Source organism: Notolabrus celidotus, chromosome 3, assembly GCF_009762535.1.
Source record: "Notolabrus celidotus isolate fNotCel1 chromosome 3, fNotCel1.pri, whole genome shotgun sequence".
Taxonomy (NCBI): domain Eukaryota; kingdom Metazoa; phylum Chordata; class Actinopteri; order Labriformes; family Labridae; genus Notolabrus; species Notolabrus celidotus.
This window is the reverse complement of record NC_048274.1, coordinates 27664687-27808865: the sequence shown is the minus strand read 5'-3', so window position 1 is coordinate 27808865 and position 144179 is coordinate 27664687. Positions and strand designations below refer to the sequence as shown.

General features: G+C 40.6%; 1 protein-coding gene across 1 annotated transcript; it reads right to left on the bottom strand.

The window, feature by feature from the left end:
* Window positions 1-22804: 22804 nt before the first annotated feature.
* LOC117810766 (protein unc-13 homolog C-like) lies at window positions 22805-134668 on the bottom strand. Its single transcript, XM_034680721.1, has 31 exons — window positions 133578-134668; window positions 122861-122883; window positions 122204-122253; window positions 120973-121051; window positions 117915-117986; window positions 113853-114072; window positions 110757-110984; window positions 107038-107179; window positions 104432-104601; window positions 100721-100836; window positions 100252-100415; window positions 95763-95919; window positions 95216-95284; window positions 86339-86428; window positions 85128-85256; window positions 77016-77149; window positions 74731-74816; window positions 55839-55965; window positions 52838-52934; window positions 51602-51745; window positions 51298-51375; window positions 49222-49299; window positions 44994-45082; window positions 44488-44625; window positions 42612-42735; window positions 42026-42085; window positions 39083-39163; window positions 34881-35028; window positions 30250-30342; window positions 26687-26846; window positions 22805-24456 (listed from the first exon to the last, which is right to left on the bottom strand). Exons 1-31 carry the CDS (start codon window positions 134575-134577, stop codon window positions 24171-24173), a joined length of 4632 nt encoding a protein of 1543 aa, XP_034536612.1. The 5' UTR covers window positions 134578-134668; the 3' UTR covers window positions 22805-24170.
* Between the last annotated feature and the right edge of the window lie 9511 nt (window positions 134669-144179).

Sequence of the window (144179 nt, the reverse complement as noted above, 5' to 3'; positions counted from 1 at the left end):
AAATTTACTGAGTATGATTTTCCCAGAAAGGTTTTGAGACACCCCCAGCCAAATCGATGACTTGTGCCACGAGGCCACTGGCTCAGCCTGAGTGTACTCAGCTGATTTATGGTTTCAGCACTCTGCCTGAGCTGAGATGATTAAGCAGGCAGCGAGTTGGGCCCCACACACCAACATAAAGGTTATTAGAGGTGCTCCACCACTTCACATCCACACACGACAAGGCTGTGGACAGATGAGTTTTTATCTGCCGCATTGAGGATTCAATCCTTCAAAAAGGTTTGGGATCATTTCTATACTTCCGGTCAGCAGAATCCAACACAGGACCAACACTTTCACTTTCCCTTAAACAAGTTTCTAATCTTAGGCTGAGCTTGGCCTTTTCACAGCTCAGCCTCTATCAGCCAATCTATGTGGTTCACAGCAAGAACCTGACTAGCTCTTGCCAAAGAACTGTGTGCAAGGCCTCTGGGGGGGAGGGAAATCGATGGCGGATTGACTCTCCCTCCTTCTCACTGATCCTCTCAGGCTCTGTCATGTAAAGTCATTTTCTTTAACGTGTATGTGTTTATTGACGCTGCATCTTTTTGCTAGTCAGCCTGCTCAAATATCTGTTGGCTTAGGCCAGATCACCACAAGGTATTCTCAACGGCTCATTTAAAGAATCTTCATTTGGAAGACAAATGACCAGCCGCTAAAGGGCAATGAATCTTTATCTGAACAACCTCTGTGCCCTGTCCTGAACTATTTGGTGAATCTAACATGCAATCCCATCTGTGCACATGTTGGACCAACACTTAAGGGGAATGGTAAATCAATAACCTATTAGTGAACATCTTATTATCTGCTCTAGAAGAACAATAGTTATATTAAATTGAAACTGTCTTGAACTTACAAAAAATGTTCAGTCAGTATGCCCATAAAGTGAGCGTCTTGTGATTAAAATAGTACCGTAATGCTACATCACTGTCTTTGTAAATGACAAGGCATGGTGCAAGCAAGAAGGCTGTAAACTCAAACTTCTGTTTGGTCTACTTTATAAGGCTTAAATATTGTTGCGCTGCTTAATGTGAATCAGTTCTACCCTAGATCCATTTTATTATTAATTTTTGTGTTCATTTTGCACTGAGCTACATCCTATAATGAAAAACTAATGGCTGCCATGTTTTTATTTGCACACTGCTTTTTTAGTGAACTACATCCACTCACCATGTTGGAGTCGGGGGATGATGACTGGGGCATAATTGTTTGGAGACAAGGCCGCCCTGTTTGCTGATTTGGCCCATTTCTTCCACACAGACTCTTTAATAATCCCTCACCTTGTGACCCCTAAGAGAAATACACGAGAATGGAGACTGAAAGAATATATAACTGGAAACATGTCCTTTCCTCATTAGTATAATGTAAATCATCTGATCAATTTATTGCCAATAAACATGGTGGATAATCAATAGCTGAAGAGCCATTAGTGAGATCTGTGTTGACAGCAGCCCAAGTGAAAGCTACAACATTAGAAGTGAGAGATATCACAGCTGTCCTCTCTAAGGGGAACCTTTTCCGACTCATCATGGTCTCGTTCCAAAGCATTTTATTATTGTGTAACAGCAGCAGTCCTGGATGAGAACAACTGATATCTCTAATGACAATCTAATGGGCCATCGCTTCACCAGTGGAAACAAATAAACTATCAAGCTTGTTCTCATTAACAATCAGTGTATGGCTCTTCTCCACAGTGCAACAGTCCTATGCCTATGTTCATTTTCACTGTAAACCAATAAGCACTTTTTTTCCATCGGTTTAAATTCATATTTCTTAAGAATCCTGAGAGCGATTTCCTTGATTTGTATTTCCAGTAATGGTAATGCATAGCTTGGTCATCCAGCAAAATGAATTCAGTAACACTCTCCGTTATTAGCTTTACTTTGTTGCTGTTTGGAGGGAGTACCTGCCGCTTCTCAACAGTTTCCTGTAATGTTTGTTGTTGCGGCTCACTTTTCCTCTTGGCACTCGTTGCTAGCACAAAGTCGGCATACTCCTTTCCATGATGCTATCGAAAATGTTTTTTCAAGTTTGTGGTGTTGAAGCTTCCAGCCCTGCTGCCACCCCTCGACACACTCACGTTGCATAAATTACACTTGATTGTTTTGCTTTTTTCCACTTTCAGTCCAAAGTAAGTCCACACAGCTGACATTACAGCAGTGCTGCTGACCGGTCTCACTCTCGCTTTTGTTTCTGCTCACGTGACACGTGATGCAACTCCCAGCAGCCTGCTTGGCTATCTCTTTACGGCATGTTGCACAAAGTAATGATTAAGGGTTGGATCGGATCGGACAACTTGCACTACTGTTTAATTTTTCCGATCCCGGCATTTTGGCTAGTGTCGGAACGATACCAATACTGAGTACCGGATGAGCGCATCCCTAGTAATGCTTAACAGTTCCTTGAATGGCTCTGGCTCTACGTGTACAGCACACATACAAGGTGCATGGTCACGAAGATGCAAGGAATGGTGTAATATCTAAAGGCTGATTCATACTTCTGCATCGAATCGACGGCGTAGCCTACGCTGGAAGTCCGCATAGCTCCTGTATCTACGCAGAGGCCTACGCGCGTAGCTGATGTGCACCTCATGTAACTACCCGTAGAATCGGCACGGACTGCAAGCCCTGTGATTGGTCCGCTCGGCGGCATTGTATTTCCTGCATTTACAGCACTTCCGGGATCCCCGCTCATCGGCCACACATGGGGCGTATATTTCATCTCCTCCTCTCTGTTCTTCATGTAATCATGTCTGTATGATAAACAGCAACATGTATCAGCTGTAGATTAACATAACACGCTCTGAATTGCCTTGGAAAAGTAAACAGAGATCTCAGCGGGGCTGGAAGCAGGCAACCAACTACTGGAGAGACCACACTGACCTCAAGCGTATCGGCAGAGAATTGCTGCGCGACACGGACAAAGCAATGCACAAGTATGTGGTGCTCATGTCTGCGTCAGCCCCTGCTGCGTAGGGGCAACGCAGAAGTATAAATCAGCCTTAAGAGTTGTTAGTAAAAAGTTCATAAATAACTAATGACCTGAGGACTAGATAGGGCGTGCTGGACTCGCGTGGCAACCGTTACTACTACTCGTCTCATTACTATCACCACTCCCTTTATCTCTTATTCTATCCCTCTTTCCAGACCCAAATTGGTCGAGGCAGATGGCTGTCTAACATGAGTCTGGTTCTGCTCGAGGGTTCTGCCTGTTAAAAGCAAGTTTTTTCCTTGCCGCTGTAACTAGCTAAATACTGCAAGGGGCAATGCTCATGGTGGATTAAGGTGATGAGACTAGAGCTTAATTGTTTGGAGACAAGGCCGCCCGGTTTGCTGATTTGGCCCATTTCTTCCACACAGACTCTTTAATAATCCCTCACCTAATGACCCCTGAGAGAAATCCATGAGAATGGAGACTGAAAGAATGTCTTGGTGTTGGGTCTCTGTTAATAATTTGACATAGAGTGGTCTAGCCCTGCTATGTTTGTAAAAGCCTCTTGAGATAACGTTTGTTGTGATTTGGCGCTATACATATAAATATTGATTGATTGATAAATAGTAGGTGATGATGATGAGCCACAAAAATAAGATAAAGAGGTATCAATTAATAATTTTAAAAAACTAATTGAGAAAGATCTGTCAATGAGCATATTTTAACGCAAAATTTCTCATGACTCTCAACACATGTAACAAATCATTGGTGCACACAGTTTAATGAAGTGGTCCTTCTATTTAATGATCATGATTGACAGCCCCTGAGATTATATGTCCGTATCAAAACATTACTCCATATCATATACTGCAGATTTAGAAATGTTGATTGTGCTTTCAAAGTCTCATACACTTACAGAGGACTGACTCAAATAAACACAGTTATCTTTGGTCACATGGATGAAGAATGAATGCAATGCTATTTTTACTGATTATTATAGAAAATACAATGTATTGATCTATACCACTAAGGCTTAAAAGTTTGTTCTCCAACCAGTGCAATCAAGGTATAATCTGTGCCATGTGTTCAGGGTAATTAACTTTCAGCAACTTCCTCAGCTTATAAACTCAGTGGTAACTTTTCGTAATCACTGACAAATTACAAGCATTGTGAGGGCTGCCACTGGGTGAAGCTGCATGGTTGCCTTTTAATTAAGCTGAAAAAAGACCAGGTTTATTGGTAACTGTATTAGAAACAGGGTCTGAGGTCTTTAACACATTTAATACCCTTTTTAAAATGTAAAAAGTATAGGCTGTGTTCTAAATACTGGTTTGGTCAATATGCCAGTTTAAAATGCACAGATACATTTTTTGTGTCATGATTTTTCACTTAAAAGATTGATCTACATAAGTTGTTCACTGTACAAAACATATTCAGGTGCAAGGCAACATAGACCAGGCTGATGATGCCACTTAATGCCACTTCAATGCTTTTCTTTTGTGAAGTCATAATCATGCATTTAAAAATAATGGTGGCATACTATTAAGTAAATAAGCCTTTTGGAGTGCTTGTTTGACTAAAAAGACTCATCAGTCTCAGACAACAAGAGACCAGCTTAGGAGGCTGGCAGTAGGACTGCCGCACAGAAGCTGGATATTGTCGACTTTTTTAATGCAATGGAAATTGTCAGACAGGAAGACAGTTGCAACCTTTTTCCTCTGAGAGACTCTCAAAATAGACTGCATCTTATATACTGGTGTTACTTACATACTGGATTTCATGGAAATTGCTTCCACTAAGGAACAGCACAATTGCTGCAGTCATAGCAAACTGGTCTTTTTCAAGCCTTGGCTGTTATGTCAGTGTCTCAAAATATCCTATCATTCATATTGCCTGTTGCCTTTTTAAAGCCAACAGAGCTCAAATACAACATATGCTAATCTGACATTCTCTTTTTAGAAACAAATGTTGAGACGATGAATCACCACCATTCCACAGCAGTATCGGTCCTTCAGTAACACCAGAGCATATAGAGTCCCAATTTTTGGACAGTCACTCTGGATTATGTGATTAAAATATAGCTTTTATCAACACCAGAGATTCAATTAACTGTTATAGATCCTCGATAATAGGAGTCACTTTGACCAGGTATTCTAACTCATACACTCCTTCGTTACCTTGCTCCAGTTGTCATGCTGTTTTCTGTGACTGTGAGGACACTTCTTGCTAATGTTGTATCTTTGAGTGAGTTTGATTTACACATATAGAAATGTAGACTTGTGTCTGAAAGTCAGTGTAACCTTAATACTGTCCATTTATTTTCTAATGGGAGCTGAAAACTAATCTCTGACCCTGGTGTCTCTCTCTCTCTCTCTCTCTCTCTCTCTCTCTCTCTCGCTCTCTCTCTCTCCCCCCAGCTGGATGCGACCGTCACTCCCCCCTCTCTGCTCTCTAAAAACAGTAAATTGATCCTAGCTTCACTTGTCTGCTCCATCTCCCTCACGCCTTTTTAACCCAGGAATAATTAAGACTCAGACTTCAAAGGCCTCCTTTCACTGATTTAGAAATTGAAGGTAATCCTATTTGTTGAGTCATTGAATATCATTATAAATTTAAGTCTTTACAGACTAAATTTCAGATGAGGAAGTCGTGACTGGTTTTATCCCCAAATCAGCTAAAATAACATTCCCTCCTGGAGCGTTCAAAATGCTATGTAACATGCCATAACTCTTAATATTCTCTAAAATATCTTATTACCTTTCACTCGGTAAAACAAACATTTTAATCAACAGTTGTTTTTTTTTACCTTCAGCAATGGTAGAAAAGGTAAAAGAAATATCAATAAAAGACTACTTCATCAAAGATTCTTAGAAGAACAGAAAGTCTCGGCAGATCTCAGGCCATCAGACAGATTTAAAGGAAATAACTGCACTATTTGTTCTTATGTGAAGACACTTTGCATTGTTTATGCTTTCCTTAAGATGACTAGATTCTTTAAGAATATCAGTTTGACATTTCAGCAAAAAGTCTTAGACTTTAAATGCACAGAGACAGTTTATCTGGCTGTCCTGAGTTTACCCTGATATCACCTGACCAGCTGCCAGCAGGAGTTCAATATTTCAATGTTTTAAAGTTGACTTTTCTGTCATCTTTCTATGTTAAGGTGTTGTCTTTCAAAAAAATCCCATAATCACTTGCAGACAAGCCTTCCCTTGGATATATTTCTCAATCTGTATGCAGTAAAAAAGTATGATGTGGCACTTACCATCTGTATTCTCAAGAGTTAGTCAACCAGAGAGTGACTTTACTGTCATCTTGCAACTTAAGAGTGTTTGGGGCTTTTTGAGGCTCTGTGGGTGTTATGGGATCCTGTCAGATGTGGAAACAAAGATGAGTGTGCACAGAGGTAGGCTGCCGGTGATGATGCATCATCCGAGGAGAGGAGCTCCTTAACATGGCCTGTATACCAAAGCCATCTCCTCTCCTTATAGAGATTAATGACCCAGACATCCATTTAATCCTATGGACGCGCCTGAACCATAGCGTGCCACAAATCATCAAGTCTTACAATGCAGGTAACGGCAACCAATCCTCTTCCTTAGACAATGCAATGTGGATCAGCTCAATGAGCTGTGACCTTTAAATCACAGAGCTGTCTGACTGGGGCACCCTAATATTTGCATATACACACACTGGAATGCAGGAGGGGATTTTTTTTTTTGCCTCTTACTTTTCCACCTATTTTCAGCATTCAAGTTCATATTTGAAATGTTTGTGAAAAGAAAATCATTTATTCAAAATACTTTGCCTGTCTTATCATTTAGCTTTAGCATTTAAGATCAGACATTATAATCAGGATACTTTGACAAAATTAAAAGCTCTAAATAACTACAGATCTGAAGTACACTCTAAAATTTCGTTGCTTAGCGCCGCTTGAGTGGCTGCTTGTTGCAGCAACTCTCTCTTCATTGTTCTTTTTTCGACTTTTTTCATATGTGTTTAGTTATCTTTGTATTTGGAGCCTTTCATGTCTTTTATTGACTCATTTGTTGACACCAAACTGGCTACGTTTACAGTGGTGTTTTTGCTGTTTTTGTTCCTGTGTGTGTCCGGAAATCCTGTGTAACCATGGTCGCATTGTTTACATACGAGATCAGCTGTTAGCATCCCGTAGCATGTCGATGCTAAACAATGCTAGGCCCAATGTTCCCTGCGAGCTGAGGAGAAGGAGGCTAGGACAATGTGCTGGTATTGAGGTGCAAGTTGTAAAAGACGACATCGACCTGCCTTCCACCCACCGTTACGGGAATGTAAGATCTGTCTATGATAAGGTGGACGAGCTAACCCAGCACCAGAGGGAATACTGGCAGAGTAGCATCATGCTAACAGAGCTAACACCGGACACGAATACCACATTGGAAGGATTTCACCTGCTGTGGGCGGACAGGATACAGGAGAGCAAGACTGAACTAACTGGTGAAGAAGGCCAGCTCAGTCCTGGACCCTGTAGAGGAGGTGGCTGACAGGAGAATTATGGCCAAGCTGTCATCTCTGATCGCCATTTTTTAAATTTATTCTTTTATATGTATATTCTTGCTGAAATTCTTGTACTGTACACTTTCTTGTTTGCTGCTGTAACTTCAGGAATTTCCCCGATGTGGAACGAATAAAGGAGTATCTTATCTTATCTTAATTGTGGAGAGAGCTAGTGTGATATTTCATCAGCAACATCTCCAGTCATACCTAAAGTCATATTAATCATACAGACAAGTGCTTTTTAGTAAAGCCCAGAGGTGGGAGGGACTTCAGACAGAGACCCCACCCTCTTTTTGATTGAGAGTTTAGAATCAGGTTCATTCATTTAGCCACTTTACTTATGACAGAAATAACCTATAAGGGGGAAACAAGTAAATACAGTTTATTTAAGCAAAAACAAGAGCACTGGGAACAGACAAATACTGGTAACACTCAAGTACTACTGAACAATGAACTGACACAAGAGGAAGGAAAAACAGGGTCTAAATACTGATAGAGGCAATCAGACACAGGTGTGACAATAAGACACAGATGGAACTTATGAGGGTGCAATTAAACTGGAGAGAAACATGAGGGCAGGAAATAAACTAAACCAGACACACAGGGGGCAAGAACTATAAAATAAAACGTAACAAAAGCAACCCATGACACTAGTTAGTCAATTCCACTTTTTCCATACAACTTCCAAGAATACCAGGTCAACCATAAAAATCAGAGGCAAAGAAGTACCTAGGAAGTATATCAAGACTTAAGACATTCTCCAGATCAATGAAGTTTCCATTAAGTGGGAAACATATAAGACAGACAATTACATTTAGGTCACAAATGAAGTTTGAGGAAAGCATGGGTTATTGTGTTTGCCTTTCTCTCAAGAATAATCCCACAGAGCTTTACAAACATTATTGACAGTGAAAGCTAATACTGTCAGGCTCAAGTCCTAGAGGGATAACTGGAGGGAAAATCAAGTGTAAACAGGTTTGTTCCCATCAACACAGGAGGCATAGTACAGGTATATCTCATAAATTAAATAGCCTGTGTAGGCATCATATGCGGACTGACATTATTTCTGGGTCAAAAGTTGGCCGCAGGCTCCTCGAAGCTGTGGTGACTGGCAATCTGGGTGTGATCTATTGCATCAGGCACTCTTGGAAACAACGTGAATTTAGTATCTAACATGCAGCAAACATTAGATCATCACTACAAGTTACTAACAACACATGTAATATTCAACTAAATGGCAAGGGAGAGAGTTTGACCTGGAGCCTAACAGAGTGAATGACACAGACACAGTGGAGATGGGAGAAGAGAGGGATGTCAGGCATCACCTTTTCTTCTTCTCAGAACATTTGAGTAGGGGGTTCTGTGAGGCTGCTTCGGGATGCCTGGAGTAAGTGCTAACTGTACAGCTAACAAAACTTCATATCCAACTTTGCTGCATAGCTAACTGGAATTTGTAGCAACATGAAGCTGCACTCAACTGAACAGTGAAATTATTGCAGGGCATTGGCTCAAAGCACTGTGTGGCACCAACTACTAAAACCCTGCTCAGGTCTCTGTAGATGGGGAAGAAATGATGCCTGACATCCCTCTTACCTGTTCCATTCTCACCATGCCTTTGTCATCCTGGTGCTCAAGTCCAGGACCGACTCACTCTTGGCTACAGTAACTCAAACATTGCTCCTTGTTAAACTACATCACATTCCCAAGCAACAAATTGTGTCCAGTCTGAAGGTCCTGTGCTTCTTAGAGAAGTGAACACCAACATAACCTCACACTCAGAGCCAAACAGCAGGTGGATAATAATACCACTAGCTGAGGCTCTACACATAGATATCAGGACATGGTCCTCAGACACACTCTGCTCCAGTGGCGTTTATTATTACGTGGGCTGATAATTGGGAAACTCATTTTGTTTATTATGAACTGTTCCTCTGAGCTCCTCTACAACCCTGGAACTTATTTGATGAGGTCTGTGATGTAGCTTTTTTCTTTGGTATAATTGATGCCTGGCTTTGTGTGTTTTTGACTCTGCAGCATTTGTGTATTTGCAGCGTGTCCGTGTTTGTGCGGTTGTTTCAGCATAATGTAGCATATTTCTTCACTGGCAGCACACTTCCACACACTTTGTTTTGCATTTTTGTTTGTGTTTTTGAATTTGCATTGTTTGAGCATTTGCAGTCCTGGAGATTGTTCATTCTATCGCAGCTTGTCGGCCCTTGTTGGCACCTATACAAAATTTCTGAGGAAATGAATCAACAGCAAAGTGGAAAATGGTTTTGAGCACCCAAATTGAGCCTATCAGTTTGAGTTTATGCTTCTATACACCTGGATCAGACAGCCTGGAGATAATTTGCTGTGGAGTATGTAAGCAGTGCATCATAAGGTAAAAATAAAAAACAATTTAGAGGTACAAGACAAAGCCTTAAGTCTATGTATATTTATTTGTTTTGAAAAAAGCTTCGGCAAATGGACCCAACAGTGTACAAGAAGAGGTATTACTACACTGACACTGATAGACCCTAGGCCAGTTTCACCTGGTCCAAATCTGACTTTCTAATAGTTCCTCTGGGGATTAATAGGCATTTTCAGACTGACAGACTAGAACAGATTCTTGTGTTGCTTTGAAGTGGACTCTCACAATTTTGGAAAAGTTCAATGACCCAAGACTGTTTTTATTACATTTTCTTTCACAGTTTCTCTTTTACTCTGCTAATCTTATGAAGAACTGACACTGCAGTTTAACACTGCAGGAGACTTATTTTCTTCAACAAAGCTGTCAGTCATGATTATAACTCAGCATGATATGAACTAACTGGAATAACAGTTATCATGACATCATTTTTTCTTTTACATGTAATTAAATTTCCTGGTTTGACCCATTTCCTATCTGTTAGAACACTGGAGGCGTGCTTTGTTAGTTACGCTGCAGCTAATCACCAGGGGGAGCTCTGATAGTTTTGGCTTTGCTTTTGGGGAATGTTTGTGCACTGCATTTTTATATAGTCTATGTCAAGGGTTCTCATACTTTTTTGGCTTGTGTACCCCTTTCAAAAACAATTTCAGCCAAGTACCCCCTTGTATGGCCGAGAAAAATGTTCAGGATATGGAAAAATAACATGAATAAATGTATGCATGTGGTTTTACAGTGTCATAATAATATTGAAATGAAGGATGACACAAATTCTATGCTTTAGTAGTGCAATATTTTTCAGAAATAATTACAGATTGAGGCAGCTAGTACCTTTGATGGCCCAAGGAGCACACCGATTTATTGCTGTCAAACAAGAAGCATTTCAACCATATGTCCATTGTTATCCTCCTGGCCACACTTTTGTTAGCATGCAAATGTACGTGATCGCTCGCTGAACAATTGATGTCAACAGACGGAGGCCCTCTTGTCCAAGTGGTTTTGCAAATAATATATTTTATGAATGAATATGCTCAATTGGGAAATAGTATAATTGATGTTTCATTAAAATAAAAAAAATAAATGCTGTTTGATAAAGTTGTTTTTAACCATTTTTATTTAAAAATGTGTTGTGATCAAGCAGAAACCTCCGGTCTCAAACGATGAAGCCCATGCGGAAGTGTTATAAACTGCAATACATCGAGAATCCGCTTGAGGCTGGCTGCAGAAACACCGGAAACCACATAGACATGAATGGGAAAAGACGATCTTTGCAGCATTAATAAACATGTTTACAGCCTGGTTCAAAAAACAGCTTGGCCCTACGAAGCTAATGGCACACACTGTACGAGGGTTGATTTTTTTTCTAATGTGACGGTTCATAAGATATTAAGATTTCGAGTTTATGACCAAATAAGGACATGACTGACATGACCCCAGTTGGGAACGCATAGCTATTGGCTAAGAGGCTCACACTACGTCACACTATGCCTGGTTGAGTTCCGCATTTCCAATATGGCTGCCGCCATCGATCGGCTTCAAAACAGCTCTCAGGAACAGATGGTTGACATCACGGATACTGCGTCCATATTTTATACAGTCTATGGTTGTGATGCAACTTTTTTGTTACATTTGTCACGTACCGCCTGCAGTACTCCCAAGTACCCCTAGGGGTACGCGTACCCACATTTGAGAAATCACTGGTCTATGTGGTTAGCAGATTCCATTACAGAGCCTTTTTTGACATACCTGAAATATAAGGAGAAATAGTTTTTTGTGGACAGGAAGCTGTATTTCAACATGTCCATGTAGAGATCCACAGACACTCAATGAGTTTGTTGATAAGTGATGACAACCCTATCGCTGACCATCTGCCACCAGGCTTTCCTCTGTGCAGTCTGGGCAGGAACAGGGACACACAGCGGTGACCTAATGTTAAAACTGAGACATTGCTGTTTCTAACTGAGCACCACACCTCTGCCTTCCTGTTGATGGTCAGAGAGAGAGATGCAGACACAAGGAATTAGTTAATCTTGAGCCCTCGTGGCTGGTATTTCCAACCTGACTACCTGCCATAACCCCAAAAGTTAGGCCACACACACATCTACTCACATACATACTGCTTCTGTACAGAAATATACACATGCAATATAATGTTAGATGTCATTCAGCAAACAGGCAACTTGTAAAGTGGGAGTGAAGTGTGAAAGGTGTTTCTATTCTAGTGAATATTATTAATAGCAGGACTGTCACTGTGCAACAGCTATGGCTGAGTGCCTATATAAGATTATGTTCCACTCCATGAATCTTTGACAGTTTGCAGGTGGATTTGTGAGGCTGCACAGACATTCAAGCATCGCCACATGCCATTTACATTTAACCTGTTGGAAAGCCATCTTGCCACACAGAATTTAATGTGGCATAAACAACATATAGGAGCATTTGTCCATCATGCCACCAGTAAATAAGAGAGGGGATCTTTCAGTTTGTGGGTGGAGATAGCAATAAATAAGCTATTTGTCATAAATTGACTGGGAAAAACAGCCCACAAAGCAACTTGGAAAGGCATTATGTCTGTTAGATGTATTTTTCCCTTTCAGATGCCCCTCATTCTCAAATCCCAGTCAGCTAGAAAGGTATTTAACAGATCACTTCCCTACTTAAAGCCATGTAAGCTGCGATGCAGGAGGCAGAGCCAGCATTTACCTCTCAGCCAGGGCTATAGGTTAGTCAGGGGGCCCCGGATTCAGACTGAGCCAACTGAGGCCCAGAGCTGTAATTACACATGAACAGATGGCCTTGCTGGAGGACTGTCCTCCCTTCTCTCCTCCCTCTCTCAGACCAGCTACCTGCAGCGCACCCATCTCTCTGCCCTCAAAGCATTGTTGCACATAGATTTTTGTTCACTGTGAATGTGGAGGCTCTCGGGCCGGCTTTGCAGTTACAGGGATGCGTGTTTTAGAAGCACCATCACGCCCCCATTTGTGCAGCATTTAAGGCAATGTGAGTTGTAAATCATGCTCCTCATTTCTCACTGCTGTTGTTCATAACATAGGAACCATTTGTTTTCTCTCATAAATAAATGAGTGCTGTGTTCGCTGACTGCAGCTGAACGAAAGCAAACTATACAGTGCAATGTTTTTGGCTTTTCTAAGAATTCTTCTTCAGCTGACTCCCATGAGATAAAGATGAAGTGGGATAGATGCTTGCTGTGCTAGCCATGTCCTTTGTCCTCTCTTTGAAATCATGCAGGTGATTTATGAGGGAGGAATACAAATAATGCCTCTGTTGTGTTGTGCTGTGTTTCAGTGGCCCAGTGCAGACAGAGGCAGAAACATGTCCCAATCTAACTCTGATTATTCTTCAGGCTAAGGTGATGAATTGAAAGAAAGGGGGAGACAAAAGCAGGGATATCAGTCATTAACTAAAGATTCATGCAAAGTACTTAAAGGCAACACAAATAATTCAGGGGCCTATGGGCTCTTATGCAAACACAAGATATTTACTGTATCAGGGGCAAGATTTAGCTGTTGTGTTAAACACCTTATAGTGAAAGGAAGTCTGTGGGCTTCAATATGTAATGATTTATCAAATCAAAACTTGCCATTGAGGGATGTGGTGAACAGATTGTAGATGTGGGCACTTCCTTTTAATCAAAAGCTGCAAAATGAAACCGAGCGCAGTCAACTGAAAACTACACCCAGCTGTCTGTATCGCAGAAGGAAATAAATTATATTTACTCCTCCCTTGTCATCATATGTGTTTGCTATAAAAATGTCAACCAGCAGAAGCAATTACAGCATTGTTTGCACAAACTACACACTAACGGTTGGCTGCTCAGTGTCATGGTTCAGTTCAACAGCTCATCCATCAGGGTAGAAATGGCAGCACTGCCGTCCCCACAACACCATCGCAGAGGTCGCTGCAGCAATCCCTCACCATGTCTAATGACCGTAAGATCCCACCTTGTGCCTCTATGGGGGTGCGTTACTTAGTGCTCAACAAGTTTAGTGTCCACCTCTGCAGTTTAATGGCTGGGTCTTACTTCTCCATTGTGGCTGTGGACCTGCTTTCCGCCTGTTTAATGGCACAACCAGGAGCGCTTCCACTGAGACACACAGAGCTGTAATTACACTCAGCCAGATTGGTTAGGGAGAAGGGGCAGGCAAGTGTGCACCCAAAGGACACATATTTAGGCTCATACTATATACAGTATGTAGTTCACAGGGACACATACACATTCAGGTCACATAATGTTACCCTTTTTTCTGCACATAAATACACACACTGTAAATGTACACACATATACTCCAGACAAATTGTCCTGATGATTTATTAAAGCAGTGAGAGGAGAAAAGGAGAGGCACGGGGAGGGGGGGGGGGGAGTGCGGCAGAGACCTGGATGTCTTGTCACTATGATGCAGGACAGTGTCTGAGTGGATCCAGCTGGGAAGCTGCGCTTTCAAGGCTGATAACTGAGAAAATAAGGTAAATTATAAGCTGCTCACAGTGTTCCCAGCAGACATTTTCACTTTTCAGACACAGGTGTAAAGAAATAACACTCATGATGGGCTGTGTTCCATGGTGAGTCGGTGTCATTTTTTTAAAGGCAATTTTCTTGAAAAGAAGACAATGCATTGCAAGTCTGTTCATTTTGTCCTCCTGTTTTTTATTAAAGCTCGGACACAGTCATTTCAATAAAGTGAATCTGTAAAATTGTTCAAAGCTTCTTGATAGATGGGCAACATTCTATTGTAAAACCAATGAATGGTAACAGAAGTCCACTATAATGAATGACTAACAACTACTGTAAAAGTTGATGTACTGGTTACCCTTTCAATATCTTTTTGTCATCTCAAAACAAAGGCTGAACAGAACAAACTGTGTGCTCAAAAGTAGCTTGCGAATGAGCCATCTTACTTTATTCCTATCTTTGTCAAGAGTTGCACATGCAGTGCCGAAGTAGTCATATTTAAAACATTCAGACCCTGCTTATTAGTCGAACTTTAGAAAATATTGAACTCCACTTTGAAAAAAAATATAGACACACAGGCATCACTTTGAAAAACACCAGATTTTCAAGGATCAGCTTTTCAGAGAGATCACAGGAGAGGGAGGTCAAAGCACAGAGTTTATCTGCAGCTTACGAACACAGACATACAACCTTGGTGTGATCCTGCACAGCCCAACAACAATTTCCCACCATGTGTCGGATCTCAGAAAAGACAGAGTGGTCATTCACAGAGTTCAGAGCAGTGAGAGAATGCTTGATGGCTGTTGTGATATCTGTATCTTTAGTAGGCGATGAATCCACAGACGAACCTGTTACAGCACAGCTATGCATATACGTCAGATTTTCTACGAAATATGAAACAAAATGTATTTTCTTTGTGAAATATTTCACTACATGATTTGAATTTATTTGAATCTTGCCTTTAGCAATAGCAGAAAAACTATATTTTGAATGCTGGTGAAAATGTCAGTGCTGCTTAAGTTCTCTGATCCTCAGAACTGTCCCAGTGCCTATATAATATGAACTTTAGTTCCATTATGTATACACATGAATTCAAAACATGATTGTGTTTCAATCATTTTGTGACCTTCAGAATAAAGAATAGCCATCCGTATTTCATCCTCAGCTTAACGGTCTGATGTTTGATATATTAATATTCGTACATGATGAGAATATTGAAGGATGTTTTGCTCAATACGGTCATTTAGAGTGATTTATTCATAAGTGCTGCAGTAAAAGGGAAGTACTAAAAGCCTGACTTCCATGTACTCATACAACCCGCCTAACAATCACATTTTAAAATGAATGATGTGGGTGATGTAAATAAAGCAATAAAACCTGGTTTACTCGCATTGACATTGTCTAAATTCCCACAAAGTAACCACCAATCCTTTTGGTTTGTCAAAGCATATGGGAATAGGCTTTGAGGTCACTTACCGCTTTCACACAGCTGCCATTTAATTCACCTCAGATGTACAGCTAATGGTTGGAAGCTCAATGGCCTTGTAATGATGTTGCACTGCTCTGGTTGAAGATACAAATAAAAAAAAAATAAGCTACTATTGGCATAATTAATGTCTGAGCTAACATTATCCTGTTGTTACTCGGCTGTGTCAAATACTTGATTCTGATTGGTCAAAACCCAATCAGAGCAAAGATTGATTCTCCACAACAAAAGTGATGTCATAGATGACCTGATCACACATATATCACATAGTCCACCCAATGAGTCTAGCACATTTTGCCTTACTGTGGCAAAAATGTTAGCTTCCTTGACTATTAATAGGAAGGCTAATCAACATGGAAGATATAGATAACATAAGGTCCTATCCAGAGCTAGTTGCTGATCTCTGTAAAGTATCTTAAATAATAACCAGTTGTGACAATGTAACAATGTTACAAGCTAATTTATGTTTGAAGCACATTTGTTCAATTACACTTTCAACTGGGACAAATTTAAAGACCAGGACAATTAAGCGGGCTAGGTATTTTCAACAGCATTAAAAAACAACTGCTTTTAATAAGGGCAAATGTTAAATAAATTCAAAAGGATGTAGTAAAATATTTCACATTAGCAACAAAACACACGTCTCATATTTGGAAGAAATATTGTATACATAGTTGTGCTGTAACTGTTTTGTCTGTGGATTCATTGCTAACTTTAGGCATGACGTCAGTTCATCTAACAGCGTTTCAGAAGCAGAATTTTGTTGTTGAAGTGTCAGACAGGAGTACATTTTCAATAGCAGCTGACACTAATAACTTTAATTTTGCCATCATTGAACACTTCATCCACAACGGCCAGCATGCTTTCTCTCACTGCTTTGGAGTCTGCGAATGGCCACTTCAAGATATATGACACATGATGGGAAACTGCTGTGGCTCTCTGTTGGGCTGTACATGGTTTTATGTCTGCGTTTGTGAGCTGCAGCTCTGTGCTTTGACCCTCCTCTCCTGTGATCCCCTAGGAAAGCTGAAAAAGGTCCTGGATGGTTGGAGGTTTTTTGAAGCGATGCCTCTGTAGGTCATTTTGTTTAATCACTGCACACACTTGCTGCAAATGATGCATGTTGGTTTTGTGTTCGGGGTAATAAACTCATAACTACTTTGCAGCCCAGGTAAAACTGTCTGTTTTCACCGTCTATTTTTCGCTTTAGTGCAGACAACAGCATTTTAGAACATTGGGTTACTAAGCTTGGTCTGAATATTTGAATACGAGTAATTCTGTGAACCTCTGTTTTGATCGATACCCTGCATGTGCAACTCTAAACAAAGATACAAATAAAGTAGGATGGCTCACTCTTAGGCTACTTTTGTGCACACTACTTCATATATTAGATTAATGTATGTGGGTCAGGTTAGGGACACTTGGAGGTTACCTGCTGGCTGCATATAGCCTGGGGCCGCCACATGAATAACCCAGGGTCACAATATATTCAGTTAATCATGAACAATCATGACCCTGACGTTTCCCTATTCATAATTTACAGTGATTTTATTTTTTATTCCATTGCTGGAAAAATTCAGTGATTACAATAGGTGATAGTATAATACAGTGTGTTCATCATAACACAAACTGTGTTAAAGCTTTTTCATTTTGGACCATGTTGTACTATGTTACACTGAGCAGTTACATAAGCATTATAATCATGTTTATGACTTATATTTGACATTTCAACATTGATTAAAATCCATCCTTTTGGATCTCCTGCTGTGAATGACTAACCCACCCCTCCTTGAGCCGCACTTCATCAATCTCTGCATGAAGAATAAACAGCCCTTTGCTCTGAAGGACACAGAAGAATCCAGGTAGGATGCTTCAAGTATGTCAGTTTCTCATTGAGAACAGCTGGCTGCTCTGCATTAACACACAGATGGACATGTTGGTGTGGCCCATAACTCCTGCTTAATGTATCCTCCTCTTGTTGAGCTTCACTGCTGTTTTATCCACCTGTCATGTTCTCAATTAGGTATCCTGTATTTCAAACTGTCGTCAATTAGTTCACATAATCCAGAGGATCATCTGGAAGAGAAATCAACTGCATAGGTCCACTGCCTTTCACACACACACACACACACACACACACACACACGCACGCATGCACGCACACACACACACTTACACACCCAAGACCATGAGGTTAACAACAGGGTTGTCATTTTACCATAAATTATATCAACCAGCTCCTCCTCAAGGATCCTCATTTGCCTACCATCAGTGTGTCCTTTGAAATGTGAAGCAGCTGATGACTAAAATTCCTGGAGGAGTTGACAATATGCAAATGAGAGGTCAAGGTTGTGGGAGTCAGAGTTGATGTAATTTCGCATCTTGGCAGCTTGGCTGCAAGATGAGTCAAGTTTGTGTTTTTCTCAGTTTTCCCTTCATTCTGGGACTAAAAGAGCGACAGTGTTTCCTCACTCTGCAACAATGTGCTCTTTTGTGTGTGTTTTCTCATCTGTTTCTTCAATCTCTGATTACATGGCGAGGAAACAAGATGCAATGACTGGCATAATTGGCGCTGGAAAAGAAGCGAATACAACATCAAATCTTGCTCACACAGTATCAGGTACGGTGGGGGAATTGTAGCATCTTAAAAACACATGATGCAATATCCTGTAATGTAATTCAGACAACATTTCAGACACATCAAAGTGTACTGGCTGTTATTATAAAGTCAAACTGTTCTTACAGTGCATTTATAAAAGTATGCTCTATAAAGTATGGATATAAATATATATCAAAAAACACCAACCAAACGTTGGTGTAAGTGTATGTTTTATTTGGAAAACACTCAGCATATAACTTTGCTGTTAGTGTGCCCATTCATTTTGGCACTGTTCTCAGGCACACCACACGTGTTCCCCCGCCTGCAGCACACTGATCAGCTAATAGGGTCTATGATGTACGATCTCAACTTGACTTTTGCCAAGTACACAGTTTGTAATTTTTTATATTTTTTGTATCATAATTTGACACAATTTTAAGCATCAAATGTTAAACATTATCCTGCTGACAGTAATATCGGCAGTGTTAATTATTTCTGCTCAGTCTTCCCCTTCAACAGCTAACACAGTGTATTTTGATAATGTTAATATATCCTGCAGACCATGGATTGTGGTATTATGCAATAAAAAGATTAAAAAACACATTTTGAAGACGCATTTTCATTTGACTATTTTGGTTGTCTGATTTAATGTCTGAAAACTGAAGAAAGTCGTTGGCATTCAGTAGGGCAGGGCCGTGAGCCACTGCTATTCTCTAATTCAGATGGTCCTGATATTCTGTTGTTACCAAGTCCAACTCATGACAGCAGCAGTGCTCTCGGTCTTTGGGCATGGGCTCATAGTTACATCGTCACCACCATATAACTTGCAATTTCTCCTGCTCCCTACTTAGCAGGGAGATTTATCTTTCCTCAGTCTGTTGAGTATTGTTCTTCCTTTGTAAACTCTAGTTCATAAATAGTTGCTATTTTGTCCAGAGTAAACGTTATGTCATCATCATCATCATCATCATCATCACTATAAAAGTTACTCTTTTTTTTTTTGCTTGGTTGTGTTTTGTCTCTTTTGAACCCTGCGGATCCTGTCAGTGATCAGTGAGCGTAGTAAAGCCCAGGAAAAAAAATCCAAATTGTAAAAGTACCTTGTTGTGAACCTTATTCCTATAAGTTATGGTTGACAAAAGAAGTTAGACCAAAAAAAAGGAAAAAAGAAACATCCCTAATAATAAGAAAAAAAAAAGATATCTTTGGGCAGAGGGTTGGATGAAAAAATTGAGGTATAAAGATGATGATGCTATCAAGCTAGCAGACAGATAGCTAAGAATTTATATGCCAGAACATTAAAAAGTTATTAACTATGATGTGTCCTTCACCCTTTTTAAAATGATGAAAAATAGCAGATAAATCAAGTTTTTGAGCGACATTTTGGACGATTTTATCTTTGTTTTGCCTTTGGATATAGTTATGCTAGCTAGGGTTTCCAACTTCTGTACTATGCTAACGCCACTGCTTGCTGTAAAGCTATCTGGGCACAGGACTGATTTAAAGTGGCTGTATCCGTCTTCAACTCTCTTTAAACCCGTTAAAGCAAGTGTTACAAATAATTTCACTACTTCTTTACAGTGTTTAAGCTTGTACAATTATTCTCTGTTTGGTTTTACAGTACAACAGGGCAACATTAGCATGTAAGCACTCGTAATGCCGTCTGTGTTTCTGTATTTTTTTCTGCTTGTTTTGTTTATGTGTTTTGATCATGCATCCTAGCAAATCACGCAATTTAGGCTAATGTTATCATTGCACCTGCTCTTTCCCTGCTTTGGCATGTCAAAATGTCTGCAGTGAAAATGGTCTGTTGGCTGTTTAACGTGACTCATCTGTAAACACGCAGTTAAATATAGAGCAGCTGAAACCTTCTGTTGGTTTAGCACATTAAATTATACACAGAAAAAAGGTACAGAGCACAGATATATCATTACTGATTAGTTTTGAAATCCCTGTGGATTACCTTTAGTGCCATCATGTTTCTGTGAGAGATTTTAATTGATCTCAGGACTAAAAATAACCTCCCTTTATATCCCGTCATCTTAGAGCACTGTGGATCTTTTCCGTAGTTTCTTCTTATCTTAACTACACCCTCCAACACCTGCTTTTTTTCTATCCCTCCTTTACTATCTATCCCCATGTGCTTCAGTGGAACTACTGCTGTAAAGAAAAGACAAAAGGGTGACACTGACAAATGGACTTACTTTGCCTGGTCCTCTAATCCTGGTTCCAGGTGATTAGATTCACTGTGTGGGACCAAGGGACAGCCTGTGGCTAGAATAATCGGCTTTCAATGATCGCTGCTATAATCTTTGAGCTTTGGTTAAAGCTGCTAAGTTTTGAGAAACCAAAAAGCATATTTTAAAGCTGTCAAACCAGAAAATTTGCAAGCTACTCCTGTTTCATGAACGTGTGAGGCGAGTCCACCAGACAGCATACATGGAGAGCAGTGCAGAGCATCATTAACACACGCCATGTCAAACTACCTTACTCTGCAGTTCTTGTGCATTTACATAATTGCTTAAGCGTGTAGAAGACTGTACTGTAGGTACATGAGCAGGCAGGTGAGCCATCCAGTCATGTCAATTTGTCCAGATGAAATGATTACACTGACTAATTATGGGGCCACAGTAGTTGCAGATAACAGAGGGTGTCCTATATGTCACAGAGAACGTAACATACTGATTGCTATCTGGATGTGAGAATTTAAACAGATATTACAAAGCATTTTTTAAATACTGTACATTTCCTATCTTAGCTCCATTCTGGCTTTTGGTTTTTTACAAAGTCTGTTTAATTTGGAGGACCTTACAACTCACCTTAAGAACAACCACTAACACATATGTTGAAGTGACTCTATACATTAGTCTTCACAGAACTTAGTCACAAATTATATTTTATTATTAAGCCAAAAAATCAGCTGTCCTCTGAAGAAACACGGATGGCCCAAATAAAACAACATAAACGTGGCGTTAGAGTTTTTGGCAGGTGATGTGCTTTTTAGGGATTAATTCCTGCCAGAGTCTTGCATTTCTCCCCGTGGGTGTTGAATGACTGACAGTAAGTAGAGCATAACTGATCTGAAAACACTCATCTCAGGCACCATGAAATCAGAAAAAAAGAGAAACTTTAACAAAGTAAAGCCTTCATGTTTAGTGCAAAGGATTATTTTATCTTCTGAAAGTAATGTGCCGGTGCTTTTCAAAGACTTTTTATCAAGAGCAAAAATCTCAGATACCATGAGGCGACAAAGCCAGGCAATTTCTCAGCAGGAAGGAGAAGACGTACTGTTTCAGGAACATGGAAGTTGGAAAAAGTATTGACATTTTCAGTTATTTCCTAGCTGTGTCAGTATTGCTTTTATATCTTTGTGAAACTATGTTTTTTGAAAGATGCTCTATAAAACATTATTTTGTTGTTAACACATGCAGGGATTCTTTCATTTGGTGGAAATCTGCGCTTATGTGTGCTTTGGAATAAGATTTTCTCTCGGGCTAGCAATTGAATGCTCTTTCAGCAGCATTGAGAAGCAAAGCTTACATTTTCATTATATACTGTTCCCTGGATTGGCATTAAGGACTTTAAGACCTGGGTCTGCATAAATGGAAAATAAAGCACTATGCCTTTTTGTGGTGAGTCTAATCAAGAAAAAAAATGGATGCATGGAAAGAGGTGAGCTTACCAGACCTTTGTCGCCTGCTTCTCATCTCTCCTTGAGGCTCCCAACATTAGTCACCACTTACATAATACTCCTGTCAGTCGGTTGGTGGTAGAGACGGGTTGCATTGTGGGAAAGTAGGCACCACGTTTTTAAAGTGAAGGATGCTAAATAACAGGTGATAGCTTGGGCTCTGGTGCACCAGTGCCGGTCTCCCGCTGTCAGTGCTCAGGGTGACACCGATAAATACACAGGTGCCATGCTGCATTACTGGAGTAAAGACATATAATTTTCAGAGGGGTTTTGACGTCATCTTGATATGACCTTTAATTGCGCAAACAGATCTGAAATCAAAAATAAATCATTTTAAACTTTAAAAACTGTTCTTTAAATCTTAGCATTGACTTTTGACAGATTTGCTCTAACTTTGAAGGCAACTTTCTCAGGGTGTAAACACTTCTACTAAAAACCAGGACTGTTCCAGATGAACAAGACTGACTAGCGTGTGAACTTTGCAAACAAGATGTTTCCCAAAAGTAGATTCATTTTTGTATTTTCTATGTAGTTATGCAATCCTCTGTGCCCAAAGCTTTAATCGTAACTAACCTGAGAAAAAGCAAAAAGTTTAAGGGAAGATTTCTGTAAAATGGTTTAAAATGAACCAGATATTTTAACACATTTGCACATACTTTATGCACATTGAAGAAAAGTAGACTTTTGTACAATATCTCACTAAATATATTTACATGACATACAATTCGCCATCAGTGCAATACATAGGAATGTTGCATATTTACCAAATGTTAGACTCTTTCCTTTATGAAGAAAAATAATTCCAATGAGCTGATCTAACCGATGTGTGTAAAGTAACATGTGCAACTTTCATATCGTTAACAGCTTGACAGGAAATAAAAAAAATAAAATCTTAGTACCACCCTATCAATAATTCAATATTTAGCATTGAAAAAGTAATTAATCACATGTACATATACATCTTCATACATGTAATGGATTGCTTTTGTACAAATATTTTATATAACTTTGGCAGTTTATCAGGAACAAAGTTATCGGAAAATATGAAACAATAATATCAAACCGTAAGCAATGTCATGTAAGCTTGCCTTCCAAAGCTCATGTTCACAGTGGTCATTCAGAAAGGCTGGAAGCTGATGGCTGAAAAGAAAAGAACAAAATGCCAAAAGAAAAAGAAAACATTTCCATCCTTTCTGCTAAGACTGTTAGCACTGGAGGCTGTCGTCATTGTTGTCATGGTTATAAAATTACAAACACCTATGAAGGTTTACATAGCAGTCATCGCCATTTAAAAAAACATGGTCTATTTTCAGGTTGACTTAAAATACAAACAGTTTGAAGGCAAGGGGACAGGACCCTGCTCAGTGGTCACTGTGGAATCATGGGAGAGACATGACCGAGAAGAGGACATGCACAACAGTGCTGTGTGGAAGAACGTGAAGCCAAAAAACGAGGGTGCAAAATGAAAGACTTTGCAACAATCAAAACGCCACACGGTCAGAAAATGACTTACACCGGACAAAATAATCGAGCAAATTTCAAACATACTAAGTTCACCATAATCCATATACGTTGGTTTTGTTCTTTTTTTCACTGGTTTGGCACTTTATTGGAACAAATCTCTGTTCAAAAAGACTAAATGTTGTACAAAAGGTATTTCATGTCCCCTTAACATAACCTGTAGAATATATTACTTAATAGTAAGCATACGGTAAGTAAACACTTGTACATACTGTAGTTTTAAAATGAACATTCCAACAGATGTTTTACGCACATGCACAAAAACAAACAAACAAACACAACTCTCTCTCTCTCTCTCTCTCTCTCTCTCGCTCGCTCGTGCTCACTGTCTCGCTTGCTGCTTTGCCACATGTTGGCCTCCTCCGCTTCTCTTTGGACAATCTCTTTCTCAGCTTCTATCCAGTAAGAACAACTGTTGCTTCTGCTCTTTTTTTTTATCTCACTTAAGACAACACAACTGTTTTAGTACTGCATGTTTGCTCCACATTACGACACCTCCTCCGCCGAGCGTGTGTCCGTCTTAAGACGCACAAACTCTTTGGCCACCTCATCGTGGGTCCTTTGAGAGAGTATCCTCATGATGGTGAGGCCAGTTTCGTCCATGGTGATGCTCCTCATCAGGGGGTAGCATGCTGAGCAGCTGCCTGTGTCTGCCAGCTCTCTGAGCTGGATGACTGTCATGCCGATGATGCGGTCCTCCCTGGCAAAGCAGTAGTCCTTTACCGAGATGTGCAGCTCGTAGCACTCCGGACCGTGTTCGTTACTGAGAACACTGAAAAAAATAAGAGATCAAATAGGTGAAACTTTAGAGTTGAAAATATATAACATGATGCAGAGCCATTGATGTTTTACTTCCTTGTCCTACTTCAACATTCAAAAGGGATCTACTCCGGTCAGCCATATCATTACGACCTTTTTTCCAATACTGTGTATCCGCCCCACTCTCTTTTTGGAAAGTTGGAGACCAAGTCAACACTGTCCTTTTCCAGCTTCTTGAATTGCTCTGTGGTCAGTTAGACACTTTTGGTGGTGGACAGAGGGTCAGCCCTGCCTCCGTTTGTCACATTGGGAAAAATGGAGGGCCCATGGCAGAAAAATTAAGATTTAATTACAAAATAATCAAGGGTACAAACAAATCTAAATGAAGTTTCAGAGAAATGGAATCCAAATAATCAAAAATAAAACACAGAGAACACAATGAAATGCTGCGAGAAAGAAACACAGAGAACACAGGAGAGGACAAGGAAGACGTACAAGGATCCAACACAGGACAGGGGAAAAAGAGAAACTAAATACACAGAGTAATCAACACAGGACACAGATGAAACTAATGAGGGTAATCAAAAAGGGGGGTAACACACAAGGGCAGGAAGTACTGGAAACACAGGGATCAAGAACTACAAAATAAAACAGGAAACATGATAAACTGCACTAAGAAACATTAAAAAACACACACAAGGAATACAACACAAGACATGGATTACTAATAACACAATGAAGACATAGGATGACTCATACAGAAATCAGACAGGGAGGAAACAAGGCATGAAACTCAAGGAAAATCCCAAACTAAAGATCAACTCATGACACCGTTTCTGGTTTATTGCTACACAGCCCCACATGCAACAAACTATGGAGCTCTGTGTGTACTGACATATTTCGTCATAACCAGCGTTCACTTCAGTTGGATCAGACCACACAGACCAGCCTTTGCTCCACACAAGTATCAGTGATCCTTGGCCACCCATGACCTTGTTGCCAGTTCAGCACCTTTCCTTCCTTTGTCTAATTTTGGTAGGTATACTGACCACTAAAAACTGGAGTTTTGGAGATGCTCTGACTCAGTCATCTAGTGTAACAACTTGGCCTTTGTCAAAGTCACTAACATCTTTAACCGTCCCTCATTTGTCCTGCTTCCCACACATCAACTTTGAGTGCAAAATGTTCACTTTCTGCCTCACACATCCCTCCCCTGACTGACAGGTGCCACAAGATGATCAATGTTATTCCCTTCATCTGTTAGTGGTCATAGTATTGTGGCTGATCAGTGTAGTTCACCAGTAATGATACAAGAGTTTTAGACTTTATAAAACAATGACATGTCAGATAATGTAGGTGACTTACAGGTAACCTACGCTGACTTTAAAGTGCTTGATTTTTGTTTGAGCTTTAGGAAAAACACGCTATCAGTCTGTTGAACCATATGTGAGTATAAACCAAGAGCTGTTTGGAACCTGACATTTGGCTGTGTTTGCAGCTTAATAAAACCTGTCAGTTTGAGACTCTGGCTGCAGGACGTTTCCCCAAGTGAGAAATAAAAAACGATTATTTGTGTGGCCGTGATGAGACAACTCAATCATGTTTTTTGTGAGTGGAGCAAACATTTCTTTTCCAGCGGGCCTGAAGTCTGAGACAGTTTTTTTTGGGCTGTGTTCTAATTATTGTCTGTGACTTAATGGCATCTTAAAAATCAAATGAGAATGCCAGCAGCAGCAGTAGCATCTATATGCCCACAGGCGCCTGTGATCACACTGGTGCTGCTACAACTCAGCTTAAGATCACTGCAGCTCTGTGACTTAAGTTGGCTCTGCTCGGAGGATGTCGGTGTCAGAGAGCCTATAGATTTGCTGAAGCAGACTCTCGACTTTCCTCACAAGAATAAATGCAATGAGCAGAAGTGCTGTAAAGAAATTGCCTTCTATTTAATGCTCAGAACAGTTGGAAGGATTTGGGGAGTACAGTATTAGAGGGTATTATGTGCTACAATATAAAGGGTGCTGTCGGTTCCTTTATAGTGTGCAGATGGCATAATCAAACTAGTCTAAAGGTACAGCAGCATACATGGAGCAGAGTGTTGGACATTATTTTGAAGGTAGTTTGCAGGGTGGAAATGCAGCATAATAATAATAACATTGATAAAGTATGTGCTTTAAAAACATCACCTCTCTTCCTCTACTCTTTACTTCTATAACTAACACACGTGGAAAAAAAACATCACTCACTATTGGAATGTTTCGTTGTACTTTGGTGACCAGTTGTTGTTCTTGGTCTTGGTGCTGAATTTGCGTTTCTTGTCAGCCAGGTGGGGTCCCACGGCGTTGACCTCAACGAACGGCCGGAACATGGCGTTGGTCTGCCAGGTGAGGTTGTTCACTGCGACCACTGAGGAGAGCAAGAGGGAATAAGAATCACCGACATCTTAGGAGGAAATTCAGAAGAAGCACTGCATCAAAAAAGGGGACATTACCAGCCTTATTTTCTCAGCATTTTATCTTACTCTCACAGATGACTGGCTAAATGTAGAAAATGTCATATTATGTTGAAATACTGCCAGAGCAAGTACAGCAGAGTTTAATGCAGAAACATTTCCACACCCATAGCATTACTGGTAAAATCTTTGGATGCCGGTGCGAGCTAATAAAACTGAGAGAATTTATTTGCGGATGATTTTGTACAGGCGTATAACTCAACCATGAGGGAGTGACGGGTACACTGACTGGTTGGCAAAGTTTTTGGCTGACAACGATGCAATTTAAGAGAGCAGTCAAACAGGCTGAATTTTGAGGTTTCTTTTTCTGTAGTTTGTTCTGTGGGAGTTGCCAAGTTAATTCTGGGATTTGTAGGAAAGCCATAAACAGAAATGTACAAGAGTGAAACATGTACTATATGAAAGAGCAAGACTGCAGCTCTTCATCAGGACATTTCCTTTAATAGAAACATCCATATATGATTGCCATAGTAACCCTAAGTGGTGATCACATGGTTGTATTGTTGCTGTGGGCTGATTACAGCTGATTGTCAGCTGCAGAGCTCACGATGCCTCTGAAAGGAGAGGAAACAGACATCGCTGCAGCTATAGGGCTGACAGTAAATACATTATTTTGCTGATGTACAGTAAATATGAACATTTCTTTAAGTCACATCTGATGATAAACTACTGAGGAAAGAACATGTAAATTATATCAAAGCAAAGAAGGATCTAATAAATCGACAATCATTATTCACTTTGTAATGCTCCTTCATACTTCCATACATTAACTACTGTGTGGAAGTCTGGGGGAACACAAAACTATCACAGACCCGATCTTCATTCTACAGAAAAGAGCCGCAAGAATCAAAAGTGAAACATCTCACAGAGAACCTACAAACCCAACTCTTCATCGTACTGAAAACACTGAAATTTAAGGATCTGGGTGACCTCAAAACATTCCAAATTAGTCAAAAATCAACAACTTCCTAACAGTATCCAAAGGTTTGTTACAAGTAGGGAGATTGCAAAACTACATTATGTCTCGACTAAGGGGGCAGACCAATGGAACAATGGTACTGAAGTCATAAAAGAGAACATATTCCACAGGTACAGAATTGGAGAACAGAGAGATAAACTGTAACATTATGTGTGACATGTAATGACTCACTAATGCACCATAATTGCACCATTATTGCAATTAGGAATATATGTATTCTCTGGCGTTACTTAAATGCCTCAGCATGTGTTTAAATGGAATTAACTGATCTATTTTAAGCTGGAAAAAAGGAATAGGACTAGAAACGTTCTGTACTTCATCCTTTGCCCTTTTCAAAGAACATGTTGGTAATGTCAGTCTTTAAGTGAGTATGCTGTGATAAACTGCTTTGCTTGCCTATATGTTTTATCTTTATAAAAAAAATAAAAAAATACATCTCTGACATGCTTGTGTCATATGAACCCACGAGGACACTACGAACATCTGGGGCTGGACTACTGACCATCCCAAGAGTCAGAACAAAGCATGGAGAAGCAGCATTTTGTTATTATGCAGCACAGACCTGGAATAATCTCCCAGAGAGTATTAGACAGGCCCCGACTCTGACCACTTTTAAGTCCAGACTAAAAACGTTCCTCTTTTTAGCTACTTACGCTGCTCAATAATGGATGCAAACCCATTTTTAAACCTTATTTTTTATTTCTGTAACTACAAACTTTTAATTTCTCTTAACAAACTGAGTTTTATTTAAGTTTCGTAACTATTTTTACTTTCTTCCTTTCTCGATCTTATATTTTAAAATATCTGATGTTTATGTTTGTTTAACGTCATATTTTAAATTGGGTATTTTGGGTACCTGATATTGGATCTACAATTAAATGTTGGGGATACGGGCACCCTGCGGGGGTGTCAAGAGGTCTGAGCCAGCTTTGGCCTGCGACTCGACACAGAAAAGATTCAATGTGTGAGTCTTAATCCTTGGGATGAAGTTCTGAGATGAATTGATGATTAAAGGTTCATTTCGGTTAAGACAAGATCAGTTGTAATTCTGTGTCCAGCGGGACAGTAAGACTCAAGTTACCGTCTTCAGAGCAGTGAAGGGGGGTTGATTATTTATAATAATCCCTTCTAATTTAAATAAATAATAAGACCCAACACTATTTACTATTTACGTTAAGTTACAGAGAGAGAGAGAGAGAGAGTAAATCAAACATAACTGGCCACATATAAAATTTTAATTTTTAAAGGCACTATGAGGAGTTTTTCACAATCTGAGAAACAGACTGTAACCAACACTGATGCCTCTTTATGACCTTCAAAATCAAACAAAACCATAAACAACAACACTGATTCCTTCTCTGGTGTCATTTTGAATGCCTTAAAGCACTCAGAGGGGGTAGGTGTCAGACCACATGATTGACATTTGGCTTTAGAAACACCCTTTTTTCCGGCTGTTTTCATGGCAAATTAATCACATTGAGTGATAAATCTGGCTGTTAAAAGACAGCAGGGTGAGGTTTTTGTTGAAAACACTACTTTTGCATGTACAGAACAAGAGATAAGAGGTATCACTTTGTCCACAGTGGGGCACCAACATTGACATTTAATCAAAAGTTCCTCACAGCAGCTTTAAAATGTCTGCTGTGTGTTTTTGTTGATTGTTACTGTTCTGTTTTTTGTTTTTAACTCTGTAAAGCACTTTGAATTGCTCTATGTATGAATGGTGCTTTATAAATAAACTTGTCTTTCCTTGCCTTGTCTTATTCTTTAATTTGTCTTGCAAGATGTTCAAAATAAATACATACAAATTAAATTAAAAAATAAAACAAGGTTTTAAGATTTTAGCAATTGACCTAAATTGTCCCGGACAAAGCATTAAATGAGAAAATGCATCAAACACTTGTTGAAATTAAACCACTAGTTTCAATTAAATGCTGTCTGTGGAACATTTGGAGGTAGTGATGGGGTAAGTTAGTACTCTGATCTATTGGAAGGGATCACAAAAGTAATATGGATTCTCTTGGTACCATTAATGCCTTATCAAATCACATGGCCATTCACTGGATGTGTATCACCTGACACTAACAGTTTCTGTGGGTACCTCAAATGAAGGATTCAGCAGTCTTTCTGATTTAAATGTCCCTTTTACGTCCCCAAAGCTAACACCAAGACTCAACAATAATCCAACCGATATATTCCAAGCACCGCTAACCCACAAATGTGATCAGCAACAAAAGTAGTCAATTATGAGTCTTTTTCAGGTATGATATGTTTCACTAGGAATAACTGAATCATGTCAGAGTAAGAGAGAATCTCACCCTTCGCGCTGACTTTGTGCTCTCCGGTGCCAGGGTGAGAGATGAGATTCACTTGCATCGACACCTCCCCCACCGACCCGTTGGATGACTGACCTGGAAACACACCAAAACAACAACAGGAGAATTGAAAAAGAGGCATAATGACAAATCAGAGAGAATGAAGGAGTGGCGGAAGAGGGAGCGAGGGAGAGGAATAGAGAGATCAGGAAACAGAAAGAGCGAGGGAGGGAGAGGATGAAAGGGCTGAATCCAAATATGTGGATGCTGCTTCTTTTTTTTTGAAGATGAGGGATCCAAAAAATTGATCCTAAGAGGGGCATGTAAACACCTTTCTGTGTGTAGAAGCTGAAAAACTAAACCCATGAAAAACAGAAGAAGACTTCATTTCACCCCCAGAAGCATGCACAGCCAGGGTTTCCCTTAGCTTGAGGCTGAACACGAACAACAAGAAGGAAGAAAGAAACATGAAATAATCTGCCTGTTTTGAAGGCCATGGAAGAGGCAGATGGTGGAAAGGGATTCAGTAAATAAATAATGTTTCACACAATGAAATCATCAAACTGCTCGAGTCGACAGAGACGCTAACAGTCAGATTTGACTGAGTGCAGACGAGTAGAGTTCAAACAAAACATCAGAGAAGAAGTCAACAGGAAACTTAAACTACTGTGTCAAGGTGGAAATATGCTTTTGGGCATCACATTCTGCTCGGTTACGTCAGCACTACAGTTTCAATCACACAGAGACTTGTTGTTGCCAGGAAACAATTTGAATTGATTGCTGACCATGTGTCTCACTATGCCTGCTGAAGGGAGCCCTGCCTCTAATCACGGTCCTTGTGTGTCGCCCAGCCTGGTACAAACAGATGTTGAACACTGGAAGGCAGCATGCCGGTGTGGTTGATGAACGGGCATGTTGATCCAATAGATAATCAATATGTGCCAAACATGCCGTGCCCATTATAACTGGTAATGAAAAAACAAACCTCCTGATTTATCGTAATGACACCCTGAGAGACTGGGGGAGGGGACAGGAAAACAAAGCCGCTGCTGCACAATTAAGCCCTGGACTTTTGGGAAATTAACGGAGTAGATTCAGTTCAGCTATGGGCAGAAATAATAAAGTTATAAAGAAATCGATTCTGCTTTGATTCGGACGTGACACACTGTTAGCCAGCACCTTCATGAAATAATAAACAGGCGTGCACATAACAAACAGAGTAATGGACAACGTGATGACTACGGGGGACTGAGGGTGAGTAAGATGAATGGTACATATGGAAGATAAAGGAGAGCAGGGACTGATAAAACAGAGGTGACAGTGAGGAGTCAGCAGTTAAAGTGAGAAAACAACAAAGGGAAATAACAGATGAGGGAGGAATTAATTGATGCAGAGTTGCAGTTAAGCTCATTGAATTTTCCTCTCTGCTGTTTTTGAGACACCAAGATGTTATGCTTAACCCAAACAAAGTGACACATCAACAGAAAGCTGTGAAGTATTCACATGTAATTACTGTCAAGAAAGATGTGTTTGTTGGTGCGTACTGTATTTCTATCTGAGCCTAATGCAGCTGTACAACCAAAAGGAGGAGACACTTGGCAGAAATAGACTAGTGCATGTCATGGTCTCAATATGTCGCTGCCAGAGCGCAGGGGTTGGTGATTAATGAAATGGTGTCCACTGTGCTTCATGAAGCATCAGCACGTCCTCGCACTCTTTTTCTGCCGTCATGCACATCAACCACCTCACTACATCCACTTATACACATCACATTTGACCACCTCGGATAGAGAGTGACACCATGGTGTGAACTCAAAGGGGGGGGGGGGGGGGGGGGGGGGGGGGGGGGGCTATGAGGGAGAAAGAGAAGAAATGCTACAAGCTATCTGAAAGTAGCACACGGTGAAAATTCTCCAAGCTCATCTGCCAGTCAGTGAGAGCCGTAGCGCTGGTTGGGACTGCTGGCTGCCTGGCTGACTAACTTTCTCCCATCACCAGTCTGTTTACCGCTGTCTGCCTATGCAGCGTTCTGCAAGGCTTAACACACGGAGGCAAACAGGAGCCTTAAAGCTTTACCGCCACACCGGACCAAATTCCCTCTTGAATCTCTCTGGACACCTGAAGGTATTTCCGCCTTGTTGCAGAAAGAGACGGGAAGTCATGTTTTTAAGTAGAGGCAGATGAATGAGGCAACAACACGTACAAGTGGATCGCTAATGACAGAAAGAGAGAGAGGGCAAGAGATGAGAGAGAGAGGGAGCACAAGAGAGAATACATACATTTACACTGAACATAATGTATAAGCCTAATTTATTCTATGTATCAGATTTGTTGTGACAGTGCTTTTGTGTGTTTCTAATCAGCAGCAAAGAGCACAGGAGAGTGAGCTCAAGCCCTTGAGGGTGCAGGGAGAAATGACCAGGAAATACTTTTCTTACTTCTTCTCCTGCGCCTATTAAAAGTAAAAAAGAAGTGAATGATTTATACAGTAAGCAGACTTATGCCATTACTGCAATTTACGATTCACATATGAGCCTAAAGAAACTAAACTGACTCAAAGGGATTGTGAGGACACACTTAATATGATGTAAATGGAAGCAAACCACCAAGTCTGGTTTGGTTCAGTAGTTTGGTATAGTGAAAACTTTCTGATCTTGCATGCATCAACAACTAACCGTACCCTAACTTGGTAAGAAGGATTATAAGGCCAATTGCAATAGAACAAGGTATAGACCTGATCCAGGAGAGACGTAACCTTAAATCACCTCTGCTTTGACTTTCAAGGGGGGGTGGGACCCAGCGGGTGCGCCCCAGATACAACGGCAGGGAAAACACTGTACGGTATCAGGCTGAAGTCTTACACAGCATGCAGTATAAGACCACAACAAAGCATATACGCACTTTACCCACACATTACCCAGTCTAGCATCACTACAGGACCACGGAACAACTCTGCTCTGCAACCAAAGAGGACACTCGTGCTTCCCTCTCATGCGTGCGCGCGCTCACACACACATATGTGAACATATGAACCCAGCAGACCGTCGTATGGTGAAATATAGATTTCCATATGAAGCACAGTTAAAACAAACGTGACCAGCTTCGACTGAATGAATGAGGGAGGAGCGCGCAGTCAGTGGACCTGTGCTCGACAATGCAGCCCGGAGGAGTCAGCGCAGATCCGCTGAACTTTCAGCACAGAGCGCCTTGTCAGAAGTTGATAAAATTAATATAAAATTGCATATTGTTCAGTTCATAGGGCGTACCGAACCGTGACCACTGTATCGAACGGTTCGAAACAGATACACATATTGTTGCACCCCTATTTCTAATATCAGCAAGACACAGTGTAGCCTGCCAATAGTTCAATACAGAAAAAGAAAACAACACAGTTAAAATGAGAAATAATGGAGGACATCCAGTGTGTTCTGTCTTCTTGGCATGTGGCTGTGTATCAAAAATAAAGGCTTGAAATGACTCTCTTGAAATCCAGGGGATATTTAAACACGGCACACTTTGTATTTGTCCATTATTACTGCTGTCTGAACATTCTTTCGACCTATCAATAGATTGCAGTGTGTCTAGCTCCACTCTTTAGGTTTGGATATTTGCTAGGTACCCAACAGAAGGTACAGGGTGGTTATTTTGGAAACAGTGGAAACAAAATTGTGGTCTGCACTGTACCCAACTGAACCGGACCACTTGGTGGAAACGTAGCTTTAGACGGATGAAAAACAGAATGATAGCATAGATACTATAGACCTTTCTGGAGTCCCTGAGCTCCCTTGTCTCGTAGGTTCCTCTGAGTCACTACCACAGACAGCCTGCTGCTGTGGACGTTCCAGACTCCAGCTGCAACAACTACTACTATCTGTTTCACCATTATCACCTCTCTCTATCCCTCTTTCCAACCCAAACTCGATCGAGGCAGATGGCTGTCTAACATGAGTCTGGTTCTGCTTGAGGTTTCTGCCTGTTAAAAGAAGTTTTTCCTTCCTGCTGTAACTTGCTAAATGCTGCTAAGTTCTCTGCTCATGGTGGATTAAGATGAGATCAGACTGAATCCTGTCTGTAAGATGGGACTGGATCTTATCCTGTCTTGATGTTGGATCTTCCTTAATAATTTAACATAATGTACAGTCTAGACCTGCTCTGTTTGTAAAGCCTCTTGACAGAACATTTGTTGAGATTTGGCGCTATATAAATAAAGATTGAATGATGTGGATGTTGAAAAACCCAATGATGTAGTCACAATTTTTTTTCAATCAATCTTAAATACTAACAAGGCTGTCTGTAATAAGACAGCAGAAATGTAGTATAAAAAATACATTGTGATTTTTCAGAGTTTATCAAGTTTAATCAGAATATGTTCACTAAATGGTGTATGGAGGTGCTAAAGCTGCACAATAATATCCACAATCTGTGCTTTTTTCACACCTTACTGCCCACTTTTACAATCTTAACATCTTTCATATTGCTTGGTCAGTTCTCGCCTTTATAGCACTTTAAAAAAAAATTGTATCACATTATGTGGTAATATAAATCAACTCTCAACCCCAAACATAATATTTCAGAAACCAAATGTTGGAGTAATTTTTCTCTCTGAACTTAGCCTGGCCTTGGCAGCGTCTTACCTTGAGAGGTTTGGGTGCATATATATTTCTTGATCAAGGCATCTGTAGGCTGAGTGTAAAGGCTGAGAGCATATTTGAGGGACTTCATGTCAGGGCTCTTCTCCAGGAAGGTTTTCTTCAGCCCGTTTCCTCCAGCATGGAAGTATTGCTGCAGAAAAGAAATAAAGAAACAGCAGCTCAGATTCACCATTTTCTATAGCAGAAACCTTGGAATAAACATGATGACAATCTCTTAATTATGTACATAATGGTAGTACAGTAGACTGGAAGGCCTAACTAGATTTACATTGACAGTATGCACTTTATAAGGAGGAGAAAACACATGCAGATCAGATAAGGGGCAGCACTAATAGCCACTTCTGTAGCTAATTACTGTGCATTTACATCTGAAACTCAAGCTTGTATGGTTAATGCCCATTCGTGCCGATAAGCCTGATAGCTGCAGACAGATGAAGCTTTGCTTTCTTTTCAGATACTGTCACCACTCCCACATGTGGATAGTGTGAGGGCGACCATGGAAGGATCTACTTAAGTAAAGAGGCGTTGCTCGAAAGAAGTGAGGATGAAGAAAAGTAACTACACTTCTTAACCCTTTATGACCTTTACACTTTAAGGTTTTGTGGTTTTAGGTAGCTCTTCTGAGCAACACATGACCATTGAGGAAAAACAGAGTATTGTCTACGGGGTTGCAGAGTTAGTATACATTATTAAGTAATGACTGGAGTTAAAAAGGAGATACGTACTGATCTTAAACCTTAGAGACACAAGACAAGAGAAAAGTACACGTTTATGGTTTTAAATAGAAGCAACTAGGACGATGCTTCTATAGGGTGCTGGTAAATATTTTTGGACTCGTGTGACTGTGACTCAGCTCAGTAGGAGGCACCATTTTCTGCTTCACTAACAACTCATGAGTCACAAAATTTGACCAACGCATGCTTCTCATGAACTATACATAATCTGGCACGAGGGGCTGAGTCATGTGTGGAGATTATCAAGAGACAGAAAATAAGTAGCACACACCAAATTGAAGACTGCATATTATGATTTCAGACCAGAGCAAGTAATACATATTTCATGAATATAATGCATTCTGCTAAAATGAATATTTGAGACCAAAATTAGGCAAAGGATAAATGCTGATGAAGGTTTTTTTTAAAAATGTATCAGTAACCCAGATACAAAATGCAGCTGTAGGATGGGATGGCAGGAGCTTCTTTCAGACAGAGTACAAGAATACGAATAAATTAAAACAGAGGTTAACCCAGTTTTTAAATGTGTACATGTGTATCATATAGTTTTGTCTACTTTTGCTGTTGAGGCATTTTTATAGTTAAGTCTAATTTTCATGAGCTTGTGCTTATGTTTATTCAAATAAGAAGTACCTCTCTGATAAACCCTACATGGTGTCGGGTCTGATTCAGGAAAAGTCTAAAAGGTCTAGAAAGGTGTTGCCACTTGGTTGAAGACGCTCATAATGTAATACCGGGCTGTGGTGCCACACTCCATCTGGCAAAAAGAGCAGCCGACCCAGAATCACCTCACATGCCCAAAATATCACCCTGCCTCTGGCTAAATTACCTGCCAGACCGCCATCCAGCATGTCTCCTTTTCTTATTTCCTCTTTCCCTTTTACTTTCCTTGCTTTGTCACTTTTTTCTTTCATTGTGTCCATGTTCTATGTTCCTTGTGTTTCATGTTAACATTATCTCTATTTTCTCTATCCTTAGGGCTCATCATATCAGTTTAAAGTCTAGGATTATTTAGCTCAAACAGGTGCTTCCATATTGTTTCTACATATAGTGTGTATCAAATTAATTTGATGTAATTTCATAAACATGTTTGATGCAAATATGACATCCTATTTAAAATACACTGCGTATGTGGTGCCTCGTTATAACTAGAATACACAAGCTGAACAAATAGTACATTACTGGGAATACATTTAATAGACATCATGCCATGTTTTTCATATGTGCATTTCTCTTTAGGCTGCTATCTGTTAGTTTTTATGATCAGTGTTGGTTATTCAGGGCTGATACTGACACCGATTATACTTCATGAGACCTGTTACCCATATTTGGAATCGATGAGGATTTCAGTAAAAATGAAAAACTGTCCGTCACAATTTAGAATTTGAAATATTACAAGCTTCAAAAGAAAACTCTGTTTAAATACCTTTAGAAAATGTTTAATCAATACTAAAACGTTCAACATCATATACAGGTGTTAACAGTTCCCCGGTAACCCTTACAGCAGAGTTACATCACACAGTCCTGGGACCTCTAGCCAATCAGAAAGTGTTGTGGGTGGGACATTAAATGAGACTGAGTGATGAGTTAAAACTGACCCACAGGGAAAAACACACCAGCAGTGGAGCAAAAGTAAAGCACTTTTTTAATAAATACATTTGATCTGTGTTTAGTAATAAAAAAAATGCTGATACAGAATGTCTCTTTGCTCTCCTGCTTTCACAAGCTATGTGTGGTAGGCTTTATTATAAAGTACCTTTGAGGTAAAATTTGAGAGTTCTGGTTTAATGCTAGTCTTCAGTCATACACATGTGTTGTAGTTTGAATGTTTACTTCTCTGCTTATCTTATATTTAGTGCTTTTAGATTACAGCTGGTTTTCCTGCAGTACGAGGATAAAACAAAAGCAACCGTCTGCGTAGTAATTCTTTATCCCACGGTCTAACTCTCCTGAGGAATTACTGAAGTGTGTTAATTGACTGTTCTCATTGGGATACTGATGAAAAGAATTCCAGCAACATGATTGATCGAAACCTGCAGGTAGTTTCCTTGGAGACAGCCGAATCAATTAGTTTTCTCTGCACTTTATGATGCAGTGTTCTCCCAGTGGCACCTCGCCATAACTCTCCTCTTGTCCCTGTAGAACTGAGGCTTGGTCTTGAAATTGTCTCATATTCCTTTACAACAAACAGTCGCACGGTAGTAAATTAACAGTGCAGCATTTCACACTTTTTTGAGCTGAGAGGTTTTGGGCATGATTCCATATTTCTGGATATGAATTATCCTCAGATGGCTCTGAACTGGCACGGTGTCATGTGCCTTTAAACTATAATCATTGTGTTTTCAAACATGCTCAAATTGCCTCAGTTTGGGTGCAATGGGTGATCTTCTACCAAATATATTCTGTCTCATTAAGGACAAATCAAGAAGCAATTTTCTGATGTGAGGAATATTTCTCTACAATTTAGTCTAATGACAAGAAACACTCTCCCTATCAAACAGAGCAAAAATATTTTTGAACGCCTGCTATAACCAGACTATAAAGTGCTTTTTTTTAAGTAGAATAAAAGAGAACAGATCAGCCCATGATGAGGACATGACCTGATACTTGGCCAGGTAACATTGCATTTGATTTACATAATTCTTAATCAGTTCGATTTGCATATCTCTTCCCTATTCATGGGACATGACTTTAGAATGCTTGAATATTTTTTCACTTCTCTACAAAAAAACGAAGAGTTAAAACAAATATTATCTAATTTTAAAAGTACAATTTTTCATAATTTTCACCAGCGCCTGGTTGTAATACGCTGTTCCCGCCGGATAGTGGCTGTAGAGCATCTTAAAGCAGTTTGCTGACCACAGTAAGTAATAGAAGAAGAATGGTAACTTCATTAAACGAGAAGAAAACATCAGTGACAGGTGCTGGAAATATGTGTGTAGTGGTGTGACATTCAGAAACGTTGATAATCAATAACATAATACAGAACGCTGCTGGGTCACAGAAACACTGGCATAAGTGTCGAGTCGGATGCTGCTAGTTCCCGCTATGAGCAGCACCTCGCCCCAGAGCTGGTTAACACTTGATTTCAAATGATCATCAAATAGATACCATGGTGCGGGTTTAGCCTAATGGTTAAATTGTGTGCCAATGTAGCAGGCAGCCCAGGTTTGATTCCAGCCTGCTGCAACTTTCCCGCATGTCATTCCCCCCCTCTCTCCCAGTTTCCTGCTCTATCCACTGTCCTCTCCTGTCTGAATAAAGGTGTAAAGGCCCCGAAAAAATATGTAAAAATAGATGCCAGTGATTATCAAATAGTACTTTGGCTTGAAATGCTCATCCCTAAGCCCTATGTGGCTTTTTCTTTGTTCTTTTTAAAGGTTGTGTTACACAATCCAGGTGTCTCTTGCCATATGACCAACAGCATAACGGACATCATGTTAAACTCACCTTGATGGTGGGAAGCACGAGGTCCATGGCTGCACACTGCCGTGGAGTCAGACTTCTCGCTTCTTCTCGAGTCACATGCTCCTGAAAGAACAGAAGATCACGTCACAAGTTGACAAAACAGGAACCCACCTGCTATCTGAAGACACTGTCCTAGAATCATATTAAAGAGCTTCCGTGTGCCAAGATGTGCTGTTTATTAAAGAGCTTCACTTAGCGTCTTTTGAACTGCAGTGACTCGCTGCCTCACACTACCTCTAAAAAATGTAATTCAATCGTGAAAAATGCTTTTTGTCGATGCTAATTGAGATGCGCCTTGTGAATTGATTGCAGCAAATAGCTTCAGTCACTGCTTTATTTCCCCTGTGTGTCCCTAATAAAGCAAAGACAAAACAGTGTAAATGTTTTGAGAAAAGGAGCTTTAAAGAAACTAAATCACAGAGAAAGATAGGGCAGCAAATGTTGATCCTCAGCTTACTCACTTCCATCTGTCATGCCCTCTGTGTGGAAAAAACAACACACACACAAGTCTGAACTTCGGCATTAGCTTTAGGTTGGTTACAAGATTTAATCAACGTAAGAGAAATGTGCTGCACCATAGAATTATGCATCCAATGCCTCAAATGAGAGGCTTCAGAAGAAACATACATTTACATATTTTAGATTCAGAAGTGATGCAGATTCAATCTACCACGGGTGTGTTGAGCACAGATTACACAAAGAGCTGGTGTTGGTCAAAAATCAGGAATACAGCACACACAAGACACTGTCTGTTATTGGAGCCAAGATTGCACTGGGCCCACTTGATTTGTATTGACTCACTTCCAGTTCATCTCCCTGTGCCATGAAAACAAAGTACTGGTGAGTCTCAAACAACTGAAGGCTGTGAGCTGGAAGAAGTGCTGCTCTGTATTGAAAACCTTGTGATATCAACGTTTGGATGCTGTGTTAGTTAGTTGATAAAAAGGTCAGGATTCCCACTCTTTTCCAGAGATAATTTTCCAGGACATTTCCAGGACATTTTCAGTGAAGTTTTGAACTCTCTCAGAGATTTAACAAGTTTAAACTGTCTTCCTACGTGGCAATATCTATTGTGAGCAGCGATGTCTACAACGTGCAGTTTCTGTGCAGCTGTGTCGCTCTTTTTGTTCCGTTTGTTTTCACTATCAGTAGTTTACACTCCTACTAGCTAGAGTACGGTAATTGAGCTCTCAGCCTGCAGGGAAAGTTGTGAGGCACAGACCCCCAATCTCTCTGCCCGACTCCGCTGGTCACTCTTTAACTTAAATATAAGACTCTTTGAATCAAAAGAGCACTCTACAAGGTTCATTTACCATAAAACATAAACAACCGATCCCTGTTTTCTGTGAATGCATGATTATGACCAAGTGAGGGAGAAAAGACATGAAAAAAGTTGCGTAGCCCCCACAGCGTGCACTCAGCTTTCAATGAATGGGGATGTGTTTTTTTAATCATGTCAGGTCGCATGCAGTCATGTTGGAATCATTTTCCGGGATTTACTTTTTCTCCCATTTAGCAGGTGTTTTCCAGTACTGGAAAACTGGTCAACTGTTTTCCAGGTTTTCCAGGATGTGTGGGAACCCTGAAGGTCCTTATTGTTTCACTGATTTCACTTATTGCTCAAATAGAGACTGTACCTTGATTTCTAATATTATGACCCACAGCTACAGGAGTGAACATATTTCAAACATTAAAAACAGCATGTCTTTTGCGCTTGACATTTTGGAGGAAAGCTGATAAAACACTCCAAAGCCCCACGTGTCATTTCTGTAGAGGCAGACAAGTGCAGCCTAGAAATTTGAATACTTAATCATTTATTTTTGACAAACAACATCAAAGCTATTTCATTGGTCGAAGGTAGCAGCACTCATTAGTTACATGATGGGTACTCATGTTGCATGTCACTGCAGTAAAAAGGGTTACACACGCATTTCTAATATTTTATGATACGGCTGAACCGAATAAGCATGTTACCAACGCAGCAAATTGAATTAAAAAAGACACAGAGAGAAATATCTTTCTGTTAAGTGAGCTGAAGATTATGAGTCATCATAACAAGAGGATAATAAACAACTTTAGCACTCTGGGAGGGAGACAGACGAACACACACCCGTCTGTGTACAATCGTACAGCATCCACACGTCTCTCAAAAAATCCCCCACACACAGCACAAAGTAAGAACAGCCCCACAGATAAACACACATATACATTTACTTATCATCCCCCATAAGACTGAGAGCTGAAATACTTCTCAGAGGTACTGTCATAGCACAGTTGTTAGTGAAACAACAGTGAAGCCACTGATCCAATCCAGTGCCTCCCCACACAGAGCTGGAGGGATTAAACATCCTCTGGTCACACCAGCAATTAGACAACAGTCTGGCTGGTGTTGCACTGAGTTACAATGAGCAATGCAAGAAGCCCACAGTGGCTTATACAAGTATGCTTCTAAGTGACACGACCCATCTGTGCAAAGTTTCTGATGAAGGTGTGAAGTGAAATCTCTGGTGGTATATTTCCATCCAGACAGTTTTTACACTGAAGGTGTTAAAAATAAATTAACATCTGTTTCATATCTATGGTTGAATGTAATGAATTTGCTCAAGGCGGCATTAGGATAAATATCTGAATATGTGGCTGCCTGCAAAAGGCTTCTAATAGTTTGTGTAGTTATGGATCTAGAGGGTCTGAAATGAGTTTTCTAAGATGCAATGAGTCTGTGCGTATCTGTATAATCTACAATAAACAATACATAATCCCTGCTCACTAAGTACAGAGTCTGAGTATATGTGTAGGCATTAAGCATGTTTCACTGAGATGACAACATGCCTGCTGAGCTCAGTGAAATCCCTTTGGATTCAGACGCTAAAGGGTTTCAGTGCTGAGACAAGCAGCGCCCGCTTTAAAGTCATCACAAAAACACACCTTGAGTTTGGACAGCTGTCCTAGGTCCTTGGCAGCGTTGAAGATCATCTGAGCTCCTTGCTGTTGGTGAGACAGATGGATACAAAAAGGTTGAAAATACAGGGAGGACAAGAGTGGATAATAATGATTGCATAAAGAAAGTAAGGAACAGGAGATGAAATCTTAAATACTCTTCACTGTGATTGTGTTTTTAAGCTGCTTTTTTTGGACATTCCAAATGACAGAGGAAGGAAAATGATTGAAAGCTGTTACATGATGGTATTAAACCACACTTTTACAACTCCACTGTCATCATCCAAAAAATATAAATATGATAATCCTGATCTGAAAAATGTCCTGTCAGGCTCTTACTGAAGGATTTACGGGCTGAAAACAGTCACTCCATGTGTGTAAAGATTTAGGGATGCCATGTTGTTTCATCTCCTGTACAGTAATTTGTGTGTTGTGAGGGAGCTGGAGAGAGAGCCGAACAGATGGAGGAAATGAGAGAGAAACAGGTGGAGAAGAGGAGGGAGGTGGAGAGCAGGCCGAGAGATGAAAAGAATAACAGAAAAAGAGAAGGAGATGGATAATTAATCAAACTCACGCTCTGGTCATTCAGTGGAGGCAGAACAATTGTCCTCTCGATGGTATTGAGCACGATTTTCCAAAGCTCTTTGAGGACTCGTTTCAGAACAGTCTTCTCACAAATCTTGGCAAATAACATCAAACTGCAAAAGCGGCAGAGGAAGGGCATGTATCAGGTGAATACAGTCAAAAGTAAGTGTCTGAAGGTGAGCCGAGCTGACTAAAGGCTCCAAGTGATGAAGCCTTCGTAAATGATATGATTAAATAAAGAAAAACACCTGTGATTCAAGGAATGAATGCAGGGGCTTTATACTTTAATCTCCCCCCATTGTGCAAGCAGGGTCTCAGAGACAGGAGGAAGGATTTGGTATTTCCATATCATTAAGAGGATTCCCTTTAATACCACATTGGCCTCAATGTTTCTTTGACAAATGGTGAAGAGCAATTCACAGAGCTCAGTTGAACCATATCGTCATTATAGTTCTTTCAAGAATGCCACAGAAGTTAAAAAAAAAACAGTCCCCAGGTTGAATTAATAGGGACATATAATGTAAACACTCAAACTGACTAATGACATGAGCATGCCAGCTGAGCGCAAAATACGTTGTTATAAATTGCTAATCACTATTGACACCATAAGCAAACTGGTTGATAAAGGATAATAAATTGATCAGTGTGTGCAATACAAAAACTAATTAGGCCAGAGACAGGGTCGCTCTAATGACTTTGTTCAAAACAGCTTGTTCTTCATTCATGAAGTCATTTTGTGTTGCACAGCGCTAAAACGAACCGCAGCAGACAAATAAAGAACAGAGTTATCTCTGAGCAACTTCTAATGAGAAATGGTAAAGAAGAAATATTTGTATTTGATATTCATTAAATAAAGAGCTTGCAAATTTAGATTCTGCACAATTCTGATATTAAAAAAAACATGGATAACAGTTCCAATTTAGCATACATGACTGGGACAGCATGCTTAGAGACACTGCAGGTGAAGCAATGTGTCATAGTGCTCCTACTGACACCTTACCTCACAGTTTTGTGTAAACACCTGTCGCCTCAATGAAAACAATGATGATTTTAAAGCTAGAATATTACACATTAGCCCTCTCATACTCAGGACCAGGACTAGAAGCTAATCCAGAACTAAAGCTGATACTGTTCAGTTCCTTTAATTAGTCAAATAACCAAAAAGGATTGGCATGCAGTAAGCCTGATTGAGTCTAGATCTTAGAATAGTTACCACACCAAACAGATTCTTCAGTTCTTCTTTTTAGAGGCATTGTCACTCAAATAATGAGACTGAGGTTACTGAAACTTGGGTGCAAGAAAAGATGCCTTGTGTTATTGCAAATTTCTTTGATACCAATCAACTATTATGAAGCTCTAAGACTGTAACCACACTAGATTTTCTTCCCACAGATTTCTATGAGAATCAGGGGTTGATTTATTCCTCACCTGAAACGACTCATCAGTTTCACTTTTCCCAGAAAGCAATCTGATAAAACTTTACCAGATAGCAAATCTGATTAAATTGTGTGCCTCGCAAATGTACAGCCATTCTAAGTGAGAGGTCTGGATTTATGTTGAATTTTAAAAAAAGTACAAAAAACTTTCCATCAACTGATGTTTTATAAGCTGCCTTATAGAAGTCAGGACACTGACAGTGACAGATGTCAATACATTTTAAAAGATTGCGCTACCTGTTCCATCTGCCGTTTGTGTCAACAAACCCTAACTCTAACCAGGCACAATTCACTTCTGACATCAGAAGAGGTTTTGACCTCAAAGGCCAAAACTTTCAGCTCGATGGCATTTGACCGCTAAGCCTGTTGACTCTTGAAATGGAACAAATATGTGTTACGTAACAGATATTGTGTTCGGTGTGTACTCACTTTTTATCCAGAAGGTCCATGAGAGGCCTGAGAACAGACTCTGCGTCCATGGCGGCGTTGCTCCCTTTGACTGGGCCTTTCATCTGAACCAGCTCCTGGTTCATCTGCTTCACACAGTCCTCGATCACACCTTTGAAGCTGAGAAATGGAATGCAGAAATACATAAAACGCTTTGTTCCTGGTTGCATATTTCAGCCTTCTGCAGTGAAGCACGTTTAAGGAAGTGCCGGCTCACTCATGCTTGTGCTGTTAGGAGCAGTGAAAAGATGTTAGGAGCAGTGGTGTCTTTTGTTCAAGTTGAAATGTTGTACAACTTGCTGTGCTCACTGAGCACGAGGCACTGCAAGGGCTTGAGTCAATTACATTCAGAGCAAAATACATGTCTGTGAATAACTGAGCGGTCGTGTATTTCAGTTTCACTGACAGACAAAGACATGAAAAGAGAAAGTAAGCTTAATGAAAATGATCGCACACAAACACTCATGCACAGTCACACTGATGCTCACCTGGAGCCAAACACTCCGCTGAGTTCATCCAGCACTGTGTTGAGTTTATTCTGCAGCTCCTTTAGCAGATCACTGGCCTCTGCATCCAGCTGTCAGTGGGAGACAGACAGTTACTACATCATTACACTTCATACATGAGCCCACACTGACTTGTTCTCTGCCTCAACTCGGGTGGGGGTGTTAAGGGGGGAAAGAAGACAGCCCCAGAGGAGAGGTAACCTGCCTTGCTTGTGGCCTCCCACTCGTTCTGCCTGCCATCTGTGCCAAGCAGCACTCTGAATACAAATGGACAGCTCACCTCCGAGCGCTGCAATGATGACTGCTTGCCGAGTCATGAGACATGATGTCAGCAAAGGAGCAGCCGACTAGGGGGTCTCTCGAAAGGGAACAATTTTGTGCATTACTCCAAAAGTTAAAGAAGAGAGGGTTTGCTGTCAGGCAGCCTTGACACAGTAACATCTCAGGGGAATAATGCTTACTGTTGTTAAAATATAAATCCATGTTGCTACAGCTGTTCTGGCTTCAGGGCTCAAAATCTCTGAGTGACTTTTTATGTTCAGGGAGAAAATTGTTGATACAGGGAAAGCATTTGTATTTTGTTTGTTCTGCAAAATTCTTTTTGAGTGTGCACATTTTCAAAACAGTTCAATTTTCCGGAGATGCTGGTGGATCCACCGGTGTTTAGCAACTTTACTCTTGGGATAAAGAAATATGTCTGATACCAGAAGCCGCTTCAGTCTATGTCTTACCTGACTAAATTTCTCAGACAGAGAAATGGCTGATCGAAGGAAATATTTACTGTATGATGAAATAAAAAACTACGTGTGACCGCGAAGAACAGTCTTAATATCAACCCACACCAACACATCTGCAAAACTTATGGACATAATGTATTTGCCCATGCATGGCATGTATTGGGTAGCTGCAGCACCGTACTAATGCATGTTCATGTGATGGTTTTGCAAATGTTTGAGTCCATCTGTGGATTTGGGCATAGTCTAAATGAAATGCATGGGTAGATACTGGGACTCTGTTTACTGAAGTGTTTGTGTGTCAGTGACTGCATGTATGAATATATCTGTTTGGCTGTTTGCCTCAGTGGTTATGAATTACGCTCAGCATGTACAAATGTCGAAATATTGATGTTTAGGATGGAGTGGAGAACACACGTCGCTTAGGCTCAATGCCTAAGACCGATGTGTGAGGCCAGGCACCGCATCACATGCAGAACAGATCGTCACATTAGACCCGATAAGCTTAGCCATGGAGCAGCTCATCTCACACACTCTAATGGTGGATGGCTCAGCTGGGAAGCGGATGTGTGAACTAAACCTTTTATAGACATTTTTTATTCTGCAGACATGCCTCTATCTGCAGCACTCACCAGATAGATTTATTGCTGTGTGTACGCGTGTTCCATGCACACAAGTTCATACTGCTGTCATCTCATGAAATATGTTTCTGTCGCTGAAAATAGAGGCTGGAGGTGTAATTTCACTGTTTGAATTACATATGAAATCTTTTTAAGTGATAGCAGGAAAACGCTGCAGGCCATAGCCTATTATCAGTTTGCTTTGGCCTGAGGAAAGTTGACTGGGCCTTTAATCTGCAGTCCCCTTTAGAAGAGCTACGAACGCTGTATTGATGCGAATGCAGAAGCAGAAATTCTCCTGGCTGTTAGATAAACCGAGGGACCTGTCAGAAATGTATATCCTGACTCTGTGTGGTTTCTGATGCTTGAGTGAAATGTCTACCTGAAGACTGCGGTGCTGTCAGAAAGGCCTCTGTTCAAGTCAAGACAAATCAAGTGTCAAATAGCACCATAGGTATCCTTATGACTCTTTAGAATGGAGCAAATCCTGGCTATATGTTATAAAAGTAATCAAAAAATGTATTTAGCTTACTTAGTGAAGCAGTCCTATAGCAGAGATTTGTTTCTTGACTGTCAGATTAAGGATATATTCTTGGATTAGCAAGAAAACAGAATGTACAATCTACATAAAAAAACAATGAATGTAATTTTTAAGAATTTATACAATATAATTTACATATTTTTTCAGTTCTGGTGTCTTTCATACTTGATTTGCACTGTTGGAAAACCATTTTAATTTTAAATATTTGCATTTATACCTCCGGGAGTGCAATTGCAAAAGTGATTTTTGTATTATGGTAATCAAATTGTATCCCTCCCCAAAAAGTGCATCTACTTTTCTATCTATGGAGAATCTGCCCCCTCCATGGCAGCTGGTTTCACTTGACACTGATGGACATCCCGAGTCCTCCAGAGTGTACAAACTCTCCCCTGGCTGACAGCCTATCAACAGCACCCCGGCCCTGCCTCTCTTTGCCTGTTTCAACAAAACAAAATCTACTCACTGGCAGTTTGTTATTCCAAAACATAGTTTGTCCCAAACAGTGCCAAGTCAATAAAGGTTTAATAAACCACTGACTCTAAAGTGAGAAAACCAAATCAGCAAACAGAGTGACAGTCAAAGCAAAGCCTGATAACAATCTGGGGAGATCAGTGCGGGATGATTTCATAAATGTGGGCACTGTATGAGATTATTGCTAATCTTTGTCATTGGTAATTCTATGATAATAGATCTTGGTAATTACATCGTCTCTGTGGGAGTTAATTGCTGACAGAGAACTATTCTGTAATGGATACGTTACAGTGCAGAGGAAACTAATGAAAAACTACCTGAGTTACACCTCAGCTATTTAAGAAGTTTTCAAAATAAATTACTTGAGACATCTTTAAAGATAAACTTGACCTTTTACGTTTTTTTTTTTCTTAAGGGGATTTAGACTTCTGGTTTCATTATTCTGTACAGAATAATGGTTTGTGAGTGATATATACTGTAGGTCTGGATCTGCTAACTGTAAGGTGGTAACAGAGCCGCATCTTAGGGCACAGCTTGATAGATTTGTAAGTGTGTGAGAAGCTCATTAAACTGCGTCTGAAAAAAATCCTGTCTGAAGAATTTTGTGGCTGCAGCCCGGGGAAAAGATAGAGATCATCAAAACCTCAGCCAGAAACTTGGTGAGCATTTGACTCCACTCTGTGTGTTGGGGAGAAAAAAGGGGAACAACGGACTAAAACAAATATCGCACTTCTAATTTAGCCATGAAAAGAGCCGTGGCAGACAGAAAAAATAGCAAGCTAAAAATAAAGATGAGATTGGGTGGGTTGAGCCACTATCCCCAGAGCACCGGGGATGGTGAGCTCGAGCAGCCTGTCCAGAGGCGTGATGGGTATTTCAGATTCCGTATGCTCTGTGGCACATGCTGCTGGAGGGGGTTTAGGGGTGGGGGTGAGAAGCGTAGGAGTGTGAGGGGTGGCGGGTAGGCACAGAGGGGAGGGGGCGTGCTTTATCATATTGTTCGGTAAATGGCGGGAAGGGGTGTTGACGAGTCCTATTGCACACACCTTACAGAAGGACACAACCCCCTCCTCCTGGAGACAGAGAGAGAGAGTACAGAAAGGAAACGGGGGGAAACAGAAGACACAACGACAGGAGACAAAATGCAAGGCAAGACAGGTGTTAGAAACTGGAGAGAAACATGCGTGTAAGAGAGACACAAGAAGCAGCAATGGCTGCTTCTCAGGTTAGACTGACAGACTCAAAGGTAGAGAGAAAATATTAAAGCATGTTTTAACCAAACACACAGATTAGAGGGTTTCAACTTAATATCTACAAAAGGGGCAACACACACGGGGGGATTAGAGGTGAAGAAACAGTGATGGGTTCAAAGGAAGTTATTGAGGAATTGCAGTAAGAAAGATGATATTAGAAAACTGAACCTCATGTCAGATTAGTCTATTAGTCAGTTAAATACAGATCTGAGGGAAGCATTAGGGCATATCACTGTTGGGGTCATTTCACTTTCACTTTAGATAAATGTCATCTAAAACAATCATTCACATTAGCATGACACAGCATTTATTTCACAGCAGAGAGCTGGTCTGAGGAGGAAGGTTGAGCGTCCTTATCAAACAAATACCAACCCTGCTGAAGTGTCCTTGAGCAAGACACTAAATCCTGCTAAGCTATAGCTTTGGGATCTGACATGCCAGTTGGATGATTCAGATCAGTGAAGTACTGCATTGTAAGAACTGTTATGTTATATTCCATAAAAAGACTATATATTAGCTGAGTTGAAAGTGAATTGCCTCACACAGATGCAGCAGACAGAAACACACAGGAACACTCAGGTAGACACAAACCTGTTTGCCACCCATGGACTCAAACATCTTCTCCAGTTGGACACGGAGTTGCTGAATGTTGTTGAGGATGATACAGGGCTGTGAAAGTGAAGCGATACATATGATTAGATTGAGAACAGAATAAGTAAAGAGACTCAACCGTGGTTATTGTTGCAGTTTTGAGCTTGCGAACAGTGCACATAACTGAAAACACATTGCAAAACATCAAACAGGCAAAACGCAGTTAAATCCATCATTTTTGATATCATGACACACAATTTATACAGAGATTTCTGCACGACATCAATAGTCAGCAAGGAACTTCAGAACATAATACAACAGGGAGAGAAATGTCTGCACTGAATATGTCAGGCATTATCGATTCTCAGCTCCACAACAAGTTTAACAGATGACAGACATTAATCATGCAGCTTTTTATAGAGACTCTGAGTAATTCTTCAGAGTCTTCATTCAGTCACATATCATGTGCATGATCTACCCCCCAAAAAACAACTGACAAACATACAACACAAAAAATATGATAGTGCTGATGGATAGTACTACAATGGTAAATCTGCACCCCACAGGAGAAGGATGATTGGTCGTTTTCAAACCACAGAGCGGCCAATAGAATCTCTGCGGCAGCACGTAATGGCTCACTCTCCACTAGATTTATGATTTATGGGAGTGATTAGATTTTCTAAATCTGAATAAAAGCACGCAGATTTCTCTCAGCTACAGAACTCTAGCCTGACAGAGAGTGGGAAATACAGAGTAAGGGTTTCAATGTATTATGATCTATCAGTTAAATACCAGAGGCTGCTGTGGTATCACTGCAGATACAAGAGATAAAAAAGACAGCTGTTTCACAGTGGTGTGTTTATTGATTCACAAGTAATGATTCATCAATAAAGCGGTGCTTAGTTAACAAGTTTGTCTGCAGATATTATGAGTATTAAGAGATGCTTCCATGTCAGCACAGTATTCACAAATGCAGGTTGTCTAGTTTAGCTCAGAAGTGAAAGCGTGTGCCCCATGTACAGAGTCTAGAGTTTACCCTTCATCAGCCGTGGGTTTGATTCCAACCTTGCACCATTTTTTATAATATACATATATATTTTTGGGGGCTTTCTGCACCTTTATGCAGAGAAGAGAGGCCATCGGCTACAGCAGGAAACAAGGAGAGTGGGGAAACAACATGCGGTAAAGGGGCCGCAGGCTGCCCTCGAGATGGGTGTGCAATTTAACCATTAGGCTAAATCTGTGACCTCAAACTTGCACCTTTGCTGCATGTCTTTCCCCACTCTCTCCTCCCAGCACTTCCTGTCTCTCTTCAACCAATCAAATGAAGGGCTCACAAGATTGTAACCAAGAATTGCCCTCACTGAAATTAAAGGTATTATTGTGACTTAATGTTGTGAGTTTAAATGTGTGACACATTGTTGACTTGTACCCCACTTTAGGGCTTTAAACAAACTTCATCACTAACTTTTTCACAGAAGATGCAGCTGTCATACTCTGACATTGATTGATCTAAGGGCAGACTTCTGTCTCCTGTCCATAATACACACAGGCTGTATATTCTTGCTATGATGTGGTTCATGCACTGTATATGTGACAGTCTAACAAATTAGCAGTTCAGATAAACTTGATGTGCTGCTGTCTCTGTGCAGCTCCCTCAGCCTCTAAAGTCCTTTTTTCCATCATCTGTCTCTTCAGTCCTGTCTCGATGAGGGACATTTCACATTTTTCCTGACTTTATTGTAATGAGCCTGTCAACACTGTAAAGAAACATCTGCCTCCTCCACGAGTTCGCCTCGCGTTATCTCTCACTTCAACTTCAAAGACCAGTGTGGATAATTAGGCCACTCGGAATACCCCGCATTTAGTCATCCATCACAATGAACAACGGACAGAGAGGCCAGAAAATACTGATGACTTCTCACCATCAGTTACAGGCTGAGAGAGGAATGATTGGGTTTAAGTTCAGGGGGACAATTTGATGAGTGTGTTACAAAAGACAGGGCACGGCTATAAAAAGAAGTGACTGGACTTTACATCTGTAACATTTCCACATGACTGAGGGTTGGCACTTACCACATTCTCCTTATTCAAATGCAAAGGAAAGTCCTTCGATATGATTGCAGCATACTGCAAAAGAACTTTGTTGATAGTCTGTGAGGAGAGAGAGAGAGAGAGAGGTTTTAATTATAGCTTGTTTGCTGTCCGTTATTGATACACATTTTTTGAGGAAGTCATAACCTCATAAGATAACCAAGTGGAATAAATATGGTAGTCTTTCTTTAGATCAATGGCAAACTCTTTAACCATGAGTTATACATCCCCATGGGGTATTCAAGGTTCACCGGGTGGGTTAGGGTGATGAGGTTGAGAGTCTGACCTTCGCAAAGCGGCACATGAAGTGAGCAAGAGCCTGTGGGTTGGGACACTCCAGCTTCTTGATAATCTCAAAACTCTGGTTTAGTTGAGTGAACACATCCACCACTGAACAGGAAAAGAGAGCGTGCTCCGAGGTCTGCTGGAACTGTTACAGGACAGAGAGAGGAAGAGAGAAAGATCAGGAGGGTGTCGAGGAAGACAATGTAGAGTACTATCGAGTCTTAGATCTTAAGACCTCAGAACACCTCATAGTAGTCAGGGATCATTTATGATAGTGAAGACAGCGATTAATGTACCATTTACTCTGAAACCACATCACTCAGAGCATGAATCCGGACCATTTACTGCCAACTGCATTAGCAGGTAGATGTTAAATCATTAATGTGTGAATGTTCTGAGCTGCTGTGGTGCACTAATAACACAGCACTCCAGAGTGGACTCAAATTAATGTATTCATGATTGGCGTAAGAGTCCTGTTATAGCCTTTGTTTCATGTCTTGAATTAAGACGAATCACGGGGCATTGTTTCATGGACACGCAGAGCTATGTTATACTATTTCACTATCTTAAGCTTGGACCCTGCCAACACATAACATCAATATTTCATAACTTAGGCTTTCTGTCAAAGAGATGACATTTAATATGATGTTTAAGATTATTTTTTCAAGAGTCTTTCATTTCATTTTGAGCTCTCAGAGAACAATGAAGGACAACATAACACCTGTTTTTACAGTTTCACTGACAGTGAAGTGTACATTCTGCAGAGTTAAGATCTGAATGTATAAGTAAAATAAATATACAAATATTTATGAAGAAACGCATTTCTTTTCAAAGATTTCATTTTTAAGCTGCATGAAGTCTCATAAAATAAATCCACATCTCGATTGAAGTTGAATCAATATACTCCAACATTTGTTTTGCCAAACTTGTTACACGAGGCCTGACACATTTACTTTCCTTGTTGCCCAATGTTTTTGTGCCTCTCACTGCCCTGAAAACAATGTTTTGCTTCCTGTTTTCATCAATTTTTAATTCAATTCTATTCATATTCCTGTCTCGCAATGTCTCAAGGCGAGGAGTGTTTTTGACTGTGAAATTTCCTTTACCCCCTCCACACACCTTTTCTGCTAAATTCAGTCTTCAGGGGCCCTCCTTGTGAATCTGGAGTCAGTCTTGAGAGGTTTGATAAAGTAAATATACAGCTATAAAGTGAAAAATGACTCAGTGATGTACTCACTCCGTCTTTTTTGTCCCTCTCCAGAGCTCCATTGAGGAAATCCATCGCAACGTCCTCGTTTTCATCGAGCCACTGAATGACAAAAGGCTCGAACCACCTTAGAGAAGAGAAGCCTTTGGTTATTTAAATGTAGGAATAGAAGTCTTGATCCAAACTTTAATATCATGATATTACTTTTAATTTTTATTACTTGACATTGACTGTGTTATATCACCTTTTCATAGGAGTTTTTGAAGGAATTGTGTGTCCTGACACTTTATGTTAATACAGTTATTTTGATTAAAAGACACAAGCAAAGTGATGGTTTGCATTAAAGTCCTTTATCTTCCTTTTCCAGCTGTTTTTTTTGTAGGGTATAGCAGCAGTAAACACCACCTGAGGGTACACCTGTGCTTATTTGAACATGTTCTACAGGTACTGTTGGTTCCGCTTGGCCTGATATGGGTTGCTTCCATGTCAGGCCAAGCAGATTTTTGAATGATGGATCAGGCTGCTTGTCATTCCACATTTTGGTGTTACTTCTCAAAGAGACACCTTTCATAATGATGAGATTCTTTCTCCCCATTACTCAAAGCTGAATCAGTTCTATCAGCCAGAGGTAATCCAAATATTTGGATCAAGATTTTCCTCTTAGTGGTTCCAGTCCTCGTCTGATTTTAAGTCTTTTCAGACAGAAGTCTACAAAACATGCTTGAGCCTAAATATGTATTTCATCAGCTGTCTCTTTGTGAAAGAAAATATGTTTTAATTTCTTGTTTGCCTGAAGACACACATTTTAATAGAGTATTCAGAAAAACACCTGCATATCTGAAGAAATGTAATGTCCTTTGTTTTTAGATGATAGCACAGCATAATCCACATCACAGCATCATACAATGATTATGTCTGCAGTGTGTCCAAGCGTTTACTTGATGAGTAATAATTCAGAAGCCAATGTTTTTTATTTCTTCAAATATTTAAGGCAGCCACAATATGAGGGATATCACTCAAAACTGATTCTGTTACACTGAAAAAGGTAAATGCTGTCCGATCACAGTGTGGTTTTGGTCAGGCATTTATATCAGGTTTCAGTTTGTGGACAGATAAGACGGAGGTTAAGACACGACAGCAGAGGACATCCTGGGATGCATGAGTCGAGCAAAGGAAGTACATTTGTTCAGAACAATAATGCTGTTCTGCCTGTTTCACTTTGCAATTTCCTTGCTTAATAAAGTGCCCGAGCTTGTCCTTAGAGCAATGGTCGTCCCACCAAAACGGCTTTGTTTTCTGGCTAAGGGCATCTGCTACGGGAGGGAGAGCCGATAAATGAGGTGGGCGTGGCGACGGCAAAGAGAAAAGAGACAGGCAGACAGAGGAAAGAGACTGCATGTGTGGGTTTGTATGATGCGTTTGCCTCTGGAGGAATCAATCCAGCCAGAGGTGGTGTTTGAGTGACAGAGTGGGAGAGAGGGAGGGGGAGTCATTATGCTGATAGACTGGCATGGGAGAGGGCACCGCGTTCCCTGCTTGCATTACACCTGTTTATGTTACAGTCATACCTGCTTTGCTGCACATGATTATACATGCATGATAGATGACTGTTTTATGTAAAATTAGAGCAAAAATGTTTAGCCTTTTCATTTATATCCTAATCAAAAACAGTTTATGATCACCTTGTACTGCGATGGACTGTCAGCACATTTTATATGAAGATGAAAATTTGAAAGAATCTGTCTTTATTACAAACTAACCATAGTTATAAACCAGCTCATTTACTAATCACCCAGCTGTGCTAAATACTTGATTCTGGTTGGCTCCTTAACAACTCTGAATAGCTGAAGCTTTGACAGGTTCACCCAGGTCTTACACATAATATCAAATCAATACACGGAAATTAGTTCCAGCATTTTTTTTAATCTCTGCTTGTTGGCGCTGTGGCAAAAATGTTAGCTACTGTTGGCATGCCAACTCAATATGAGAAACAACATGGAGGATATTTATAACATTACATCCTTTCCTGCAACTCACGTAACAGTTCAGCAGATGTGGTAAGAGCATCTCTAAGTTGCTGATCATTACAAAGTAACTTAAACCATGAGGGGATGTGATAATAGCATCAATATTAAAATGTGTGACTTGTGTCTGATCTATTTTCAAAGGTGTGTCGTCTGCAGAGCCCTGTGAAGAAGACGAGCTAAATGAAGACAAAGTCAACATAAATATTCCTACAGAGGTCCTGTCCTCCTTGACTTACTTTAACTTCTATAAAAGTGTTCACTTTAATGTGATTTATAACAAATAAGCAGGCTGATGTTTGAACTTGACTGGGGATTGAAATGTTCAGTTTAATGTTAATTTGTCCTGTGAGTGGGCTGATGAGAGTCTGTTGCCATGGAAGTGTTACCGAGCAAGGACTCACATGGACTTGTTTTATAAGCTGTATAAATAAGTTATTTTTAAATCCATAAAATCATCTTTAAATCAGTCATTCCTGTCAACTTGTTTATAGCTTTAATTGAAAGCTTGGTTTCAAGTGTGATCATGTGCAGTGAGCAGGTGGATATTATCTCTTACTTATTTTATTGCTCTTAAATAGTAAAAAGGGAATTGTTTCAGAGGTGTATGTGGCACATTATTTCCCTAAATATATTTCAAATGCTTTAAAATGTTGAGGAAATAAAAAATTATTCTAGTATATAAAAATAATTAAAATGTCAATTTTTTAAGGAATCCCACAGAGATCAAACTTAGTGCCACTTACTTTTTTATGTAAATAATATAAACCCAGCTTATTGTGAGTGCAATTTATTGTTATTTGGATTTCACCAAATACACAACTATTTACTTGGCAAATATGCACCAAAAAGGAGCAGAACTTAACATAAACTGTAAAATGTTGACACTTAGACCTCATTTGACCTTTGTTTAAATGCAAGAAAATGTCATTATGACACAAAAGAACCTTTTCACATCGTATATTGATATAATTTATGCATGTGCTTGAAAATGAGAGGACACTCACAGAGAATATTCTGGCGGAACACCCTTGAAGGCTGGCAGGTCACGGACGTACTCGTTATGGAACCATTTGACTTTGAAGTGAAGATTCATGTATTCAGTGCTTTTGCATAGGCGGTGCTTGTCATGGTCTGTAATTCAGAATAAAACATGAGAAGATAAGTGAGATACAGAACATCCACAGGAGACAATTCTTAAACAGAGACACTTTGTCTTGTTATTAAACACCACGCATACACAAAATCCCAAATACAAAAAGAAAAACACAAATATCTTAGTAAGCATATGAAAGATTGTGATAGCAGTGGTTGCTTTTAATTAGAAATCTTATCAGCATCGATCATGTACAGCCTTGAGCTATCAAAGAATGGGAAAAATAAAATACAGCCTGTAAATGTGCCCAGCCCCCTCAAAGAGAGAGAAAGCCCTTGAATGACTGCAAACAAATGGAAACTAAAATGGATTAAACTTTCATGTCAGCTGACATGGCTGCTGAGTCATTTAGCCGAGCCCACTGTAGACATTTCAGAACAATTAAATATTTCCTTGGGATCCCCTGGAGGGGAAAAAGATGGTGGTGGAGCAAGAGAGGAAGTGAAGAAAGAAGAGATAAGGGAAAAGATGGGAGACCAGTGAAGTAGAAACAGTGAGAGTGAGAGAGATCTGAGATGAGAGAGAGAGAGATAACACCATGGGAGAAAGACCAATAAGTATAACTTTTCTGCTACTGCAGTGGCGGGTAAACTAAATTCCCTCTGATATACTGCTCCAGATAATAAAACAATGGCTGTATGAACAAGAAGAAGAAACAGAGAAGGTAACCCGCAGCTCTGTGAGGCTATAAACAGGCACAGAAGGGCTTTAAGCAAAATGCTAACACCAGTATGCTATCATGCTCATGATGGGAATGTTAATAAACTGAGGATTAGCAGGTATGATGTTAACCATGTTCACAATCTCTTGATCATTTGTTTTTTCTCTCTACAACGATTAATGGTAATCAGCCCAGAGGTTGTAGAGATATTCTGATCAGGATCAAAGTGATTTACAGACCAACACTGCAATCCACTGAGCAATGCTGCTAGCATGGCCAAACATGACAGCATGGGAGGTTTGTTCAAACACCTACCACAGCCTTTGTCTTCTGACAAGCCATTTTGAAATCAATGATGGTCAGAAGCAGTCAGAAAGTGGGAGTACAGAGAAAAACATTTAGATCTTTTTGTGTTGCATTGCCATTTCATGTATTTGCACATCACATTGTTATGTGGACACACCCATCATAGACTGTAATGGTAATCTGGTGTGTGTGTATGTGCATTGCATGTCAAACCTCCCAGACATGGTCCTTTTCTATAATGTGTCAGCATGCGCTCTTCCATTAATATTTCACTGTACCCGTCCCTGTGTGCATCCCTCTCTCTTTTGGGCTTCATGTAAGACTCCAATGTCTTACTTCAGTCTCTTTTTCCTATTTTGACTATCTTTGGTATACTTTTTTATATATATTTCCTTATAGAACTATATAGTAGCCATAATACTTGTGAATTTTTCATATTTTCACACTAACATATTTTCACACTAACTTATGTTGTAAGGCCAAAAAAAGATGTTCTTCTCTAAGTTTTCTTGACCCTGTTTGGCCGTATCTTGACAGAATATATTACGTCCTTGAAAGGTCTAGAAAAAAGTAAATGTGGAATGTTTCAGGTTAATTATCAAACAGTAGAGGACAAATAAAGACATATTAGCACAACATACTGCAAAATGAAAAATCCATACATTCCCGCCACATCAAAGCCTTATTTGAATCCACACATTGCATCCTGACTGTCGTGCCTTAATCCTGATGAAAAACCTTGGTGCTTACTCTGATGAATAGTGCAACGCCTGCCAGCCTACACTCCTCTCTAAGCTCCGAGGAAAATATTTACATATGTGTCATTACCATATTTACCTTTGGATAATGAATTCAAATGCACAATGCCATATTTACTCCTTAGAATGGAGAAGATACCGAGTGCACGAGTCAAGACAGTCTGTTATTAAGTTCCTGCAGCTTGTTTCAAACCTGCTTTTAAAATGACTAGCAGCATATTTCACAAGTACTTCATTTAAATGATAAGACAGGGGGGCTGCTGCCAGATATGGTTGCATGAGTTTGCCTTTGAGTGAATGCATTAGTAACTTGAAAATGAGAGTGAAATTCATTTTTGCGTCTTGGTAAAAACAATGCATATGCAAACTTAATTTGTTATGTCTAAAGGCTTGAAAATAACTTTAATTCTGAGGGACTGAACGTCTAGATAGAACATCACAGTGTTTCCTTATGTCACACAGGAAAGGTTATGCAGAATCTGTATCACCAGAGGAAAATATCAGTGTAGCAGAGACAGTGGGTGTGAAGATAAAACTCAATACAAAAGTGGGTGTTGTAAAAGTCACCATGGCTGAACACATGCTGTAGGTTGAGAGAGATAGAAATGTATCCTTGATTAGCAGAAAAGCACAGAGCCAGCGCCACTGTCTGTACCTCGGGTGTTAGTGGAAAATGTATCTTGAGAAAAAAAAGCACAAGTGTAGTCTCATTAAAAACCCCATGATATCAAAACAACTCATTTTGAGTTGCCCAGCATTTTATCTACTTCAGATATTTTCTCATTTTCATACAGAAATGCCCGAGGTTGAGTTTGTCCAACTTACACATGTGGACTTTGAAGTCTTTTCTCTAATGCCAGGAGTCAAACCGCGGGATCCATTTCAAGTTTCGCAATGTCCTGCTGATAACTGATATGAAAAGCCGCAGTGATGCCATTACCACGCAGTTATTTTCTTTCAAAGCAAAACTCTAGGAAATAACAGGGATCAATGCTTTCATCTAGCCTTCATGGCTAAAGTAGTTTTGATGGCTGCAATTGCAGAGGGATTTACGGTTTCACCTGGATTCACCTGGTCAATTTATGTCACAGGAGGAGCAGGTGGTTCAAACAATGAGGATATTGAGTTGAGGCTGTTATACTCGAGAGAACCTGCAGTTTTGTGCCTTTAATGCTTCAGAGTACCTGAAAGGAGGGATCCACTGTCGCAGGGCCGCTCCTTTAAGCTAGCTGAAACTCTTCACACACAGGACAGCCAGACAGCCAGCCAGACAGACACACACACAGACACACACACACAGACACACACATACACACACGCACACGCACACGCACACACAAACACACAAACACACAAACACACAAACACACAAACACAATTTGTCAACCTATCTGCCCTAAGCTCTGTAGACTGTAGACACACAGCCTTACTGTCACACACTCACTGTCACCTAAAGAAAGCAGATGGAGGTCAGCTGGGAGACAGAAAAGTAAGAGGTCAGCAGGTGTGTTGTTCAGTGCTGCCAGCCAGGTTCTGCTGGCTTGCAATGTTTTGTAGAATGCGTGTGCGTCTCGGTGGTGTGTGTGTGTGGGTGTGCGTAAGATCTATCTAAAGAAATATATTGGACACTGTTTCAAGGACATAAATCCAATCAGTAGCAAAGTATCAGTGGCATATTGGCACAAAAGTGAGAAGAGGATGAGCTTTTTACTTTTAAATATCGGAGAAGGAGGTAACTAGTCGGAAATGTTATATTATATCATTGCTGGTGTTACATATCGACATCTTAATTTGAAAATAATACATAGCTCTAAACAGATTCTTTTCCCTTTGACTCACTGCGTCACTACTTCAGGACTCCTTGTAGTGGTTCAATTGACATTACTCCTGCACTTTAGCTTTTTTTCAACTTATTCCTGAGGGCTTTTTTCCCTTTATTAGACCGGACAGCTGCAGTGAGGTAATGTGGGAAGTAGAGAGTTGGATATGACATGCAGCAAAGGCTAACCACTGGGATAAATATTTGTCCCACTGCACTGAACCCTTTAGAGGTATGTTGTATTCTTCAGTTGATCAGATATCATGACGCATCATCATGTAATATTCTTGGAATTTTTCAATTATTGCAGAATCTCTGTATCACACAAGCGGCAACCTCCGGTCTCAAACGATGAAGCCAATGCGGAAGTGTTATAAACTGCAATACATCGAAAATCTGCTCGAGGCTGGCTGCAGAAACACCGGAAACCACATAGACATGAATGGGAAAAAGACGATCTTTGCAGCATTAATAAACATGTTTACAGCCTGGTTCAAAAAACGGCTTGGCCCTACAGAGCTAATCTCTCTATTGGAACACACTGTACGGGGGTGAAATTTTTTCTAACGTGACGGTTCAGAAGATATTAAGATTATGAGTTTTGTCCAAATAAGGACATGACTGACGTGACTCCCGGTCGGGAACACATAGCTGTTGGCTAAGAGGCTCACACTACGTCACACTCTGCCTAGTTCAGTTCAGCATTTCCAATATGGCTGCTGCCGTCTATTTGCTTCAAAACAGCGCTCAGGAACAGATGTGTGACGTCACGGATACTACGTCCATATTTTATACAGTCTATGGTATCACAACATTATCTTTATCAGGAGCCATGTCTCAAGTATTGTGTTATATTATGCCATATTGTTTAATATATTGTATCATAATCTTGTATTGTTTTGTATCGTTTGGAATCGTATTGTATCGTATCATAATGTATGGTATCGTATCGTATTGAATCATATCGTATCGTATTGTAATGTATTGTATCAGAATGTATCATATCGTATCGTATCGTATCGTATCGTATCTTATCATATCGTCTCGTATTGTATCATATCGTGTCGTATTGAATCGTATCGTATTGTATCGTAATGTATCATATCGTATCGTATCATATAGTATTGCTATTAGCAAAGTAAATTATACCTGGCTACCAATTACCACCTGCCAAATAAAGGTTAAAACAAGATGACACTGAGTATTTTTTTTAAGATCATATTATTGATGGAAAAACTATTTATTAATGCAACTAAAAAAGTATTTCCTTTGATTTGATGGTTGGTGATGCTTATATAGCGACGGTACTCATATCAGTTTACTTAGTTTCTCTTCCTTCTCACTTTTAGGTCAGCATTTTCTCCTTACTCAACAAGTCCTGTCACTCTGCCAAGGCCTGTATTGGTTTGTGGTTTGTGTTTGCTTTGTGTCTGTTTTCTTCAATTTGGATGATGTCTCTTTCACTCAGCTCCTTGTGTTTAACATCCCTCACTGTTTCTTGCTGCCTCTCATCCTCTTGTCTCTGCTGGTGACCGGTCAGCCATTAATCATGAATCTGAAGTTTGTGCTCTCCAAATAAATTGAGAGTGATATTAATACTGTTTACTGAGGCTATCAAATGTTTTTCATCGGATTGCCACATTGTCAACAGGAAGTGGTCAAATCATAAACTTAATAAACACACTTGACTTTTTTTTCATGGATTAATTTGATAGGACGTGTGTGATCTGATTGTCCCTGGTGTCCCTCTTACTATTCAGAACTAACTACCTACATATCAGAATCAAGTATTTAACACAGCTGGGCAATTAGTAAGAAAAAAGGGAAATACATTTCTGTATCAAAAACAAGTAGTGTCTTTTCACTATGCTCTGAAGCATTTGTTGAATGTATTCAAAGACACATCAGTAGAATTTCAAATATGATGCAAATTATTTCCAGCACTTCATGGTTGTGCCAGACAGATATTTAGTAATATCATATTTATTTAACCTAAAAAAGAGAAGATTAAGTAGGAGGAAGAAGGTTAAAAGAACATCAGGTTCTCTAAAAAGATGTTTCTCTTAAAAAATTCTCCTGTTTGGAGTCAAAAAGCTCATAGCCTCTCCTTACAAAAAGGAAGCACTGATGGTCAAAATGTGCTTCTTTGCACACTCTGAATGAAAGCAGAAGGAAATCATTTTCCATTCACTGGGCCTAGTGTGTTAGTGTGAATAGAGGGAGAGAATCTGAGGGAAATGAGGCCGTAGGGGGCAGTGTTACAAAAAAAAGCACTGGTATGAAACATACCGAAGGTGCCTGAGTTGGAAATGAGTCATCAGTCTTTTTTAAGAGAATGCTTTTAATTTTTCATGTCTAAGAATTCAAGCTGAAAATGTTCGGGGCAGCAGACATTCTTAGTGATTTCCAAATTTAGTCAGGCCTTCTCATACATTTACTCACAGGCTACTGAACTTCAGTGTGATTCATTTATCATTCACTAAAGAATTTCACTTTAATTAAAGTAATTCTTTGTTAAGCAGAGGTGTCAGATTTTTAAAGTAGGCACTGTGCCTGTGTAAACAAAGCCTGGGCCTCCATATTAGATATGAAAGGGGGCTTCCTCTGCAGTAACAGACCTACTTACACATGGATTTTGAATTTGCATCAAGAGGTTGAGTGCAACCTGAAGTATGAGGGAGGAGGGAAAGGGTGCAGGAAGGGTAGAAACATTCACAAATGAATATCAATGCTGTTTATGCTAATTCAGACTTATTTTAATTATCAAAAACAGCACATACTGTAATAACTGAAACAGACTTATAATAATCTGTATATGTGCGCATGTTTGAAGATGTGCTACTTTTGCAGCATCACAGAGTCTGCGGTGAGACTGTAATCCATGGAAGATGTGAGGTTTGTCCGACCTTGAAAATTGCACTATATATCTACACAGCCTTTTTGTGCCCTGCATACTGTGATCAATCCAAAGGTTTGAGGAGAAATACATAAAAACAGTGATATTTAAATAAAGCAACACTTGCTATGGTTTTTGACTTGGTAACACTGAATCCTTGTATATGCACTGAGCATATACAAGATCAGGTCTGATTTCAGTACAAGGTTTTGATTTGTTTAATTAATAAAGGGAGTTTGAGGGTTCTCCTTACATCTCAACTGTCAAGAACTTTCCTCTCTTGAGCCTCAAGTTATTTTTAATTATTTCCATAGAATGAAAAAGCCAAAAGCTTTCTATCCATGACTGAAGTGTTTGAATGGTGGTATTGACCCGTTTAAAGTGATTCCTTTAATGGCTGCTGAAAAAGATATGAATAACCTTGGCCTTCAATTTCTCCAGGGATCACTCCAAGTAAAGCAACCAATGGTCCATCACTTTCTCTTCAACTCCTTCAGTGGTTGCTGGAAGATGAGAACAAGATCTTCCCTACCCTTTCTTCCCAAGATATTATACTTCGGCTCCAAACTTTTTAACAATTGAGATTGGTATTTCAAAATCCATGTCCCAGTTTCTTCATCTGTCTGTGTCTAACCATATAGTGGAATAACATTGTCGATCCAAGCTGAAAGTTTAAGGTTTGTGCCGCCCACAAAAATAGCTTTCAGTTCAACAGAGCAAGTCTCCCATTTGACTCGAGGAGTTGTAGAGTTTTGAGCCAAATTCTGTGCTCTTTTTTCTGCCAAGAAAATAAAAATATCAACCGATTTCAACAAACAACAGTTTTCATTTTGTATTAAAAAAGTGAAATGTTGTAATAAGAGGGAGTAATCTTAAGAAAACTTTTACATAAATGGATCGTATTTGACACAGTAAGGACAAATCTGGTAAAATTATTGCACTTTAGTCATCATGCACCACATATCTGGAACAAACTCCCTGAAAGCTGTAAGTCCGCTCAAAATCTCACCTCTTTTAAATCAAAGATTAAGACCTTTTTATTTGCCTCTGCCTTCCTATCTTAGCTTATTTTAACTCGCTTTAAATGCAAACTTTAATTTAATTTTTAATATATTCTAATTTTCCTTTTCTTTTCTGTTTTATTATATTTGTCATTTCTATTGTGCTCTTTTATGCTTGTCTGAATGTTACCAAACCTTTTAATCTTTTAATGTAAAGCACATGGAGTTGCCCTCGTGTATGAAATTCGCTATACAAATAAAGTTGCCTTGCCTTGCCTTGCGTAAAACTATCCAGTCAGAATTATTCTAATAGTGGGCTATAAAGGTACCAAGGTATTTTAATATCTGATACGGAAAATACAGTACACTGTAATCTTGTTTTTTACTTGGGATGATATTCTTCACCAGACTGTTGTCATTAAAGCTCGGCCTCCACTCTCTAAGAAAAAATGAATGATTATCCCTGGTTTTCTTCCACAGTGCTTCCCACTTCCAAAGTGACAGGCTGTAGTTCTATGTTTTTCTTGATGTATATATGATGTATATATATGACTGTTGTTGTTTATTATGTAATCATGCATGCCCCGACAAAAGCACTTCTGTCTGGTCTTTCTGCTTCATTTATTGAGACTTTTTCATGAGAGGACACGGTGATTGGCAAAGATTTGTACGCAGATCATGTGTCTGGTCGACCTGATAATGACTGATAGCAACTCTCATCTTATTTGTATTCAGCACTTTACTTCACGTAGAAACTAAAGCACCGTGCGTGCTTGGATGCGCTCTCATTACCCTCACATACATGATCTAACATCACAATTAACCGTCAAAATAGCGCTTGTGTGTGCAGGTTTCTGTGTGTAACATTATTCTTGTGCACGCACACACTGTTGTATGTGTGTGTCTTTGCGTCCTGCTGGTGGTTAACAGTGTGGGCTGTCCTGAGGGAGGAGTAGGCTCAAGGTCCCTGGTGAGGATGTCATCTTGTCTGACTCAGCCCACAGGGGCGCACACACCCATGGGAGGCTCACTCACTCTCTCTGTGCCTCATTGATTTAAGAGTCGTTGATATTATGATGAACTGTGGCGTTCACCGCAGTATTTCCATCCTCTTGTTATCATTCAGTGATTTTATCTATGGGAGGGTCAAGATTGTGTTCCATAGATTTGCTGGAGACAAAAGGCTGGAGGTCCAGAATGGCGGCCAAGGCGAGTAAAGTCCTCCCTGTGACATAATTCCTTCATCTTGGCTTCTGACCCAGATCTGTCAAAGGGCTTTCTAAGCTGTATCAAAAGGGCCCACTGACACAGCTCTGCTATAACACCAGAGCCCACAGAGACACTAACTCCTGGTGATGTGACATATAATGCAGTCAACACACTTAAGACTTACAAATGCAAGAGTCCACCCTGTTCCAATATTGTGAATCACAATTGTACTTCAGCGTCTTAATAAATCCACACCCCTGGTTCATCTATTTATAATAAAAATGACTTTAATTAACTGTGCAAAAAACATTCAGATAAAAAATGTGAAAGAAGGGAATTTAGAGGGCTGTTAAATAGAAAAAAATAACTCAGACTGAAAAAGCTTTTACAGCAGAAGATAATCCTTTTTACGATGACTGACAAAATGAATTACACTTGATGGGGAGAATGTGTTAAGCATTTATAAGCATTTATAATGTAAGAGATTCACCACCTGCACGGCTCACTCAATGCTTTATAAACTCTGTTAATGCAAAAAGCCATATGATGTAAGAAACGAGAGTTGATTGTGCAGAGCTGTGCTAAAAAGAGCAATAAAGAGATTTGAGATTAACAGATTGAGAAGAGTCTAGCTTATTAAAATCACACTGCAGGACAACACCAAACCTTCAGCCATGCCCTGGCCTCATAAACAACCTCTCTCTGCAGTAACAACACTCCCCTCCAAGAGGTACATTAATTGAAATTCAATTAATATATTCTATGGACTGAAGCTGTTCCAACAGGCTGAAGGTAAGTTAATGGGCTGCTGGAGCATTGGATCTTTAATGACATGCTCCAGGGACCACAGCCATTAAACAGCCGTACAGTCGATAAACGGCATGTACTGTAGAACTTCATCACACACATGTTTTCTGAAGTCTACGCTTGGTACAACTTCTCTTGGTTGGATAAGAAAGCCTTTACTTTTATTGCCAAAGCAATGAACAGATGTGAACACAAGAAGAACTTCTCAATTCATATTTGATTTCCAAGAGACCCAAATCCTTGTGAAAACACCAAAAACCTCAACATGAAGTGTAAGACACAGTGTTAGGCTTTGGGGCTGTTTAGGTAGTTTCAACATCAAATTCTGCAGCTCTTTATTCCTGTACTGGTTGCACAGTGCAGTCAAGTGTTTAGTGAAAGGCACACGTCTTTACGGAAAGTCTATGAGGTTTCACATATTTGCATTGTTTATGTATAGTTCCCAAGTAAACTTTAGTGTCAGGGAAGAGACAAATTAAACTCACAACATTTTCATTGAAAATATAATAATAGCCAGGGGATAACTTGGACTGTTGCTGACCTACTAAGGAAAACAAAAAGAACAGAAATAATAAGAACCTAAGTATGTTATTCCTTTAAAAAATATATGAAAACAATTATATAAAGGGTATGGAAATAATTTAATAAAAATTCGTAAAATATGCAGCAAAAATTAACCCTTGATCACATCAGTTTAAAAAGTTTGAATTTATTGGGAACCACTAAACCAAAGTGGCTTTTCTTTTTAATATAATATCATATATAATACAATATAATACTATATTGATACAATAACTGGTGGCATTGTATGATTCAATAGGCAGCACTTTCCATTTGTTCACTGAATTAATAAATAATGCTCAAGTTTGCTTAACAGCAACACAATGGCTTATTCATAACTATCCACACCAGAGGCAGCCAGCTGTCTTATTCAAAGGAGGATTTTACTACTAATTCTCACCTTATATTATGTTAGTCTTGGACACCTTTAGAGTAGCTTAGCATGATTTTCAGCTCAAAAAATGTCTAATTTATATCGTACTGGCTTCCATTAAAACCCCCATTCTAGCTCTATCCAGTCTCTGCTTGAAAAGCTGCATTTAAGCTGCTTTTCCAGTGAAATAAAGCTAGACAGAGCTTGTTGTCATGAAACAACACGAAAGTTATGCCTTTACAGAAAACGTCAGAGGCTAGCCATTAGCTCCCCATTATGGCTGATAGCTGTTAGCTATTTTTACATTACCTGCTGTTATATTATTACTCACAGCTGGGAAATTTGAGCCTTTCTGCAAGGTTTTTTCTAGATGGCACAGCCCCAGGTTTCAGCAACAGTTGCGATGCAATACAAGGATAGAAAGACCTCATCATAGGAGTTGCCAGTACACTGAGCGGAGAAATTGACTTTCTAGCTTTTGGGTGGATTTGTACTTAAACATTGTCCCAACAGGAGGGCAGAGCATGATGTCACAAAACAAATTGTTCAGAGAAGCTAAAAAACATGTCCGAGGATTACACCAACATCTGTGGATCTCATGTTGTGCTAGTTTAGTATGGATATCCAACATTTTAACATTAAAAAAATAGAATATTAATCAGCGTAATAGGTCTCCTTTAAAAATTGTATTGAAACAGAGAACTCCCTCTTTTATCAGTTAGTTCCATAGACTGTATAAAATATGGACGTAGTATCCGTGACATCACCCATCTGTTCCTGAGAGCTGTTTTCAAGCCATTCGACGTAGGCAGCCATATTGGAAATGCGGAACTCAACCAGGCAGAGTGTGACGTAAAGGGAGGGAGTTTGAGCCTCCTAGCCAACAGCTATGTGTTCTCGACCGGGAGTCAAGTCAGTCATGTCCTTATTTGGGCAAAAACTTGTAATCTTAATATCTTCTGAACCGTTGTGTTAGAAAAAAATTCACCCCCGTACAGTTTGTGCCGATAGAGAAATTAGCTACGTAGAGCCAAGTCGTTTTTTGAACCAGGCTGTAAACATGTCTATTAATGCTGCAAAGATCGTCTTTTTTGAATTGGGGTCTATATGTTTTCGGTGTTTCTGCAGCAAGCCTCAAGCGCATTCTCGATGTATTGCAGTTTATAACACTTTCGCATGGGCGCCATAGTTTGAGACCGGAGGTTGCCACTTGGTTAGTTCTCTTTGCCTCAGGCTGATGTTTGGTGAGGAAGCTTTCTTATATTTCTGATTGGTCGATAAATCGATGTGCAATTTCTGACATTGGTCATCCAAAACAATGATTATGAAGTGTCAGGTGGTGTGATTTATAATTTACAGTGAAAGTGTGAATGAGAGAGCCATATTAGTAACAACAAGTCATTCATTATCTCAAATCCTTTTCCTCCTCCTTTCCTTCATTTCTTATTTTATCCTATCTCTGTTTTCTTCCCTCCTACCTCTCTCTTCGACTCTCTATCTCTCTCTCTCCCTCTCACACATTCAGAGATTCACACAGAGATGCTAAAATTAGCAGCATCCATTTCTGCACCAGCAGTGGCACCAAAGGCCTCCGAGCAGGAAGCAGAGGATGCATCAAAGACTTCATTAAGTAACACACGAGCACGTGTGCACACAGACACATGTCCACAGATCCCTCTTTTATTCCCATTCATTCATTCTTACTGATGTGCACAGCTTGCACAAATGTGTGCGCTTGCACGGATGCACACACAAACATGCCTGCACACACGGGCGCACAAACAGAGAAACGCAGACCGACAAAAGAGGACACTCGGGCCCGCCTCCTTCAGCCGCCGTCAGCCGCCTTGCCAGCTCTGTAAGTGTTCTTACGTAAACGGGTCAGGTCACTCTGAGTTACTTCTATTAGTCTGAATAAGAAAAACAGCAGCAGCCTGGACGGGCTCAGTTTCCTTTCTCCTACCACCTCACTACTGATGTTCATTAGATAGAATAAAAAGTGCATAGGAAGGATTTGAGCCTGCATAAAAATAAAGTATCTGTTCATGCCATTTTCTACAGCTTGCCTGGTGATCATCTGCAAAGAAATTCATCCACACAAGCAGAAAAAAAAATACAAACACACACACAGAAGCTGAAACTGAAGCCCTGATTGGGTGTGAAAATATGACAGGTATGACAGGTCCATCACACCAGGAATTCATATTTCCAGAGTAATTTCTAACACAGTGGATTCAAATCATAAAAAAACATTCAATCAAAGTTGATCCAAAAACAATCAGTTGTTGCCGTTCATCTCACAGTCTCTTGCTGTGAACACACTGCTGAGAGATGATATTTTTCATTGATCTTTGCAGAAACAATAAACATGTTCTAATTAATTTAATCCCCTGTGGTTTATCTGGCCGTGTGTTTCTTTTAACTAACCGTTTTCTCTTCAGTAGCTGCACTTTTCTTTTTCTTTGTGCACAAATAAAGACCCACGTGGATGCAATTTCACCAGATCACACCATATGTAGCTCCAATTAAAGTTCACTCAGGAAGACTACATTTGCATTCACAGTAGTAGCCTAACTCTCTTCTCCCTCTCTTGCTTGCTCACCATTTTTTCCAGGCTGTCATTGGTTAATCAGCTGTAGCACTCGTAGTCTTTCCTCCAATAGCACAGAGACACACCCTCCTCGTCAGCCAATCACTTTTCTGCTCTCTTTTTAAACACGGCTCTTTCTCTGACTCTAGTTCCTTCTCACTGTTGATTTCTCCGCCTCCTGATCTCCACCTGGTCTCTGCAGAATCATCAGTCTTCATGCATCATTCATCTCATCCGAGCAAATCATCAACCAACACCCCCAGTGTCTGGACTCCGTAGGGGATTTCCTTCTGCTGTTCAGAGTAGCAAGAAATCTCCCCATAGAGCTCCTACGCCAAAGATCTACTGTCGAGTTACTGTATTTAATTTACGTTTATCTGTGCTTGCTGATTGAATTATCATACTACTGACTTCATTGTCATAATATTGAATTTAAACAGTCATCTGGGTTAAGATATCTTAACACATACTTATTAATCAGCCTCTTAATGTTATTAAATCTTGTCAGAGAACTCATCCCCCTTTCAGTAGAGGGACTGTAGTCATCCAGTGCAGCTTCAACTCAAAGGTTATTGATATAGAACATTTTAAAACAACCACTGTTGACAAAGCTGCTGTACAGGCTTAAAACACAACATCAATAAAAGCAAATATTAATTAAAAATCATATATATTACAACACAGTAGAAAACACAACACAATTACAGCAATAAAAACAAAATAAAATGTTGGAACACGGAATAAAAGCCAACGCAAAAAGGCAAGATGAAAACTTTCAATGGTCTGTGCAATGTTTCAAATGGTGAGGCTAGTTTTAGTGCTATTTTTCTGCATGGTCTAATGTATTTGATTCTTCTTTTCAATGAAAAATAAAGCAACCTGGATAAAGTTTAAGCAGGTTCATGTACTCGAAATAACGTGTTGCAGTAAAAACCAATCAATCTGTGTAACAGGATTCACTTGCACACCATCCAAGCGACACGTGAGCAATGTATCATGAGTCAATCTGTAACATTCAGCTGACATAACTGTCAAATAATAACGCAGATGAACTTCCACTCAAGTATTTTAAAGATGCACATCATCATCATCATCATTGTCATTGTCATCATACTCAAAACACACATGGAGTGATTGATAAAAGTGTGCACCAATTCCCAAGTTACAACCTGCACCATCTGTTGTTTATGTGGGTTTACATTCATTACAGTAAGACACATGATGTGGTTGATATGCATGTTCATCTTGCACAATGATGTTCCATATTTATAAGCCGTCAATCTCTCCTTCATCTGACGACCAGCCCGTCCCCACCAAACCAAAACCTGGAGCTCGAGCAGCCAGTAGGACCAACAAGAAATGAGCAATAATTCATACAAAGTGCTCCTTTGAGGAACATGACAGTCATGTCCTCCTCCTGGCAGCACGTGTCGCTGTGGGCGGGCAGTGATGTACTGACAAGATGAGGCACAAGAGGGGTAAGGGGGGAGGGAAGGAGGGAGAGGGGCATGGAAAAAAGGGTCCAAGCTCAAGGAGTGCGAAAGAGTGTATATGTGACTGAGTGCATCCATGATTCTTGTCTCCTTTTGTAACACGGACTCCCTCAGGCATATCAGAGGCACACAAACACACACACTCACACATACACACAGACGCATACACACACACAGCCCAAACCTGCTGTGACAGCAGTCAGTAACACCCTAGGTGGTCACATGCCCAGCTGCCCTGACTCAGATATGCACATGTAGGCAAACAGAGCCACGAATACTCCCTCAGTCTCTCTATTGATCTACTCAACCCTGTATGTTACGCCTCAGAACAGAAGAGACACAGCGTCTTAAAAGTTGTCATGAAACTGTGATGTTAAGCAAACTTTGAGACAAGAGATGTGTGCTCTGTTGGAAGTCTTCTTTATATCATTTAACTGAGTTCCCTGACCGTGCAGGTTTCATAGCAGACACATAATAAATGTGTGCTTCACTTTGTTAAATTTGAAAGTTTGCTCCTGAAACTGATGAAACACCATTCACAAGGTGGAAACCTTTGTTTGGGTCAAATAACATCAAGTAATTCAAATTTTACTTCAGCTTTTCTACATAATATCATGTAGAGTTTTGCTGACGATGCACTGTAATGTTTTGAATTGCTGATTTAAATGAAATGCTGCAAAGTGCTTACCTATATTTCTCAAAGCATTTTATTTAAGTTATTTAGCAAAAATAAATTAGCTGCTCTCCTGAAGAAAAATATCTTCATGATGACTAGTTTGGCTCTCTAATATGAGTTGCAGTAAAATAGAACACAGCCTTTAGTTTAACTTAATTGAAGGCATGATGCTCCGTTGACCTAAGAGTAATTACTGTATGTTGACGATAAAGCTCAGCTTTCTGTGCATGTTCCACCCTGACCTTTGTTTGTAATGCTCAATAGCTCTGAGCTAAAGAGCCAATGATTGTGCAAATGTGACAGACATTATTTCTTGGAGTTCCTTTTATTCTCCTCATGATCAGAGCACTTTGGACTTCTCTAATTTCTTGAACCAGATTGCTGGATTACTCCAATCCTCTTCACTTCATTAAGAGTGTGTCAGTGGGCTGGATTTGCAGGAAATCTGCTGGTTCGTGTTACAGGACAAGACACGCAGTAAAGAGGCCGCTGCTCTTTCAGTTTAAACAGGGATATAGTATCAGAATGATGATGAAACAAGGATGATGGAGAAAGCTTTGTGTCTTCAGGGCAGAGGAAACAAGTAACAACATCCTGTTTATGACAGAAGGCGTTGGAAGAGAAATTAACAGCACCTTTAAAAGAGACAGAGGCAGCTGATGGTCTTAAAGGGATCAGTGCTAAATTACACGGCAGAGTTAACCTCGTCTGTAGCCTAGCCTCCGTTCCGGTTCTCCGGCCAATTTCTCAACTAAGGGGCCGAGCTGACCGGGGTCCCCTGTGGGTAACACAACAATGGGAAGTACCTTGTATAACCTCTCTTAAAAATGAACTATCCCTGAAGCTGCTGCTCTTTTTCATTTTGGTAAAGAGTACAAAGCTGTGATATTACACAGAGAATCACAGGAGAAGGTTTGATTGCCTGGTTTGCTGTGAGTCTGGCGTTTACATACATCATATGTGTCGCTGCTTTATGGTCGCTCATTACCTCTCCACAGAATAACACATCCATCTCTTCACACACACACCTCTGAGTCAACACGTCTCATTAAATCTGACTGATGGTAACATTCATATGCACACACACCGTACACATTCTGAGTCAAAACGCCAGGAAGCAGTTAAAACTTCATCATGTTTAAGATATACTGTCCACACAGAGACTGACTACACACTTCAGGTGTGTGCATAATGGGCTTGCTGTGTATTCACTTGGCACCTGGTCACCATGGCAACTCCCGGTGGCTTAGCACCAGAGGGAGCAGCAGGCATGTGTTGTGTGGATGAGGATAAATCACCAATACACTCTTTTGGGGCTTCTCTGCCTTTTTTCACTTGCACAAAATCAAAAGAGCACTCCCAATTTTACACCTCACTCAGATCCCTGCTTCGCCTATCTCTCTCTTCAACACATCTTCTGTCATCATTAAAGGAAAAATATCACACCCTCAGTCATGTTTAGATCAACACTGAGGTTGGTTGGAGGGTCAAAGTGTATAACCTTTGGTAGATACAGCATGAATGGAAAAATATGATTGCAAAGCAGATACGAGTACCTCATCTATTATAAAGTATGTGGTGCAAAAGCCATATTCTGATATCCAGTGATGGGAGTGGGAATCTTTCCAACTATAGTCAAATACAAAACAACATATTATCAGCAAACAAGTGTTGTGTGCACAGATAGAATTACATAAAATTGGCGAAAAGGGAAATATATAAGGTATAAGTGTAAACAATCTGAGTGCTGTGCTCTAAATGTCACATTGCAGGATGTCGGGGTAATACAGTTCAAACACTGCTCAGGATGCATGGTGGTGGTAAACTTTGGCTGAGAAAATTTCAGAAAAAAAAACTCAGAACTCAGATGCTTTTCTGCTAAACCCGTAAGTGACACCCCCCTCACACACAAACACACACACAGCACCATCTTTACATTCATTCACAACCCCAGTCCTATTAACTCCCTCCTTCGTTCCTCACTCTCATTGTACATCCTGCTATCTTGGGGGATTTGATCCTGAAGCCTCCAACCGAAAAAAACAGCCGGTTCAATAACCATCAGGAGTCATTTGCTGCCTTTTTGGACGTGAGCTGGAGATAGAGGGGGTGGAGATTGAAGTCAAAACCCACGTTAAAACGAGGCATATCTGTCTTCCTGCCAGTAGAGCGGATCTAAGATGCATTGCTTGATCACTGCGTCTCTCTGCTGTCTTTGAGAGGAGTCTTTCTTGCATTAACAAAATAAATAATAACTACTGAAGGCAGCAGGTATATGAAATGAGATATACATTTTGAAGCATATTTACTGTTTGACTTAGGCACAGACTGCTGAGGACTGACAGATTTACACTTTTGGGTAATTAGTGGTAGTGGAAAAAAATGATGGATTATTTTGGGTGATGCCAGGTTACAGCTTGTAAATCACTTCTTTGATTTTGCACAAACCTCCTTTTTCATGCATTATGTAGAGCACAGCAGGAAATCCATCTCAAAAACTAATTTAATAATTCTGATACAGTTAAATATGACAAGTTTAACCCTTTGTTTACTACAGCAAAACAAGAGAAACACGAGAAGTACAGGCTTTGTAATGGCTGCTGTGTATACGCAATCATGGTACGTTTTGGGGATATGATCAAAAACGGCTACACTCACTGTGCACGTACAACTGCCATCTAAAGGTAATGGTTATAAAAGCTGTTTGTTAATAACTGGACAACACCAAATACACACATCTCTGCCCTTACACCAACATGTGTCACCTGAATACTTCATTCTAAATCACTTTAACCCTTAAATGTCTAATTAATGACACAAATGTAAGCTGTTTTCCTGTGGAGACTGTCTAGAGAACAAATAAACACACATTTGCTCACTAACACACAAACCTGAGCATCTTGTCTTTTTTTTTGGATAGCCACTGATCAATTGTTTATCTTGATTAAAAGGCGTTCCAGTTTCTCTATAATGATCAATAGAGTGAAATCAGGGAGGTGTAATCTAGATAGGCAGTAGAGCTGACCACAGGCGGACACAGGCGGACGCAGTCGATAACAAACAGTGTGCAACCAGCCAACAAACAGCGCTCACATATCGTCGCTGTCAGGCAGAAAATCTTGTATCTCCATACTTCATCATTTAATTATTTTTTTCCATTGATCAATGCTATTGAGCTCCATGTCTGTCAGAAGACTTTCTAAAGTTAAAAACGAAAAAGTATTAAAACAAACTTATGGTTTACCCTCATGCAGTGTTTAGTTATGTTAACGAGCATAGAGTCTCTTTAATTACTGGGAAGAAGTAGTTCTGCCTGACATTGAAAATATACAGTAGTAAAAAACAGTAAAGCCTGGGTAGATGCACATGATGCATATAGCAACATGTTAGCTATAACCGCTGTTGAGTAATTAGCTACTATGTTGTTACTCATGTGCTACAACTCAGGCTCCTGTGTTCCATGTTTTAAAGTCTGACGATTTTTTCTGCACAATCTCTCAATCAATCTAAACCATTTATCTTAGGCTCTATTCACACACCCACGCACATGGCCTCAAGCAAGAGATAATTGTTTGATGTGTGCTGTTACTGACCTTCCATTGCATACTTCATATCCAGAGCGAAAAGGTTCCATGTGACCTCAGCGCTGATCCTGCCCACATTCAGCTCCTGTGGAAACCTGGTGAGATTGAAAAGGGATTCCAATCAGACTCATTTCCCTATAAGGACACGCTCCGCTGGCTGGCCTGATGGTGTGGCCCAGCCTGGATCTCTAACAAACGACTTAACAGATGTGCAAGAAGACATGGTTGGGGAATTTCATAATCTAAATAATCCCCCCGTCAGTGCCAAACCTGGCTGAATCAGGGCAGAGGGGAGATGCATGCATAGGGCTTAAAGGCGAAGGAAAATGGAAATGACACAGCAAAGGAAAAAGACAGTCAGAGAGCCAGGGATTGAAGCGTGTTTGGCAAGTAATCTGCTATTTTGAATGTCTATAGATTTCCAGTCAGAGCTAGAACGTGAGATGTCAATGGTTTAATCATCCGTATCTTCAGACAGTGATGGGAGGACATTTATGGATGACGGAGCCTTCGCCAATGAAAGGTCAGTTTATCTGCAAATGTTTGACTTTTGGGGGAGACCACCCTGATTCAAACAACAACAAACACATTTGTCCAACAGTTCTTATTGAAACAATGATCATCTGCTCTGCCGGGACACTGGCAGTTACAAATGCCAAACACACACACACACACACACACACATAAACACACATTTTTCCTCCCTTACTCTCAGCCCTTCTTTTGTGGAGCAGAGGAACAAACACTGGGACTAACAGGCAGATTTGTGCTCCCACTGGCAACTGAAAAACAACAGAAATTCCCAGAAACAATCGTCTCTCGTCTTTCATCTAAATCACACTCAGAATCTTCTCTCAACCTTGATTATTCTTCAGGGTCGACATGCTCCCTCGTGATGGACGGCAGGCGGGGCAGACAAGGAAAAATCTTCATCTCAGTAATGAAGGTAACATCTGCAGCTGCTGTGGATGCCTGTAGATGTTTTGAAATCTACTTCTATGTGCTGAAAATAAATGTTTTGTGGCTTAAAAATCCACATGATGAGTATTTCTGGAAATAATCCATAAAGCCTCTTATCCTTTACACTTTTAAAAACAACTGCATCATCCATTTTTTTTATTTCCAATCATAAAATAAATTCTGTAGATCATTCTATTGGCTCAAACATTTCCAGGGTGGATTGCCATGTAAATATTCTCTGCACAAAGCAACACACTGACATGTTTTTCTCCTCTGGCAGCTGCTCTCTTTATTCAGAGGCAACAAGTCAACACAGGTTTAGTGTGAAAAGGCATCAGGGTGGCTGTCACTGTGAGAGTTGACCATGGGAATGTAAGGAAATGGGCATGAATATTGCAGATCTATCATTAGACAGTGTAGGAGAGAAAGCTCAGGGCATAAACAGAGTGTTAATAAGCATCGTAAATCAGCACGAAGATGGAGAAAAGAAAATAGGGGGAGGCGAGAGTGTGAGAAGATATTTATGAGCGAAACAGAAAGAGAAGTATACGCTTCATTTTATTTCTTCCAAGGCAAGCTCCGCTCCATTTTCTCAAGGTGGTATAATGTGTTTGATTTTATTCACCAAATCATCAGAAGGAAACAAACACAAATGTCTTTAAACCTCCGCGAACACCATCACCACCACTGGCTCTCCTCGTTTTTTCTACAAACAAATCTTTAATGTGTTATATAATTCAGCAGCGCTGCCTTCTCCTTTTATCCATTCACACTACAGCTCACCATGCAAACAAAGCGTTGTTTTTTTTTTACTGCTGGCTTCTCAGGATGCCTCTAAGCTTTCTTTCTGTGCACATTCATGTCGTCGTCACAATCAGTAAATACATTTTTCACATTTATAGGAGCCGATGGCAGAGGAGGATTTTTGTTTCCCACCACGTTCTTTAAATATGAGTTTAAGATCTTTCATCATCCACATCTGTTTTACAATGTGTGCCATGTGTACATGCCATAAATAAATAATGCAGGGAAAAATTATATAAATTAAAAAGTGAGTAAATATTTAATTGACACTGCTTTCATTAAAGCACAAAATTTTACTCATCAGCAAGTCAGCCAAACCTATAGCAATGTGGTTAGGAGCGGTTGTGAATGAGCAACACAGCAGTTAAAATCAGACTTCACACTCACCACCATGATTACACGTGGAGTGAGGATATCTAGTGGCTTGTTGCAGGAAGCTGGCACAGCATCAAATGAAGTCCACTTTGAACATGTTTTGGATCAGACTGCTTGGCATAGAACATCGAACACATAATAAATAAAGTACATACTGGTTAATGACTGGGGTGTAAGCAGTCCGGTCCTCATCGATTACAGACACCATGAGAGTGATGAGTTTTGGCCAGAAGTCCAGGTTCTTTATCGACGGACCCTGCTCCTCCCGGGGGATGTCCTGCTTCCGGCTCTGCAGTGAAGAAATGATAATCAAGGTGAGAGGCATGACAGCTTTAATTATGGTGAAGCTAAACAGTATGCATGATGAAAATGAAAGTTTGTTTAGGAAGTGTAAGTACACTACTCAAAAAAATATCCAAACAAAGATGTGTTTTTGTTATCTGAGGAATTTCTAATACTTAATGTAATCAGTATTCAACTCGTGATAATATCCTGTAATTATACAGATACTAAACATGTGGCTCATTTAAACTGAGCTAAAAAAAAAACAGTACCTGACAGGATGTGAGTAAGGCAGATGCTCAGTGTGAGGGTGAGAAAATGGAACAATTTAAAAACCTACATTTTATCATCTCATCTCGATCTGAGCCTTCATCGACCAAAAGAAGACTTTAAAAGCTGCAATCCTTCACATCTCATGAAATCTATGTGGTCAGCATCTTCCGCAATGATGCTTTGATTATATACAACAACAGATTATAGCCCTCATTATTTTCCCATGCTGAGTCCACTATTACCATGTGGGATTCATTACCTCAAATTACAAGCACTGAGGCTTCAGGGGAAAACGAAAGGCATGTATGAAATCCAGTACTTTGCATGTCTGCAACTGCGTTTTAGCTGTTCTGCAAATGAATTGCTAATGCAAACCAAACCATCCCTTTAGCAGTAAGCTAACAATAAACCCAGTAACCTCCATCTTCACAGGAAGGTACACCTTTACTAGATGTGTTACCTTCTATTCCTGAAAATTGCAGCTCAACATGTGTTAGCTGCCCTCAGAACTCCAGGACTCAAAGTATTAAACAAAATCCTGGTGATTCCCTTTTGTAATGCCAGATGTCAACCAACCACCCAGGAATCTTTAGGATTGAAACTCGAGAGTTCGAAAGCATTATGACATTGCAGTACTGTGGATAAGTGGAAGGGAGTTTGAGTCAGATTTGTTTTGGAAATCTCTCTTGCTGTGGTTGTTCCCGGGTCGAGAGGTGTTGAATCTTGAATCTCTCACTGACTCCGCCATCTGTTCACCCCCGCACTGAGTGCAACCACACAAAATTGAAGGAGTCACAGTCTTTCACATTGTCATTTAGAGGTTCCACAGAAAAACACACTCACTGAGCACACAGACACTAAAACAAAACCAGCCATACTGACAGACTGAAAGAGTTGTATTATTCCACACATGACAAATATGTTAACTTCTCAAAAAGGAGGTCACATTAATTATTAAAAGCACTTAAAAACATCATGAAACCTGACAAATTGAGCCATAAGGGCTGAAGTACAAACCATAAAACCAACCAACTTTTGATTTTGCAGTAACCACTGTTTAGAGGAAAAACTTCTCAAGAGGAAGCTATATACATTCTCCCATTTGTTTATTTAACTTTAAAATTAAATGTATGCTTGAATAATAAAACAATTGTTAAAAGTTAAATATATTCAGAGCAGTTATTGAATAATTTAGACTGAATTATTTAACAACCAAAGGCACATTGACTTTGGTGCAGCACAGAAAGGAGATGATGTATTGAGAACTGGGAAATGGAAATGCAACACGAGTCCATTAATCATCAATGCGATCCTTAAAATCCAATCAATTCCTGCAATAATCAACTTGTTCTTCTTGATTTGAATATCTGGCGATGCATAGGATGTAACGCTGCTGCATGTCTTGCTGGCATTGCAGATAAGAGATCTACAGAATTTAATCCCACAGGAACAAGAAGTAGAGATAAGGCTTACAGCTGATTTTGTAACAGTCCATCGTGTCAATGGAGGATTCACCACTTTAATCATTTGGGTTTAGAGCTGCAAAAGTCCATCATCCCGCGTGCCATCGTCATGAAAACAGATTACAACTCATTCCATGGGAGGTTACATCCCAGCCATCATATTCATCAAAGACTCATGAATTTATCATTTGCATATTCACTTATGTTTGCTCTGCAGTAAGAAATGAATATGCACCAGTCTGGGAGTACACAAGCTTTATCTGCAACAGAATCTTTGCTCGAAACTGTGCTGGTACATGCAATTTAACATGGATACGTTTTAATTATGTGGAAAAGATGTAAATCATTAACTGCATGCCTTATAGAACCCGTTAAAATTGTCTGAGAAGAAAAATTTACGGTGAGTGTGATCATAAATTAAGGCAGGCAGCACCAAAGACAGATTTTCTTGGTCAATTAATCATGAAAATCAACATATTGAGAGGTTAACAAGTGAGAGAAAACCTGGTTTTATCACAGCTACACAGCATAGGCATTGAGCATTTCCAGCCCCTAGCTCATTGCTTCTGAAATCAGTATACTCGTGCTTAGTTTGAAAGAGGGTTTGGTGGGACAGCTCTGGGGAAGATGTGCTACTGCATGCAGCAAGGTACATTTCCGCTAAATTCGAGGCATGAATAATGAAAGAAGTATCTCTGCAGGAGGTGAGTCAGCTATGCAAAAACTGGTCTGTTAGTGCATCTTTGTGTATGAGAGTGTGCACGAGCATAGCTGTATGCATGTATGAAGGACACTGAAGGTTGTGTCATCCCTACTAAATTGGATGCCGCTTGCAACCGGCTAAAACTCAGTGCAGACTCCCTCTGCTCATCTGTATTCACCTCCAGCAGGTACAAACACATTGTTAAAGGTGATTAAGTAGCCTGCTGTCTTTTTACAGACAACAACCGACCCATGGGCTTTACCCTCAGATGGACTGGGAGGGGAATACAGTAGCGAACAAAGAGCGCAGTGTGCTTCCACTTTCCCAGTGCATGGAGTGTTGAGGGCACTAGCAGAAATATAAATAAGAGGCTATCACTCCTCTAGAGGGGTAGCTACTGGTTTATGTTTATGGTTTAGCTCTTTCAATCCTTGTGTGGGAGAAATGAGCATTAGCATAACTGGCTTCTTATCAATTCTCACAATGTGACACAAATTACAGAGTCTCTGATTGAAAGATGCTTGCAGAGACTGTGATCACATTCTGGAGATGAAAAGCTGTGGGTGGATCTGAAGCTGCTGGAATGCATGTGTGAAAACAGGTTGTATGTGTACATACATATGCTCATGTGGAAACAGAATACACTCAAAGTTTCTGGGAACAAACAATGCCTTCTTCAAACACGGTAAAACCGGTCATTTGGGTATTGTTGGCAAATATGTGATAACGTCAGTGAGCGAGATTCTTATCAAATCAATTTGAATTGCTCGCTCAGTAACAAGTGGAGTCCCACTCCTCTGCGGCTCATCTGCACAGTGGGTCTCTGCCTCTGCATGCCTGTCAATGCTCACCAACCTCCTTCTTTAAATCCAGATTGCTTTTAATCATCCGTCTACTTCTGCATTTATATTTGCATTATGCACCAAACAGTGTGCATACATATGTATATTTTTTTCATACATTTTCAATCCTGGTGTGTGCACCATCATTCCTCCCTGGCTCTTATGGTATTTTGTCCTCATGCCCTTTCTGTATGCATCCCTTGCCCTCTTTTCATTTCCCCCTGGCCTTCGTATTTTCAAAATCCTCCCCATTCTGCCAGGGTTTAAGAAACTGTTAAGCCAGAATCCCCCTGCCCCCATCTTCAAGTCATTTTACGCCCAGGCAGAAGCAGAGAGCTTTGTTGTTATGTTATGCAAGATGCCTCGCTGTGGCTGAGATATTTCACTCCCTGCCTGCCTGGCCACCATGTCAGCTCTCGTGTTGCCGCGCTCAGTCACTATTAACAGCTGGAGAATTGGGGTCCATAATGTGTTTTTCCTGCTGAGTCAAAGGCTACCTGGAATATGTGAACATCATAATTTAAAGTCACAGTGAGATCTTCTTTGGTCGTGAAGAGGATGTCTTCCGCTTCTGCTGTGAAGGAAACATTGATGGAGAGGCTGTCACTCGTGAAGCTGTGGTGGACGAAGATGTAATTAGCCAAAGTGTCTATCTCTCTGGTTTGGTAATTGCTTACAACCCCTCAGGCTGTTTAAACAAAGGAAGCTTATTATTCAACTTTTGAGCGGATTGCACCCATTATCTTAGAATACATTATCCTCTGTGGTGTGGAGGCCATTCTCTCTGGGAATTAAAGCGTTCGGTAATCAGGTGGAGCTGCCTGTTACCTGATTATTACTCAAGTGAGGCCCAAGAAGGTACACTAGCACGTGAACGTCTTCATGTGTTCACTGAAGCAGATAAAAAACGGAGGACCGGGTGATGCTGTGTTTCTTGAAAACATAATGAATTTACTTTTTGAATACTTGATAGGAGAACGAGGCTCCAGCTGCCGATATATCCTTATGAGAGGAGGCAGTGAGGCAGGGCTTGCTCTTACTTTTGGAGCTCATATATTATCCATGTGGACACTTAAGAGCCAAAAGAGTCTTAAGATGGTTGTTTGCATCAGGTAAGTGCTGCATGATGCTTCAATGCTTTTATACAGCTCTTCACCCTGGACTACCTCTTTTCCTGGAGCATTGAAGTCCTTTGTGCAAAGTTTGCAACTGTCATGTTGTACACTGTTAGAGTCAGATGAATGAAAGGTGCACAGCTTATTGATTTATCACTCAGAGACAGTGTGTATATTTTTACAGAAGTGTCACGCAGCAACATTAAGAATGCTTAAAATCAAAAGGAAGGTGCGGCAACACCTTCATGACAGGCTGGAGGTGATATTTGATAAGTCATGGCCTTAGAATAATGTTTGTAGTTGGAGGGAGGCTTTCATGCTGTCTCCTACATGAATCTAAAGTGTGCATCCCCAGGCTCAAACAGCCAATGATGCAGCTAGTAGGTTCATTAAGACACAACTAATAGTAAGCCAGTGTTGCCTATCTGCCTGCATAATTACCTGCTGAGATGCTACTCCACAAATTGAGTTCCACAAACCGTGAAATACCAAACAACCTTTACAGAACCAATAAACACACAGGCCTTCATTTTATTCATCAACTCACTGTAACCCCGTGGGTACGAGGGCACCAGACCAAAAAACATTTTAAGAGAGTGTGAATCAAAACTTCCAATGGTTGTAATTCTGAATATGGCAAATGGCAACACTACCGCATCTGCCAAATGGCCACAAACCAACTTTGCTCCAAAATGAACCAGTCTGCATTGCAGCAGATTGTTTTAAGAGCAAAATACAGAGCGAGCTGGAGGCTGGGTTGGGCAGGAGAGCCAACAAGAGGTTGAGACTGTGTGTCAGTGCTTGTGAGATTAAGGCAGCGGAGTGAAGGAAAGATGGATACCTTATCCACTGAGGTGAAAAAGAAGATAAAAGATAATGAAAAAGCCAACCCAGACGTCAAACCTCGCAGCACATCTTCGATCATAGCCTCCCTTTTATACGATGACAACACGAAAGTAAGCACTGGTGAGTGTATTAAAGGGAAAGTTCTGTGTTTCTGAAGTGGGGTTGTTTGAGGAACTTGTATGTGAGGGGCTCTCGTTTTGACCATTCATTGGGTTTAGTGAAGGAATCATCCCAGAGCAGAGTCAGGTGTGTGTGCCTGATTGCCCCTGATTTGGAACAGGTGTGGGAAGCTTATATATACTCTTGAACTACAGTAACCTGTGCTGACTCATTAGCTTTCCCTCTGAGTTAATGGCTGTTTCTGAAATGGCCTGCCACATACTACCTACTGGTATAGTAGGCAGTAGGTACAGCCTACTACCCACTGCATTTCAATTTAGTATGTAGTATGACTGTTCTGTTTGATCTGTGTTGCAGCATGCTGGGCCAGACGTCACTGAATTTCCGGTTTCGAAATGCGGAAGTAAACAGCCAAGCTGATAGATAAACTGCTTCTTTAGCATTCACTTATGACTTAACATTTATGAAGTGGTTTATATTGAATTTAATAATTATTTTCACAGCACCTAAAAACAGAGTTACCCCCGTCAAAAAAAGAAGAGAAAAGAAAAAGTAGAACGAGCGCTGTGCATTGTGGGAAACAGTACGTGAGGCAGACTGGTCCGGTGCATACTGTGAAATTTTCACGAATCAGTAGACATCTGGGGAGTTTTGTCATGCTGCAGATTTTGCTCTTGTTCACATACTACATACTGAATTTTGGCCAAATCAGTACATACTGCTAGTATAGTAGGCGGTTTCGAAGACAGCCAGTGAGTGGATCTCTTGCGTGTTCTGTGCGGTGTTTGTTGCCTAAGCATCACAAAACATCTTCTCTCTCTTGTCCTCATAAGACAATAGTTCTCTTGAAGTTGGGTGGGTCTTTACCTCTGTCTTTTAGTCCTCGTTTCAGGCATCCTTCGTAGCCTTTGAGTTTGTGTTAATGAGATTTCCTTGGTTTTCCAGATACTTTGGTTTCCTGTCAGTTGATCGTTTTCTCCTTATCTTTGGAAAGCTTTGTTTAATTAAAGGAACCTTTTTGTGTCGTACTTCTTTGTTTTGGTTTTTCCCTATCCAACTGATTGCTTGCCATTTTAGGGGTTGTTAGGTTTGGAATAACTTTCAGAAACCCTGTGGTCCGCATTTGCTTCCCACTCCCACTCATCCTGACACTTGCATAGTAAGTTACAGAGTATTGAGATGCCGGTCAGCAGGACCCCTTTATATTAAAAAAAATCAGGCAAAAAAACAGGCACAGCAGCTACACTATCAAACACTGTAGATGGGGTCTACAGACATTTAGCTAACTTTGAAAAGGTCCAGTCTGATACTATCCTTAAACAAACGACTATTACAGATTAACCAATTTAAGAAGAGCACACAGCAGCAGCTCATGTTACAAATATGTGATAGAGAATAAAACAAAACACAGAAATATATTTTGTACATAACTGAACATCAATGAGATTGGAAAGAACTGAGTCTTATCTGATAAATGTTACAGCTGAATAAGGGCATTATTTTCTCACAAATTATACTATCTGATTTTTGAGTCTATTTCATGGATCTTAACCGTCTACGGTCTCAGCGTTCTTCTACCAGACACGTTCTGGATTGGGTTGATATTGAGTGTGGTTCTCTGGTTGGAAAATTGCCACTCCACATAGATTAAGTTATGCAACTGAAGGCTATTATTCAGAGTGCATTTCATGAATTATTTCCATGCTGTACAGAATAATCATGTCCTTACATGACCAGCTCAGCAAGTTGGTATCCTTGGTGCTAAATTAGAAAAGTTAGTCTGCAGCCCTGTACTTACTTCAACATTATAGTGGTAAAAATTGTCTCTGTTTCGTTCAGTGTGTTTTTTTATGGGTTGGTTGTTGTCAGAGTTGTAACTTCAAGTCCGGGGAAGACGACACTAAAGCCAAACAGCAAACAAACCCAGTGCTGGAGAAGAAGCATTTTCAAATGACAATATGTAGCTGTAGTTTAAAATACTATGAAGTTTTTCAACATTAGTTGTGACATGCTGTCAGCAGTAGCCATAAACTGGAAAGTGTTATGAAGAACTAATGTCGGAGGATGAACGATGAGCGGTTGGACAAGAGTTAACCTCCTCAGAAAGCATGTGCACTTTCAGACAGGAGGCCAGATGTAAGAGGTGAGACACAGACTAGTTTACTTCTCTGGAAACAAAAAGTACATTGCCTCTCCGTCTGCTGTGTTAAGAAAGGAGGCAGCAGAAAGAGATTTGGTAAAAGATTTGACTGACAAGCCAATTATGAGCATGCTGCTATGCACAGGCGATGCAGCTCGAGAGGCGATGATTCAGTGTCTGAGAGGCACACATTGTCTCTGGTAAAAGAACCCACAGTTTGTACTCTTATCTGAGGCTGCCAGGCTGTAGAGCTTGAAGACACATAACTAAATCAAGGTGGGAAGACACTAAAAGTTTAAATGACACACTGATTAGTGTGTGTGTGTCAATAAATGTACCAGATGCTCATTGAAGAATACATAGATCTGTTTTTTGGTAATTAATTTGACAGTATAAGAGATTGTAAAGAATCTATTTGTGCAACAGTCAAGACTTTTCAAAGCTTACTGGTTTGTTTGTTAACAGATAAAGGGATGTGCTCACCTGGTCAAGGAGCTGGTTGTACAGTTCATGACAGTTGTCAAAAATGTACTTGTATGTGGAGTCCAGACACGCCTTGACACAGTCCTTCACAACCATACTGGCTCTGGGTGGACTCTGGAGCTCTTGTACCTGTGCACACACAAAAATAATACACAGACATGAGATATATGCTTCCAGGCTTGGGTGTTTCACTCAATCTATTGAAAGTTTATGCTATATATAAAAACTGACAAGCTGTATATAATGTTAGCGGACCAGATCAATGGCAGTTACTTAGTCTTAAATGTATTACCATGTACTGTTTCATCCATCAGTGCAGTGATAATGTAATGATATCACATTGCATGTCTGAAATATTAATCCGAAGATATCACTTCCTTGTGGAAATAGGGAAACCTTCTTCATCTATTATGAATATCATAATTGACACGTGGCCAGCCTGGCATTCAGGAGTGTGTGCAGTAATTCTATAGTAACGCTGAAGCCTCTGTGTGGGAGCAACGGTGTGTATGTACCATAAAGCTCAGCATGGGCCCAGCACAGACTGAAAGCTTTGATAACCTAAAGTGACAGTTTTCCTTCCTTTGCTCACAGCTGCCATCTTAGCTATGCCTCAGCGCTCCGCTCCGCACCCCCACTCCCGCCAAAAGAGAGCTGAATGGAGCCGAGCTTTTCATAAAGCGGAAGACAAGTCAAGACAACGCATGCTGTTGAAGGGGGAGGGAGGATGAGGGAACGAGGCAGAGCTGGAAGTATTTTTAACAGCATGCAGGTCAACATGCATTACGTAAACCCAACCCCAGTTGCAAGAGCCTGCAGTCAAGAAATAAGGCGATGATAAATCAGTGGGGTTAGATCGTTGTTGAGGAGGACATGTTTTCCAGAATTATGTGTTTGGATTGATTTTACCTAAAAGGGAACGTGCCAAGAATCAATCTGGGGTTATGTTTATAATTGAAGGTTGGGAGATTTTACAGCCATGACCAGTATTAAAGGAGTCTCAGTCACTCAATCAAGGGCACTGTTATGATAAAAGGTAATAAATGACGTTTATTTTAGACAAAGCCTGTTAGATAGTGCTGTGCTCGGTCATCATTTATCACACTGTTTATGTTTCTTTCAATTCCTCTTACACTGAGTGCCATATCCCATCCCCCTGTATATTGCCCCCTGTCAATACATCTACACACACACACAAACACACAAGCTACCTTCATCCTGAAGAAGGTGATGCTGGTCAACAGATCAACAGTGGACTTCAGATCTTGGAGACGCTCTGGGTTCCCTGCGGGGAAGTTATCCTGGAAAAGAAAAGGAGAAAGCTCATAAGAGGACGCAACCTTTTAACGTCATATCACCCCAACCCTCCACATCATAACACTTAGGCCAAAACATTGAAATTGATTACAGAGCAACGCCCAGCAATCATAACGAAATGACTGTCTGTCTAATCGTTTAGTGGACAAGGGAGGTCTCTGCAGATGAAAACCTCTATTTCGGGGCCATGAAGTCATCAGGCAGAGCAGAGTACCGTGACGGGGAGCATATAAAGCTCTGACAGCCCTGAGGAAAGGCATCACTGCCCCATACATTATCCTACTTCACCTACCTGCTCAGCGGTCTAGTAAAAACCCCACGTTTTATTTTCTCCTAATATACCTTGTGAATAAATGCATGATAGAAATTAATAAAACTGAGCCAAAGCTACGCAGCACTGTAAGTCTTGCAGTCTGTTTGAGATGACGGCCGAGCAGCTGAGGCAAAACTCGCCTGACATCCTTTTGATGCATGCAGCATAAGAAGGCTTTTTGTGTTGAATCATGAATGAATTATGCCTACTTTTTTTTTTAAAGAAGATAAATAAAGACAATGGAGTTTTCTGTTCATTTCAACCTGGAAACTGGTCTCAAAATCCCCAACATAGATCAACTAAACAACCTCCAGGCTCACAAGCATGACACACATACTGAACAAGCAAATGTGGACCAGTTATTCTATATTTGGCCGCTGATGGAGGAAGAAAAGAAAGGAAAAAAAAATTGAGCTGGTTTTCCGCCTCAAACAAAATGTTTGCACCACTGCCTCTGATATTTCATCACTTGTTTCTTGCTGTTAGATTATGCTCTGTTTGAATTTTAAGATGTGCTTTAAGAAGCTATTGCATTCTGACTCATCTGGTCCCCCAGAATCAGCTTTAAATATAAATCCCCAATTAATATCAAAGAAAAGAAATTTCTTGCAGCTACTGTACCACAAGCAATCCCCATTCACAGCATGACGCTTGTACTGTAAGAGCCATCAGTCACTGCCCTCCCTCTCACTGCTGACACTGAAATTTCTCTTACAGTAACCTCACGTATCTGTAGCCTTCAGACACAAGTGTAACCAGCCTTTTTGAAACGTGGATTCATCGCTTCCAGTGAAACCTTGAATGTTGCCATTTATACTCCTCCTGAAATCAGTGTGCTGGAACAGTCATAGCAGTTCAAAATGCATTTGATCTTTTTCTTCCTTGTTGGTGTGGTGGTGAAGGAAAAGCCACTTTAAAAGGGTGAAGCCAATCAGGACTGCCGTGTGACATTGTTGCTGAGAAGTAATTCTGAAAAATAAAGATAGCTAATCCACTAAGGCCTCAGCATTCCTCAAGTAATGTCAAACTAATCAAGTGCTTTCTTGCTTTTCCAATAGAGGCATTAACACCTTTATCTAGGAGAGGAAAATAACCATGAAAGAGCTGAAATGGAACAAAAAGGGTGCAATTTTCACTCCTGCCTGTCTGCTTTATAGTGATAGTGGAAGTCTCATCAATTGAGTCTACTTGTGTTCCTAATAAATGACTCATCCGAATCACAAACACAATAAAATCTTGTGTCATGGTCTATATATTTGTCAGGAATAGAAATGCTCCACTGTTTAGCATTTAAAATCTGTTAAATAGAAGATTCTCTGACATGAAAAGGTAATCAAGCTTTGTAATTATGGTGATTTTAATCATGTAAAGTCTTAGCTCATTGACACTCATTTTGGTGCAAAGGAGGTAGGTGGGATCCTCATAGCTTATAAAAGTCCCCATGCAAGATGTTATGATGTCAGCTACCAGTCTGACAATCTACAGAACTTGACATCCTCATCTGATAACAGATGGTAAGACAGCACATTAGACAAAGGCTTCTAACTTCATATATGTGACAAGAAGCAACTGAGCACAGATGTTCCCCCCCAAAAAATCCCAGCTGAAGGTGGGGAACGTGGGGAACGTGGTTCAGGATGCTTAAGTAGCTGGTTCAGGTTTAGTCCAGCTCTTAGTTATGTTGCTATAGGCTTAGACTGACGGGGGAACTGACACACTGGGATCCTTTCTCTCCCGTCTCTGCCTTTTACTTACTGTAACTCTCCCTGTCCCATTAAAGTTACTAACCAGACCTTTCTCAAGTCCCTGAGGTCCCTTGTCTCGTAGGTTGCTCCGCTGTAGACAGCCTGCTAATGAGAATCTGCCAGACTCCAGCTACTACAACTACTACTATCCGTCTCACCACTATCATCTCTCTGTCTTCATCTCCCTCTATCCCTCTTTCCAACCCCCACTCGGTTGAGGCAGATGGCTGTCTAACATGAGTCTGGTTCTGCTCGAGGTCTCTGCCTGTTAAAAGTTTTTCCTCACTGCTGTAACTTGCTAAATGCTGCAAAGTGCTCTGCTCAAGGTGGATTAAGATGAGATCAGACTGAGTCCCATCTGTAAGAGGGGACTGGATCTTATCCTGTCTTGATGTTGGGTCTTTGTTAATAATATAGCATAGAGTACGGTCTAGACCTGCTCTATTTGTAAAGAGTCTTGAGATAAAACATTTTTGTGATTTGACAATAATAATAATAATAATAATAATACATTTTATTTATAAAGCGCTTTTCTAAAAACTCAAAGACGCTGCACAAAGGATAAAAACATCATATAAAACAACAGAATAATAAAAACATGAATAAAATACATTTAAAAGCAATCATACGTTAAAAGCAATTCTAAACAGGTGGGTTTTGGTGAGTGATTTGAATACATAAATACATAAATAAAGATTGCTTGATTTATAAAAACACCATGTGTATCAGTCAAACATGGAAAAATACCTGACTCTTGACAGAGCGTCTCACTGTCGATGACCAACCTATAAAAGTGACTCGTCTATCACCTTACTTTACAGTTGCTGGTATTTATACTCATGCAAAGACCCGTTCTACTGTAGAAAGACTCTTCCTAGGGCGCAGTTCTTCAAAAAGCAGTGACGGTTGTGTAAAGAAGGAGCTTTGAATGTCTCTAATGCTCCTATGTCTAAAAACACAAAGGCAGGGTATAAAAAACTCTGGCTTCAGCAGCAGAAAAGCTAAAGAAAAAAAGAACAGATTTATTACCCAGAAGCAGGCTAGCATACGGAAAAAAAAAGCAAAGCATCAGCCTCTGAGCCAAAGGTAGAGACAACATCATCACTGCCTTCCAAAAATGACAGAAAGTCTATTATGAGATGGGACGAGGAGTGAGTGATGCTGATGAGCTTTTAGTTCTTTGTTTTCCTTTGAGTCTTCGCTGAATATTGTGTTGGGCCGGTGCCTACTGTGAGTGCAGAACTTCAAAGCAGCAACTGCTTATCATCAAACTAAAAATAAGGTCAGCACATTTTATTTTCTGTACTTTCATAACTTCACTTTGATTTGACAAATTTTAGCTATTATTCAGCTGATCTGTGAAAGGATAATATCAGGTCATGACGCAGCTTCTTCACATCTATTGTAGTCAGCTCTCCTGAGGGTGTATGATACACACTGCACAGCTCCATTGAAACAGTGGACATTTTGACTAATAGAACTAATAATTGGCACAGAGGGTTGAAAGTTAACTTCTACTGAGCTCTTTTTTTATATTAAAGCCAGAGCGTAAAGGCGAAAGTTTTTGGTCAAACACAGGGCAACAAGTGGAGCGAGTTCAGGTAATCATGTGGAAAAGAGATCACAAGCCGTCATGCACTGAGGGGCACTAGACCTGAAACTGTTATAGAAACACACTGTGACCATCCAGAGCGAAGGCATGCATGTGTGTGTCTATTTAAGTTACTTTGCATCTATAACATACCTCATTGATACATTTTTATTGAAAGAGGCGTCTCTAAAGCTCTATAAAAAAGTGGTTGAACTCCCTCTTTCGTTCCACCTCTCTACATAATGTGACATCATGTTATGCCACAAAAAGAACATCTTTTAAATCTTCATTTGCAGGTTCTTGTTTACAAAGCCAGAGTCACGTCAGTTCAGAAGCAAAGCGTCACACCTTTACGACTTCTGGCTCTTTTCATTAACTCTCAATCATTTCTTTTCTTTTGCAGAAGAGTGGCACAGAGGTTCCCTATCACTCGGTGAAATGCAATTCAGCCTTGTCACTTATGCTCGGCTTTTCACATTGTCTGTCATAAATTTCAAAGAGCTAGCTCTGGATTATGTCAGTTTTGCTCTGCAAAGAACAAGATTAGCCTGAATACCTGCAACTCTGCAGATGCAGCTTTGTTTTCTGAACATTTTCCTTCTCAAAGGAACTTCTTTTTGTCTGTCATGTGAGGCCGCGTGTTTACTTCTGTTCCACCCTGTGATATGTTTTTGTTTATGTGATGCTTTTAAACCTCAAATGGCAGCTCAGTGATACTGAATCTGTCAAATCCAGAAGGTACAGAATGGTACACGTATTTCTTCTTCATGTCCTTTTTACTGGAGGAGGCAGCCAGAACTTTTGTGCTGTAGAAAGCAACACCAAGTTGTTTGCATTAAGTAACCTTTTCTCTCACAGCCTAGAGTTCCATTTTAAGCGAACAGCACACAACTCCCATGGGTGCTCAGTGAACAAACATCACTTTATATCAAACTGTCCAAACTAAGCCAACAGCACAAATCCCCCCTCGCAGCATGCTCAGAATACTCTGATTTTTTTTGTCCAACCCAGAGAAACCTGCAAATCCCAAAGGGGACAGACTGGCTATACAAGGTGTCAGTGTGTATCAGAGCCGTTAGGACAAAGTTTAAAGGGAAGAAACGCATATGTGGCAAAATGTAGAGTGGCAGCAGTACTCTAGTTCTTTCTCTGCTGATTCAAGCCCTCTGTTTTACAAAAGCAAACTCAATCTCCCTCAGAATGTCATTATGGGGAAATCCATACGGTGAACGGGTGCTGCAGCCAGATCTGAATCTTATTACTGTCCAATAGTGGCAGGCGGCTCAGTGGGACGGCTCGAGAAAGTGCGAGAATGAAGGAGAGAGACTATGAACTCTGTGTGTGTGTGTGTGTGCGTGCGTGCGTGTGTGTGTGTGTGTGTGTGTGTGTGTGTGTGTGTGTGTGTGTGTGTGTGTGTGTGTGTGTGTGTGTGTGTGTGTGTGTGTGTGTGTGTTCCTGTGTGTGTGTGTGTGGACCACTGGTCTGTGGCAGGCTTGACAAGAGAGCAGCAGGGCAGTGCTGGCAGGTGAAGCCGATGCGATATTCTGTGACTGCTCTCAGTGAACGTGTCATCACCAGACAGCCAGGCCATCTGAAAATAACAGAGGCCATCTCTCCTTCACTTAACCCTCTCTCTCCTCTGCTGCCGCCCGCTCACCAAGGCTCCTTTCATTCTTCATCTGTTCCCGCTCTCTTCTCAAATCCAACCCCCTTTCCAAATCCCATCTCCTTCACCACTTTCTCACTCCCCCTGCTTGTCTCATCTATCTCTCCCCTTTCCAAATCCTGTTTATCCCTCCCTCACTATTTGCAACTTCATTGTCTATCTCCCTCTCTCTTTCTTGGTATCTACTGGCTGTCCTTCTCTCAACCTCTCTCTCTTTTTTTCTCTCTATCTCTGTGTGGGCAGACAGCAGGATCTGCAGTTATCAGGGTGTGTCTGTAATCACACGTAGTTTCACACAGCGAGCCATAGAACTGAACATGGGAGCTGAAGCAATCACCCACTCAATGACACATTACCTTTTGTGTCACGTTAAAGGTGAGAGGGTCATCTCTCAGTTACAGTTCACTGTGAAACGCCACCAGCTGTGCAGGCGTGTGGAGGCTCAGGTGCATACCTGTGTGCGAGTCAGTGAGCCTTTACAGTCAAACGGCCATGTTAATGTGAGCATTTTTGGAAGAGTGTGCCAGAGAGATGTGTTTGTGTTTCTGTGTTCATGTGTCTGTAAGAGACCGAGAGAGGAGGAGAGAGAAAAGGAAGGTTTATGTGATGTACCTGCTGCTGAGCGCATGTATGCGGAGGTGCACGTGCTTATACAGGGTCAGCCGGAGTGTGTGACAGTGTTTGCGACGGTGTGTGGTGTCTAACAGGATTAACTCTCCTGGGATTGTTCTGGCAGATTATGTTCTGTATGTCAGGATTTCAATCTGCCTGAGTAGAACACAGCGGCACATTTAGTGACCTGCGAGTGGAAGATCTCGGGCAATTACAGATGAATGTCTGCCTGCCAGATTTTAAATTACACCTGGTATCATGTATTTCAGGTAAGGACAGGGTGACAGTATTCTCAATCGCTCTTTTAAACAAATTTCTGATTCAGTATGGGGATGATATGATGAGGTAGGTAGTGCTTAGAGTGCTATGAACTTTATCTAACAAAACTATTTAATTTGTCTTTTTTTTCTTCTCTTGAGTAGAGGCTAAACAAACACTGGTATTTGTTTATTTTGAAAGCCCTTACTGGAAAGCTATCCTATTACATTACAAACTTGTTGGAGTGGCATCATTGATCCTACATGACTCGTTCTTCTTACACTGAGCTAGGTAGGTCAGCATTGTCTATTGATGTGCCTAACTCATGGAATACTCTCAAACAGGCTTCAAAGATATATATTCCCTCTGTTGCAGAGTTTAAGACTTTGATCTCCAACCACTGTGTGTCAAATTGTTTAATTTATCTTTTGTTTTTGAATGATTTGTGTTTGTTTGTTGTTTTTGATGTGCATGTGATTTCAGTGACATTGGAAATGTGGGAAACCTTGGTGTCTTTTGGTCTTGAATTAGAATTTCAGCTTTCTTTTTATTTCTTTACTATTTTTATTCCAGTATTTGCTCGTTTCAGGTTTCAGTGTCAGTCATCAGCTGTGCTTTGTTGTTCCGTTTTAACAATACTTATTTTATTGTGGTGTAATACAAAAAAAAAGCCAATACAGTGCAGCTACAAGTCACAGAGCAAACGGCATGAATACGTGTAAGAAAAATTTTATGTAGTGCCAACAGTGAGCTTTGTGCACACTGACAGCATGTAGCCTTGCGACGCCTCAAATGGTGACAGCTGTTTAAGTCAAACACAAATACAGTATGGCTTTGAAAGGTAAACTGGAATATTCTCCGCTCACAGCAGCACATAAAGTCTGATAACCTACGACGCCTGCTGTGTATCATTCAGTGACAATCACCTGGAGTACTACCATGAGGAATGAACCCACACCATCAAACGAATGGACTGGAGAGTGTGACCAATAAGAGGGGGGTGAAAGAGCACTGGGCCTGTTTATGTAGAACATGTTATTCCCCACCATCTGTGTCAGTGTGATGAAAAATGAAACCAAATATCTATTTAATCTTACCACAATGCAGTGCACAGACTTTTACGGTGTGTGTACCAAAGATATGACAACACCTCTCTAACACCATATAAACAAAAGCAGAGAGGAAAACTCACAAAGTAAACATGTTTTCTTTATCTCTGAGCTTACACATAAATACTCTATGTTTTGTTAAAAATGGTAACAGATTAAAAAGAAGCACTGGTTCCGGTTGGTTAACACAAACAGTCGCTTGCAGTTCCCAGGGGCCGCCTCGCCTCATTGCACCAGAAGCACAGACTGTATATACTATAGCTTAGCTGTTCCTCCCTCCACTCCCCACTGGGCCCCACTTGAGTTTTGCTGCAGTATGTATGTTTAAGCAGCTAGCGGTTAATAATGAAGAATCTGACCTTGGACTGCTGCAGATTAATCACCGATATGTAAGGTGTGTCTTCTAAGTTAAATAAAACATGCAACAGCAGGAGGGGGATCGTCTAGTTCATGTAAGGAGCCCACCGGGATATAGGCCGTATGAAATTCTTATCAAACACATTCATGGCACAAAAATTTTACATCATATTTACCTGAAGATGCTTTCGCGTATACACAGAATCGAGCGAGAGTACAGCCAAGTTTACAGATGTTTACAAGATGCCCAGTGCCCTACATCCATGAACCACGATGGCAGACAGAGTGCTGGACACTCACTGCAGGCTCTATTTATTGGACCGCGAGGACCGCTATTTCTTGAGATGCTGATGGACCCTCTGACTTATCTCCTCATCAATATTTATGTCCACGGCTACACCACTGGCTTCAGTCACATGATTCATTTTAAAAGAGATGGGTTGAGCAATATTTGCTTTTGTTGAACAACAATGTAAAACATGAAGTTGTGTGTGTTTCTGTGTATCCATCAGTTCATGTCTGCTATTCCCAATGACATTTTTCAAGTCTTCCTTCATCGTCACAGCTCATATAAACTAAATCCATGCCCAAAGTCTCAAAGCCATAAACCTTATGTGTATATCTGATATTACTAATACTTAAGGAACATGACATTCTGAAATGCCATTTCCTGGAAGACATCACCATTACATCTAGAATGACATTTACCTCTTCTTTACCGCCCTGTATTTATCAGAATGTCTTTGAACCTGGCGTTAATGTTCACCCTGCACACTGTGATGTTTCTACAGCTTACATGCGAATAACACATACTGAAAGGCATTCAAACATGTGTATAATCTACCAGCTTATGGGGGCAACTAACAAATTTGGTATTTGCAACAAATTGTATATGCATTGCTGCTACAGACAGATACAGTAAGCACAAAGTCTACTGTTAAGAGAGAAGATAAACCTTAATATTCTAATGGAATCCACAAGGTGATGAGCAGCAGGTAACAGATCATTTCACAGAAAATATCAAGTGTAACACACTTTATAACATTAAAGAAATGTGGACTTTGAGGTGACAAACATGGAGATGATTTTCTTAAACACACATGCAAAGAGTCTCACATACCCGATATTTGGAGAGGTCGATCCTCAGTGAGTTATGCAGCTGGTCCAGCAATTTGACAAATTTCTCCCTCTGTCAGGAGGAGAATTCCATAATTCAGTTTAGAGCGTCACCACACCCCAAGCATTGTGTGTAGAAATTTATAACACTGCGTGGTTGGAAGCATTGCCATATGCCGGCAATGATTCATTTTTACTTCCTGGAAGAAAATTTAGTGGTTGAGTTAGATTGCCAGACTCAGCTTACTGCTTAGAAATATTATTTGATGCCCTACAACATTAGCTTATTAAAAGTTGAATTGTAAGCACTGGCAGCCCTCGGAGAATTTTTGTTGATTTCAAGCATCCAAATTGCTTCAGACAAATAACTCTAAACAAGAATGATGGCAGGAAGCAGTCATGTCAAGATTCAATGCAAAACTTGAAGGCAGCATCAGATGTTATGCTACCATGACTGGAAACCTTTGACAACACTCATTTGCACTAAGCACTGAGTCACTGCTGTCGTCTCTGTGCATGTCAGATGACAAGACAATAATAGGTGCACTTACCCCGAAGTTAGAGGCAGCAAATCGGTCAGATGCGGAGGCGGTGGTTGTGGTGGTGGTGGTGGTGTGGGCGAAGTATGCGTTGATATTAGCAAGCAGGTTGCTCATCACTGCCGGAACACCAGGACACATGTATTTGGCGGACAGACAGGAAAAGTGCCTGTACAATTAGGAAGAAAGAACACATGTAGTATAAGAGGCAGCACCTTTTTGAGACAACATTAAAAAGAGAAAGTTGTAGAAGCTCAACACTTCAGTGTTTTTAAGTGCATTATTTTTTGATTTTTGATTTTCATGAACAGAAACTTACAAAGACTGCTTTGAAATTACATTGGGATGTATTTGGAATTATAACATTAAATTGGGACACTCCCACAATGATGATTTACTAGCTGATTATATGTCCAATTTATTTGATATTTTATCCGTAGGTTAAGTTTAACAAACTAGTTGTGATTGATTACATCAATCAACAAACTGAACCTACTATTCTGTAAAGAGTGCCTTGGCATTCGCAAATCGCAAAAATATCTTATTACCAATACAGCATAATTTACTTCAGACAGATAAGGGAGCTTCTCCTTAAGAGAAGCTTACAAGACAAATAACTAACGAGCGAAATATACTCAACACTTCAATATTTTTTTCAAAATAGACAACGTTCAATGTGTTAGAAACTACAGTGAAGAGGACATTTCCTTCACACAAACTGAAGCGATCCCTTTTCCTGATCCTCCTCTTTCCTTGGCACTGCAGTAACTACAGTAAAATGTGAGCAAACATCCCATGGTACAACAGTCCTTCATTATTTTCAACTTCTGGCTGCTGAAGAGAGAACATAATTTTAATGTTCCCAACAATTACTTCTAGTGGAAAAGTTAATGCATAAGCAGTTAACAGCCCTGTTCGTGTCGTAAGAACAGTGCCTTCATGGGCTATCTGTTACAAATGATGTCATTAATCACAGCTGTATAACCTATACTATTACTGACATAAGGTTGCACCGGTAGAAGCCATAGATGGAGGAAGTAAGATCTTCAGTTAATCCTGTGGGATCCCCTAATCACAGGAACAGGTAGGAGAAATGTTAATTTTACTGTTTACCATTAAACTTGTGCGTTTAATTCAATGTGGGATACCTCAGAGGAAAACATAAGCCTGGTTTGTGTTCTCCCTGATGTAAGTGCTCCCATCTCAGGTGAATCCAAATATGTCAACCCAGCACAAACTGGATCTTAATCTTATGGTGCATACTAAATATACACATGGCATCTTTCCCAGATGAGGGACTTCCACTGTTTCCACCTTGATGTTTTCTGCTTAAACAAATCTCCCACTCTTTTCTCTGTCTCCAGCGCCTTTTAACCTTAAACTGCACATAATGAAAGAGGCTCCCGTATTAGCACTTCCGATTTGCAACGATTTTGCTCTCCCGGAGAGGCCTGGATTGAGCAGAGATCTCTGCCTGACTGAAGAGCATATGCTCCTGTTGGCACCTCGCGCTGCTGCTTCTCAAGCCATGAGGAACTCCTCCTGGTTCCCAGTATGACCATCAGAACTCGTAATCGCTTCTATGCACATTCACAAAGAGCATAAAGAGTCTTGTTATTCTTGAAAGAACACCACACAAATAAAAGCATACTGTATATCTGCAGTAATCTGTATGTTTAATGCAGTAAACAATTACGTCCACAGGGCTTCTATCTCTGCCTCCAGTGTGACCAGAAGCTACCAAACATCTGGAGGCATTGGATTCCTCTCATAGTAAAGATGCCTGAGAGCTTAAAAAAAGCAGGCAGGGTTTCATAAACACATTATTTGCTTAATGCTTTATCTGAAATCTATGGAAAAACAGATTTCAATGTAATCTGCTGTGTTTTTATTAACTAAACTCAAATTACCTTTAGCCTACATTTCACCAAATGTTTTAAAAAATGTTCATCAATCATGCTTTCAACTTCGATACTTGAGAAACCGATGGTTTGATCATTTATCTGAACATTTGTTGAAATAAATGTATGTAGTCAAAATGTTTGTCAATAAATATTTTCATACTTTCAAATTGAAAATTGTCATTAATGATAGATGTTAAGTTAGGAGGATTTTAAACCTAAGAAAATCCATCTCAGTGAATCATTGGCTTGTGTAGCTAGAAAAAAGAGGAGTGGTGTGGGGTAATGATTACTGATTTACTCCCCCTCCTGAGTGCAGCACCGGCACACATGCACGCAAATGTGCACACACTCACAAATAGAAACACAAACATGTTCTCATCGGGAAGCCTATTTAATTACTCTGCTTTCAGCCTCCAAATTACCAAGGAGCACTTGGGGTTAGGCGAGCAAAGAGGGTAATGCAAAGAGAGTGATGATGGCATCCGCTGAATTCCCATGGTGCTTTTAGAGCTGGATCTCCTGAGCCAATTTTCAAGACTAACACATTGCTTCTTCTAGTGTAAGCCTCCCTTGGATTTCACTAGTGAACCAGATGCACCAGGCACAATTCCACATGCCTATTTATGAGCATAGATAGTTTGGGGCTATGAGAGGAAGATGATATGAAACAGTGGTGGGAGGTAGGGAGTGGTGATAGAGCGAGATGAGGAAAAGCGAATATGAGGGAGGAAGGGAGGGAGGTGTTGGGGGTGATGTGGTGGTTACAGAGGGGAGAGTGAGTCTTCACAGCTGCTGTGATTTATGCAGCCATCATGTCAGGAGTGACTGGGAGTCAAGGCTCTATGATGAAGAAAACGGGAAGGTAGGTTCTTTCATAAATTCCTGATGAAGCATAGTAAGCTTAAGCGAGGTTCAGGCCTGAAGTATTAACTCCATCTGAGAAAGCTCCAAATAAGGCCACTTCCTGCTCCACTTGTCTGCTGTTAAATAACCTGGCAATCCCTCATATGCTGGAGTACTCCATCACGCTGAAACAACAATCTATCACTGTCTCCATGCCAGTCTGCAGCATCAAAACAATAAAATGTGTAAACTACACCTGTGCTAGATACGTGTTTGTTTTGAGGCGGTTCTACTTCTTACTTATGTACACATGATATAGAGGCATCCTTGAAACAGCTTTATAGGGCTCATCAAGAGACCCAATTTCTGATTTGCCCCAGAGTGCTTTTGGAAGGTAAAATAAAGGAGCTGCTGTGGGATATGGAGGCTGAGACACGATCATTGGGATCAGATAGAAAAGAAGATGTTAGGGATCAAACATACTTGAAGACTGGTGGAAAAATAAAATAATATTCAGACATGGGGGAGTGCATCGGACTCAGTCATCCAAAGTCCAGCTGAGGGACATAACGGTCACAGTTTGCAACAGACATTAAAAGCAACATAAACATTTCACGCATGCATTTTCTTACATTTACTGCAGCTGTTATCAAAACGGTGATAACACCACAATGCAGTGTTGCCTCTTTTCTGGACATGCAAGCAAAAGTGTGGGCCGCGTCTTTCATTCAATTTGCCCACACAATCTGTGTGTAATTAGATTCTGATTTACTAAGGCAGCGGCTAATTACATAGCCAGCTACTGGGACTGCTCAACAAGCGAATTCTGCAGTGGATGGAGAGCTTGAAAAGGTGCACTATGGTGATGCAATTTGAGATGTTCAAACAATTGCTCACGCGTAAATATTCGTATGGTAATGCTCATTAGCTCATTATTACTCGGTGAATTCAATCACTGTTATGTTTCAGACTGTCTGCTGTTGAACACTGGTGAGATATAGTAAATACGCCATAATGGCAACCTTTTAGTGACCACAGTAGTCATATAAAATACACTAAAAGGGGGGCGCTGTTGGCCCAGCGGTCTAAGCACACGCCCCATATATTGAGGCTAAAGTCCTCGTCACAGTGGTTGCAGGTTCGACACCTGACCTCTGCATGTCATTCCACACTCTCCATTAAAGGCAAGCATGCCCAAACAATATTACTTAAAGGTATGGTTCTGTTTTGATGAGAAAACACAATCTCTTATTAGAAATGGAAGCACAGGACTTAGTAAATCTGGCCACCAGTGCTGTATGAAGACAAAACTCAGCACCAAAGCTGCATCATGTCACAGGGCACTGCATTACCTTGCTCAGTGCTCAGGGATTTGAACTTTTCAGATGGTCTAGTTTTGCCTGCACCTAAGTCTGTGTGTGTGAAGTGAAAAGAGATGGAGACAATTATAGATGGACAGGGTCACAGAAGTGCCGAGAGACACAGAGAGAAGGAAATGAGACTGTTTGTGCGTGTCCATGATCAATGTGACCAAGGCAGGTTGGGAGTTTTTTTTTACTAGCAGACCAACAATTAATCAATCAAACCAGGAGGGCTCAATAGTCTTCCAACGACCGATTCTGCTGAGGAGACATCTTTACTACTCCTCTCCTCCACCATCGCTCCTTCTCTCTTTTCCTTCCTTCCTCCACTCTGCCGAATGAGACACTGACAGATTGTAGAGGTAAAAGGCCATAGATCAGGGTGGTACTAACGTCATAGCCTGATAGATGGACTCCACTCCGTATCTCATGGCGAACTCGTCCACTATCTCCTGAGACACGTCGTCAAAGTAGACTTTCCACGCTTCGTCCCCTTTCACCTTCGGGATCTTCACCACGCCGCTGTTCTTCACCTCGGTCAGGTAGTGGAACAGGTTCTGTGAGAGGCACCAGAGATAAGACGGAAGCGGTTACGGTGATGGAGCACTGTGTCACAACAAGTAATAAAAGAGAGGTTTTTTGAGACATGCAGCAGCAAACAAAGACCCTTATCACAGCTGGAGAAATCTCCACATCTTCAAGTAACCATTAAGATTGTCGTCCTGTTGGTTTGTTTTCCAATAAACTAATGTTTTCTTCAGTAACTGTCTTTGAAAACTTCATGCTTAAGTTCCCCAAAAATGATGACAGGAGCTCAGTAAGAACTAATTATGCCTGAATCTAATCTCATTACGATGGTTACCTCGTGTAAACAGGTGTATTGGCCGTGAGGAGGAACCACGTTCTCTTCTCCTTTCATCTCCACACTGATCTTGAGTCTGATGGCTCCCGATACGGCAGACTTGTCCGTCCTTTTATCTGCAACACACAAACAACTGTGATTAATCATTACTCGGGGGTTTACTAGGAAGCAGGATTTTCTGTTAACACGGTAACTTCAAGGCTAAGTCCAGTATCCAGCACGATCAAGGTGGTTCACTTCTCACTGGGGTAGATCAACATGGTAACTTCTGCTTAAATACCTGAGCTGACCGAGATGAGGGAGGAGGGAGGGAGACCTACGGTTTAGCGACCTGTATGATTCTAAATATGAAACATATGAGAGAAAGTCAACAACTGTGCTGTTCTGATATACTCCTATGACAGAGCCTGATCAAAGCACTGAAGCACTGTAGTTCTTGTACTTCTAAGATGTAAAATAAAGTGTTATAAGATGATTTTTCTACTCATTTAATCAGTTCCACATATCTTCGTTTGATGGCATCAGGACTGCAGCTGGAATTTTACATCTAAAATTGTTACACAGGCCACAAGAAAAACATCTGTGCACATTCGTTCTTGACAATTTTTCTCTTTCTGCAAGTTCTTTCTGCATTTTATGAATGCAGCTGTGTTGATTTTAATCTTGAGTGTGTAGTGTTGTAGTTCTCGAGACCGGTCTTGGTCACAAGGCCGCTTATTTCAGGTCTCGTTCTCGTCTCGGAATCAAAAGCATTTTTACTCGGCCTTGTCTCGGTCTCGGACTGGGCGGACTCCGTATTTAATATTAAGAACAGTCGAGACCACCTCTGATGCACTCTGTGTCCCTGTCATTACTGTGATAAGAGAAAAAACGAAACTTAAGGAGTCAAAAGAAAGGCAACAAAGACAAAACCAAACCTTGTTTGATGCTGTCAGTATTATTCAAAGCAAACTTAAGCAAAAATAAACAGAAGTCTTTTATTTTGTTAACTCTCATAATGATTTTTCATTGATATATATGGTCTTGGTCTTGTCTCGGTCTTGCCCTGCCTTAGTCTTGGTCTTGACTCGGTCTCGATCCCTAAATGTGGTCTTGACTAAAACACTACGGGTGCGTTTCACTAGATATATTTCTCATATCATAGTTTGATATCAGATGTCTCCACTGATAACGGACTTGATCCTGTCTGTGATTGTTTCATGTGCTGCTATCTTCTCGTCTTTTTGTGAATGTGCTAGTAGAGACCCCGGGATGACTTGTCAGGTTTGTGACCAGCTTTATGTGACCAGTAAGCTTGGTCTAATTAGTTTGGGTAAGTGAAGTAACCAAAAGATACCCTGGGCAACTCACTGCGTAGTCAAGGCCTCTGGAAAGTCACTGAAAGGATCAACCAATTACAAGCCACATCTTAGGGAGCCACCCACATGTTTGGCTGCCCTCTTTAATCCACAAGAAAAAAATAAAACTAAAGCTGGAGCGTCAGTTGGCATAGCAGTTTGGCTTGGCGCCTCATATACCGAGGCTATAGTGCTCATCCCAACAGTTGCTGGTTCAACTACAGGCCACTTTTCTGCATGTTTCCCCCACACTCTAACAGCTGTGCTATCAATACAGGCAGAAAAAGTATCAAAGCAATGAATTTTTCACTTTTCAACTCTTATATAAGCTGCTCCTAGAGGGACTAATAAAGTTGTTTGAATTGAATTGAACAGTGACATATTCATGCATTAAGAACACCCATTAAAAGTAACTTCTGAAAGTTGTAACATTTTCATTTAAATGAAAAAGTGAAACAGCCAGTAAAATAATGCATAATTCAATACACCACAAAACGATATCTTCCTCCTAGCTGGTGGAACCTCATGTTCTGTAAAATGGGAATGATATCATATGTATCATTAGCTATAGCCTACACTTATTATAATGGGAGACCGTTTGCTTAATTGAGATTAGGGATGTTCCTAAGTGCCTAATTTCCTGGTCGTTGAAATGGAAGCATAAATTCAGACTAGCTGGTTAGTCCAAAATGCTGTCAAATTGGTTTGCTGGGAGTGGCTACCATCAGCAGAGCTAGCACCACCAGCAGTCAGTCCTAATTACAACACATGTCTGTGCTGGTTATGCATTGCTCTAGTCAAGTTAACCAGACAAAGCCTACATACAACGTGATCTAGATCAAAATACTGCCAAATCGCACAGTGCTACGGGATGATATCTGACATCTGTGCTTGTTTACATCCAGATAGTAAAGAATTGTAGCATTAAAAGCATAATTAAAGCTTAGACACAGCATATGACTGACATTTCAGGTTAGCTATATCAAAAATATGAATAACTCATTTAAGGAACTAGTAGTTCTGCTTCCGACTAATAAGGGTAAAGTTTAAACTATTTAGTCGACTAAATGCACTCAACCCTAATCAAGATAGCTGGGTAGGGTTTGCTAAGTTTGTTCTGTTTATTCAAATATTAAGATGCCCTCACTTCACACTGACTACCTTTCCTGAATGCTCACACACAGCCACACAAACACAGAGACAGAGATGCAGGCGCACACATTCCCGACAGGCCTGCGATCTAATGACTCCACAGCTGATGGGGTTTGTTGCAGATTTTAAATGCCCTCCCTCTGTGCCTCTTGTACATAACTCATCTCCACTGAGTCAAATGAGTGATGCTCTTCTCAACAGCCATTTGGTCAAGAGATAGACAAGTGAAAAATAATAATGTGACAAAGCAACAGTGATGTAAACACAAAGGCCCCGTTTGAAGTGGAGCTGAAGTGGCTTAGAGAGGAGAGCTGCTGGAGGGGTGGACACCCACACCAGCAGAGGCCTGTTTAAACATTCATTGTGAACGTTTAAAAAGGCACAGAGCAGCAGCAGTGGACAGGGGTCACTATTACCACAAATTGCCTCCTTTCAGCTGGAGAGGCAAACAAAGACAGCACCCGCCAGTCATAATACTACAACAGAAGTGGGAGCTACCATTATGCTGGAAATACATGCAGCATGGAGAAAACAGTGATGCATAAAAGAAGCAACAGAGAAAGACCCATCATCAACAGCGATGGTACCCAAACTGAACCACAGGTGCCTGTGGCTTCCTGCTATAGAGGTTGTAGTGGTGATCTTAAAAACACTATACCTTTTTTGGTACCAACCACTAATATGCAATATGAGTAGGGCTGCAGAAATAATCTATAAATCTGTGGTTCAGATTCTTGGATGTGATGGGTGTAGTTTTTGACAGCCAAAAAAAGAGGAAACTTTAAGCCAAGACTGGCATTTGATAAATCTTTCCTTTTAGCATTTTTTTTTTGGAAGAATATTCAGCAGATAATAAAAACATGTAAGTCACAGCCGCGCTATCAAGCACCAATAGCTGGCATCGAAAGCCCAGTGTGATTTGTTGCTTTGTTCCCTTTTTATGTTACTGATTGAAATCACAGTTTGGCAACATAAAACGGCTTTCTACTCTATCTCTGTTTGCATTTAGACTATCTCATACATCTGATAGGTTTGGCACTTCATCATTTGTGGTATCCTAGGTATCATATTTGCTTTTAACTACCTGAACAGATCAATACATATCACGGACTCAAATGCCGTAAACACTCCATCTGAATAAGGGCCATAAAAACTGCACCCATCCTTTTCAGTTCATCACTCTCTCCAGTTAGAAGACTCCACCTTACAACGAGCAGCTTACCTAGATTGTACCAAACATCCATCTCTCCGCTGAGAGTGCGAACCTCGATGATGGTCTGACCCAGGAAATCGTCTGATTCACGCTTGAAATGCTGCTTCACCCGTGACTTGATGTCATCATCTTCATCCCACACGCGCACCTTGATGCGGTCGGTGGCGTTGTGACATTCGCTGCAATTTGGAGGATAATTACGGCAGGTCAGAACAATCACAACAACATGGACGACGACAGCAACAGCATATTCAGTGACAGCTCATCAGGTTGGGTTATTCAGCGGAGCAGAGAGATAAATAAATGCACAATTCAAGCATAAAAACAAGTTCAGACACACACACACACACACACACACACACACACACACACACACACACACACACACACACACACACACACACACACACACACACACACACACACAAACACACACTTCCTGACTCTTATCTATGTAACATATGGAGGACAATTCTTGCCTTAGTTCAAATGAGTGTGTAAGTGTGCCTGGAAGGAAGAATTACCCTAAGATATTGTTTGACCTTTACTCTGCATATATCTATATTTTTCTCTCCTAATTCATGTTGAAATCATCAGGGAAAAGCTCAATGATTCACCAGAATGGCCGTGTAGCAGCGTTCACAGTAAGGATTATTTATTTGTGAAAGCTTAATGTCCATCTCTTTGGTCCCTTTTTGCATCCGCGCAGCTGACAGACGTTTCACAATAATGACTCTGCTAAATAGAACAGAGGTGGCCAAAGCACTCAGCTTCAGATGGGGTCAGACTGTTCGGCTCTGGAATTAAAACCGACAGATTACATTTTGTTCTAATGACATCTTGGGTGCGACAGCCAGAGAAACACTATCTGCAATATTTTTTTAACTAATCCCTTTGTGGGGGAAGCACTGGCTGCTGCTGCTGCTACTGCACTAGTCTGGGATTTTACTCTCTGCCAAGCACACAGTAATGTATCGCTCTATTAATCTACATCCCTGTAGTAATGGGAAAGAGTTTTATTACAGCCACCACTGGAGTCTCATTACAGGTGTGGAGCTTTGTTTGTAACTGGCATAGGACAGACACAAACACACACTCAAAAACACACATATTCATAAACAGTCTCTGTGACACACAAGTTCCAGGAAGTTTTGTGTCAACATAAAAAGTATGATAAATAAAGTATGAATTCAACCCCTCAACTTTGAGAAAGGGGAATGACATTAAGTAGGAACTAAAAAAAATCACTTTAAAATATTTTCTTGTTACAAAAAGTATGGTTTAATCCGTGAGTATGATCTAGAACTATGGACAGAAACCTCCAGAGGAATGATGTTGGAAGATGTGCAGCTTTCACTGATCAAAAATCCCTGGGCGTCTTTTTTTTAATTTGAGTAAATGAGACAAACCTTCCCTGATCCTTTAAATGAAGCCTCTGCCACATTGCCTTTACAGCAAAAAAAAAAAAAAAATCCTTTGCTTCCTGATCTGAATCAAATAATATGTTTGTTTCACACTTCACCAGAGCTAACTTACTTATCGTGGCTGTTTGGCAGACCCCCTCGTATCTCTATATTTTATCATTTTAATTTTTTTTGCATGAATCAATGCCATTGATCTCCCTTTATGCCTGCCAGTAGGCTTTCTAAAATTTAATGGATGAAACGTTTTTTTATTTTTAAAGCTTGTGGTTGAATCGCATGCAGTGTTTAGTTATGTGAAAAACATGGGGGCTCTTATACTTTCCAGGAAAGTTTTGGAGATAGAGATTTCTGCCTGATGGTGATATGCACATATACCTGGACCTCTACGAACTGGAAACATATCCATCTGGTGCTGAAAGTGTAGCAGAACAGCTGCGATAAACCACTTGTAAATGCAACTTAGCACCCAGGTCTTATTTTCTTCTTCAGCCCTCTTATGAATAAATTAAATTTCCTTTAAGATCTGCATTTTAAATTGCTGCGTTCTCATACAGCACTTAAGTAAACCACAACAGCATATATTTGTAGGAGCTTATTGGGCCTTCTACAGGATTCTCAAAGGCTCCAATTTTCATCATTTTCTAAACCACTTTTGTTATTCAAAGTAATCTCCTGGAAACTCAGCATTATCATCTGAACTCTCTGTTAGATTTGCAATGTAACCTATCATCTAGTTTAAATATGGACACATGTATTTGCATCTGTGTGGGGAGTACAATCGAAACACTACGATAAATGTTAAGATACTTTCAGCTATGGGATAGCTGACAGTGAGAATAGCCTGTACTAAAAACAAAGACACAAGGCCTGGTCAGCACAACAGAGAGATAAACAGAATGAAGAGATGCACTACTAAAGCAGTAAAGCAGAAGGATTTAAAGGGTTAAGACCTGTGCTGTCCAGTCTGTTGGATCACATAGTAAAGCTGTTTATAGTGGAGTCTGCAACTACAAAATCTCTACAGTGCAGCTGGTGTGTAATATGTCATAACTGATAGTATTTCCCAAACTATTAAATGAGACTTTCTTTCACTTATTTACGAATGCCTTGAGATTGCCTTGAACAGATTACTCTTAATCTCAATAGGGATTATCTAGTGTGACAGAGGTCACATTAATAGAAAGCACTCACAAGAAGAACTTCTCATCCCAGATGGGGTTGAGATTGCCGAAGATGGTCTTCGTCCTGCGTTTGGTTTTGCCCACCTGGACAGTGACATAAGGGTCGCTGGAGCCGGTTTTATCCTTGGCCTGTAATCCCTGTGCACTCATGACTGAAGACAAGACAGGGAGGAGAAGATTGAAAAATCATGTTAGTACAATCAACATGTTTTATTTTGATGTCAAGGCTTTGAAAATGTGATTCTATGGGTGGCAGGTTCAGTAACCTCTGACAGAGTAATTGCAGTTTATTCATAGGAGCACACAGTCGTAAAAGTGCCGAATAGGTGAGTTTAAACAGCAGATCTCAATCCCAGTCATGAACCTATCCCTGTGTTTATAATTTAGCCTTTACTACCCTGTTGTCTAGATTGAATATTTTTGTTTCTTAGGTTTTAACTTAAGAATAAATGCCTTGTCACTTCCTCTACTGCCTACAACAACTGTGTGAGTTTGCCAAAAGCAGAGGCAGCAAAAACAGCTCTTGAGTCATCGGCAACAACCACAATTTATCTTTTCTGTAACTTCAATACGGCAAGAATATCTAAAATTTATTTATTCCTATAGGAAGTTTCCACCCCTCTGTGTCTGCCCACTGCTTCAACATGTCTCTGCTGAGCTAAGAGTTGGCTTAAAGAGTGATCCCTGATTCAGAGCTTGACTTCCACACACACAGAGGAAGGTGCAGAGAAGAAGAGACAGTAGTATTTCACAGCGCCATAAAAGGGAAAAAGGACACTTGGGCATTAAATATGCATAAGTGATAGTCTAAATAATTCAGAGTACATATATATCCCTCAGCTCAATGCTGACAGGAGTTGGTGGGCAGGATATGGAGGTTTTAAGAGCTATGGCCTGCTTGCTCCAGGACGGCTCAAAATCAAATGCCACCATGTAGGAAAATAAAAGTCTTAAACAGCAGTACCATAAATGTAAAGAAGGATAAGGATGCTGGTATCCTTATAGTACGGTAGTTTGGAGTCAGAATTAAGGGAATCAGATAGCCTACTATTAACAACAACTACTTGTGTCCACTGACAGGCTGAATGAGTCCATTTAAAGAAGACTGTTTAAAGCTCCAACTACCTCTTTTTTCTCTCTCTATACATAGAAGAGTTTTTTACTCTTACTTTAAGTTTGGCTTTATTTTGTGACTCCCTCTCCCTAAAATAGAGTAAACTCCCAAATACACTTGATTATCAATTTCCAAACTGCTTGCTTAGCTTGTTTTACCATTTATGAAGCACCGAATACTGGCCTTGAGACCACACGAATCTCCAAGCTCATATTTTATTTGTTTTCACAGATGCATCTGGTCCCTCTCTAGTTGATACTGGTTTCCATCCAACCTGATTCAGGGCAGGCCAATTTTGAGTCGTAATCTTATATGGGGCTGGTTTAAGCACCATTTAGATACTTTTCTTACCCAATTGGCTGCTGATTGTGTGCATTATTCTTTAAAAACTATCCTTTCTGCAACCAACTTGTTGTTTTATGTAAGTACTGGTTACCAAATTGTGTCCTACTAAATGTTTGTTTGAGCTAGCTTAGTAGCCCTCTGCTTCATTATCTATGTTTTTGCTCTGAATGGTTGTCAGAAAAAACATAAGAAGTTAAGACGACATCAGCCTAGTGTATTTACAAACCAAAGGGGATACCCAGAGGAATGGAAACCAAGGTTACGTTTTCCTGTTCTAAACATTGACCTCTGATGGGAGTAAGGTGGTTATGGTTTACGCCATAAAAAGTAATGTCTCTGCCTACTAAATGTTTGAATAATAATAAAGGGATCAGTGCACTTGGAGGCAAAATTCCCCAAAGTGATGATTACCAAAGATCTTCAAAATAGCTGCTTGAGGTACGTTAGATAAAGGTTCATATTCACCGACAGACCTTGTAGTGGGAACATTAACCAGAGCCAGAGTATCTCATGGTCGCTGTCAGAGAGCTCTGCTGTCAATACCAGTCAGTGTTTATTTAATAAAAGGTGAATAAATAACAATTCAGTAATTATGTTTAAAAATAGGACATTCAATAAGCCCCTGGGAAATCGACTGAATCAACCCCGGGTCTTCCCAATGTCTCTCTCATTCCCTTTTTTTCCCTTCTTTTCCACTCCCTCTCTTACAGTCCTGTTTCTTCCTATCCCCATACTTTCCATCTCCCTCTCTGTTTGCCTCCCTCCCTCTCCGTTTCTATTTCACTCTGGTGTATTGACAGTCTGAGAAATGCAAGGTGAGCAATAAATGAGCTGGGCCTGGCACAGTTACCACGAAGATGGATCAGAGTCCAAAGCAGAGGTTACAAAGCTAACTTTCTGACCTTCCCTCAACCAGTCAACTAAGAATAGAATCAAACCAAATGATTGAGTTGTGGTATGTACCATGAATATGTTAGTAGAGAAGTGAAATGAAAGGAAAGCCTTGTAATCCCTCTGTGTTCTTTTTAGGCTGAGAGATTTCAGAAATAGTGAAACACACCAGAGGTTATGTAATCAAACGGGGTGTGAAAATAGCACAGAGAATACCATTAAAATCATAATTTTATTCCCTCCCTTTAATATGAATGGTACACAAAGACAACATAGATTGTTAGAAAAAACAGAACATTTGTCTCTTTTAATTTCCCTATGAAGACCATGAAAAGAGGAACACTTACATCTGAGTTTCACAGTGCCCATTATGTAAGTCAGAGGAGTAAAAGCGCCCAAAAAGAGATAAAAATATATGCATTGTGAAAGCATTACATTCATCCCAAATGTGCTGTGAAGTGCTGTACTGTCAAAATGCACTCAGGGGCACGACATTTTGACTGGCATCTCAGAGAGAGCTTTATGTGCAGCTGAGGGAGATTCATTTCCAAAGCACACTGTACCAAGTCGAATGCCAGTGAGTTAAAAAAAGACAAAGATATCTGTCACCTGCAGCAAGTACTCCTCAACTATAATAATAAGTCATCATGGCCTTGTTATTACTCCCCCTCAGATGCTTTAATTATTGTGTTGCAGCATGAAAAGTTCTCCCAAAGCTTAACTTGTCCACATCAGAGACACAAGTCATGTGCAGGTCTGAGCGCTCATTGAAAGTTCATGTTATTAAAATGTCTCACTGTCTTGATACAGGAGGAAAGTAGAGTCTATGGGAAGTCCGTCTGAAATTGTGTCTTCATTTCAAAGTCTCTACAACATGACGAACAATACCATCTATTGTTTCCTCACAATGATTTAGTAGTAACCTTTACGATATCGTCAACAAACTATTTCTCACCAAACCACCAAATCAATTTCTATTTCTGCTTCTAATTAAAAGTGTAAGGCAGTTTGCAGTTCTGTGTCAGAGGTTAATGACAAAGATCTTGAGGTTAATAACAAGTGAATACTAATTTGAATAACAATGTTTGTCATTTCAGAAGAGCCTGGCTTGTAATGGCAGCTTTGTTGATTTGGTGTTGGAGGTCTGAGTAATGGGGTTATAGGTCACTACCCAAAGGTCAGAGGTTTCCTGCTGCTGTATCAGGTGTCAGTTAAAAAGCATCTATCTATCCAGTTGATTGATTATGCATGTGTATATGGAAGCTAATTCAATTCAACATCATCTTTGTCACGACCCATTACAGTAAGATTAAGGTTTTACATTTCAATGAGTATTTTGAAAAGTAATGTTCTGATACAACCTTCAGAACCGGGCTTACCTGTGATGTTGATTTTGGCAGACCACTTGGAGGTCCCATCCAGCACAGCCTGTTTAGCTGTCTTCAGATGAGTGTTGAATTCTTCTTTGGTGACGTGGAACATCTCCTGGATCACCTCGAACACTTCAGGACTGTTCTTCTCTCTTATCTTCATGCGCTCTTTCATAGCCATGATGATATTTTGGGTCTTGTCCTCTGCCCCATGTTTGGAGCTCTTCTCCACTGCCCCTGAACAGAAAAGAAAATATTTATGTTATTTTATATTAATAACAAAAATGCCATGGTATCTAACATTTGGTGCCCTTTTTCAAATAACAGTGAATTTGCTTTATTTTCTCTTTCACTCTGTATAACACTTTGTGTGTACTGTTTAACAGCAACCCATCCAGTCATCAAAACTCACTGAATGAGCATGTGTATGATTTTGTGATGTATAAGAAACCACAAGTATTCATATATTAACTGTATTCTGTTTGTGTCTGCTATTTGTTAGAATGTCTCCGTGGAAAGGAAAAGTGACATGTGATGGTTCATTTTCTGTATCTGATCCAAGTATCACGAATCAGAGTTTGTTCTGGAGTTCAGATTGAAATGTGATAAAGATGAATTGTGGTTTGAAGTATTAAACATTGTTATGCTCGCATAAGCCGTTATAAAACACAGTTTTACAATAGGCATGGTGTGGCTAATCCACTTACAGTGTGTAAGGATTGCCTCGAGGATCATCCTGAAGCCTGCAGGTCACACTGTTCCTACTGCATCGGGCTACACTGAGTGAAACGGGGATGTGACTGATTGAAAAAACTGATTACAGGCTGTGATGAGTGTTTTACTGAGCTAGTGGAGTAAAGGAACCTCTTCATAGCAATGAGAGAAAAGGTGTGTGTGATATCTATACAATAGATCACATTCAGCATCCTTGAATATTGTTGGCCTTTTATTAATGGAGAATTATTTTTCTTTATCCTTGTGTGGCTTAAAGGAATAGTTCAGTATTTTTGGAGTGGATTTGTTTAACCCTCCTGTTATGTTGTGGCTCAAATTGACCCTTTTTAAATGAAAAATTTAAAAAATGTTAAGAGTATTTTTTCGGTATGAAACGTCTTTGCTTGTCCAAACCAGGTAAAAACAGCCTAAAAACCTGGGCAGCATGTGACAGAAGAGGTGTCTTGTGTTACTTTATCAATATCACTTCATAAAAAGAATTATTCAAATTTTAAAATAAAATAAAACAAAATCTATGTCATGTACAAATATTGTATTTATATTATGGTCTTTCCAATGTACATTTAAAAAAGTTTTAACAAGAATTTTCATTAAAAACCAGTGAGAAATCCTCATTGAAGCATGGTCTGTGAGGATTAAAGAACACTATTGCACCAAATATTGATTTAATTGGTTAGTAATGGAGTTAATAATGAGACTAAAAAAATGTTTATTGGGATTTTTTTGGGGTTCTGACACTTTTGGATCATTAAATACCCAAGAACGTCATTGCTCTTCTTGAGAAACGAACATAACAGAAGGGTTAAGTTGTCTAAGTTTCATTTTACTGCCAGGTGTTCCAGCCACAATGGATGCTGGTCAGCTCTGCCCCTTTAAAGAGACACTGCCAGGCAAACCAGTACTTGAGCTAGGCTACAGATTTCTTCAGACAGGGCTAAATCTGCCACGTAATTTAACATTTTTTTGAGACTCTGACCCAAGCGCTGAGATCTGAGTTGACGCTGTATTTAGGATTTTTCCAGCCTGTCACTTTGCCATCAGAGAGCCCATTGATTTTCGCACTATTTCTGGACATAACACCGACATGCTCTTCCGCCTGCAGCGCACTGATCAGCTGTTTAGGCCTGCAGGCTTCAAAGACGCAAAAATACAACCAAAGTAAATAATGAGGGATTCTAACAGAGCCGATGACATGACGTTTACCGTGGACACACGTGAACACCTGTACGAACCGGAGATTACATACAAAAAACGTGAATCAATGCACCACAGGAAAGAGGGAAGAAATCTGTGCTAACGCGAGCAGGAGAGATCCCACGCTACCTGATGGCGCAGGTGTGTTTAAAACTGCGAGCTGATGTCCACGAACTGAGAAAAATACTTGCTTTCACGAGTGAGACTTGGTAACATCAGTACCTCTGGATCTCTGGACCTTTGGGAATCGAACTATACCAGCAGGGCTGCAGCCTGCAACGCAAACCAACCAGAGTCCACTGTCGTACTGCAGGGGTTCCCAAAGTGGGGGTCGGGACCCCCTGGGGGGCCGAAGTCTGTTACCGACTTTCTTAAATATTCAGGACTTAAAGCAGAAAACTGGAAAGGCAAATGAAAGTGCGTCGTCAAGGTAAGTGTTCAGTTCTTTTTTTTTTCTTTTGTTGCATAGTAAAATAAGCAAAATAATCCATGGTCCACACACAATATATTTACCCATTCAGAATACACTGTTAGCTGTTGAAGGGAAGACTGAGCTGCAATAACGAACTTTACAGCCATTCCTGTATCCGCCGGGTAATCTTGTGAAAATAATGCTTAAAGTGACACCAAAATATGATGCAAACATTTCAAAATTCACAACTCATGAATGACTTGTACCCCATAGACCAATCAGCTGATCAGTGCGTGTCAGGCGTAGGAACACGTATGTCGCATAAGTGCTTCTATTGAAGTTCGTTCAAATTAACTTCAAGTGGTAGACCTGGCCCTGCTGTCTGTAGTGGTTGATAGCCTAGCTTCCCTTCCGGTTCCCTGGCTGGCTTCTCAATAAAGGGGTCAAGCTGACCGGCATCCCCTGCAGCTAATACAATACAGCTAATAAAGGTACTATAGACAAGTATCCCAAACCCCCCCTAAGAATTAAATATCCTACACTTCTGTCAATAAAGAAACCAAAGAAACAAAAACAAACAGAAAAGATTAAGTGCAACACTACCACCGATCACTATTGATCCTGATGTAAACAATGATTGAAGAAATAGATTTTAAATAAAATAGATTTATCAGTCTTTTTTAATCAGTTTATTGATACATAATATAACTTGCCCCTACAACATGAAACATGTATACCAAGGATGTGTCAGGATGCTTTCTTACTTTGTAAACAATCTGCATTAAGCAGGTCCTGGCACTTCTCGTGGCATTTGACGCCACACTCAGAGCAACGCATTCCCTGGCGGGCGATGCCCCACAGCAGCCCCTCACACTCATGGCAGTAGGTGGGAGCCGTCGCCGTCCACACCTCAAAGTTATGGGGTGTTGTGGATGATATTGGGTAGATCAAGGCCTGGAGAGTCTTCTTGAAGACGTGCGATTTCTGAAAAGACAGAGGAGGCTTTGAGAGAGTGAAGGTAATAATACGGTATGAAGCAATTGATGGAAAAAATATGAGGCTGTGAAAAACAGAGGGGCTGCAGATGTTGTTAAACTCTCATGGCGCTATATGGTCGTGAAAATAAGATTTAATAACAACTTCAAAAGTTAATAAAAAACTCAGCACCTGCTGAGGGACCACGATAGCCTGATACCATAACATAAAGTTTTAGTCAAAGTTTAAAAGTTTACCAGAAACAGCTTCAGAGGGCTTAATATAAACTGATATTCAGTTGGAGTGAGATGGAATTTACAGCACACTTGCATTACAGCATTATATAACATTGCCATACTGCAGCTAAAATTCATCAGTCCTTCAGCATATTTTAGCTTTTTCTTTGCACAAAGGTGCTCCACTGTTTATGTTAACTTGTAGGAGGATCCTTTGTTGTTTGCCTTATGGATGGAGAGGACAGTCATATGAGTGAAAATCACTCTTACATCTTATCTGCTTAAGATTAACTGCATCTCTAGGCCACATGCTTTGTTTGAATTGAGTGGTTTACTGACTAAAGCTCCTTCAGACCAAATACTAAGGTCTACTAGTGGCCTGTCTAGACTGATTGCTGTGTAACAGAAGCCTCTTCAAATTGAATGCTTTAGTGCAGCCGCCCTGCCATCCACAAGGACCGGAAAACGGGCCGTGACTTGCCAATTCTTGAAGGCAGAATCAATGGATGCTGTAAATAAGGTTTTTAAAAGTGAGCATTATCCAGATTGAGAGAGAGCGAGCCAGCGAGAGAGAAAGTGACAGAGAAAGAGAAGGAGATGTATTGCGGTTAAATAAATCTTCAAGAGGTACTTGGTCTCCACTTCTACCGCGCTCCCCTCCCCAGCCATTCTCTTCCACCCCACTCCACCCCACCCTCTGCTCTCAGTCCCCCTGTTGACAATGTGCTTTAACACCTGAACAGTGGCTCTGCACTTTCCCCACAAAGACTGCTGCAATGCTCACTGTACCACACAAACAGACACATCCTCCAAGGCACACACATACGCTGGCGGAGATGATTAAATGACACCAGATGACAGGACCATAACATTGTGAGACTTTGCTGATGCAACGGAGAGGCTGCTGAACCCTGGAGGACCTTTAATGAAACACAGAGGGAGACAGGGAGATTTCCCGTTTAATCTTGGAGCAATGTGATGAAGCAGATGTCACAGATTTATTTGCAACTTACACACAAGCTAGAGTGGGGCTTGCTCCTCACCAAATATGATAGAGGTGTCCAAAACTGAAACTGCCTGAAGATGAGTGAGCCAAAATAGATCTGAGCGTGGGAAATACAAGAGAACTCTCAATCTCTTGATTATGGAAGATTAAAATCTGTGTTTTGGACCACAGCCAACTTTCAAATAGTTCTGAACACCTTCTGTGTATAAAAAATTTACTCTGCATTAATATTCCCTGAGCGTTGCATGAGTGATGTTTTGCAATCCATCTTTTTAATTGATACTGTCCATTTCAAATTTCCCTCCTTCCCTCTGAGTCTCCTCACTCTCTGTCCTGACACTGCATGTCACACTGTGCAGCAGCTGTGGGAAGAGGGCTGTATGTGTGAGGCTTGTGTTACACCGGGAGGTAACCCTGATAATTCGTGCAAGAAGCTGCTAGCATTGATTGACAGCTGCAGCCCTAGCCTGAGAGCGACATGATGGAGAAGAATCTAATCTTTCCTCCCCCTTTTCACTGCTCCCTTCCAATTTCCCCACCTATTGTCCTTGTCAACTATACCAGACTGACACAGCCTTCTTTCTCATCCTGCTCCAGCTTTCTACACCGCTAATCTTTAGCTTTAACTATCGTTCCATCTTGGTCTCAACAAGAAGTGCTGTATTTGCAAACCACTAAATCCAGGCTTAAAAATCGACTATTTCATGTATTTCAGTTCATACTTCTGCTGGCCAAGAGAGAAATAAATACCCAGAATGATCTGGTTTTTAATCAAAGTTCAGTTTTCTTGCAAAAAAGCTGCGTGACGATAAATGAGCTGACTTTAAGCAGTGCATCACATCTTATTTTCAGGTACTCCCTGACCCGTATCAGATCATGGCTCCCTTCTCCGTTGGTCCCTTTTTTTGTCAGAGCAGGTAGGCACAGTCCTGTTTTATGTTGACAGTCACTGTTAAAAGGCCCTTGTGCTTAAATCACATGCAGCTCCGAACATTGAGCAGACACGCGGGCTGTTAGCCGGCCCACACATAATGTTCCTTTCTGCTCTAAAAAGCAGATGCATGGGAAACATGACGCAGAAAGGCGATATCATCAAGAGACTTCCATACGTCAGAGAGTGAGAAACTTCAGTCAAATTAGTAGAGTTATACGTGGAGGGTAAAAAGGGAAGAGCTGAAGCAGAGATGAGACAATAAGACGGAGGAGGGAGGAAGCACTCGTCATAGGTTTAGACATCTCTCCGGGGCAGAGCAGAGAGCTGGGTGGGCAACATTCTGCCTGATCAGAGCTCCAGCTTGTGATGGCAAGTCACTCTAAGCACTGATCCTCTCAAAAACTCCCTTCTTTTCTCACCCTTCTTTTACCTCTTCCTTCCTTCTGTCTTCCCCCAACTACTCCTTAGTCTTTAACAGCATATGGTCGTTTACTGAGTACTCCCGCAGTCCTCACAGGAAGGCACTCTCCTGAACTTAATGCAGCAGATAAAACTCTGACATCTGCTTGTCCTACTTACAAAGACCGAGCAATCTGCGGCTTTGCTCAGATCGAGCTACCCTAGACAACCAATTGCTGAAGTCTTCCCCATTCATCCAATTCACAGCATTGGACAATGATTCCTAAAGTTAAACGCCTTACTTACCACTGTGGTGCAATCTCCAAATTTACCAAATAATCTGTTCCCTCTGCACTACGATCAACACACTGCATCCCTCACGTCATCACTGCTTTATCGAGAACATGAGCTGTTCATCTCTAAAGCCCCTTTCATCAACCCCGTAGCTATAAATCAGCAATCAACACCATGTCGCTTCAGGGCAACTTGTCATGAGGATCGTGAGGACATAGTCGAGCATGTGCAAAAGATAAGTGACACAATCATGTTCACAAATCAGTGTTTGATTGCATGGCTTTTGTTTGGATGAAATATTTGTGCACAATGTATGGAGAAAATCTCAATCCGGTAATCTCAAAGGCTTAAGCAGTCCTTTTTCACATCCGCGGATATGAAATTGTCTGTGTGTTTGTCTTGCTGGGAAACTGCTTTCTTCTGCTGTGTGCCTCCTGTAACGCTGCCTCCCCTCTGGGAGAGAAGAATTGCAATCAATTAATGCGGAGAGAGCTTTGGAGGTCAACACGAAAGTGTCTCACACTGTCAGCTCAGACTTCCTGTCCTTTCTCTAAAGCTCAGTCTTCCTTGATGCAAGGAGCCTCTTATTAATCGTAGGGCATTGTCTAAATGAAATGATGGGGTTATTTTTTAACTTCTGAAGTCTGCCAAATGATCTGATGGAGACCGACAGCTGATGGCATGCTTAATGTACATTTTCCAAAAAGGGGCCAGTTACTAATCCGATTCATCTCATTTTCCTTTTTGGAACCCAGTGTTCCTTGCAAAAAGTTCCTGGGCCCTGTAGTACAATGGCTGCAGCAAAGAGCAGAGCTATAAAATTCAGTCCCAGCACCCTGCTCTCCAAACACCGCCCTAAAAAATAATGAGAACATGGATACAGCATCTCATGTCCCTGCAGAACCCACCATTACCCTCTAAGACTCCACAATAAACAGGCAATGATTTTCCATGCAAGCATTGCAAGCACGTTAGTACTCACCAGGTCCTCATTATTCAGGGTGGACCGGTTCACCAGAGCGAACGAGATGCCTGCCTTTCGAGCAGTGAGGGTCTGAGAGAGGAAGAAACAGAGAGATATGAGATAAAAGAAAGAGATAAATCCACCAATCCATTTTACCTGTGTGCAGTTTCATGCAGCATCTCCGTGGATTTACACAGTGGGATGTAGAACACACAACTATATAGAGTTAAACTGCTTGTGAAAGGGTACAGAGGAACTGCCTGTGTAATCCCACTTGCAAAGAGACATCAGCTCAATAACAATAAAGCAATACATCAAAACAAAAACAAGACTATTAAGTTTCTGTGATGGATGTGTCTGAAGACAGAGCATTCATCTGTTGCTCTTAACTCGTGAACAAGTGCAGACGGAAAGTAAGCTTACCAAAGCCTGTGATCCCAGGAGGTCATGAATAGAGAATGAAATAAATAAAGAGATTGAATTAGAAGAGGAGTAGGAGGGTGAATGCTGAAAGCACAAACAGCAGAGGTATTATATGTATTATCCATACTGAGCGCATAGGTGTCTCAACTGCCATGCAGGACTGCTGGTTTGGGCAGAGAGCTCTAGAAAGATTCGACTATTCATCAAGAGAGATTATACAGCCGTTGCATGGTTCTTTATCCACTCATGCACTGGAAGTTGCTAAACTGCAGTCATGCTTGGCATTTATATACAGTTCTCTGTTGGATGAAGCTTTGATCATATTTTCTGCTGTCTGCTCTGCACATTGGTTTGACACAAACAGAGAAACACAAGACACACGCACACACACTCACGTATGGGTGAAGCCAGCTGTACTGCACAACACCAACCACCAACTCTCCCCCTCACAAACACACAAACACACACACACACACACACACACACGCGCACACACACACACACACACACACACACACACACACACACACACACACACACACACACACACACACACACACACACACACACACACACACACACACACACACACACACACTTAAAAGTAAAAACACATCTGCTCAGACAGTCAAAAACTTACTTGGACATTTAACAGGACACGCCCACAGAAGACACTCTCACAAACACTGATAACACATACACACAACGGATACACACAATTATGTTAAATAGCTGACACATTAATATCATAGAGTTTGGGTGACAAGAGATTGATAGACACTTATCCCAGACTGGAGGGAGTTACATAACAGAGGAATGCAGACATGGACAGCTGACAATATTGGATCAGTCTTTACCACCACCCTCCTGTCTGTTCAGCCCAGCCATGGTAAAGATCCATGGAAGCCATGGAGGATGTAGGAGGGGGACATGACCTCTACATGAACTGTGAGTGTTGATGTAAGTTTATCAACATGCACCGGCACTGCTGAGGTTGCTACGGGCAATACAATCCGACCCTGTGTCCTGATGTTATCTGATCAGCTACAAAGACAGCTTTCAATGCTTCGTGAAGCCATTTTCAACTTTCTTTTTTTTTGTTGTTGTTTGTTTATGTTTTTGCATCCCGCCATGTGTTGGGGGAACCCTGCTGTCCTTTCCAATTAAACGCTGCTGCTGCCCTGAAGCAATCACACAGCACATGGGGGACATTGACAAAGGAGAGGCATGAAAGGGTACCAATTGTTTTGCTGACTACTGACTTCATCCCACGTGTAAAAGGCTTGCTCATTGTCACTTTTACATGATTTAAAAGCCTCATACAATTAAATCAGAAGTCAATGAAGTCTCTCTGATATATTTTTGGGTTGAGTTGTCAAATTTTCAAGTTTAATACAACTTTTTTTTTGACACCTGCCGAGCAACAACAAAAGAAAAAAGAACAAAAGGAAGAAAAAATGGCCAAGCACCGGCAAGGCTGAAATCTGACAACCCACTGAAAAATATCACCCATAGCTGTTATGGGTCTATGTAGGAATGGTAAATATACACCCAAAATCCCAAAAGAAAAATATTACAAATAAAAAACGACAACCCATACTTACCAAGACATTGTTGGTTATTAATTTCATGAGAGATATGGACAAATACAGCATCAACTCATGTTGTTCACTGTGATATAAACATTCATCACCATCTATGTGCATGACATCAAGCTACATGTTATTTTACAAGAAACTTACTCTTTAAAGAGTACAATCTTTAAATACTTAACGGGTTGTTTTATAATTACTTAATGCAAGAATAATAATTAATAATTTTTATATACTTTCTTCATTTTAACTAAAGTACATGAGGATGAGAGACAAACATAGAACAAGACAGACAAAGACTGAGCAGCACATAATGGACAAACAGTTATAAACAGACATGAATACGACTGGCATCACCACAGCCTGTTGTCCTTCTCTGAGACTAACCATGTGGCACAGTGCTAAAGTGGACTGTAGTGAAACAGGCCTCTCTGTGGGATATGTTATGACACATTATGTTGCAATAAAAAAACAAATGGGGGAGCATCACCGTGATGCAACGTCTTAAACGCCCTCTCTAGGCTAATTAATCAAGCCAAGGAGTAATGGCTAAGGCTACATTTAGCTTCCCCGAAAGGCAGTGCTCTACAGCAAATAGCCAGAGTTTAGAGTGGTTGCTTTTATCACCAATCAGCTCCTCACTGGCTTTGTTTTTATCACAATATAAGTTTTATGCAAAATATCTTCTCAAGCTACTTTACTATGGAAGTACACAGCAGGTCCACATATGTGAGGAAATCCTGTACCATAACAAACCTATAATTGAGACCATCAATCTGGGTGGAGTTTTGTTTTAACAAGCGTTATTGTTTTAGAGACTGCCACTAAAAGAATATTAAGGCTATTATCAACCTGAGGATGTTATATAATGATACAAAAAAAATCACGCTGTTACTCTAAAGTGCTATCACATTTTATCAGGTTCCCTGTAAAGTTATTATTGTCTGCAGCAGAGAGTCATCCCCACATGGAGCAGGATTCCACCACTGTGTTATAATGGGGGGTCACTCAGATACATTTGACATAAATCAAACATAACCTTGCTGAGGCAGATGACTCACCAGGTCTCGGACAAGAGGCACTGTCCTCTTGCGGCGTAAATCTGGCATGCTGTCAATACCATAAAGAATACTGCCAGCCCTGGAGAAGCAGACAGATTTAAGGTGTATTAATATCATAATAATGCCATGCTGGGGGAGACATTACTATTGTGAAAGAGGAGGGAGGGGGGCTTGATTTATACAGCCTGGTAACATCATGGATCATGCCTCCTACCTAACCTGTCTCACCCCTCCTTCTTCACTTCGCATGGTGCCGACCACCTGCACTGAGGCTGCATGTAATCCCTCTCATCCTCTGCTGTTCCCGTACACTCCCTCTCTTCCATGCCATCTACATTTTAGCAGGGCATTAGTGCGGTAAAGCCTTTCATTGATACATATTACAGCTATCAGTGAATATATATCACATACTTTGAGTGCAGGACATGAGATTAATTGAGCAGTGAATGCCCACTGCAGCAAAATCTCTAAAAACAGCTGACTCCATGCCTCTGAACTCTTTCAGATGAGTTTTTCTCAGTCTCTATAATACTTCAGTTCCCGTTTTTCTTGCTCTCTCTATCCTCCAACTCCCTTGTGTGAACGCCACAGCCCCCTCACTGCTCTCCCACCAGTCTTGCTCCTTTCCCGTGAGGCTCTCAGTGGCATCACCTCAGCTGTCAATCACAGCCTCTCTAATGACCTCAACATGACATCAAGGCTCCAGTGCTTCCACACAGATAAAGGTCCTCAAGCTTTTCTGTCAGCCCTCTCAGCGACATCAGTGGTATGACCCTAAAGATACACAACGTGACGAGCTGTGCTGGCCCTTGCCTCACCCGCGTGCCCCTTGGCTCTAGCTGCATTTATGCACAATGCATGCCACAGATGGCTGCATATTTGCAGCCTGTGCATAGGCTACAGAGGCCAAATATCATTATTAGCTAATTTTACTATTACAATATCCAATGGCAATAGTCCATCTATCTCTTATATAGACATTCTATCATAACTATACTTAAACATTTCTGAATAAGTAATTCATCTTGAAGAAAAAATTCTTCAATCAGCCACTTTTAAGATCCTAGAATTTGTCACAAACAGAGATTATCATACTTTAATTAGGGCTGCATGCCAAATAATCAGTAACATTTCTGCTTCATGTGCCTCACCATGGGGGTACAACACAGCAGAGCAGCTCTGATTTGTGTAATTGTGAACTGATCAGATCAGAAAGTGAGCCACCACTCACCCTCCAGTCTCCAGCAAGCCGAGCAATTTGGGATCCAAAACACTGCGAGGCTGCAGAGAGAAGAAACACAACATGTGAAACAAGAAAATAAGGTCCATTCACACTACTAAAACAAAGCAAACGGCAGCAAAAATAAAACTGAAGAAATGTAAAGAATTAAGAAATTAACTCTTGAAAAAAATGTATATCTAGAGGTCATTTCAGGATAAGATAAATGATAGGAGAGGAGGAGAAGGGAGGGAAGCACCACAGGCAAAGACCAAATTATTCCACATCAATGTAATTTGTGAGCTCAAGACTCAGTTTGCCGCTTTTGGGGCTTCGGGCCAGATTTGCTTATTGTGTAACGCTCCCTCCTCACTAACCAAAATGTCCAGTTTGAAAAACAAATCATTTTCTTAAAAGAGAGGAATAGAAGGGTAACCAGCACAAAGTGACAGCAAAATTGCTCAGAGGCACATGCTGTATTCTCTTTCATACCACTAGATATCACTCCAATTATCTGCAGAAAAACAAACACACACACACACACTCACAAATACACCCAGGTAAACACCACATCACACAAGATTTGTTGACTGACATGTACACAAACACATGCACGTGCAAAGGAATCACAAACGTCCACACGGTTGATGACAAACAATGACTTTAAACCTGTGTATCCAAAGCACTGCTGTCTGAAAGGAGAAAGTGACAGGGAGGTGGACAGTTAGAAAAGAGCAGCTTACTACAAAACACACACTTGTTAAGGACACTTATCTACTACAACTGCCTGGTGACACAATTCTGTTTTACAAAACGATTCATGCAGGAATGTAGACAGAGTCAACATGTGCCTCAGGGAGAATGGCTACCACATAAAGTTGAACCAATAGAAAAAGCTGTTACACAACAGGAGGCTCTCAGCTGAAGGTTGACATGTGAGCTGAATTCTTTGCGTGTTTATTCTAAATCAATGCAGCACAAGTTGAAAAATTGGGGCTTTGACAGATTATATTACCTGAGTTCACACTCACAGCCATGGAGACATGGCACATTAGGTAAGCATAAGCAGTGGGTATCATATTGCCATTTTAGAGACAAACTGCGAGAGGGCAGGCCCTTTAAATAAGCAAGACTGCAGAGGTGTAATTACTGTGCTATTGATCCATGGGTGATGAATGGCAGCATAATCATGATCTAATGTGCTACAAACAAAAAACAGCTGTTTACAAGAGAAAGATCAAATTGCTGCTGTGATTAAAATGACATGACTTTGTGTTGTTGACACGCAGTTACTGCATCACTAATGCAGTGTAAGGCTTCAGCAAATTCACCTCTCTGCATTTTTCAAAGTATCTGTTCAATTTCGTTCATTACATGAACACTGACACGAAAAAAAATCATCCATTAAATTAACTGAAAACCATTAAAGCTGGGGTTGGTAGTCACAGAAAACTAGCATGAATTTGAAAGTAGCATTTCCTCAGGACTCCGTCTAACCCCTCCCCCCCTCCCCTCAGAGCTTTTTCAAAATGACTCCCCCGCTCAAATACATGAGCGCCGCTGATTCACGACCATATGATCGTAACTGATTCAAAACCGGTCCTCAGCACATGGTTTGTGTTTTGCACTACTTCAACTCATATCTCACTTAGCGTTAAGAAAACCCCAAAACATTATCATAGTGAAAGTTAAAAACACAAACAAACATGAAATGTACGCGCAGGAGGCGGGCAGAACGGCAGGACGGGATTTGATTGGTTTCATAATTTGGCTCCTGATGGCAGGGATTGGTTGGTGTTTTCCCAGGTTCACCTCGGCTGTAGATAGCGGCTTTTTTTCCCGCTCTTTTTTAAGAACACATTATGTATTGATTGCCATCGGGACATGAAGATAATTCTAACCAGTATAACAAAAAGTGTATCTAAATCTGACTACCAACCCCAGCTTTGATGTATCAATATCACTTTCATTGACAACACAGTGCAGAGTATTTGTCGAAAGTTATCCCCCAGAGTGCTGGATGCACCATGAGTGTTCACCATAAGTGCAACTGTTGTCATTATTACACTGATAACAACAGACATGGTGCATAGTGGTGAATTTAGATGCATTGCAGCCTCACTGAAAAAAATGAAGGGTTTGGAAATTATTAATGGTGGTTTTCTTTGTAAAGACCACATTTCCTTTCAGCTAGTTTTAAGACATCTATCATTGGTTAATGTCACAGTAAAAGCTGCATCCACACAGAGCCACAGCACTCATAGAGGAGCTAAGCTGGAAGCAGGTACCATGGACAGCGCTCAGCTCAGCACAACTATATTAGATTGAGTCATCTCCTCCAACAGCAAGTCAGCCGCTGGATGAAGTAAGACCAAAAACACAGGCCACAATGTGACACCAAATTAATATCACAGGTGCTGTATATCTTTGGGACAAACTGTAATTGATTGGGAGGAAATCTTTGTGTGTGTTAGTGTGCGTTACTTTTACTGTACACTGTAGGCTATGTGCTGAGATATGAAGCACCATAGAAAATCCTGCTTTTCATCGCCAGCACACATGGTCACACTGCATATATATCAGAACTTACTGGAGCAGAAAAGCCTGCACATGGCTGACCGTATAACTTGGACTGACCTTTGCCCCAACACACAGGAACATGTGTTGCTATATGTATATGTAGAGGATTTACACAGAGATGTTTTAGACATACTGTCGTGTGTGTTTGTGTATGTACAGTATGTTCTTTTACAGTCAGGTCGGAAGAGCAATCTACACATCACATCAGTTATGACAGACTTCAACCAGATCCCAGATTTTACTATCTTTAAGCCATTATGCAGAAAGAAAAAGTAGGTCATGACCACAGCCAAACGCTGAGTGTGTGAGAGTATGATGATATTTCAGCAGCGCTCAGGAAAAACAGAGAAAATCAAGATAATGAAGAGGCGCACAGCCTGTGACAGCAAGTCAAAATCCCCATTCCTAGTCTGAAGGTTCAAGTGTGAATGCTAGAAAGACCACTGGGGTTAGAACAAATCCTCAAAGTACAGCACGTGATTGTCTGCATTTTTGAAAAAAAGTTAAAAGTATAACTGTGTGGATTCATAGAAGTCTATAAGAATCAAAAACATTTGATGATTTCTCTTCAATGTATGCCCTTATCCGTGTTAATCTTCTTATTCTATAAAGCACTGGAGAGGAGTAGGGCAGCATCCCACTGTTTCATTATCCTTCTACATTACTGTCTGCATATACAGGCTTGAAACTTGCAGTACCAGTGCCATAACAATATTTATAGCTTTACCAAACCTCTACTGCTGTGATAAGTTTTGCTTCTCCTTTTGTAAAATCTATTCTGCAGAGTGGCAGAGAGGAATGGAGTTGATCAGAACTGGAGTCTCTTGACTATTGAAGCAGAGAAAACTTGTGACACAGGGTTAAGGCTGACACGACTACGTTTGTGCAGATTTGACTCGTTGACTTGTAGCTCATTGGATCACAGCGCAAGCAAGGTCTCAGCATAGAGCACAGGCTGCAGACCTAACAGGGAACACATCCTGATGAAAAGAAGTCGCATGCCAACTTCTGGCCACCGCAAGTGTGACCATGTCAACTTTGCCTGTCTGTCATGACATAATGTTCAAGTCACAATACACTCAGATCAAATCTTGCCAGAGCAGAAGAGCCCATGGGTGCCAACTCGCACACAAAGTTTCAAGTCTCAATGGAGACACAAAGGCTTCCCATGACAAACTTTAGTGCAAGAGGTAATAATAGCAATGCTTACAGAAAAATAAATTACCTTCAGGTGCAACAGTCAACACTTTCATCTCTGCCTTGGGACCAGGATAGTAGACAGTTTGTTTACCACCAACATTTACCTTATTTCAACAAAATCTGTGTTGCCTACATCTGATAAAAAAGGAGCCTATCTTTTGGCTGCTGTAACCCCCAGTAGGCAGATCAGGATTGCCTTAAAACTGATTTAGCGGATTGATTATATTGGATAAACATATAGCTGAAACAACTGAACTTTTTAAATGTTAAAATTTTAAACTATCATTACAGAAAGAGCACAGGTGTAATTTATAACATAATTAAGAACTTTCTTTCTACTGATTCACCTGGGAGTAAGGCTGTCATTAGTGTAATCAGTAACACCTGTGCTTGTCTTCTCCTCTTTAAGTAGCAAAGGCTGTTTTCGAAACGGCCTGCTACATACGACCTACGAAGGCAGTAGGTACTGCCTACTACATACTGCGTTTGAATTTAGTCTGTAGTATGACTGTTCTGTTCGATCTTTTATGCAGCATACCGAGCCAGATGTCACTAGATTTTTGGTTTTGGAAAGCAGAAGTTAACAAAGACCAAGCTGATCGCAAAAAAATGGCTTCCTTAGCATTCATTTGTAATTTAAAAAGTTAAGAGGTGGTTTAGATGGAATTTAATGATTTTATACAGCACCTAAAAACGGAGGGCCACCGTCAAAATAGAATAAAGAGAAGAAGCGTAACTTTAGCGCTTTAGTACACGAAGGAGACTGGTCCGATGCATACAGAGAAATTTTCCCGAAACCGCAAGACATCCTGGGAGTTTTGGCATACTGCAGATTTTGCTCTTTTTCACATACTACATACTACATACTGAATTTTGACCAAATCAGTAGGTAATGCTAGTATAGAAGGCGGCTTTGAAAACAGCCTATGTTAGGACTGCAAGACAGTCTCCAGTAACAATTCTCTACAACAGTAACTAAACTCTACATTACTACATTACAACGTCACTCTACAAAGTTTAATTACAGGTACCTTCAAACCACTGTACAGCCCACCCAACCCACATGTCCCATCTTTGGTATTTAACACATGTGGACATGCAAACAAGTTGCTGTTGGTTTGCAAACATTAACGATTAACAGCTAATGCTAGCTTTCAGCTGTAGGTCTGTCCTCACAGTGAAACCACAAACACCACATTCTGGACCAAACCCAGGCATTGAGGCAATTATATACCACTTGCAAATACAGAAGTTAAATTATAATTTTTGTTAATTTATTGCAATATTAAACAAGAAATGATGCTTTGGAAAAAAATGTTACTTATTAAACAGTGATTGAACATTGAGATGGGTATGAGGTGGACCAAATTACCAAAAAGTCCCTTTATATAAATAAAAAGGATGCAATTTAACCTTCTCAATCCTACTGCCTACCTACCGCTTAGACAAGGCATTCATTTTAAAGAGCAAAAAAATGAAGTCAAGTCAACAATTGCGAGTAAGAGATCAAGAAAAAAAGGTGGACTTTGAGATAAGTCAGTTGATTCTTATAAACAAAAACTTTTAAATGCCCTTTGTTTTTTTTCGGCCTAGCTGGATTTTTTTCCTCCAATCCTCCCAAATCTTTTCGGGGTGAAGATTTGCCAACTGGTCTCTCATATTACTCATATTCCCCAATGTGTAGGTCACCGCAGCCTGGCAGTGTCTGCATATTTGCTATTTGTTTGTCTGTGACCTTTTCTCCTTTCTTATTTCTTGACAAGGGGAAACCAAAATGCTTTCAGAAGTCAGATTTAAAAGTTGCAGGAGCATCCACAATTTTAAAATTATCTCTCCATCCTCCCTCGCCATTTGCAGTAAAATACCCCTCTCAACTCTTGGCAAGACAAGGTGAAACACAAGCCTACCTGCTTGGTACTAGATAATATCTACTGATAGTTTCTGAAGTTGAAATGCGTGACTTTACATTTATATTAAACTCCCTCAACAGGTGGAGTACTTGTACAGCCAGCACAAGCGACAGATCAGCGTAAGTCTGTGTAAGGCGTTGCCAAATTGGAAATTATTATAAACTGAAAGTGAGCTTTTCATACGCTTAGCTTCATTTATTCCTGTGTTAGTTGTGGAGTAATTCAACCTGGAAATTACAGTGGAAACTGATCCTTTACTCATTACTCTGTCAACATTTTTATGTTGACTTTAAATCTATAAAAAGGGTTGTGTTCAAGTTTGGTGGCTACTGCTTGAAGAGAGTCATACTATTTTCTATTTTTTATTTAATTAACTTAAGTTGGGGAGCAAGGAATTGAGCAGATGCAGGTGAAACAAATAGCGATAAAAATAAATCAATCTTGTATTTGAGCCAATTGAACGCAAGGTCATAAATAATCTCACAAATTATTCACAGGATAACAGATTTGTGATAAAAGGGGGATGAAGGGGGCGTGCTTTGTTAGAGGTTGCAGGCCTTCAAGCTTTGATGTACTGTAATGTGGAAACTCAGAGTGAGATGTTTACATCATTGGTGCCTGTGATGCTAAATGGTTCACTGCTTGTCTCTCTGATGACTCAAACAATACCACCCAACCAGACCATTTCCTACTACGGAAGAAAACAAATGCCGTTCCCCTCGGCTCACATTTTTTTTCAGCTATGACTAGAGGCTGTGGCAGGCTGATGTCAGAGAGTTTATTTGGTTCATTACAGCACAGAAATAGAGTCCCTATAGGATTTAACCAGAAATAGAGAATTGGGGTAAAATGGGTTATCAACCCTTTTCCAAAAGCAGATTCTCCTGTTGGTTCTTCAGCAGTGAGATTTGGATTGCTCATATGAAGGCGTATCTATGCCTCGAGGATATCTGAGTTATTATAAAGTGAAAGTTTAGAGAAAACACAAAAGCATGTCAGTGAGGAGAACTTGTCATTACAGCAATCACAGCATAGTCCTGAAACTGCTGTAAGCTTCTCATAGCACTGAGCATGAACTGTTTACATCTGACTGATGTAAACAGCAGTATCAAATCAGTTGGTGGCTTAAAGTGGATGGTATCACCTAAAACAACAACGGGCCCCCTGTTCTTAGTATCTACACTTTCATATTCACACTTTCTGGAGAAATGGCGCACTAAGCATAAAGAGGGTCTACCTCCATGTGTCCCCCAGGAGCAAGCAGCAAACTTCACTAGCAGCAGACCTCTATAAATATTCCAAGCAAGGCTGACCTGGTTACAAAATGCCCTTGGGAGAGTGAATTAGCATCTGAATACAGACGCTGCTGTAGCCAGTTGAAGACAGGCCTGGCAGGAGTGGCGGTACTGCTGAGACTCCCTTCACAGCTCCTACACAGACCAGCCAGCACGCTTCAGAGCATGATGAGCATGCATCAGCTGCGAGAGATGAACAAGGGGGGTGTTAGAGTATCTGTGTCAGTACAATATGGCTACATCTTATTAGCAGTGTACCAAATCTTAAATCTACATACCCTGAATCCATTTCTATATGCTCTATAAGAGCCAGTGCAGGGGATTTGTGACTTATAAGGGAGCTTTACTTCAGTCGCAGTTTTCTTTCAATTGAGCACACTGTCCATGTTATCAAATGTCTGAAGTTCATGTTAAAATATCCCAGCTGATCATTTCATATGTAGGATAAGTAGACAAAGTTGCTAAGTTTTGAATTAGTTTCTGGATCTGATACTTTTTCTCTATTATCCCTGCCCCAGGTTTGTATTCATCAGCTGGTCTTGTCTCCCCCTGTCTCTTGCCCTCCTAGCAAGTGAGAATCTGGACTTCTATTTCACTATTTTCAAAACAAGCAATACAAAAGCAACACTATAAGACAAGCTTCTAACATTTTCTTTGGGAGTAAAGAAAAGAGGTCAAAGCAATCAATTGGTAAAGAATATTAACATTGGGAGTCATATGCCCAGAGTCTACTGCAGGCCTCAGCTTACATACAGCTCAACCTTTAGATGATTTAGATGTCAGTTACTCAGTCAATGAGTCAGAATGTCAGATTGACACTTAAGTCATTTCGCCTGTTAACCCTGCAAAAGAAAGGTACAAGAATAGATACTGAAACTCAGTCAATAAACAACAAGTTCTTTCTTGTTCACACATGTCAATATACCTCTAGGTTTGAGGTGATTCACATTTGTGGTGCCATTTCTCAAGTTATCCACTAGAGAGTACTGATTCTTTTACAACTTCAAAATGTCCTGCTGAGCATTTATATAACACACCTAAACAACAATGATTGCTTCCATAATGGGGGTGTTGAAAAAAGCAAAATATAGGCCATTTTTTGTTCAAGAATTTTTAGTACACAATCACATAATGACCTTTAGGATTCTGTTATCCAAAAGAGTTAATCCCATTATACCTTTATTCTCAATGGGAAGACAAAGAGGGACAATCATTTGTTTTGGAATAATGTAATTTTATCCTATATTTACTCCAATGGTGAAATGGTTATAATTTCAATAACTCAGTAAATTTCTATTTTGCCTACCAATACCCCCTGTTTTTAGCTGCAGTGTCTTGGTCTTAAAAAGCTGGTCAAATAAAGCCATAACACACTGAGGGAATTAATAGTCACAGTGCTGTATGTATTCTCTGCAGGCAGGAAAACATGCCCACTGAAAGGTTTGTGCTCACATTTGTCACACAGCCTCTCAGTCATCAGGTGTAGCCTGTATTCCCTGAACTACAGTACCTACCTCACCGCGAGTGCCACATTTGCAGCTACAGTACATATGTAGGTCAAACACTTTTTCATTTTAAGTAAGAGTGGAAAATCCCTGGTCTCTTTTTTCACTCTAGTTGAACTCCATGTTTACTTCAGTGAATTAATCCCAACCATATACCGATGCAGAATTTAAATCACATCCTGTTTTTCTTTTAGCAAATTAAGCCTTCACCCATCAGCTATCCAGTATTTGGATTCAGGGCAACTCCCTTACTGAGGCAAATGTGTGACATCAAAAAGACAAATGAGGGCATTAGCATGGTTTTCTGCTGCATGTATGGAATGAAATCTCTTTCATTTAAAACACAGAAATGCAAACATCAGTGACATACAGAACATCCCCGGCGATAAGTCAATATGAACAGACTTTATAATCACATTAGCTTTGACTGTCTGCTGCTGGATGACAGCCAATTATGGAGTGGAGTCGTGTTTCTTTGGGGAGAATTGATGATAGTTATGAAGGCCAGCCGTAGTGTTACTTTGAAGATGTTTTCAATTTTCATGATAAACTTTTAAAAGACATGTTTCAAAGTCTTAATCACTGAGCCACAATCCACTACAGGAGAATAGAGTGCCATGGGAATACGAATACAAAGTCGAAGCTTAAGTAACACTACTTTCAACCTTCAGACAGAGTCCTCTCTTCAGTTTTAAACATAAAATAAATTATAAATTCATGTGGGATTCACTGAGACGTTTTTTTAAGTGGATCAAAGTCTAAGAGTTCTGTAAACTCAACATTCTTCACATATCAAGTTCAAGGTCTGGGCATATCTCTACCACATTAATAAAAGTTCAGTATGATTCAGACTTCTACAAAGAGCCCAGTCGTCCCACTCAATGTTAAGCATTAGGAGAACCAACCAATGTTTTTGAGGTTTTAGCTCTCTAGTTATACAGTGTAAATACCCAACATGAACTCCCACAATTTTTTATCGTGTGGTCTGATTTTTTTTTTTTACACGGGAAGCCAACTCATACGTCGTGTAGATCACACCTGAGCTGTATATTAAAAATAATGAAATAACTTTTGGCACAATGCAGTTATTCCTTTCAAATCTACCTGGGTGAAAGTGAATGTGATGTTATTTAGGCTATTATTGTCTCACTTAAAGCTCCTGTGAGGAGTTTTTGTCTGGTTATGAAACAGACTGAAATTCACAGTGATGCCTCTTTATGAGCTACAAAACAAAATGAGATCTGCAGCGACAAGACAAACAGTTTCTTTACTGTTATTTTTTTATGCCTGCAACCGCTCTGAGGGGGTAGGTGTAAGATGAGGAAATTAAGAAACAGCCTTTTTAAATTAACAACAAATAGTCACAGTGAGTGAAACATTTCACTGTGACTATTAGGACGAGTTTTTGTTTTCAGAAAACACCCACACGTGCAAAAATAAATCAGCTGTTAGAGGAGCTGATCTGTCTACAGGGGGCGCCAAAATCAACACAATCAGAGAGTTCCTCACAGGAGCTTTAAATAAAATACCTGGTCACACTTTTTTTTTTGTGGTTCTATATTTGAGGAGTGACATATAAAAAATGGACTAGAATACTGGTTCATCCCTGAATTAGGTAGGTACATTAGTAAATTGGTAATAAATTACCTACATTTGGTGCTTTTATCATTTTGACTGGCAATTATTTTGATTACACTGACTCAGTCTTGGCCTTAACTGACACATTATCCATCAAATAAAATGGGACATTTTACATTTTCAAATTAAAGGTGACATGTCATGCAAAATGGACTTTTTAATGGTTCTCTACCTGAAATATGTGTCCCTGGCATGTCTACAGACCCCCCGAGAATGAAAAAAATCCATTCTGCCCCTGTTTTGATTTCTACACCTTTCTGTAAATGTGTGTGAAACGAGCCGTTTCAGACTTCCGTGTTTTTGTTACGTAACAACAATATCCAGTCTGTCACGGAGTCAGAGCTCGGAGCTTGTTCAGTCCATAGACTGTATAAAATAATACTGAATCCCCCCTCCGTTTTTCATTACCTGCACACATGTGTGGTAACAAGGAGCTTAGGAGGGAGGCATGCTAGTTGTAGGCTGTCTTATTAAACTCAAAGGTTGGTTTTACTCCCCACGTCTGCAGATTTGAAGATCTAGTGGATGATTTTTATTTACCATGGATAAGTGCTAGTGCTAGTTAGCATAGCCACATAGCTACATGTCCATAGCTGTGTACCAAGACACATGTCTACATACTGATAAATAAAACAACAAGAAACACTGAATCTATGACCAATCGTTCAGAAAGGTCCTGCTACAGGTGCCTCTCCGTCAGGATCAGATTCTGGATCAGATTCAGGGGGATGAAGTAACGTGATCTCTGAGCAGCCGTGTATATTCAGCCAACATGTAAACATTAGATGAACGTGCTGGACAGCCGAGGCACATCCACTTCCCGAGGAGGCGTGGTCAGAGGGAAAACAGAGTGTTCTGAGGAGGACTGAAGAAGAGGGCATTTCAGGCATGCCAAAATCTGATTTCAAAGTGTTTTTTTGAGCATAAACTTTAAAGACATGTTTTGGGGACCTCTTAGACCAATATATATTGATGAAAAAAGGGTGATATGTCACCTTTAAAACAACTTGAAGTTATCATCATTTTTTAGCTGAAAAAACCTCATTTTCACTCAGTGAACTGCACCAAGATTTTAAAATTCTACTGGGGTCAAGAGGGTTAAGTCCTTGCTTAATATGATGGCAACTTACTCTGACAGTGACTGTTATTTCTACATGTTTACATGAGACACAGTACTTCCTGACACATGCTGTAGAACTTTGTAGAACAGTTTAAAATCACAATACTGTGACAGAAAGTAATAAATAAAGAGTCATACCCCCGGCCAGGATCTGCTGTTCCAGTTCAGCCATCTGTTTCCTGTAGGCCCTCAGTGCTGCCTCCTTGAATGTGGGTCTAACACGTTTCTTGGGTGGAGCCTCTGGGGGCTTCTCCTCTGCAACATTTTTGTTTTCATCCTCTTGCTGTTGTTTCTCTTTTTCCAGAACCTCAGTAGCCTCCTCAACTATCTCTGCAACTTCCTCAAGCTCCTCATCAGCCTCCTCCATCTCCTCTGTCATATCATTGTCCTCAGTCTCATCAGGTTCCTCCACATCTACATACTCAACCATTGCGTCAAATTCGGCAGTGTCTTCAGTAAGTTGGTTTTCATATTCCTCACTGTATTCCCCATCATACTGCTCATCCAAACTGCAATCATACTCAAGAACACAAGCCTCTTTAGGGGCCTCATAGTCTTCCGTGGCTTCAAAATCTTGTGAGGCTTCAAAATCCTGAGAGGCGTCATTGTCTTGTGTGGCCTCAATGTCATCGGACACATCATAGTCCTGAGAAGTCTCACACTCCTGTGCAGCCTCATCTGCCTCTTCTGTCTCCTCTGTCTCACTGGTATTGGTTCGGCTCTCCAAGTTAGCTAGTACCTGCTCCATCACCTCAACATAGTGGGTTTCATTATCCACAGGTTGTTCGACAGATTCTGGCACTGCAGCTTTTTTCTCTTCTTCTGCATTGGAGAAGACAGGCTCTGTGCTGACATCTGTGTCCACTGCAGGGCCGGAGCTATTTACCCCAGAGGTTGACATGGTGCGGAAACGTCCCATAAATGAGGAAGAGGGGTTGGTGGGCTCTTCTGGAGGAGCAGGGGCACCCGGTGTGCCAGTCTTCCAAACAACCTCGAGAGCTGACTTAGCTCTCTGAAGTGTAGAGCCAAAACCAAAACCAAAGGACTTCTCACTGAGATCTATGCTGAGCCTACTGCTCCAAGACTTGGGAACCTCCTCCACTTTCTCTGTTCTAATCTCACTCTGGCTTCGATACATGGTTGAAGACTTATTTTGGGTTTGGTGAAAGCTATGATTGACATCCAGTTCAGGGAACTTTTCCTTAGGAAGTGTGTGGGAGTTTCCCTTAGGGGTTTCCTTGGTGGCTACTTTAGGTGCTACTTTAGGGGCTTCTGTAGGGGTAACTTTGGGGGTCTCTTTTTGTGCCCCCACAGGACTCTCCTTAGTGGGTACCTTCTGGACTTCTTTTGGTGGAGTCTTAGAAACTTCTTTATTGGGTACTTTACCAGTCTCCATAGGTGCTACTTTCGGCACCTCATTTGGGACCTCTTTAGAGGCCGGTTTGGAAGTTTCTTTGGTAACCTCCTTTGCTGTTACTTTCAGACCTTCATTAGATAAAACTTGTGGTGGTTCTTTAGCTATGACTTTTGGGGATTCTTTAGGGGACTCTTTAGGTGACTCTTTAGGGGTTGAGATGGGACTCTCAATTGGGGTTATTTTAGGGCTCTCTTTAGGTGACTCTTTTGGACTTTCTTTAGGAGTCACTGCTGGGCTACCTTTTGGTGTCACCTTGGGGGTGACTTTGGTAGCCTCAGCAGCATTTACCTTCGATGTCACTTTCGCCTCAGCAGTATTTACCTTCGATGTCACTTTTGTTACTTCTTTAGCAGTGGGCTTTGGAGCAACTTTAGGTGCAACTTTAGAGCTGTCTTTAGGGAGAGCTTGAGCAGATTCTTTAACTGCTGTCTGAATTTCTTTAGGTAACTCTTTAGAAGCAGCTTTAGATGCCACTTTAGGCAAAACCTTAGCAGTTACCTTCTGGCTTTCCTTTGGCAGTATTTTGGTGGTTTCTTCCTTCTGAGCCAATTTAGTTTGTTTTTGTGTCATTTTAGAGGCAGTTTTAGGGACATCTTTAATAGATGCTTTAGTGCTTTCTTTTGCAGTCACCTTGCATCCCTCTTTAGACTGCCGGGCAGGTGCCTTAACCACAGTCTCCCTTTCTGTGATGGGAGGAATAATGTGGGTGGTAATGGGGGGTAAGGAAGTTTCTCTGTCAAGCATCATGAATTCTTCATCTCCTTCAAATTGTAAATCCACCTCCTGACATTTAGTGATGTTTTCTGGAAAACCAGGAATGGTGGATGGGTCAAAGGGACTGCTAACCTCTATTGAAGCCTCCAAACCAGAATCAGCACCCTGCTCCAGATGATGCCAGTCTTTCCATGGTGATAGGTCCCCTTGCAGGGAGACCTGGGAGCCACTATAGTGGCTTCTGTCCCCAGACATGCAGACAAGTCCATTGCTCACACCACTGTCGATAGTTTCGGTAGTCTCAACCTCATTGTGTTCATAGGTTGGATTCTCATGGCTTAGTGTGTGACTGGGGCTAGCATACCAGGAGGACGCCATGTCTTCTTGCTTTCTTTGCCACAGTTCCTGATCTGAGGAAGACAGCAGGGAGCAGCCATTAGCCCGTGTAAAGTACTGGCTCTCTGAAAAGTCCTCTGAATATGACTGGCAAAGTTTTGAGCAGTCAGACTCTGAGCGGCTCAGTTTAGGGGTGGAATAGTCACTCTGGGAAAGCCAACCAGGGGTCAAATCAGAGTAGTATGCCTTTGCATGCTTGTCTGGGTCATAGTAAGAGTCATCAGCATAGTGAACTGTGCCTGAGTAGCCTGCTTCCTCTCCTGACCGGCTATGGTCATGGGATCGCCTCTTCTCTGATTTGCTTTTTTGAGCAGGCTTTGAAACCACCATTGCATATTTATTTCTGCTTAATTCATCTAATTCTTTATCACTGTCCATCGAATCCCAGTCGTCACTCTCCACGACTTTATCCTTCCCTGAGACCTTTATATCCATGCTTTCATAAGTTTGTGAGGAAGACATGGTTTTATCTTTTCTCTCTTTTCCATCATGAGTTAAGCTATCAGTAGATACTGTGATACCAGTCCCTTTAAGTTTGTAGCATTTTTTCAAGACTACATCCCTGTCTTGAGTGGTTGCAAAAATAACAATTATAGGACGGGGTTTTGCATTAGAACATTCTCGTTGTTGTCCTAACCTATGAGCAAGCTCAATTTTAATCGTCTTTTGGGCATCAATGAAACCCATTTTGTCTTTTAATAATTTGTATATTAGAATCTCTGTTTTCTCTGACTTTTCCTCAGGAACATTGAGAAATCGCAAGGTTGAGTTGTTGGCCTGGTGGCTAATTTGTTTTATGTAGTCATGAATATCACGTGTTTCCCTTCTCGACTGGACAAATCCTGAGCGAAGCTGTTCGATCTCACTCTGAACTACCTCTACACTGCTTGAGATCTCATCAATGGAGCTTTTAAGAGCATTGACATGGCCACGTAGCTCAGACAGTTCTGTCTCTATCTGGCTGATCCCCTGAAGCTCCTTAAATATCATCTCCATGACATCCTGGGTTTGACTGATGCAGCCTGTGGAGGAGGAGCCAGGCTCCAGGGTCGAGCTCTTTTGCTGCCGTCCAGCACGGTCCAAGGATTTGCTGCGAATGCCCAGGGTTTTCCTCCAGTTGCTCACCTCGGAGTCTGAGGAAACACATTCCTGACTCTTTTTCCATTTTCTTAACTTGCGTAGAGCACCAAGCCTTAGTGTGTGAAGACTGGATCGTTCCACTCGTTCACCCTCTGAACTGCCATCAGAGGGAGCCAAACTGATGAGGCTCTTCCTGTTTCGTCTTACCGGCATAGTGTGTGATTTATGCTCATCCAGTCTTCTGATAGGTTTTGTCTCACTCAAGGAGTCAGAGTAACTACTATCAATTGAAAGAACCTCAGGAAAGATACTTTCATTATTATTTAAAAAAAGAGAGTTTTTTGGGAGTCCGTTTGCTATAGCTACACGATAACTGAAAGTGGGCGACAGAGATGAGCAGTCGTTCTTTCCGTCGTCGTCTTCAAGCGATATGTTACGTGCCGAAGAGCATTTGGAAATCTTTTTAACTGTAGTCTTCAGTGTGGTGGAGAGAGTTAGATTGTGTGCTTGCAAATCAGTGGTCAATTTGGGCTCTCTATTTTCGCTTCTCTCTTTCTTCTTTATTGGTTTTGCCAATTTCTTTGTAAACATTCCTTTGCAAATCTTTTTAATGTAGGATGATATATTCTTTATAAGGGCAGAAACCATGGATGGTAATCCTGTGAACTGTTTTTTATCATCTAGTGAAAGAAGTTGGCTGAGGATACAGCAGTGGTGAGCCAAGCACAATCAGCCTGTGTTTGACAGTGGGAACTCAGCTTACAATCACCAAAACCACAGCCTGCGTAGGTACTCTGTAATGTTTTTAAAATCCAGTGGCCTTCCTCCAGAAATGGACCATCCCTCTGAAAGACAAACAGAAAGAGAATCATTACTTAACACTATTGTTGCATGTTTCCATATCATATTTGAGGACAACTGTTTTTTGCTTTTTTCCAGGAAGGGTTCTTTCAACCCAAAATGTGTTTTTAATTGTCTATTGACAGTACATCCTTCATTATTAAGTATTACTAATATTGTTTTCTTTTGAAATAAATAAAAACTTAAATAGAAAGAATTAAGAACACAAGCAAGAAAAGCCAATACATCAAGTCTTTAAGTTGCATTTACATAGACGCTGACACTCCAAAAATCCAACAATGTTGCCTTTCAATTTGAAATTCGTTATGCAGCAAAAAATAAGATTTGAACGCTGGAAAGGGAATTTTTAATGAGAAAGGGAGACAAAGAAAGACAAAGAGTGTGAACGTATGTGCCTCAACTGAATGTGCATGTGTGTGCAGGGGTGGGGGGGAAGGGGGTTTGTGGGTAATCAATTGTATGTTTATATGACTGTGTGTGCAGTCATGTATGTGTGTGTGTGTCAGTCAAGGTCAATAGACCCACTAGCAACATTGATGTATCCGGCTTCTTCAGCAGGAGCTGGCCAATTATTCTAATTGCCTCAGTGCTACAAGACTCTTGTCAGTGTGCCTGTGGAACACAGGAACCGCTAAACCAAACCAATATTATTCCTCAACAGGGTATTCAGGATTGATAATTATAAGTATCCACTGGATCCATTATTGAGGGGTTCGTTTTTTTAATGCATTTTAACAAATGTAAAAATTGTCTCTTTCCATTTCTGTCGTGACATTGATGTTATCACTTATTGAAACGTTGAGGTTAATGACCTATACTGACATTTAACGTCCCAATTAATTTAATTGCTATGGTTCAGCACCTGAGCCATTCATGTATCATGATGCATATGTGCAGCAGACTATATAATTACAAATAGGACAATATGGCACTCTTATGCTCATGCAAATACAGGCAGAGATTCTTGAGTCATGCTGAATGGCTTGGATGACTCCAAGTTGTCTTTTGTTTTTTTTCTAAAGAGTGGAAGTGGCCAACTGGGTCTGAAGGAAGGATGTTTTCTGATCTGACAGCTGCTCCACATTAGTTCTGGTGTGAAGAACTTGATGTGTGTACATGACCACAGAGACATGCTTGCTTCAAATGAACTGTGAAACACAGTATCACAGTTATTCTTGATTGCTGGGCTCTGAAGAGGAACCAGGCATTAGAGCTAGGTAACTAGCACAGATATAATAGGTCTGATGGATTGAATACAGAAGGGTGGCCTTTTGTCATCTTCACAGGACAGAGTTCGGGGCAGGCCTGGGGCAAGATGTTTGAGCAAGGAAACACATCTTATTTTTTCTTACACTAAGAGGACGTGTGTCGGTGCTATTCTTAAGTAGTAAATGAATGAGCTAGTAGTTGGTCAACTACAGTCAGTAGAGCGGTCTAACTTGAGCAGACATTTTGATTGAAATTACAGAGGAATACTATCCGATCACTGTCCGTCTGTAGTCAGAGGTTTGCATGGTCTTTAGTTGTAATTCTTAGAAAAAACAGCATCAATATTTGCTATCACTAAAATGGAATGACAGCAGAGTAGGTCAAAAGACTACAATATTTTTATTATGGTATGAGGAGGTTGATGACTCAGCTTCGTCGTAGATTGGACTACAGCCAAGTGCAGACTTTTGCCACATGATGGGTCACGACCCAACACTGTCCCTCCCATAAATAAATCTCATCAGATATTGTCTAAATATGTCCTGACACTGCCTCAATGACTTTCACGGACATTTTTTAAGCTCTCTGAATATCAAACTACTATCTGCATGCAAAAACTTAAAGGGGCCACTGTTGAACCACACTGCACTTGTTTGAATGAGTCAGCAGCTAAGGGTTAAGTGCTTAACTCAAGGGCATGTGAAGTTGTTTGGGAGGGAGAGATGTTTTAGTCACCAACTCCAGCAGGTTAAGTCCATTTTTTTATAACAAGATTTTGGAGTGGTTTGGTGTTATTGAAAATAATTCAAAAACATGACCATAGTTCTGATCTGATACTCAGATATTTTGTGAATTCCTTTATCATTGAGGTATTTTATATACATCATTACTGACTTAATGCATTTATGATCCACACTGTTGAATAATGCAGAATAATTAGCACAACTGAATATGGCCACTAAATGAGTTCAAGTCAGAAGTTATGAGGAGAATTATGTCATATTTAATGGAATATATTAAAATTAAATTGGAAAGAATATATTACTAAATTAAAGATGAGTTGGACATTTTGATGGATATGATTATAAAAACAACTGCCAACCACTCTGAGACAAAGAAAAAAAATGATGGATAGAAATAAAGTTTAGTATCAAACTCTTATGACTACGTCATTTTACATGGAGCCGAAATCTTTGAGTTGGTCTTTTTTAAGAGAGTGGCTTAGGCCATGGCTCTGAAGCCAGCCTCTTCTGTGTGTCTGAAAGGAAACCTTTGGGTCAGTGAAGCCTGCTCTTCAACAGATTTGGCAGCTTTTTCTGTATGAACACAAATTTCAGTTTGCTTTTGGAAATCTGGAGATGATTCACGAAGAGCAAGGGATATTGTTCCTGAATGTGCATGAGCAGGGTTCTGAATGGTGCAGAAATGTACCTCCACCTCTTACACCCTCGCTCTAACCCTAAAAGCTAGGGAGATTTGCGCTAATGTTTGTAAGTTAAAGGCAGAGTGCTGGATGATTGTTAGATATGTTTCCTTGCTAAAATCTTAACGAAACAGATGCGTGCCACATTTACAGATTACAGAGAACAAGTTCAATAGGCAAAAATACTAGCCCTGTATATAAACACCTTAACAGCATGCTGAACCTTAAGCAGGAAGTTTGGAGACTTAGGCTTTCAGCTAAGCCAGTAATGGTTTTGGTGTGGTTTGAAAAAGGAAGGAAAGATAAAAGAGGAGAATTAAATTATTAATGGCTGCAAATAAAAAGACAAATACAGAGTGGGTTCAAATAACCAAAGTGTATACTGTAGCTCAGGTGTCAAGTCAGACAAATTATTTTTTGGAATTGAAAATCCAGAAATTCTTTACTTATTGAAGATAGCTTTTCAGTGAAGGTGTTATGGTCAGGTGGGTCTCTAGAGCAGATGATTGGACCATCAAAGTTGTAGAGAGTTGATTCATTTAGTCATAAGTTCAGGCTGTTCTCTATTTATTCTTTTCTTGTGCTTTCAGCTCATTGAGTTTCAGAAGTCAAACTAGATAACCCATTATTCACAGTATATTAAACTAAAATCAAAATGTTTCTCCTTACGTCATATCACTCAGTGACTCAACCATTACAGGTCATTACAACACTCTACATCAAATGGACCTAATGATGACTGTTAGTTATTTTGAACAATTATCTTAATGCCTTTGTGACACAATTAACGTCATGAGCCTAATGTACCAAATTGAAGAACGGCTACAATCATGGCTGACAGCAGCAAGGATGTCTGTGTACTGCAGTGACTGAAACATCACTTATATGAAGCACCTTGCTGCACTGTGTAATGCACTCTGTCTGGACAAACCACACTAAAGGAGTACTAGTGCTTAATGAGTGTTGATTACCAATTAGAGAGCTGCCTTCCTCTCTTTACACAGCCAGCATCCTGACATCTGCATGTTAACGTTTGACAAATGAAGCATTCCTCCTCTTCCTCAGCGAGAGTTGATACGTAAATGACCTGATAATACCCCCGAGGTATCACCTGTATCGTCCCATTAGTGCGTAATGATGCAAGAATTAAGAAAAAAGGATGACAGATAACTAGATCACCTCATCCCGCTCGTATGTGTTTTCAAATTGACCGACAAACCTGCAGAGAAGTGGCGCTTTGAGCAGACTCAGCAGAAAATGAGCTACAAATGAAATAGAACCAGTTATCCCAAGCCAGTGAGTGCATTTTGGAATTTGATCACATGCTGGATTATCTAGATCCACAGGATCTCTGCTGCTGTTCATCGTTGCTCTGTAGCAACATATAAGCAGATTCAGAGCAATCAAACTAAATCTTTAGTGGATGTAAGCAATTAGTTTCTAAAATGGGATGAGCCATAAGTAATTGCATTACCACTATTAAATCAGCTCTAAGTGGAAAATACAGCATCTGCTAGCTATTATTAAATGTATTACTTAATATGAGTAAGTATTTAATAGGTTTTATGCATAAATATCACATGTCCAATGATGGTTTCTGTCCAATAAGCCTGTGAAATGCTGTTTTTGAAAATCAAATATTATCTGTTATTTTCGACGGTTATAATTCAGAGGCCTCTGTGCCTTTTAAGCAGAGTAGAGCACCTCAAATTAGTCTGATTGTCTTACGTTTCTAGCCCTCTGACTGTGTATCCTGTTGTACAGTAAACTGATCAGATACAACTTGCTTAGTCAGTTAAGAGAGCTAAAAAATAGTTGGCTGCCACTGTGACTCAAGAAAATCTGGGAATTCCTGTGGTCCTGAGTTAGAGCCACTCCCACTCATGAGTCAGACTGGAGAAACCTCCAGAGAAAGGGGTAGCACCACAACCACACCCACTCTCTCTATGCTACCCCCAGCCATACATTAATGTCCAGGGACCTATTTCCCCCCTTTTCCCTTAATGCATCTGATTAGCAGAGCACTGTGGAACGCTCAATTTCTCACAGGCCTACAATCTCTGCCACTCTGCTCTAATGAAAATGAGTGTCAGCTAGAGGCATGCTAACCCATTTCTTCTCACTATAGTACAATCTGCTCTGTTCTCTGGATGAAAACGCCAAGTATGACAATTTAAGGTTATTGTGCTGCGTGCTATTCCACTGCATGCTGTGATGTGCTGTTAACACTCTGGGTCAATGAACGGAATATTTGAGTGTAAACCTCCAGAAACGTATAGATGAGAGATGCTCATGTGTTACGTCATGTCTCCATTACACATGATTATGGATTATGCCCTAGTGTGGATTAGTGCACATGTGGGTGTGTGCACGCCTGTTCTTCTGTGTGTGCAGCCGTGCGTGCACACACATGTGCGCCACGCATGCCTCCGTGCACGATTGCTTTTAAGCGTGCATTTGCTGCTTTGAGAGGAAAGAGAAGCACACCAGTGGGGGATGAGTATGTGAGGGTGTGTGCATCCTCAGATCATATTGCCCTCACGCCCAGCTTAAGCTACATTTTGCCTCCCTTCTCCCAACCTGTGTATTTCCCAGCACTGAAATATCTGCCTGCAGCCGTAGGAATCTGGCCAACATCACAACAGATTGTCTCTCCTCATAAATCAAAATATTACCATTTCTCCGTCTGACATGACGAGAAGCAGTCTCATCGCATTTGCTCAGTGTGAAACAACAGCATTGCTCACATGCGTTCATGTTTTGCGTGATGCACAACAACATGGGAAAGGTGAGAACGAGAGCAATGAGACATTTGTGGATCGACAGTGTTTGTGTCGGGTCTTGATACCAGAATAAAAAACGAAATGACTGAATAGCATTAACACCTTGGATTATTTATATTTTTCACCCCAACTGCATCGCCCGAAGATGCCATCTCACCGCATCCTTCCAAAATAACGTTTCATTAATCCACTGACAGGGCCACAGCGGGAGGGGAGGGAAGCAACAAGAAGGATGAAGTCAGAACAGTCAAGACCCCCCACCCCCCTCACCCCCCTCACCCACCATCACCATGCAAATACACATCCAGCGCCCAAACGGGCTCCGCCGCTGCACATACCTGGTAGTGACAAAATCTCCTTGCAGGGCGCCAGCGGTAGTAGTGAGCAAGGCGAGCCGTGTGGAGCCGATTCCCCGGTTTCAGCGAATGGTCGGTGTGGGGAGAGCAGCTGGGGAGGGGAGGGAGGGGAGAGAGCGGCTCGGTGCGCAGCTGCCTGCTAATACCAGAGCTCACAGCATCTCTCCGAGTCCGTCAGACGCCACATCCCACTGCCCTGCCTCCGCGCACAGATACACACACACCTCTCCTCCATGCCACCTTCGGTCGGTACCCCCCTCTCTCGCTCCTCTGCTGTGCTCCCCTCCGTGCGCGTTGTGGGAGACGGACGATACTGCCTATTAATGCTGCAAGCCCCTTGCTTTTATTCGCTCCACGACTGGCATGTACACACATACAAACACACACAAAAACACACCCTTGCTCGTAGACGGTGTCACAGCACGGGGTGTCTAGTCCAAAAAAAAAAAAAGACGGGGTGCAGACGGGTGGCGGTGGCGCCGAGGGGAGAGCAGACAGCGC

Excerpts from the sequence above, each read along its gene's own strand:
- LOC117810766 (XM_034680721.1), bottom strand. The coding sequence starts at position 134,577 with ATGTATCGAAGCCAGAGTGAGATTAGAACAGAGAAAGTGGAGGAGGTT. Across the intron at positions 107,180-110,756 it reads TGCCAAAATCAACATCACAG|TCATGAGTGCACAGGGATTA; the intron begins GTAAGCCCGGTT and ends TCTTGTCTTCAG. Across the intron at positions 35,029-39,082 it reads TCGTGCTTCCCACCATCAAG|CAATACTTCCATGCTGGAGG; the intron begins GTGAGTTTAACA and ends TCTTTTCTGCAG.